At 49.1% G+C, this 141259-nt stretch overlaps 5 protein-coding genes and 1 long non-coding RNA gene across 10 annotated transcripts in view; 2 read left to right on the forward strand and 4 right to left on the reverse strand.

The window, feature by feature from the left end:
* Positions 1-8548: 8548 nt before the first annotated feature.
* Positions 8549-18598, forward strand: LRRC25 (leucine rich repeat containing 25). The gene is made up of 3 exons (XM_083484117.1): positions 8549-8642; positions 10240-11076; positions 17982-18598. Exons 2-3 carry the CDS (start codon positions 10241-10243, stop codon positions 18124-18126), a joined length of 981 nt encoding a protein of 326 aa, XP_083340243.1. The 5' UTR covers positions 8549-8642; position 10240; the 3' UTR covers positions 18127-18598.
* Positions 18599-18706: 108 nt separating this feature from the next.
* On the reverse strand, positions 18707-20800 carry LOC310697617. The gene is made up of 2 exons (XR_014521102.1): positions 19902-20800; positions 18707-19869 (listed from the first exon to the last, which is right to left on the reverse strand). It is a non-coding gene; the product is annotated as an uncharacterized lncRNA (long non-coding RNA).
* Positions 20801-30793: 9993 nt separating this feature from the next.
* Positions 30794-39021, reverse strand: GDF15 (growth differentiation factor 15). Its single transcript, XM_083484072.1, has 3 exons — positions 38990-39021; positions 34095-34511; positions 30794-32809 (listed from the first exon to the last, which is right to left on the reverse strand). The coding sequence occupies exons 2-3, from the start codon at positions 34390-34392 to the stop codon at positions 32031-32033; spliced, it is 1077 nt and encodes a 358-aa protein (XP_083340198.1). The 5' UTR covers positions 34393-34511; positions 38990-39021; the 3' UTR covers positions 30794-32030.
* Positions 38234-60015, forward strand: PCSK4 (proprotein convertase subtilisin/kexin type 4). The gene is made up of 14 exons (XM_083483756.1): positions 38234-38601; positions 40440-40544; positions 41303-41398; positions 42692-42820; positions 45027-45103; positions 46716-46804; positions 47729-47901; positions 49484-49696; positions 51382-51482; positions 52630-52733; positions 53387-53504; positions 54817-55002; positions 57402-57646; positions 59407-60015. Exons 1-14 carry the CDS (start codon positions 38425-38427, stop codon positions 59886-59888), a joined length of 2295 nt encoding a protein of 764 aa, XP_083339882.1. The 5' UTR covers positions 38234-38424; the 3' UTR covers positions 59889-60015.
* Positions 60016-60965: 950 nt separating this feature from the next.
* On the reverse strand, positions 60966-70586 carry LOC310697392 (transmembrane protein 79-like). Of its 2 annotated transcripts, none has more exons than XM_083484004.1 (4): positions 70542-70586; positions 68032-68895; positions 64020-64233; positions 60966-62227 (listed from the first exon to the last, which is right to left on the reverse strand). In XM_083484004.1, the coding sequence occupies exons 2-4, from the start codon at positions 68858-68860 to the stop codon at positions 62026-62028; spliced, it is 1245 nt and encodes a 414-aa protein (XP_083340130.1). In that variant the 5' UTR covers positions 68861-68895; positions 70542-70586; the 3' UTR covers positions 60966-62025. The 2 variants fall into 2 exon arrangements, with proteins under 2 accessions (XP_083340130.1, XP_083340129.1); XM_083484003.1 differs by having other exon boundaries at positions 68032-68982; positions 70542-70556.
* A 5785-nt stretch (positions 70587-76371) lies between these two features.
* Positions 76372-141259, reverse strand: part of CERS4 (ceramide synthase 4) — a 95520-nt gene continuing 30632 nt past the window's right edge. For 3 of the 4 annotated variants that reach the window (XM_083484013.1, XM_083484011.1, XM_083484010.1), the window contains exons 2-11: positions 106476-106649; positions 97395-97512; positions 95649-95767; positions 89779-89836; positions 89066-89116; positions 86850-86942; positions 86388-86516; positions 82773-82879; positions 81061-81217; positions 76372-80107 (exon numbers count right to left, since the gene is read on the reverse strand). In XM_083484013.1, coding sequence (XP_083340139.1) covers positions 79919-80107; positions 81061-81217; positions 82773-82879; positions 86388-86516; positions 86850-86942; positions 89066-89116; positions 89779-89836; positions 95649-95767; positions 97395-97512; positions 106476-106648 — 1194 coding nt within the window. In that variant the 5' untranslated portion in view covers position 106649 and the 3' untranslated portion in view covers positions 76372-79918. Of the gene's footprint in view, positions 80108-81060; positions 81218-82772; positions 82880-86387; positions 86517-86849; positions 86943-89065; positions 89117-89778; positions 89837-95648; positions 95768-97394; positions 97513-106475; positions 106650-123074; positions 123198-141259 lie in introns of those variants that run through there. The other variant, XM_083484012.1, reaches the window with a different exon arrangement.

Consider the following 141259-nt stretch of genomic DNA (forward strand, 5'->3'; position numbering starts at 1 on the left):
AAATTCACTTAATTTGCTCATTTATTCGTCTACATTAAATATACAGTATGCTCTTATGAAACTGCAGGCTGTTACAATAGCCCTGCCAGTGTTCTGATCTGTTTACAGTTTATCTGTAAATATTCAGTAAACAGTTTCCATTCTTTTATAAAATGTTTCGCTATTTCTGCATATTCCATAAGGTTTTTGTATCCATTTTTTCGTTTGCTGGGACTTTTTCTTTCTTCCATTCTGGGGCAAGTAACATTCTTGCTGCTGTAGTAAAGGTAAAGGTAAAGGGACCCCTGACCATTAGGTCCAGTCATGGCCGACTCTGGGGTTGCGGTGTTCATCTCGCTTTATTGGCCGAGGGAGCCGGCGTTCAGCTTCCGGGTCATGTGGCCAGCAGGACTAAGCTGCTTCTGGTGAACCAGAGCAGTGCATGGAAACGCCGTTTACCTTCCCACCAGAGTGGTACCTATTTATCTACTTGCACTTTGAGTGCTTTTGAACTGCTAGGTTGGCAGGAGCAGGGACCGAGCAATGGGAGCTCACCCCGTCGCGGAGATTCGAACCGCCGACCTTCTGATCGGCAAGCCCAAAAGGCTCTGTGGTTTAACCCACAGCACCACCCGCGTTCCATGCCGCTGTAGTAGCCTATATAAATAACATCCCAGAGGGCCAATCTCTGCCACTTTCAAGGCCCGACAGGGTTTCTTCCAAGAGCACAAGGTTGCAAAATGCAGGCCCACAGGAAACTCGCCCAGAAATTTGAACCCTTTCCTTCATGCATTCGATCTAAAAGGTTAAATGCAATCATAAGTGAAACTGAAATGTTATTAAAACAAAAAATAGACACCTTGGGTCTCTAATTTTTATATCAAGGCCAGTATGTTTCCGAGCACAATTTAAAGGTGCTGACCTTGAAAGCCCTAAACGGCCTCGGCCCAGTATCCCTGAAGGAGCGTCTCCACCCCCATCGTTCAGCCCGGACACGGAGGTCCAGCTCCGAGGGCCTTCTGGTGGTTCCCTCCCTGCAAGAAGTGAGGTTACAGGGAACCAGGCAGAGGGCCTTCTCGGTGGTGGCGCCCGCCCTGTGGAACACCCTCCCATCAGGTGTCAAGGAGAGAAAGAACTATCTGACTTTTAGAAGACATCTGGAAGCAGCCCTGTTTAGGGAAGTTTTTAATATTTAATGCTGTATTGTTTTTAACACTCGATTGGGAGCTGCCCAGAGTGGCTGGGGAAACTCAGCCAGATGGGCGGGGTACAAATAAATAATAATAATTGTTGTTGTTGTTGTTGTTGTTGTTGTTAGCAAAGCTAACCCAACATAAAACTCTCCTTTCGCTTAAAAGGTAAAGGGGCCCCTGACCATTAGGTCCAGTTGTGGCCGACTCTGGGGTTGCGGCGCTCATCTCGCTTTACTGGCCAAGGGAGCCGGCATACAGCTTCAAGATCATGTGGCCAGCAGGACTAAGCCGCTTCTGGCGAACCGGAGCAGCGCACGGAAGCGCCGTTTACCTTCCCGCCAGAGCGGTACCTATTTATCTACTTGCACTGGTGTGTTTTTGAACTGCTAGGTGGGTAGGAGCAGGGACCGAGCAACGGGAGCTCACCCTGTCACGGGGATTCGAACCGCCGACCTTCTGATCAGCAAGCCCAAGAGGCTCAGTGGTTTAACCCACAGCGCCACCCGCGTCCCTTGTCTCCTTTCGCTTAACTTCCACCTAAAACTCTGTAAGGAAGAGGGGAAATGAAAAGAAAGAGTAAGACATCTTTGAAGGGTCTGGAAATCAAGCCTGATGAGGAACGGTTGAAGGAGCTGGGCATGTTTAGCCTGGAAAAGAGGAGATATGAGAGCCATCTTTGAATATCTTAAGGGCTGTCACAGGGGAGAGGGAGCAATCTTGTTTTCTCCTGCTCTGGAGGGTAGGACTTGAACCCACGGATTTTTAAGTTTAAGTTTGATCTTTTATTGTGCTTTTAATATCCTGTTGGAAGCCGCCCAGAGTGACTAGGGAGGCCCGGTCAGATGGGTGGGGTATCTTGTTGTTGAGTCGTTTAGTCGTGTCCAACTCTTCGTGACCCCCTGGACCAGAGCACGCCAGGCCCTCCTGTCTTCCACTGCCTCCCGCGGTTTGATCAAACTCATGCTGGTAGCTTTGAGAACACTGTCCCACCATCTCGTCCTCTGTCGTCCCCTTCTCCCTGTGCCCTCCATCTTTCCCAACATCAGGGTCTTTTCCAGGGAGTCTTCTCTTCTCATGACGTGGCCAAAGTCTTGGAGCCTCAGCTTCAGGATCTGTCCTTCCAGTGAGCACTCAGGGCTGATTTCCTTCAGAATGGAGAGGTTTGACCTTCTTGCAGTCCATGGGACTCTCAAGAGTCTCCTCCGGCACCAGAATTCAAAAGCATCCATTCTTCGGCGATCAGCCTTCTTTATGGTGCAGCTCTCACTTCCATACATCACTACTGGGAAAACCATGGCTTTAACTATACGGCCCTTTGTTGGCAAGGTGATGTCTCTGCTTTTTAAGATGCTGTCTAGGTTTGTCATTGCTTTTCTCCCAAGAAGCAGGCGTCTTTTAATTTCGTGGCTGCTGTCACCATCTGCAGTGATCATGGAGCCCAAGAAGTAAAATCTCTCACTGCCTCCATTTCTTCCCCTTCTATTTGATGGGCGGGGTATAAGTAATAACATTATTATTGTTGTTGAATGGTTTCTTTAAATGTAAAGGTTCATCATTGTTCCACTCCATGTGTATGTCTTTAAGGGGCCAGAGCAAGATAACGAGACCCAGCTTTACAGCTGTGAAACATAGCATGTGCTGCTGAGTTGTACTGATTAAACTATGTCAGCAATTGGGTAGAGTATATAAGGAGCAGCACCTAGCTCTCTCATTACCCTGGGGGATGGGTTGGTGGTTGGGTCTGGTTTGGTTTGTTGATGTATTTAGTGTAAATGGAGTTTTTGTTTTTCTTATTAAAACCTTCTTTAAGTTATTTTTGAGTCCCTTTTTAATGCATGGTCTCCCCAGCAAGCTCTCTGCAGCGCTACCATACTGCAAAAAGCCAACAATTATTATTATTATTATTATTAGTCCACCTAACCTCAGGTGTGGCTATACTGAATAGCAGCAGCTGTGGAGGAGTTCAGGCAGCGGCTTTCCCAGCACTACATAGAGATGACAAGGATTTCACCCTTCTGTATGCAAAGCAGGGGTTCTGAGGTGCAGCCCTGCTATATTCATAGACCTCCGAATAAAAGCCACATAGCACTGGGAGGATGGAGACAAACCCAACTGCGGCTGATGTTTTCACTTTTGGCCAAGGCCACTAGGTGGCGTTCCAGGGCTAACGATGGGTGGGGAAAGGTTTTCATCCTAGAACTGTACAATTGCAGAGTTCAAGGGGACCCCAGCGGTCATCCAGCCCAACCCCCTGCCACGCAGGAATCTCAGATTAAAGCATCCATGGCAGATGGCCACCCAACCTCTGCTTAACAACATCCAAGGAAGGAGAGACCACCATTTCCCAAGGGAGACCGTTCCACTGCTGAACAGCTCTTAACATCTGAGAAGTTATTGCTGGTGTTTAGTCTCTTGGAACTTGGAAGCCATGGGTTCGAGTCCTACCCTCCAGAGCAGGAGAAAACAAGCCTGTGCGACAGCCCTTGAGATATCTGAAGATGGCTCTCATATCTCCTCTCAGTCTCTGCTTTTCCAGGCTAGACATACCCAGCTCCTTCAACCACTCTTCATAAGGCTTGGTTTGATCATTTTGGTTGCCTTCCTCTAATTATTATTATTATTATTATTATTTATTTATTTATTTATTTATTTATACCCCGCCCATCTGGCTGGGCTTTCCCAGCCACTCTGGGTAGCTTCCAAAAAAATATTAAAATACTGTAGTACATCAAACATTAAAAGCTTCCCTAAACAGGGCTGCCTTCAGACGTCTTCTAAAAGTCTGGTAGTTGTTGTTCTCTTTGACATCTGGTGGGAGGGCGTTCCACAGGGAGGGCACCACCACCAAGAAGGCCCTTTGCCTGGTCCCCTGTAATCTCACTTCTTGCAGGGAGGGAACCGCCAGAAGGCCCTCGGTGCTGGACCTCAGTGTCCGGGTAGAATGATGGGGATGGAGACGCTCCTTCAGGTATACTGGACCGAGGCTGTTTAGGGCTTTAAAGGTCAGCACCAACACTTTGAATTGTGCTTGGAAACGTACTGGGAGCCAGTGTAGGTCTTTCAAGACTGGTATTATATGGTCTTGGAACACATATGGAACGCATATTGAACGCATGTTCCAGCTTGTCAGCATCCTTCTTAAATTGCGGGGCCCAGAACTGGACACGGAACTCCAGGTTGTGGTCTGACCAAAGCAGAAGACAGCACGACTATGACTTCCCTAGACTTCTGTTGACGCAGCCTAGAATAGCATTAGCCTTTTTTGCTGCTGCATCACGCTGTTGACTCACAGTTGAGCTTCTGGTCTACCAAGACCCCCATGGAGTATGGTTACCAGGTTTTTTTCAATGAATCCGGGGACACTTTATTTTTTTGAAGCTGAGTAGCAACAGGGAGTCAGTAGTGGGGATGGTGAGGCAAAAGACACTGGGCCCAAGCACTCGTGCATATTGTATAAAGGTGCAAAGCCCTCTCTTCGCACCATGTGAAACATACTGTGTTATTTATTTTATAGTACAGTACATTGATTATTAGGGACGCGGGTGGCGCTGTGGGTTAAACCACAGAGCCTAGGACTTGCCGATCAGAAGGTCGGTGGTTCGGATCCCCGCGACATGGTGAGCTCCCGTTGCTCGGTCCCTGCTCCTGCCAACCTAGCAGTTCAAAAGCACACCAGTGCAAGTAGATAAAAAGGTACCGCTTCGGCAGGAAGGTAAATGGCATTTCTGTGCGCTGCTCTGGTTCGCCAGAAGCAGCTTAGTCCTGCTGGACACATGACTCGGAAGTTGTACGCCGGCTCCCTTGGCCAATAAAGCGAGATGAGCGCCGCAACCCCAGAGTCAGTCACGACTGGACCTTTACCTTTTAATTTATGGACCTAATAGGTATCTCAAGCCATTTGCCCATGTTTCCATGCAACCAGTCCATGCAGAATGTAGGCACCCTATATATAGAAAGGAGCAAACCAGTGATGTTTTAGGGAGCAGGCTAGCAGGCGGGGCCCATGACTTACATCATAGAAGCCTACACAACACAAAACACTGTTGCTGTAGGTCGGTTTTATTTTATTTGTTTTTTATCTCATATTTTGAAAATGTACATCCAGTTGTTTTTTCCTTTAATTTTTTTAGGGCTCCCCAAGAGAGTGGGGCCCTAAGTTATAGCTTGTTTAGTTTATACAGTGGTGCCCCGCAAGACGAATGCCTCGCAAGACGGAAAACTCGCTAGACGAAAGAGTTTTCCGTTTTGGAGGTGCTTCGCAAAACGAATTTCCTATGGGCTTGCTTCGCAAGACGACAATGTCTTGCGAGTTCCTGCTGGTTCCCCCCCCCTTTTTCTAAGCCGCTAAGCCGCTTATCAGCTGATCCGATCAGCAGATAAGCCGCTAAAAGCCGCTAATAGCGCTAATCCGCTAATCCGTCAATGGGCTTGCTTCGCAAGATGAAAAAACCTCTAGACGAAAAGAATCCAGCACTGAACACAGCGTAGAAACAGAAGCTTTGTCCAACTCAGCTCTCGAAACCGAAAGCCTAGAGTCTCCTTTCTCCAGCTGCGAATGGCTTTGGCAAGTGGTAAAATGAGGACAGGCTCCTGAGACTGTTTCGGAGGGCTCTGATGTGAGCTTCAGCTGTAGCTGATGATCTGTTTTTTTCGCCAGGGCTTTCCGGGAACCGGGGTGTGTGTGTGTATGTGAGGGGGTGTCCCCATAAAAGGAAGTAAGCTTTCCTGTGTTCTGCCTCGGAAGAATGTGGTCAAACCAAATGCAAAACTCAGGAGGTTTGCAAAAGAGGAACGTAAGTCCAATGGTTAAGTGCTGGAGGACAGGCAGATACGACAAATAAATATAAATAGCTACGGGAGACATCGCGGCCTCAATATCAAGCTTTCCCCTCATTCACTTTCTCACAAACTCTCTCACAGAAGTGTGGAGTTCGAAGGGATCCCAAGAGCCATTTCGTCCTGTCCTTGGCAATGTAGAAAGTGCCCCCGGTTCTTAGGAATTGGAAGAAGAAGTAAAAAAACCCACACAATTTTGAAACCAGCGGTTAAAATCTGTTCCACTTGACCCAGTCTGCCATACTGCTTCCAAATGGCGTCCGCTTTGTGATAGGAATTTTGAGGTCTTAGATATATGGTAATGTTCATAAGTGTACCAACCAAGCACGTACAGTGGTACCTCGGGTTACATACGCTTCAGGTTACAGACTCCGCTAACCCAGAAATAGTGCTTCAGGTTAAGAACTTTGCTTCAGGATGAGAACAGAAATCGTGCTCTGGCGGCGCGGCGGCAGCGGGAGGCCCCATTACCTAAAGTGGTGCTTCAGGTTAAGAACAGTTTCAGGTTAAGAACGGACCTCCGGAACGAATTAAGTACCTAACCCGAGGTACCACTGTACATAGATCAGCACAGGAAGACCGACCTGGAACCATTTTGATTCCCAAACTGAGCAAATGTTTTCTCTGCAAGGTCAAAGTGGGAAACCTCCCCATTGTCTCTTTCCTCACAAATCCTGTCTTAAGGGCACATTTAAGATATGAATAGGGTGTGAGCCTGTGACTTGGCCCAGGAACTAAGTATTTATCATTACAAAAGACTGACCAGGCTCCCCAGGCAATCCAATCAAGTAACCTGCCAGACAGGAGATAAACAACGACAGGAGAAAAACAATGTTCAAATTTCTGTTTAGACCGTCTTTTCTGTGATGTAGGTGTGATGTATCTGAGGGGTGGTCTTAGGTTACACCCCTTCTGTGATGTATGTATGATGCTTCTGGGGGTGGTCTTGATCTACAGGGGGGCAATTTCAAAAGTCTTTATAAGGCCTTGCACACCATTTTTCTGGGTCCTTCCTCTCTCCTGCGGGTGAGGGGAGCACCCTGTTGCAACAGCTTTAATAAAGATCAGACTTAATAGCTGCTTTGCTTCTCAATATTCTCTGGTTGGCCTCTGTTATCTTCTCCTACCAATAGGGAACCTATGTAAGGACTCTATATGGGCTCTTGGATACCCCATAAGGGAAAAGGGCAATTTTTGGTTACAACTGCTTGGATCAAAATGAAGAAAACAGTTCCCTGATCTCGGGAACCGATGTGCAAAACCTCCTTTATGCCATCTCTTTTTTGTATATATATGTTGTTGTTTAGTCGTTTAGTCGTGTCCGCCTCTTTGTGACCCCCTGGACCAGAGCACGCCAGGCACTCCTGTCTTCCACTCCCTCCTGCAGTTTGGTCAAACTCGTGCTTCGAGAACACTGTCCCACCATCTCATCCTCTGTCGTCCCCTTCTCCTTGTGCCCCCCATCTTTCCCAACATCAGGGTCTTTTCCAGGGAGTCTTCTCTTCTCATGAGATGGCCAAAGTCTTGGAGCCTCAGCTTCAGGATCTGTCCTTCCAGTGAGCACTCAGGGCTGATTTCCTTCAGAATGGAGAGGTTTGATCTTCTTGCAGTCCATGGGACTCTCAAGAGTCTCCTCCGGCACCATAATTCAAAAGCATCAATTCATTGGCAATCAGCCTTCTTTATGGTCCAGCTCTCACTTCCATACATCACTACTGGGGAAACCAGAGCTTTTACTATACGGACCTTTGTCGGCAAGGTGATGTCTCTGCTTTTGAAGATGCTGTCCAGGTTTGTCATTGCTTTTCTCCCAAGAAGCAGGCGTCTTTTAATTTCGTGGCTGCTGTCACCATCTGCAGTGATCATGGAGCCCAAGAAAGTAAAATCTCTCACTGCCTCCATTTCTTCCCCTTCTATTTGCCAGGAGGTGATGGGACCAGTGGCCATGATCTTAGCTTTTTTTGATGATGAGCTTCAGACCAGATTTTTTGCTCCATAAGACTCACTTTTTCCCTCCTAAAAAGTAAGGGGAAAGGTGTGTGCGTCTTATGGAGCGAATGCAGGCTGCACAGCTATCCCAGAAGCCAGAATAGCAAGAGGGATTGCTGCTTTCACTGCGCAGTGATCCCTCTTGCTGTTCTGGCTTCTGAGATTCAGATATTTTTCTTCTTGTTTTCCTCCTCCAAAAACTAGGTGCGTCTTGTGGTCTGGTGCGTCTTATAGAGCGAAAAATACGGTATATTTTGTGTGTGTGTGTGTGTGTGTATGTGTGTGTAAATTATATATATATAATTTTCTGTTTTACAATTTAAAATACTCCACCTTAGCTCCTCCCCTCTATTGAACAGACTCCGCCTCTTGGACCACTCGCTCCCATCCTGGCCCCTTGGGCTCAGAACCCCCAAAACCGAAACCCCCAAATTCTTGGAGGGCGTCTGAACGCTGCCTGGCTTGGCGGGTTGAGCAAGGCAAGATTTCCCCAGAACAAACTTTCCTTTCTGTTAGTATTTCCTCTCCTGCCTTGCCCGCCCCCCCACAAAGAGGGAAGTTTAGCTTCTCCTTTTCCCCTCCCCACAAGCGATGTCAAGAGTCCCGAGGCAGAAGGCAGACGTCCGAGATCTCTGCAGGAAGCAGGTAGGGCTGGGCTGTTTTGGGGGTTGGTGGAGGGGGCGCTAAGCACAGAATTGAGGGCCTCTCTGCCCTGGAGGGAGGTGGGGGGGTGGTCAGTGCTGAAACTGTCAACATGTGAGCTGTTGAGTCAGGCCATTTGGGTCAGTGTTGTCGGCACGGACCGGCAACAGCTGTCCCGGGTTTCCCGGCTTGGCGGCGGTGGATGGGCATCGCCAGCCAAGACCTAGAGATGCCAGGATTCGAACCCAGGACCTCCCACGTGCAAAGGGTGAGCTGTGATCCTTCCCGTGAAGGCGTCCCAAGGCCCTAGTCCTCATGAGCCCGAATAACCACAGAATCATAGAATCGTACTCCAGCTTGCTGTAGGGCAGGAAACTCAGCTTAAAGCATCCGTGGCAGACGGCCGTCCGACGTCTGCTTAAAAACCTCCAAGGAAGGAGGGTCCTGGGTTCGAGTCCTGCCCTCCAGAGCAGGAGCAAACAAGCTTGCTCCCTCTTCCGTGTGACAGCCCTTGAGATGTTTGAAAAGGGCTCTCATATCTCCTCTTTGCCGGGAGAAACATACCAAGCTCCTTCAACTGTTCCTCATCAGGCTTGGTTTCCTGACCCTTGGCCGACCTCCTCTGCACGCTTTCCTGCTTGTCCGCACCCTTCTTAAAATGGGGCGCCCAGAACTGGACACAGTATTCCAGGTGTGGTCTGACCAAGGCATTATTATTATTATTATTATTATTATTATTATTATTATTATTATTTTATTTTTATTATTTTATTTATATCCCGCCCTCCCCATCCGAAGCCGGGCTCAGGGTGGCTAACAACAATCAAATAATCCAACATTCTAAAAACATTTCATTATAAAAATTAATTAAAATCAAATTGATGGCAACCATTAAGCAAAAATTCTGTGCAGATTGCCAGAGGAGGGAGTCAGGCTGCGCCCTGACCAGAGGCCTGGTGGAACAGCTCTGTTCTGCAAGCCCCACGGAAAGATGTCAAGTCCCACAGGGCCCTAGTCTCTTGTGGCAGAGCGTTCCACCACATTGGAGCCGCAGCTGAAAAAGCCCTGGCTCTGGTTGAGGCCAGCCTAACCTCTCTGTGTCCTGGGACCTTCAGGATGTTTTTATTTGAAGACCGTAAGTTCCTCTGTGGGACATACCAGGAGAGGTGGTCCCGTAGGTACGAGGGTCCCAGGCCGTATAGGGCTTTAAAGGTTAAAACCAGCACCTTAAACCTGATTCTGTACTCCACCGGGAGCCAGTGCAGCTGGTATAGTACCGGGTGGATGTGATCTCGCAGCGAAGACCCCATAAGGAGTCTCGCCACGGCATTCTGCACCCGCTGGAGTTTCTGGGTCAGTCTCAAGGGCAGCCCCACGTAGAGCGAGTTACAATAATCCAGTCTGGATTCTCTTGTGGTTGCTTCCAGCGCCACAACTCCATGATGCGCAGCTAAGATGTGTGAAGCGGGAACTGACCCAAATTGGCTCCACGCTTGGGCCCGATGGGAAGGGGTCTCCACTGCCAACGGGACCCCCTGCCAACTTTCCTTTCCCACATTCACTGCAGCCCCCTCCCCCTTTCCAAATTGTGTCTCCGCAGGATGTGGAGACTCCTGGCGACCGCCGTCTTCTGCCTCCTCGCCCGGCCCGCGTACCTCAACTGCCCTTTGCCCAACCAAACCCACCCCGCGGAGAATCTGGCCCGCTTCTTCCGGGACTCTGCGGATACGCTGGCACTCCCGGGCTGCGGAATCCCTGAAATCCCTGATGATGCCACTTTGGGGCCCCGGGTGGAAGAGCTAGACTTGTCTGGGAACGACCTCCGAAGCTTGCCGGACGGTTTCCTGAGCCGCGCCGCCAAGGTGAGAAAGCTCCGCCTGTCGGACATCGGCCTGAGGGAGCTGGCTCCCCAGTTCTTCGCCAATGCGTCCAGGCTGCAGGAGCTGTGGCTGGAAAAAAACGACCTCCACTGGGTGCCAACCGAAGCGTTCCCCGGCTGCCTGGAGAAACTCACCGTGGATTGCCAGTGCCCCGTGGCCGAGAGCGTCCTGTCCTATTGCCAAAACTGCTCCGGCGACACCGACTGCCAGTGCTTCACCTCGGAAGGCCAGGCCCGAAACGTGAGCGACTTCCACGCCCAGCAGTGCCAAGGCATGCCCGGTTCGCTCTATGCCGCCATTGTGGTGCCCATCGTAGCTGTGGTCCTCCTCGCCGGCCTCGCTTATTTCCTGATCCGGAGGAAGGGGGCGGCTGCCATCAGCTACAGCAAGAGGGGTTCCTCTGCCTCCGAGGGGGTTCACGGGCAGCCGCGGTACATTAGCCACACCGGTCCGCAGGGCGAAGACGGCCACGGCTGCCACGCCAACTACGAAAACATCGACCATGGGGCCGGAACAATGCAGGGCAAACGGCGGGCCAGCAAGCCGTCGACAAGCAGGTAAGCTTTTTATTTTAAAAATTTGTTTTACTTTTACCTTCTTGGTTCCTGAAAGCTTCAAGGAAGAATGGGGAATTTTTTATATACCGTATTTTTTTGCTCTATAAGACTCACTTTTTCCCTCCTAAAATGTAAGGGGAAACGTGTGTGCGTCTTATGGAGCGAATGCAGGCTGCGCAGCTATCCCAGAAGCCAGAACAGCAAGAGGGATTGCTGCTTTCACTGCGCAGCGATCCCTCTTGCTGTTCTGGCTTCTGAGATTCAGAAATTTTTTTTGCTTGTTTTCCTCCTCCAAAAACTAGGTGCGTCTTGTGGTCTGGTGCGTCTTATAGAGCAAAAAATACAGTATATACTCGCCAGAGTGGTGCATGCTCTAGTTATCTCTCGCTTGGACTACCGCAATGCGCTCTATGTGGGGCTACCTTTGAAGGTGACCCGGAAACTACAACTAATCCAGAATGCGGCAGCTAGACTGGTGACTGGGAGCGGCCACCGAGACCATATAACACTGGTCCTGAAAGATCTGCATTGGCTCCCAGTACGTTTCCGAGCACAATTCAAATTGTTGGTGCTGACCTTGAAAGCCGTAAACGGGCTCAGGCCACCTCCACCTCCATCGTTCTGCCAGGACACTGAGGTCCAGCTCCGAGGGCCTTCTGGCAGTTCCCTCGCTATGAGAAGCCAAGTTACAGGGAACCAGGCAGAGGGCCTTCTTGGTGGTGGCACCCGCCCTGTGGAACTTCCTCCCACCAGATGTCAAAGAGAAAAATAACTACCAAACTTTTAGAAGACAACTGAAGGCAGCCCTGTTTAGGGAAGCTTTTAATGTTTAATAGGTTATTGTATTTTAGTGTTTTGTTGGAAGCTGCCCAGAGTGGCTGGGGAAACCCAGCCAGATGGGCGGGGTATAAATAATATACTGCCTGCAACTGATTGTTTTCTGGAACTCTGCTTATGCTCTGCTAAGGTCTGGCTAAGGTCCTGCAACAGGTCAAAGCTGCAAAACACCAACAAAACATTAGCAGGATTTTAACATTTCTTGTAACGTAACAACCACTTTGGATAATACGGACAGGTACGAAACATAGATTATGAAATAATACGCAGTTGAAAAGACCCGTGGAAGGGTCTCGAGATTCAGACAAATCTCTCTATATGTATGCGCATCTGGTATTGTTATAAATTTTTATTTGAAAAACCAAATGAAAACGATTTCAAAAAATAAGTTAATTTATTGCTGAATGTTTCAATTTTGCAAACGTCACATAAAAACAGAAAACAGATGGCGATGGCGGGCTTAATGGCAAATTCAATATATTTTCAAAACTTTTTTTAAAAAAGCATTTTCGCAGCGTTTTTAATATGGGTCTAGAAGGGGGAGAAATGGAGGCAGTGAGAGATTTTACTTTCTTGGGTTCCATGATCACTGCAGATGGTGACAGCAGCCACAAAATTAAAAGACGCCTGCTTCTTGGGAGAAAAGCAATGACAAACCTAGACAGCACCTTAAAAAGCAGAGACATCACCTTGCCAACAAAGGTCCGTATAGTTCAAGCTATGGTTTTCCCAGTAGTGATGTATGGAAGTGAGAGCTGGACCATCAAGAAGGCTGATCGCTGAAGAATGGATGCTTTTGAATTCTGGTGCTGGAGGAGACTCTTGAGAGTCCCATGGACTGCAAGAAGATCAAAGCTCTCCATTCTGAAGGAAATCAGCCCTGAGTGCTCACTGGAAGGACAGATCCTGAAGCTGAGGCTCCAAGACTTTGGCCACCTCATCAGAAGAGAAGACTCCCTGGAAAAGACCCTGATGTTGGGAAAGATGGAGGGCACAAGGAGAAGGGGACGACAGAGGACGAGATGGTTGGACAGTGTTCTCGAAGCTACCAGCATGAGTCTGACCCAACTGCGGGAGGCAGTGGAAGACAGGAGTGCCTGGCGTGCTCTGGTCCAGGGGGTCACGAAGAGGCGGACACGACTAAACGACTAAACAACAACAAAGCTTCCACCTGGGAGGCCCCCAAGGTCACATCCGGGGGGGTTCGAATCTGGGGGGGGGCAGTGTCCTAGGGAACTGTCTCCCGCAACCTCCCTGGTTTTGTCTTGACTCACCTCCCAGGAACTTCTCCATTCCGGTCTAAAAACACGGCTTGCAAACTCGCCCATAGGTCTGGTTTTCCAAACTTGGGTCTCCAGCTTTTGCTGGAACTACAACTCCCATCATCCCTAGCTAGCAGGACCAGTGGTCAGGGATGATGGGAATTGTAGTCAGAATACTACCGGAGGGCCAAGTTTTGTGAGAACCTGATTTAGAAAGTGGAAGAGTGGTGTCAGCAGACTTTAACTCTGAAGCAGGAAGTCCAGACTTCCTCCAAAACACTTCCCTCCAGCCCAGAGGTCAACCGAAGAGAAAAGCCCAAATGCAAACTCTCCTAAAACGCTGACTCTTCAGCAATTTGGGCTGCGGCGCCTGCGGATGACTGGCTTTGCAGAAGAAGCTGAGGCCGAAACAAGATTTCGCTTGTGGTTTTTAAATGAGCGGCAGGGATCTCGTTCGTGCTCCTCGCCTCTTTGCGGAAAGGCAGAAGGCAGCTGTCTTCCAAAAGCAAGAAGCAAAAAAAAAGCAGCTGTCTTATTTTCACGGTGCGTCGCGGAGAGGCGGAACTCACCGCCACAGGAAACAAGGACGCCCGGCAACTCAGAGAGCTTTTAAAAAGGATCAGACCACATGCACGAAGGATCAAGGCTAAGCACAGTCACTAGCCACAGTTCCTCAGCTGCTGATGGCATGTGGGTCTTTCGAAATTTGGTATTCATTTTATAATGAATACAAAATATTTGTTTTTTCTTTCAAAATTTCGTATTCATTTTATAATGGCGCCTGCCCTGTGGAACGCCCTCCCACCAGATGTCAAAGAGAACAACAACTACCAGACTTTTAGAAGACATCTGAAGGCAGTCCCGTTTAGGGAAGCTTTTAATGTTTAATAGGTTATTGTATTTTCATGTTCTGTTGGAAGCCGCCCAGAGTGGCTGGGGAAACACAGCCAGATGGGCAGGGTATAAATAAAAAAAATTATTATTATTATTATTATTAACACATACAGAAAAACAAACAATACAAACAAATTCTCGTCTTATCCTTATTTTTTCTAAACATTGTTAAGTGAGCTTCCACAAGTCCCCCCTATATGATGTTCATTTTACCTCATCTTGGGCCTAATCCAGCTGCTCTTCTTAGTTTCATTTTGTTGTTATTTTTGTTGTTTAGTCGTGTCCGACTCTTCGTGACCCCCTGGACCAGAACACGCCAGGCCCTCCTGTCTTCCACTGCCACCCGCAGTTTGGTCAAACTCATGCTGGTAGCTTCAAGAACACTGTCCCACCATCTCGTCCTCCGTCGTCCCCTTCTCCTTGTGCCCTCCATCTCTCCCAACATCAGGGTCTTTTCCAGGGAGTCTTCTCTTCTCATGAGGTGGCCAAAGTCTTGGAGCCTCAGCTTCAGGGTCTGTCCTTCCAGTGAGCACTCAGGGCTGATTTCCTTCAGAATGGAGAGGTTTGATCTTCTTGCAGCCCATGGGACTCTTAAGAGTCTCCTCCAGCACCAGAATTCAAAAGCATCCATTCTTCGGCGATCAGCCTTCTTGATGGTCCAGCTCTCACTTCCATACATCACTACTGGGGAAACCATAGCTTGAACTATACGGACCTTTGTCGGCAAGGTGATGTCTCTGCTTTTTAAGATGCTGTCCAGGTTTTGTCATTGCTTTCCTCTCAAGAAGCAGGCGTAATGGAGCCTCTATGGAAGAGGCAGTCTACCTTAGAGTGGCAGAGAACAAGAGTGGGAGAAGTCAGTGGCTCCCACATCCTCGTGGGGCTTCTAGTTTAGGGCATCTGTGAGGACAAGGATGCAGGATCCAGCGGGTCTCTTTTTAGATCCCCCGCTTTCAGAATTTGCACCCGAATTTTGCAATGTGCGCTCCGCAACCCACCAGTGTGCCCCCTAAATAGCATATATTGTGGGGAGAGCAAGCAAAACGCATATATCCCTGAGAATATTACGCAGCCCATTAGAAGAAACTGCGAAAACGTGTACCTGCTAGCAGAACTGTTCGTCTACAGCAAAATGCGGGTGAATTTTCGTGATGATCTTTCGTTTCTTATTTTTTGAAAATTGCAGTAGAAACATCAGCGGATTGGGGAAATGAGAGGAATGAATAGAAAGCGAAACTGCTTGTAGAGGAATGTATTGAGAGGGAAAGCCACAGAGATGTTGAACGGCTGTCCGTTTTGGACGGGGCTAGGAGGTCACCCAAGGCTGTGCGTTGCGTAATCTGGTGGTGTCAGAAGTGGCGTAGGGGAACGAAACTCGGTCCGGAAAAAGCGGTGGTTCCGACCCCTGTCGCTGCCCCCAACAGAGCAAACCGAGGGGCGTCCATTGTGGTGGCAGAGAGTACCGTACTTTTCTCTCTATAAGACGCACCAGACCACAAGAGGCACCTAGTTTTTGGAGGAGGAAAACAAGAAAAAAGATATTCTGAATCTCAGAAGCCAGAACAGCAAGAGGGATCACTGCGCAGTGAAAGCAGCAATCCCTCTTGCTGTTCTGGCTTCTGGGATAGCTGTGTAGCCTGCATTCACTCCATAAGACGCGCACACATTTCCCCTTACTTTTTAGGAGGGAAAAAGTGAGTGTGACAGAGCAAAAAATACGGTAATTTTTCTTTCAAACGGTTAGCAATTCCAATTGTCGCTGAGTCACAGAGACTCTTGGATGTTGAGACAGGATCTTGCGAGCCGGGCGTTTGCGCGCACCCGTTCCAAAGGTGGCGGGAGAGTCACACGCCCATCCCGAGACAGCTCATGCTCTTAGCTAATTTCCGATGGGGCAACTTGCTCTCTCTGAGCTGACAGGAAAAGATGGGGGGGGTTGGGTGTGTGTGCAAATCAGCAGGGTGCAACGCAACCGCTTGTTCCAAGGAACCAGGAGGGGTGCCGCTCAGGGGCGGAGTGCTTACACGGCATGCAGAAGGCACAGGGTTCAAGCAGGTTGCCTCGAATTCCAGCAGCGACACTAAAATCAAGCACATTTCAGTTGCAGCACCTGTCATGTTCCACCTGAGGCTCAGCCTGACCATTGGGAAAAGACTTTCAGGCTGAGACCCTCCCTGCCCGTGGACGGTCTTGCCAGAGTGGTGCATGCTCTAGTTATCTCCCGCTTGGACTACTGCAACGCGCTCTACGTGGGGCTACCTTTGAAGGTGACTCAGAAACTGCAATTAATCCAGAATGCGGCAGCTAGACTGGTGACTGGGAGTGGTCGCCGGGACCATATAACACCGGTTCTGAGAGATCTGCATTGGCTCCCAGTATGTTTCCGAGCACAATTCAAAGTGTTGGTGCTGACCTTTAAAGCCCTAAACAACCTCGGTCCAGTATACCTGAAGGAGCGTCTCCACCCCCATCATTCTGCCCGGACGCTGAGATCCAGTGCTGAGGGCCTTCTGGCGGTTCCCTCGCTGCGAGAAGTGAGGTTACAGGGAACCAGGCAGAGGGCCTTTTCGGTAGTGGCCCCCACCCTGTGGAATGCCCCCCCTTCAGATGTGAAGGAAATAAGTAGCTATCTTATCTTTAAAAGACATCTGAAGGCAGCCCTGTTTAGGGAAGTTTTTAATAAACCACAGAGCCTAGGACTTGCCGATCAGAAGGTCGGCAGTTCGAATCCCCGCGACGGGGTGAGCTCCCATTGCTCAGTCCCTGCTACTGCCAACCTAGCAGTTCGAAAGCACGTCAAAGTGCAAGTAGATAAATAGGTACTGCTCCGGTGGGAAGGTAAACGACGTTTCCGTGCGCTGCTCTGGTTCGCCAGAAGCGGCTTAGTCATGCTGGCCACATGACCCGGAAGCTGTACGCCGGCTCCCTCGGCCAATAAAGCAAGATGAGCGCCGCAACGCCAGAGTCGGTCATGACTGGACCTAATGGTCAGGGGTTCCTTTACCTTTATCTTTAACTTCTTCCCAACAATGTCTGGGAAACTGAACTGGGGAAACTGAATTAGGTACCGGAGCGGTACCTATTTATCCACTTGCACTTTGACGTGCTTTTGAACTGCTAGGTTGGCAGGAGCAGGGACCGAGCAACGGGAGCTCACCCTGTCACTGCGGGGATTCGAACCACCGACCTTCTGATCGGCAAGCCCTAGGCTCTGTGGTTTAACCCACAGCGCCACCCGCGTCCCGCTGGGAAGAGGTTGCCCACAACCCCAAAAAACCTGGAGAGCTGCTGTCAGTCAGTGTGGACAGCTAGATAGGGCAAGGTCTTTCTGTTTGTGGTTGTGTCGAGAAGCGACAGAGCGCACCGCCGGGGCATGAAGTCAAACTGCTGCATTGGCAGGGGCGGTGACTATCTCGGGGTGCAAGCCCTGGCCGTGTGTCTGGAGGTCCTGGGCTTTCCAGAAGACAAAACCTCCCTCTCGGTCTCAAAGATGGGGTCCGAAGGAAAGCAGAGCAAGACGTTTGGCACTCGCTGGGCTGCAGAAGTTGCCGGAAGGAGGCGTACAAGGCGCCATCCAAGCGTCTTAGGGACTCCGCTCCAAATTTGTCTAGGACCACAGATATGGCCCCCCCAAGCACATTTTGGAGAAATGCCGTCCCAGAAATTGCGGCCAACTCCTTTGCAGAATTTCAGTTTCCCATGGACCCCCTTGTCTTTCCTATGGCTCCTTTGCTTGCCTGGGAGCCAAGGGAAGTTTGGGAGCCAAGGGAAGTTGGAACTCGCTCTGCAGCAAAGGACCATGCGATTCATTTAAAAACAAACACTTGAAGTAGAAGAAAGGAAGGCGGTGGCTTAGGGAGGGAGGCACAAAACCAAAACCCCACTCCTTTAATTTCTTCCTTTTGTCCACAGGATGAGCCCCGGCGCCCCCGATCCGGACGTCCCCCACGACGACCAGCCCGTCTATGCCAACACCCAGGATCTGTATTACAACTACACCGGGGGACCCTCCTCGGGAAACGCTGAGGAAGACGTTTATATTGTTCCTGATCAGTGACCCACATAAAACCCCACACCGGCTGGCTCCCCACCCCATTGCATCTGATGGTTTTATGGGAAGTGGTGTATTCAATGCTTCTCTGGTGGAACACGCCCTCCCCTTCAATTCCTTCCTTCCTTCCTTCCTTCCTTCCTTCCTTCCTTCCTTCCTTCTTCCCTCCCTTCCTTCCTTCCTTCCTTCCTTCCTTCCTTCCTTCCTTCTTCCCTTCCTTCCTTCCTTCCTTCCTTCCTTCCTTCCTTCTTCCCTTCCTTCCTCCCTCCCTCCCTTCCTTCCTTCCTTCTTCCCTTCCTTCCTTCCTTCCTTCCTTCCTTCCTTCCTTCCTTCTTCCCTTCCTTCCTTCCTTCCTTCCTTCCTTCCTTCCTTCTTCCCTTCCTTCCTTCCTTCCTTCCCTCCCTCCCTCCCTCCCTCCCTCCCTCCCTCCTTCCTTCCTTCCTTCCTTCCTTCCTTCCTTCCTTCCTTCCTTCCTTCCCTCCCACCTCCCTCCCTCCCCTCCCCCTTCCTTCCTTCCCTCCCCTCCCTTCCTTTTCATCTTACTCTTCCTTCCCTCCCTCCCTACTCCTCCCTCCCTCCCTCCTTGTCTTTCTTTCTTTCTTCCTTCCCACCTTTAAACAGAACCTTGGAATGGCAGCGTTGTAAGGGGACCCCCAGAGTCTTCTAGCCCACCCCCCTGCAATTCAGGTCTCCCTGACAGTTGGCCGTGCAACCTCTTTTTTTGAAAACCTCCAACAAGGAAGGAGCCCACAACCACCAGGAAGCGCTTTCTAACGCTTAAATCGGGATTCCTTCTCGAATCCGTTGCTTTGCATCCTGTGTGCGCAGTTCCCCTCTTTGGCCCACAGGGGGCAGCCTTCCCACGCTATCATGGGAACATCTCCGACATCGGAAGTGTAGGTCTCTGTAAGCGAAAGTGTCACGGAATCCTCGGATCGGGACCCCGAGGGCCATGTAGCGCAACCCTGTGCGGTGCTGCACGAAGCGCAACTCTGCACCTGCGCATTTCATGATGCGTTTGTGCTAGCGCATGGGCATCATTATTGAGGGGAAGTGCGTGGAGCAGGTCTCGGTGTTTCGATTTCTGGGAATGGAGTTGAGAGACGACCTAACCTGGGGAGAAAACAGCAAAGACCTGGTGAAGAGAGCACAGCAGAGGTTATATTTTCCGGAAAAATAATCTCTCAAAGGACCTGTTGATGGCATTTTACCATTGCACTGTGGAGAGTGTATTAACTTATGTTCTGTGTGTGTGGTTTGGGAGCTGCACGGTCAGGGGGAAAACAATGCTGTCCAGGGTTGTAAAGACTGCGGAGAGAATAATTGGGTGCACTCTTCCCACCTTGGATCAAATCTACGCTTCCAGGTGCCATAAGAAAGCTGCAGAGATAGCGCAGGATAGTGCGCACCCCGGAAATGATCTCTTTCAGCTTCTGCCTTCTGGAAGAAGGTACAGGGTTATAAAGGCCAGGACTAGCCGTCTGAGAAACAGTTTCTACGCAAATGCAATTCTGGTTTTAAACGCAGTGTAAGGTAGTCTCTATGGGAGTATATTTAATTATGGGGTATCAGAGTTTTTAGGGGGATAACCAGGCTGGGATAGCTGGGATTAGCAGGCTTGTTGGTTTTTGAATGTCTGATGTAGATTTTTTCAATTCCGTTGTTCTGTATGGGACAATGACAATAAAGATTATCGTGTCATATTGTATCGATGCTCACGAGCTCTGCAAAAGAAGCATACACACATCACTGTTCACACACACACACAAACAAAAAAACACCACTGTTCCCCAATGATGTGTTTTTCTTCTTGTTGTTGTTTAGTCATTTAGTCGTGTCCGACTCCTCCTGACCCCCTGGACCAGAGCACGCCAGGCACTCCTGTCTTCCACTGCCTCCCGCAGTTTGTCAAACTCATGTTCGTAGCTTTGAGAACACTGTCCCACCATCTCGTCCTCTGTCGTCCCCTTCTCCTTGTGCCCTCCATCTTTCCCAACATCAGGGTCTTTTCCAGGGAGTCTTCTCTTCTCATGAGGTGGCCAAAGTCTTGGAGCCTCAGCTTCAGGATCTGTCCTTCCAGTGAGCACTCAGGGCTGATTTCCTTCAGAATGGAGAGGTTGGATCTTCTTGCAGTCCATGGGACTCTCAAGAGTCTCCTCCAGCACCATAATTCAAAAGCATCCATTCTTTGGCGATCAGCCTTCTTTATGGTCCAGTTTTTCTTACTAGGGAACTAAAAGACTTGAGGGACCTGTTTCTCATGCAAAAGGCTGTAAATTTAGGCCAATTTTGGGGGTGGGTTTGACTTCACCCCTGGAGGTATACTCCATTGTCTCTCGAGACAAACGGAGGCCGACCGAAGCAGCTCTGTGTTGCCTGCCCAGCAAAATTCTCCTGCCCCACAACTCTGATGTCCCTGCAAAACTTGGGGAGCTTAAAGCAAAAAAAAAAAAAAAGACAGTATAAACAGTACAACGAGAATGATTGGAAGGCTCGTTTCGTCAGAAGTCTTTTTTATTTAAGTGTTTAATTAAGTATTAATTAGGAAGATTTAGTGTGTTTTTACGTACGTAAATTTGCTTTATTTTCTTTCTTTTTTCTGTATTTTCTTCTTAATCCTTTTTTCTTTAGTTTTCTTTTTGCAGTATGAGATTGTGAATTCTTTGCATAAGTGTGTAATTTAAATGGATAAAGATTATTTTTTAAAAATAAATAAATAAAGCGAAAGATGAGAAATCCCACATTCCTGACAACACTTTGCAAGAGATGAGCTGCTAAGCAGGAAGCCTTTGCAAGAGGTCAGCTGTTCCAGGATCTTTCTTTCTTTCTCACTCTTTTTTAGGGACGAGGGTGGCGCTGTGGGTTAAACCACAGAGCCTAGGACTTGCCGATCAGAAGGTCGGCGGTTCGAATCCCCACAATGACGGGGTGAGCTCCCGTTGCTCGGTCCCTGCTCCTGACAACCTAGCAGTTCAAAGGCACGTCAAAGTGCAAGTAGATAAATAGGTACCACTCCGGCGGGAAGGTAAACGGCATTTCCGTGCGCTGCTCTGGTTTCCCAGAAGCGGCTTAGTCATGCTGGCCACATGACCCGGAAGCTGTACGCCGGCTCCCTTGGCCAATAAAGCGAGATGAGCGCTGCAACCCCAGAGTCGGCCACGACTGGACCTAATGGTCAGGGGTCCCTTTACCTTTACCACTCTCTTTTGCAACACAAGTTATGAGTCAAAGGTACGAAACACCCTCATTCTCTCTCTGCCTCCTTTCGCCACTTGCCATAAAATCGTCCAGATTCCCAGCCAAGCTGGGGGATTCCTGATCGCACGGGAGTATAAACTGAACAAAACCTGGGCAGGAAATGAGGTTCATCAAACCATCGGGAAAGTGAGACATAGCAAATCATACGATGATCACACTTTATTTACTGGGCTATAGGAGTTCAAAGCAGTTCAAAGCTTAAGCAACACCCTGGTTTGGCGGCTGCTCCCCTTTTCTGGCCTTTGACAAGACAGAAGGACTGTTTTTGGGGGCGGGGCGGATGGGTGTGGGGGATTCCCTAGTCCTGAATGGGGTAACTGTGCCCCTGAAGGACCAGGTGCGCAGCCTGGGAGTCATTTTGGACTCACATCTGTCCATGGAGGTGCAGGTCAATTCTGTGTCCAGGGCGGCTGTCTACCAACTCCACCTGGTACGCAGGATGAGACCCTCCCTGCCCACGGACTGTCTCTCCAGAGTGGTGCATGCTCTGGTTATCTCCCGCTTGGACTACTGCAACGCGCTCTACGTGGGGCTACCTTTGAAGGTGACCCGGAAACTGCAACTAATCCAGAATGCAGCAGCTAGACTGGGGACTGGGAGTGGCCGCCGGGACCACATAACACCGGTTCTGAGAGATCTGCATTGGCTCCCAGGATGTTTCCGAGCACAATTCAAAGTGTTGGTGCTGACCTTGAAAGCCCTAAATGGCCCAGTAAACCTGAAGGAGCATCTCCACTCCCATTGGTTTACCCGGACACTGAGGTCCAGCTCCGAGGGCCTTATGGCAGTTCCCTCATTGCGAGAAGTGAGGTTACAGGGAACCAGGCAGAGGGCCTTCTAGGTAGTGGCACCCGCCCTGTGGAACACCCTCCCTTCAGATGTGAAGGAAATAAGCAGCTATCCTATCTTTAAAAGACATCTCTTTTCTCCTACGGATAGAAAACCTACTTAAGGATTCTAGATGGGCCCTTAAAGGTAAAGGGACCCCTGACCATTAGGTCCAGTCGTGACTGACTCTGGGGTTGCAGCGCTCATCTCGCTTTACTGGCCGAGGGAGCCGGCGTACAGCTTCCGGGTCATGTGGCCAGCATGACAGAGCCGCTTCTGGCGAACCAGAGCAGCGCACGGAAACGCCGTTTACCTTCCTGCTGGAGTGGTACCTATTTATCTACTTGCACTTTGACGCGCTTTCGAACTGCTAGGCTGGCAGGAGCAGGGACCGAGCAACGGGAGCTCACCCCGTCATTGCGTGGATTCGAACCACCAACCTTCTAATCGGCAAGCCCTAGGCTCTGTGGTTTAACCCACAGCACCACCCTCGTCCCTTAGACGGGCTCTTAGATACTCCATAAGGGAAAGGGAGCAGTGTTTTTCTCATAATAAATAAAGCAGGAATGCTGTCTCTCACCCTCAAATGCACATGGTCAAAACAAGACTCGGCGGAATGGCACCTGAAGAATAGGGTGTGTACGGCGGGGCTCACACAACAGGTGTCTCTCACCTGGCCTGCCGGAGGCAACATTCCACCCCTTCCCCAAATATGAGAAGCAGTCAGACACGGCCCCTATTTATCTTCCCATCACAGGCTCAGTTCCTAGAAATCCAGGGTGCCTACAGGGTGTTTATTTCTGCAGAAACACCCTCCAGCGATCTCTGCCCTGCTGAACCTTATAATTTCTTGCAGGTGGGGCAGAGGGCATTCTTCCCCGGCCCTTGAGCGGTTTGGAGAAAAACAAACCGGGGCGATGGGTTCGGAGTGTCCGTTTTTCCCCGAGACCCCTTGGAAAGGCAGGGCTGTGTGGCACAGTGGTTAGAGCAACTGCTTTGCAGGCAGGCAGACCACCCCGAGATAGCATCTCTGGGTCAGACCGCTGCTGCCAGTCCATGCTAGGCAATTTAAATTGGATTCATGAGGACTAGAATTCTGATTTATCGTTTGGTAAAGAAGGGACGCGGGTGGCGCTGTGGGTTAAACCACAGAGCTTAGTACTTGCCGATCAGAAGGTTGGCGGTTTGAATCCCCGCGACGACGGGGTGAGCTCCTGCTGTTCGGTCCCTGCTCCTGCCAACCTAGCAGTTCGAAAGCACACCAGTGCAAGACAATAAATAGGTACCGCTCCGGCGGGAAGGTAAACGGCATTTCCGTGCGCTGCTCTAGTTTGCCAGAAGCGGCTTAGTCCTGCTGGCCACATGACCCGGAAGCTGTACGCCGGCTCCCTCGGCCAATAAAGCGAGATGAGCGCTGCAACCCCAGAGTCGGCCACGACTGGACCTAATGGTCAGGGGTCCCTTTACCTTTACCTTATATAATAGAATAATGATACCATTCAAATTGTAGGAAGAAGCCAATCTACCCTGGTTTCCTATCTCCCCCTACTGAAGCCCAATTGCTTGCCTGTTCACACAAAACCATGGTTTGGCTAGCATTTTGTGTGTGCCACGGCTGCGGTTTGCCTATAGCACGCAATGTAATTAAAACTCAACTTCTTTAAAGGAGGGGAGGTGTTTTTTCAGGTAATAAAGGCATCTTTTAACTCAGGCTTCATCAGCCGGTGAAATGGAAATTTCCAGTTGTTTAACCAGTTTTCTGGCTTCCTCAAAGTGCAATTGAGGAGGTTTCTGGTCTTCGAAGAACCTCTCCAAGGTTATCAGTCGCTTGACGTCGAAAGATTCCTCAGGTAAATGTCTCTGCTTTGGCTGTTGAGGTACAAGCTACCACAGTTCCCTAACACAGAGGTTCAAGCCAGGTTCAAAGGCTTTGTGTTTTATGTTGCAAAACTGCACCGTGGTCTTTGGACAAAAAGTGACGTGCCAATTTAATTCGCTCGCAAACAAACGAATTCTGGCTCCGACGAGCAGCTCCTCTAGACCAGCACCTTGTTCTCTCAATAGCCAACCGGGTGCCCCCGAGGGGAAACTGCCTCCATATTGACTAGGAACTTGAGTGCGCCATCCCACTGCCAGTCACCAGGGCTCGGCGTGGGATGATCTCCAGAGATGATCCCTGATCCCTTCCAGCTAAACATCCCAGCTGGCTGTTTCACTGAGTCAGAGACCAAGGAGCGTCTTCACAAATGCCACCTTTGCCCTTCCCCTCCTGAGCCCCACTCAACTTCCGGGCACAATTTTCTCGCCTGCTGAGCTCAAGGGGTCAGAAAACTCGAGGTTAGGAGGAAGGTTCAGGGAAGCAAAGGTGTTTTTGCAAGAGCGAACCTGGGGAGGGGGGATGGAGAGGCGTGGGAACTGTTTATGATAAAGCAAGGGCAGCGGTCAGCAAACTTACTGCGCCTCAGGCCGGTGTCTCCAGCGCCGATCGCACGGTGGGCCGGAGGGTGGGAGAGCGCATGCCAATATGTGTGCACACATGCTATTTCCGGTGCACTTCCGGGTCGGAGGAGCACTGGAAATAGCTTGTGCGCATCTGCACGGGCCTGCTCTGACCCAGATGTGCACCGGAAATAAGCTTTTGTTGTTGTTTAGTCGTGTCCGACTCTTGGTGACCCCCTGGACCAGAGCACGCCAGGCACTCCTGTCTTCCACTGCATCCCACAGTTTGGTCAAACTCATGCTGGTAGCTTCGAGAACATTGTCCCACCATCTCGTCCTCTGTCGTCCCCTTCTCCTTGTGCCCTCCATCTTTCCCAACATCAGGGTCTTTTCCAGGGAGTCTTCTCTTCTCATGAGGTGGCCAAAGTCTTGGAGCCTCAGCTTCAGGATCTGTCCTTCCAGTGAGCACTCAGGGCTGATTTCCTTCAGATTGGATCGGTTTGATCTTCTTGCAGTCCATGGGACTCTCAAGAGTCTCCTCCAGCACCATAATTCAAAAGCATCAATTCTTTGGGCTAAACCACAGAGCCTAGGACTTGCCGATCAGAAGGTCAGCGGTTCGAATCCCCGCAACGGGGTGAGCTCCCGTTGCTCGGTCCCTGCTCCTGCCAACCTAGCAGTTCGAAAGCATGTCAAAGTGCAAGTAGATCAATAGGTACCGCTCCGGCGGGAAGGTAAACGGCGTTTCCGTGCGCTGCTCTGGTTCGCCAGAAGCGGCTTAGTCATGCTGGCCACATGACCCGGAAGCTGTACGCCGGCTCCCTCGGCCAATTAAAGCGAGATGAGCGCCGCAACCCCAGAGCCAGTCACGACTGGACCTAATGGTCAGGTGTCATGGGGAGATAGGAAACCAGGGGAGATTGGCTTATTTCTACAATTTGAATGATATCACTATTCTATTATATATTCTCTACTAACTATTAGCCTACATGTTGTGTTTGTATTGCTGTAAGAGGGGAGATAGGGGATACAGTGGTACCTCGGGTTAAGAACTTAATTTGTTCCGGAGGTCCGTTCTTAACCTGAAACTGTTCTTAACCTGAAGCACCACTTTAGCTAATGGGGCCTCCTGCTGCTGCCGCGCCGCCGAAGCATGATTTCTGTTCTCATCTTGAAGCAAAGTTCTTAACCCGAGGTACTATTTCTGAGTTAGCGGAGTCTGTAACTTGAAGCGTATGTAGCCCGAGGAACCACTGTATTTTGGTCCTTCTCTGGTCATTGTGCTGCTGAACCAAGCCATGGTCTGGTCAAAGGTGTTATCGAAACCAGACATTTTGTCAACTGATTGGCAGTTTTTATTACATCCATGGGTAAAAATGAAAATGAGAGGAGGTCTCACATTGCGAAACTTTCCAGCTCACTGTCTATCGACTTTATACAAATAGGAGTCTGGGATAAGACGTTCTCTTTTTTTTTTGGCAAAGGTGTTTTGTTTTTAAAATTCATTTTGCAGAGAGGAACTGTCAGGGAACTGACATCGGAGGGAGAGGCGAAGGGGAGGCTCCCAGATGATGCTGGCGAAGGACCCAGCAGCAGGGGGAGAAACAGCTCAGTAGAGGGGGAAGCCAATCAGCGCAACACCAGGGATAAAGGGAGGCAGACGGGGGAATTGGAGAGAGGGCTCCAGGACTCTTCACTGGACCTCAGTGAGGAGAGCCCAGGTCCTCCGCTACCCACGCCTTCCCTGCGCAGAAGACTCCCGCGCAGTGAGAGGAGGAGGAGACTGGGTGTCAAACAACTTTTATGCTGGAAGAGGTTCAAGAAACGCCCACTGACGGATTCTGCCAGTGACTGAGGCAGCCACGATGAGAAGGGGCTGTGCAGTCAGAAAGGTTTAACAAGGCAAATTAACCGAGAAAGGCACCAGCTTACTCACGAGTAACTCATATCTATCACAGGAACCGTTGCGACAACAGATGGACATTAGAAGGTGGAAAACAAAACTATAAAACACTGTGGGAGTCCCCATTGCACCGAGGTTAAAATAACAAAGTCCAAGACTATCGGCGTTATCTGATTATCAAGTTCAATGCCAGATTCACCAGGCGTAGGTGGCCTTGAGAATGATGCCTCTGCTGTGGTGTGTACGAAATAAAGCGCGTCTGAAGACTCTAGCCCTCAGCCAAATCTCAAATTATGTGTCATTTTCTTCATATTCCTGATACCAAGCGCCCAGAGTCGGATTCTGGGCTGTTTTCCGCTGAGTGGCAAGTCCTACTTGAGTTGCCAAGGTCATATAGAAGACCAAGTACTTGCGATATTCGGTTACTAATTTGTTTGTATTGCCTAAATACCGGTTCCCTTTTAACTCTTGTGATTCTACTACAGTGGTATACCTCGGGTTACATACGCTTCAGGTTACACATGCTTCAGGTTACAGACTCTGCTAACCCAGAAATAGTGCTTCAGGTTAAGAACTTTGCTTTAGGATGAGAACAGAAATCGTGCTCCGGCGGCGCAGTGGCAGCAGCAGAAGGCCCCATTAGCTAAAGTGGTGCTTCAGGTTAAGAACAGTTTCAGGTTAAGTATGGACCTCCGGAACAAATTGAGTACTTAACGTGAGGTACCACTGTATTCTGTTCTATGATTCCAATAATCCAGATTCGGAGAAAACAACATGGACCATAAATCCCGGGCCAGAGGGCGCCAGTTCTGGTATCTGAGGGGGTCTCAGAGATGAGGGTGGGCAATACAGATGCTGATATTTATTTATTTCGCAAATGTATACACTGCTCGAGTGTGGAAACACACACACACACACACAAAACACCCTGAAAACAGTTAACAAAAAAAGAATATAAAATAAGAGAGAGAGAGAGAGATGAGAAGAAGAACTACGTATGCCATCTCAAGCTCCTTGGGGAATAGATAGCCATGTGCTATAACCACAGACTTAGAACCATATACCGTAATAATAATAATAATAATAATAATAATAATAATAATAATAATAATAATAATAATAATTTATTATTTATACCCCGCCCATCTGGCTGGGTTTCCCCAGCCACTCTGGGCAGCTTCCAACCGAATATTAAAAACAATACAGCGTCAGACATTAAAAACTTCCCTAAACAGGGCCGCCTTCAGTTGTCTTTTAAAAGTAAAATACCATATTTTTCGTTCTATAAGACGCACCAGACCACAAGACACACCTAGTTTTTGGAGGAGGAAAACAAGAAAAAAAATATTCTGAATCTCAGAAGCCAGAACAGCAGGGAAAGCAGCAATCCCTCTTGCTGTTCTGGCTTCTGGGATAGCTGTGCAGCCTGCATTCGCTCCATAAGACGCACACACATTTCCCCTTACTTTTTAGGAGGGGAAAAGTGAGTCTAATAGAGCAAAAAATACGGTAGCTGTTTATTGCCTTGACATCTGCTGGGAGGGCGTTCCACAGGGCGGGTGCCACTACCGAGAAGGCCCTCTGCCTGGTTCCCTGTAACCTCACTTCTCGCAGGGAGGGAACTGCCAGAAGGCCCTCGGCGCTGGACCTCAGTGTCTGGGCGGAACAATGGGGTGGAGACGCTTCTTCAGGTCTACTGGACCGAGGCCATTTAGGGCTTTAAAGGTCAGCACCAACACTTTGAACTGTTCTCGGAAACGCACTGGGAGCCAATGAAGACCTTTCAGGACCGGTGTTCTATAGTCTTGGCGGCCGCTCCCAGTCACCTGTCTAGCTAGAATTGCAGAGTTGGAAGGGACTCCCTGCAAGGCACGGATCTTTCACCCAATGTGGGGTTCGAACCCACAAACCTGAGATTTAAGCTTCGCCCCTTAACTGCTTCAGGAGCAATCAGATGCCATCCCTCCATCTCTGCAACACAGGGCGCTGCTCATTTAATTTCCCTTTTTGTTTCGTCGGTCTACCTTGCAGGGGCGTTGTGCCGGGCGGATTAAATGGGGAAGAACCGTGTACAGCAAATTCAAGCTACTTCGGAGTGTGTGTGGGGGGGGAGTGGGGTGTATAACGCAATAAATAAGAGACAAACTAAAATGAGAAATTTTTGTGTGCAATTGCTAAGTGAGATGGGGAGAACGCGATCCCTGGTTCCTCGTAACAGCCTGGCAACTCAGCTCCAGAAAGGAAATCGGAGGGGGAAAGCTCCCGTTTAAAGGTTCAGGATGAGGCCGTTTGCCTTGCCTTCTGGGCTGGCATTCCGGCAGACTACAGCCTCTTTGCTGGGCTGGCTGTGAGCCCAGAGTTTATGCCCGTCGCTGATAGCCTCAAGGCCAGGGAGAGACACAGAGAGCTTATTCCAAGGCCGCCAACGCGGCAAAGGCTTCAGAGAACCCTTTGCAGAGGATGAGCAAATGAACTTGGAACCGTAGAAAGGGAGAGCTGGAAGGGAACCCAAGGGTCATCCAGACCAACCCCTCCCCGCTGCAACGTTGACGCTGCTATTCCTCCCGGCAGCCACAAAATTAAAAGACGCCTGCTTCTTGGGAGAAAAGCAATGACAAACCTAGACAGCATCTGAAAAAGCAGAGACATCACCTTGCCAACAAAGGTCTGTATGGTTAAAGCTATGGTTTTCCCAGTAGTGATGTATGGAAGTGAGAGCTGGACCATAAAGAAGGCTGATCGCCGAAGAATGGATTCTTTTGAATTCTGGTGCTGGGGGAGACTCTTGAAAGTCCCATGGACTGCAAAAAGATCAAACCTCTCCATTCTGAAGGAAGTCAGCCCTGAGTGCTCACTGGAAGGACAGATCCTGAAGCTGAGGCTCCAAGACTTTGGCCTCCTCATGAGAAGAGAAGACTCCCTGGAAAAGACCCTGATGTTGGGAAAGATGGAGGGCACAAGGAGAAGGGGACGACAGAGGACGAGATGGTGGGACAGTGTTCTCGAAGCGACTAGCATGAGTTTGACCAAACTGCGGGAGGCAGTGGAAGACAGAAGAGTCGGTCACGATTGGACCTAAAGGTCAGGGGTCCCTTTACCTTTACTAAGTGTGATGGACCAATGTGCTAAGTTGGTTTAAGGCGGCTTCCCACGCCCCTCTTCAAACCAGACCTGGTAATTACAATTATAAGGGACCCTTAAGGCAACAGGCCATTGATTGGGGAAAGCTTCGCAGGCAGAATGTCCCAGGATTCGAATTTAGGGCCCCCAAAACGAAAATATGTCTAGGAAAACAGAATCACTGCTATCCAGAGGAGGAAAAACCCTGGCTGGATGGATCAATGGAAAGGACCCCTGGACGGTTAAGTCCGGTCGTGGACGACTCTGGGGTTGCGGCGCTCATCTCGCTTTCAAGCCGAGGGAGCCGGTGTTTGTCCACAGACGGCTTTCCGGTTTGTGTGTACCAATCTGTCAACTCCAGTTTCTCCCTCCCTCCCTTCGTAAGTGTATGCATATATTTATACAGTGGTACCTCGGGTTAAGTACTTAATTCGTTCCGGAGGTCTGTTCTTAACCTGAAACTCTTCTTAACCTGAAGCACCACTTTAGCTAATGGGGCCTCCCGCTGCTGCCGTGCCGCCGGAGCACGATTTCTGTTCTCATCCTGAAGCAAAGTTCTTAACCTAAAGCACTATTTCTTGGTTTGTGGAGTGTGTAACCTGAAGCATATGTAACCCGAGGTACCACTGTATACGGAATAGCTTTTACGTTACCACTAATCGTTTCGAACCGTTTCCTTATTCCGGATGTTTTCACTGCGAAAGTCCTTTGAGATATTCCAGTGGGGAGAGATTCGCAATAAATAAACCTTTCTGGTGTGGGCGGTCATAAGTCCTCCTGACTGAGATAGCTCAGTTGGTACACGGTGAGACTTTTAATCTCACGGTTGCGAGTTCGAGTCCCGCGTTGGGCAAAAGGCTCCTAAATTGCAGGGCGTTGGACCACAATTCTATGATACTTCCAAGATTCCCCAGGATTCTGTAGAAGAAATTCAGAACAGCTGGATGAAACATTAGAAATCTCCAATGGATTTGGGGACAGATTTGGGTTGGGTGTTCTCTGTGTTGGGTACAAGATAGTGGAAAGGCTCTTTGAAGCCCTTAATCTTTACCTTTGGAATGAAGAACATAGACAAGACCTATTTGGAGAATTTTTTATTGCTATTTTCATTACTCCCCACCCGTCTCCAGATAAATCTCATATAAATAATACAAACTAACAGCATGTCCCAAACACTGGCGACACAAACAAGAATAAGTTAACAATAAATAAGAGGACTGGGTTTTAAACACACACACACACACACACACACACACACACATATTTAGAACCACAAAACAGGTTGGGGTTTTTTGACAGGTGTTCAGAGAACAGGGGGACATGATCAAACTCACCTCTCTCTCACACAACCCCACAAGACCCTGCTTTTGACATATACACCCCAAAAGAACTCCATAATTACTAGTTATCCTCTACATTTAATACCACCCCCTTATAAATAAAGTTCTTTGCTTGCTGCATTAAAGTGCTTGTAACCTGTAATGGTGTTTCGCTGACACTGCGATGCCCCATTGGTTGGGTTATTAGGGGACCAACCCTGATTGGTTGGGACGGACTTTTGAGATAAGAGGTCTTTGGTTGGGACAGGGCTTTGTGAAAAGAGACCCCGGTCGGGACGGGGTTTTGATAAAAGTGGTCCGTGGTTGCCTAGGACAGACTTTCGAGAAAAGGTGGCCTAGATAGGTCCTTGATCCCTGATTGGTTGGGAAGGGCTTTCGGGAAAACAGGTCCCTGACTGGTTGCGATGGTCTTTTAGGAAATGAAGTCCCTGATGGGTTAGGACGGGCTTTTGATAAAAGAGGTCCCCGGTTGGTTAGGACAGACCTTCGAGAAAAGATGGCCTAGAGAGGTCCTTGATCCCTGATTGGTTGGGAAGGGCTTTCGGGGGAAACGTCCCTGATTGGTTGGGATGAGCTTTTAGGAAATGAAGTCCCCGATGGGTTGGGATGGGCTTTTGATAAAAGAAGTCCCTGGTGGGTTAAGACAGACTTTTGAGAAAAGATGACCTAGATAAGATAGGTCCTTGATCCCTGATTGGTTGGGAAGGGCTTTCGGGATAATAGGTCCCTGACTGGTTGCGATGGTCTTTTAGGAAATGAGGTCCCTGATGGGTTGGGACGGGCTTTTGATAAGAGAGGTCCCTGGTGGGTTAAGACAGACTTTTGAGGAAAAATGACCTAGTAGTAAAAAGGAGCTGCCAATTGGGCAATGCACTGGCAAGAAGAGGCGATGTTCAGCACGCACACATCCTCCCGAAAAGTGCTGTTTTGCACCAGAGATGGGCTGTTCCGATTGTCCCCTTGCTCCGGACAGACAGGACGCCGCTTCCCGCAGAGCCCCTCGCTCTGCCCTTGCCGGGCTGCTACGCACAATGGCAACGTGTGACGATCATGTCGTCGAAGAGCTGCGTCACCACCTTCCCATCGCTGGCGTAGTGCATGAGGACCATGGGTTCGTAGGCGGCGGGGACGCAACAGGGGGCCGGCGTCTCCCCAGACAGGCTATGGAGCCTGGCCTTGATTTGGGCGTGCATGCTGGCTGGCTTGTAGTTGTGGGGGCACGAGCCCTCACAGAACCTCATGGAGTAGCTGCTGGGCGCCAGCACCCAGTCGGACCACCCGATGTCAGCGAAGGAGACCTTGAGCGAACGGAGGCAACATTTGGTGTCGCCTTTGCCGCACTCCTCATCCAGCTGCCTCCGCTTCCGGACCTGCCTGCGCCCCTGCGTCTCGATGTCCAGTGGGAGCCACTCTCTCCCGTCCAGGACGGAGGAAGCCACATCCGTGGGAAACTCCAGACCCAAATGGAGCCTCGGGTCGGGCCCGGCTAGCCACTGCCCCACGGCGTCTCCGAGGCTGAGGACGGGTGTGGTCCTCGAGACCACCTGGGAGGCCAAGAGCGTGGCGGTTCCTCCATCCCCACCGGTCAGCCTGTAGATGTTGATGCGAGCCAACCTGGTCGAGTTGAGCTGGGAGATGCTGGGGACGTGCGAGAACTTCTTGGACAGAGACAGCTCAGCCCGAAAGACATGGAGGTCCCGGCTGAGCGCTGCTGTCCTGGAGACTTCCAGACCGTATAGGGGCCTGAGTGGGTCGCTGTTGACCCCTGGACCTGCAGCCAACCCATGGCCCAGAAGCTTAACTGTGGAGAGAATGAAGAGAGGAAGACGTTAGGAGGAAGCCAGCAATAAATCACACACAGTAGGCCATGTTAACTCTTTATTAGCAAGAACACAATCTTTTTTTATTATTGATTTCTGATACGCACAATACAATAATACACAAAGATACAAAACACAAAGATGTAAAAGAAACACTCTACAAAAGAAAACCACAAAAAATAATATACCGTATTTTTTGCTCTATAAGACTCACTTTTTCCTTCCTAAAAAGTAAGGGGAAATGTGTGTGCGTCTTATGGGGCGAATGCAGGCTGCGCAGCTATCCCAGAAGCCAGAACAGCAAGAGGGATTGCTGCTTTCACTGCGCAGCGATCCCTCTTGCTGTTCTGGCTTCTGAGATTCAGAATATTTTTTCCTTGTTTTCCTCCTCCAAAAAATAGGTGCGTCTTGTGGTCTGGTGCGTCTTATAGAGCGAAAAGTACGGCAGATGAAATTGCATTCCCACCACCCAACCTTGGCTCCCCTCCACCACACCCCAATTTCTGTTTTCTATTATGTTAAATCATTGCATTGCATTTCTTATCTGATTTTCTTTCATATTCCATTTGCACATCATTCTTCTTATACATTCTATAGTCTTAATCTATACATATCAACATATTATTTTGTGAACAGTGTTTATAGAATCTTCAAAGCATTTCCATTGCAGTCTTAACTTTTGATTTGTCTAGCAAGAACACAGTCTACACAGAAAATCTAACAGAAAATCTAATTTTGTTGAAGAACGGAAGTCCTTTTCAGATTATTTGAAGAAAAATTACATCAGGAAGAATCTGCGACCAGGTTTTGAGCTATGAGCAGCAGAAAGAATGAGAGGCTATTGTGTTACGATTATGATTTTTTAAAAGAGAGTGAAGATGCAGCAAAATTGGAGAGGGATAAGGAAAACGTCTCGGAAGCCGAAAATAGAAAAGAAATCTCTTTTTTAAATGCATTTGGAATTTTCTGTGTAAATTTTTCAAAATTTAATAAAAATATTATTAAAAAGAGAGAGAGAGAAAAAAATGACAGTCAAATAAACCACAATCAGGATTCGAATAGCAGGCAATGGAAGGAGAATAAATAAATTACAGTAATATAAGTCATAATGCAGTATAAAATAAATGGCAGTTACGGCAGCTTGTAAAGTCATACAACAGGAGCATCACAGCTGGGAAATCAAAACGTAAGGAATTAGGAGATTGAAAGTGAACTGAGCGATGTCAAATTTTGTGTAAAAGGCTTTATGGATGCAATGAGGCTTACCTTTCGCCCTCAGGGTATGAACAGTTTTTGCTGCCGGTGGCAAGGTCTGGTTTGCTCTGAGTTGTGCCAGCATCTCCCGGTAGACCAGGTGAGCCTTTTGCAGCTCACCTTGACCCAAAACCCCTCGGACACTGGGAGGTTTCTCCACCCCAAGCCGTTCTAGGATGCTTTGTTTGACAGCCTCCAGTTGCGGGTGGGTGCCTTGGGGGCCGTGGGGTCGCAGGTCAACCACGCCGGACAGGAGAGACTGCAGGAACAGCACCCAGAGGCTGGTGGCAAGGCGAGAGGCTCCGGGCATCGTGGTTGGAAGTCAGAGACTTCGGAGGTGGCAAATTTCTCCAGCGAGCTGTGCTTGGCTAGCCCAGACCTTTGGTTTTATACCCGAGGCGAAGTTAAGTCACCAATGACGTGGAGGTACTGTAAACAGAGAAAAGGAAAAAGAAAAAAAAGATTTTGACAGTTGGCTGTGTGTGTTTTTCTTCCTTGGAGCAGACAGGTTTATAATAACTCGAAGATGCTTGGGGTAGGCGGGGCCAAAGGCCAAGTCTTCTGTCCTCTGCGGCAGTGCCCAACCGGACGGCGATTTTTGGGAAGCCGCAAAGCGGCAACAGAGCGCGGCAGCAGCAACAGTTGCATTTCCCTAGGGAGGTTGTGGACTCTTCTTCCTTGTGGGTTTTTCAGCAGAGGTCGGATGGTTATCTGCCGTGGATGCTTGAGCCGAGATTCTTACATTGCCGGGGTTGGGCTGGATGACCCTTGGGGGTCCCACGCAACTCTACTTCTATGATTTCCATCTGTGGTTTCCAGGTACTGGGTCTCAGAGGCGTACTCTCGGCTCAAGGATCCAGGAGAGATGACCGTCCGACCTCTGCTGGAAAACCTCCAAGGGAGACCATTCCACTGTCGAACAGCTCCTACCACCAGAAAGTTCTTCTTCATATTTAGCTGAAATCTCCTTTCTTGTAACTTGAAGCCAACCATGGGTTCGAATCCTACCCTCCAGAGCTCAGGCTTGCAAAGCGATGGGTCAACAACAACAACAACAACAACAATTTATTTATGTATACCCCGCCCATCTGGATGGGCTTCCCCAGCCACTCTGGGCGACTTCCAACAAAATTTTAAAATACAGCAATGCATCAAACATTAAAAGCTTCCCTAAACAGGGCTGCCTTCAGATGTCTTCCAAAAGTCTGGTAGTTGTTGTTCTCCTTGACATTTGATGGGAGGGCGTTCCACAGGGTGGGTGCCACTACCGAGAAGGCCCTCTGCCTGGTTCCCTGTAACTTGGCTTCTCGCAGCGAGGGAACCGCCAGAAGGCCCTCGGCGCTGGACCTCTAGAGTTCAAATCGGGCTTTCAGCCTGATCCAGGAAGGCTCCCTTTGTGAGTTCACTCCTTTTCCAAATGAGCCTTTGGCTTTTGCCTTCCTGGAAACTGGTCTGAACATAAAACATCAGCCAGAGGCGGGTTCCAATCCGCCTCCAAACATGGCCATTTTGTATGTCCAACTAAGGCAAAAGACCAGGATGGGGGGCGGGGGGTCACCTGTGGCCCCCTCCATATGTGTATGGCCTCAGCTGAATCGGTCCAGAATGGTCAGGAACGATAGGAGAGCCTACCAACATTACACTGCTGGGGTTGGACTAGATGACCGCTGGGTCTCTTCCAACTCTGCAATCACATGATCCTGATGTTCCCTTCCTTTGATGCGAGGCTTCCTTTCAGAACCCCTGGCCCAAACCAGATCACACCCTCTCCAAAGAAGCTGGAACGTCAAGTGTTTTTTGGGGGAATCTGGGCCTCCTTTTCCCATCCAAATATTTTTGCGGTGATTCGGCGCCTTCCATTATTGGGTCAGTCGGTGGTGAACTTTCGTGAAGAGCCTTCATTCCGAAAATGCCGGCCGGGCGATTTACAAGGCAGCGGAAGCCATAAAACAGGCCCGGGTGATCCGTGTGGAATGAACCCGTCCAAACATTGGAGTCGCGAGGGATGTTGATTCACGAGGGCGTCATTGCCGCTGCATCCCATACGCCTCCCCTTCGCCCATCACCAGTGGACCTGAAACCCGAAAACCCTTCCCTGGAGGGAAAAAAGACTCTCACAATCATTTCACAACCTCCCCTCCGGGGCTAGGAACAAATTCCTCACCATATTTGAGAAGCCGCGAGCCAATTCTGTTGGGAAACCTTCGCTGAATGCATGGCTTTGGAGCTGTTTGCGAATGTTTCGCCTCTATGAGACCAGAGGGCTGTTCCTTATAGGTTGGGGATTAGCTTTATGGGGGGCTGGTTTGGGGGGAGCGGGGCCTCGCAGGACGTGGCCCATGTCCCCAAATCATGTTTGTTTGTTTTTTAATGACCTGTGCAGGCAATTGATTTAGAGGGGGGGATCTGAATTGGTTTCTCTCAGCCGTCCCTGGAGAATTGAAGCTTCTGAGACGTTTGTTGTGCAAAGCGGATGCTATTCCCAAAGACTGCAGCCTTCTCACAAAGAAAGCATGTCATTTCAGCAGTTCGAAAGCACGCCCAAGTGCAAGTAGATAAATAGGTACCGCTCCAGTGGGAAGGTAAACGGCGTTTCTGTGCGCTGCTCTGGTTCGCCAGAAGCGGCTTAGTCCTGCTGGCCACATGACCCGGAAGCTGTATGCCGGCTCCCTTGGCCATAAAGCGAGAAGAGCGCCGCAACCTCAGAGTCGGACATGACTGGACCTAATGGCCAGGGGTCCCTTTACCTTTACTAAAAGGGCAGTGAAAACAGCCTGGGAGGTGTCAGCGAGACGCTCAAAAAGCGTTCAGATTCCTCCCTGTGCAACGCCCTCCCACCAGATGTCAAAGAGAACAACAACTACCAGACTTTTAGAAGACATCTGAAGGCAGCCCTGTTTAGGGAAGCTTTTAATGTTTGATGTACCACAGTATTTTAATATTCTTTTGGAAGCCGCCCAGAGTGGCAGGGGAAGCCCAGCCAGATGGGCAGGGTATAAATAATAAATTATTATTATTATTATTATTACAGCAGAAGAATTCATCGAGGTTGCTTCCAAGCAAAAGTCAAACTCCAAGAGAACTTCCATCCTGCTGCTGCAGCTCCATGGAGATTCTTTCCATTCCAGAAATCCATCGTCATCATTGATGGAGGTGAGCAGAGGACCAAAAGGCCAGTTTTGACCTGGATCCCACCCAACCACGGAGGAGTTGATGAACCCACTTCTCTAGGTGGCAAAGCCAAAAACAAAACATTTATATATGGGAGTAGTTACAGGTGGCGCTGTGGGTTAAACCACAGAGCTTAGGACTTGCCGATCAGAAGGGCGGCGGTTCGAATCCCCGCGACGGGGTGAGCTCCCGTTGCTCGGTCCCTTCTCCTGCCAACCTAGCAGTTTGAAAGCACGTCAAGTGCAAGTAGATAAAGAGGTACCACTCCGGCAGGAAGGTAAATGGCGTTTCCATGCGCTGCTCCGGTTCGCCAGAAGCGGCTTAGTCCTGCTGGCCACATGACCTGGAAGCTATACGTCGGCTCCCTTGGCCAGTAAAGCGAGATGAGCGACCCCAGAGTCGACCATGACTGGACCTAATGGTCAGGGGTCCCTTTACCTTTACCAGATGGCCCCCTGTCATGGATGCTTTAGCCAAGATTTCTGCATTGCAGGGGGTTGGACTAGATGACCACTGGCTCCCAACTCTTAAGATTCTATGATTCTATGGTTTCCCCCATTGATGAGTGCCCAGGGACTCTGCAGATGGGCAGAGGCACGCTTTCTCTCTCCTATTTATGACTGTAAACCACTTTTTGCATCCAAAAAAATGGAAGTGGGGTACTTTATAGCATTATTATGAATATTTGGGCTGCATCTGATTCTGGTGCCAGTTAAAGCATCTGTGTATAAAAGCAATAAATACTGCACGTAGATAAAACCAAGTAGATTGTGGGTGTGCTGTTTTAAGCACATCTGCACCGTTTACAAACGCAAACAAGCAACTTATATACAAGAGGGCTCGCCCTTCCTCCGACGAACCTTTTGCTTTAAGAAAATAAAAAACTTCAACTCCCAGCAGAACTTGCGCCCACCCCACCCTTTCCTTTCGCTTTGCAAACGAACGCAAGGCACCACGGGAGTCGTAGTTCCCGCGCCCTCTCGTTCCGGCTTCCCGTCGCCATGGCGACCGCGCGCCTCCGAACACGTGGAGCTTGACGAGCCCGCCCTTGGTCTCCTGGCGGCGGGCGTGGAGTGGAAATCGAGGCCCAGGCTTCGGCGGGGCGTGCTAGGCCGCACCCCGCTATAAAAGCCACCTGGCGGGGGGGCAGGTCTTCCTTTCCCTGGAAGCCATGAAGCGGGTGGTGGCTGCGGGGCTGGTGCTCTGCCTCTTGCTCCTCTGGGGCCGGTTCTCCCGAGGGCGCGCGGGGCCGCGCGTCTACCTGAGCAGCTGGGCGGTGCGCGTCCCCGCGGGGGCCCAGGTGGCGCAGCGCCTGGCGCGCAGGCATGGGATGCTGTACCTGGGACAGGTGAGGGTGGCTTGCATCTACCTGGGCAAGGAGAGCAGCAGCCATCCTTCTCCCCAATGAAATAGGGTGGGGAGAATAATAATAATAATAATAATAATAATAATAATAATAATAATAATACCACACCTTGTCCTCATTATGGTGTCAAGGAGATAAACAGCTATCTGACTTTTAGGAGACATCTTTTTTTAGGAGACTTTTAGGGAAATTTCCCCTCCAACATTTCCCCGATGAAAATAGGGACGTCCTCAGGATCAAATCAGAAACCGTGGCGGCTTCTGTAAATTTGGGACTGTCCCTGCAAAATAGGGACACTAGGAGATAATAATAATAATAATAATAATAATAATAATAATAATAATAATAATAATAATAATGTGTCCCCCACCCATCTGACTGCCCTTCCCCAGGGATGAGAAGGGATAGGAAAGATGGGGCCAATTTCTTTCCCTGGAAGGAGTCGGGTCGAGTGTGGCCTCTGAACACGCGCGGAGTGCATTCTGCACTGGAAGATTTGGTGCCAGCGGCGAGTGACTGCCCGGTTGCCCCAGTATGGAGGTCTGATTGAGCCGGATTGATGGGTTCGGGGCGACCCACTGGCAGTCCCAAGGCTCTGCCCTCTTAGCTCGGGTCGAAGGGACCTCTGAGCACGTGTGGAGTGCGTTTGCACCGAAAGACTTGGTGCACCCGGACCCAACGCCCACGTGGAGCAGCCAGGTTTGCGAGCGGCCCGATAGGCTGCTCTCGGACATTGAGGTTTGATTGAGCCGGGTTGACGTGATCGGGGCAACCCACAAGCTCTGCCATCCTAGTTACAAATAGGTAGCCGTGTTGGTCTGCCATAGTCAAAATAAAAAAAAATCCAGTAGCACCTTAAAGACCAACTAAGTTAGTTCTTGGTATGAGCTTTCGTGTGCATGCAACAGGCTCATCTCAGCTATCTGCCAATCACCCATTCCCACCGCCCTTCTGAGTAATACCCCTCCCCACCTTCTCACTATATAGAAGGATCTGGCAACTTCTGTTTCAGTGTATCTGAAGAAGTGTGCATGCACACGAAAGCTCATACCAAGAACTAACCTAGTTGGTCTTTAAGGTGCTACTGGAAGGATTTTTTTTATTCTGCCATCCTAGGTTGGGTTGAGCGTAGCCTCTGAGCATATGTGGAGTGCCTTCTGCACCGAAAGACTTGGCGCACCCGGACCGAACAGTCTCAAAGCTCTGCACACCTAGGTCAGGTCCTTACAGATAGACTGCTTCTGAGTATGGGGTTTCCACTTAGTCTTGGCGGCTGATAGCGCCCGGGTGCGGCATCTCAATGCATTAGTTCAGGGAAGTTTTTAATGCGTGACATCTTAGTGTATTTTTGCTCTTTGTGCTCATCTCGCTTTACTGGCCGAGGGAGCCGGCGTACAGCTTCCGGGTCATATGGCCAGCAGGACTAAGCCGCTTCTGGCGAACCAGAGCAGCGCACGGAAACGCCATTTACGTTCCCACCGGAGCGGTACCTATTTATCTACTTGCAGGTTGATGTGCTTTCGAACTGCTAGGTTGGCAGGAGCAGGGACTGAGCAACCGGAGCTCACCCCGTCGCGGGGATTCGAACCACCGACCTTCTGATCAGCAAGTCCTAGGCTCTGTGGTTTAACCCACAGCGCCACCTGCGTCCCTATCCCTGGGATAGGTCTTCCTTTTTGCCACTGCCCTCCTTCTGTGTCTTAAAAATGCTCCCTTTCCTCCGAGCTGAAGTTTCCCCCTTGCTTTTTTCAGTCCTGTTGGCCAAGGAGGAGGGGAAAGCTCACCCTAAGACTTCTTGATTCTTCCTTTTCTTCCGGCAGGTGATCGAGGGGGAGCCTTATTACCACCTGAAGCACAGAGGCATCGTACAGAGGTCACTGACTCGACACTGGGGCTGGCACATCCGTCTGAAGAGAGAGCCTATGGTAAGCCGAGCGAATTGTGGAAGGGGGCTGCAGGAAGAGAGAGACTCAGCTCCTTTTACCTTGGTTCTATCCACTTTGTTGTTGTTTAGTCGTTTAGTCGTGTCCGCCTCTTTGTGACCCCCTGGACCAGAGCACGCCAGGCACTCCTGTCTTTCAGTTCCTCCCGCAGTTTGGTCAAACTCATGTTCGTAGCTTCGAGAACACTGTCCCACCATCTCGTCCTCTGTCGTTCCCTTCTTGTGCCCTCCATGTTTCCCAACACCAGGGTCTTTTCCAGGGAGTCTTCTCTTCTCCTGAGGTGGCCAAAGTCTTGGAGCCTCAGCTTCAGGATCTGTCCTTCCAGTGAGCACTCAGGGCTGATTTCCTTCTGAATGGAGAGGTTTGATCTTCTTGCAGTCCATGGGGCTCTCAAGAGTCTCCTCCAGCACCAGAATTCAAAAGCATCCATTCTTCGGCGATCAGCCTTCTTTATGGTCCAGCTCTCACTTCCATACAACACTACTGGGAAAACCATAGCTTTAACTATACGGACCTTTGTTGGCAAGGTGATGTCTCTGCTTTTTAAGATGCTGTCTAGGTTTGTCATTGCTTTTCTCCCAAGAAGCAGGCGTCTTTTAATGCATAGCCAGCAGTAAATTTCATATCAACTCTACACTGCATCCAATCTTGACAGGCAGCCCATAAGATCATACTGGCATCACTGGGGTGGCGAGCGAGGAGGGAAACACTTTTTAAAACGCCCGTCATTTTGCCTGTAGGTCCCTTGGTTTGAACAGCAGACGGTGAAGAGGCGAGCGAAGAGAGCCATCACAGTCGTCCCCACTGATCCGTGGTTTTACAAGCAGTGGTACATAGTGAGTGTCATCAGATACGGTCTGGGGCACTGGCAAAGATTCAAAGGAGGGTACGCCAGGAGCTCAGAGTCGCTCAGGCAGGGGTAGGCAACCTAAGGCCCGTGGGCCGGATCCGGCCCAATCGCCTTCTCAATCTGGCCCGTGGACGGTCCGGGAATCAGCGTGTTTTAACATGAGTAGAACGTGCGCTTTTATTTAAAATGCATCTCTGGGTTATTTGTGGGGCATAGGAATTCGTTCATTCCCACCCCCAAAATATAGTCAGGCCCCCCACATGGTCTGAGGGACAGCGGACCGGCCCACGGCTGAAAAAGTTTGCTGACCCCTGGGCTCAGGGGTTGGCCCGAGAGGTTGCTGGGAGAAATGGGGCAAATGTTTTTATTATTGTTTCGATTTCGATTTCATATATTGTGATCTTTTCTGGGAACCGCCCCAAGACCTCTGGGTATAGGGCAGAATATAAAATCAATAAATAAAAATAAGAAATAAATAAGTAAAGGACTTGATTTAAATCATTTTATTTTTACAGACAGACTCTTTCTTTGCAACCAGATGAAGGTTTCATTTTTGGAATAATAAATTTTCAGAGTGGTTTTTACTGTTATATCAGAAATGACTGATTCGGTTATACTGTTAGAAACACATAGACAGATAATTATGAAATTATTGTGAGGTTTAATAAGTTAACTGTTTGGACAACTTTTCTGCTGTACTTTATTGAAAGGAGAAAAGCAACCATTTCCTTAATAACAATTTGAACAATTTATTTAACGGAAACAATAACGTTATAGCCTATGTATCCATGTTGTTTAACCACATCAGTTAACAAACATGGATACATAGGCTATAACGTTATTGTTTCCGTTAAATAAATTGTTCAAATTGTTATTAAGGAAATTATGTTTTTCAATTGTTTAAATTGAAAAAAGAAACTTAGACTGAGACGGAAAAACTTAAAACAAATCCTTATTTCCTGATGAACTTTGGACTACAATGTAACTTAATGTAATGTAACTTATATAATGTAACTTATAGCCTTTGGACTATAATGTAACTTAAATAGAAAACTATCATTGGAAAGATTCCCCCCCCCCCAAAGCATTTTATTCTAAAGATCTGTTTTAAATTCAAAAAATCTGATTTAAATAAAGAAAATTTGTTTTTTAAAAAAAATCAGATTTTTTTTTTAAATCATTGATTTTTATCCACCTTGCTCCTTTGAAAAGATGGGTTGAGAGAGGAAAACAGAACAGCAAAGCCGACCTCATTTTCCTGCCGTCTTTTCCGTTTCAGAACAGCGATGTGTTTCCGGACCTCAACGTCCTCTCAGCCTGGAGCCAGGGCTATACGGGCTCTGGGGTGGTGGTCAGCATATTGGATGACGGTATTGAGAAGGACCACCCTGACCTTGTAGCAAACTATGTAGGTAGAATCGGGGTCCCTTGTCTAGGGAGGGGGAGAAACACAGTTCAGCTCACAGTGATCCATGCGACGGTCCCCTCCAGGCTTGACTACTGTAATTCGCTCTACGCAGGGCTGCCCTTGAAGCTGTCCCAGAAACTCCAGCAGGTGCAGAATGCTGCAGCGAGGCTCCTCACGGGGTCTCTGCCATGGGAGCATATTCCCCCAGTGCTTTTCCAGCTGCACTGGCTCCCGGTGGAGTACAGGGTCAGATTTAAGGTGCTGGTTTTGACCTTTAAAGCCCTTCATGGCCTAGGACCCTCGTACCTACGGGACCGCCTCTCCTGGTATGCCCCACGGAGGACCTTAAGGTCCATAAATAGCAACACCCTAGTGGTCCCGGGCCCTAAGGAAGTTAGATTAGCTTCAACCAGAGCCAGGGCCTTTTCAACACTGGCCCCGGCCTGGTGGAACGCTCTGTCTCATGAGACCAGGGCCCTGCAGGATCTGATTTCTCTCCGCAGAGCCTGTAAGACAGAGTTGTTCCACCTGGCCTTTGGCTTGGAGCCAATTTGATTCCCTCCCCCTCTTTCTTTTTTCTTTTTCCTTTCTCCTCCTGTGATGAGGCTGCATTTTAATATTTTAATGTTTCAGTATTTTAATTGTTGTATTCATTAAACTTGTTTTTATTATTGCTTGTTAGCTGCCCTGAGCCCGGCCTTGGCTGGGGAGGGCGGGGTATAAATAAAAATTATTATTATTATTTAATTCACGTTTTCTGAAACGATAAACAAACTGAAACAAACAGCCTTTCATCTTCATGTGCCTCCTTCACGAGAGGGTGGCAACACAAGAACAGGGCCTTTTCTGCGGCGGCTCCCCATTTGCCTCCCAGTACACTGTACGTTTCCGAGCACAATTAAAAGTGTTGATGCTGACCTATAAAGCCCTCAACGGCTTCGGCCCAGTAGACCTGAAGGAGCGTCACCACCCCCATCATTCTGCCCGGACACTGAGGTCCAGCTCCGAGGGCCTTCTGGCGGTTCCCTCATTGCGAGAAGCAAAGCTACAGGGAACCAGGCAGAGGGCCTTCTCGGTAGTGGCACCTGCTCTGTGGAACGCCCTCCCATCAGATGTCAAAGTGATAAACAACTACCAGACCTTTAGAAGACATCTGAAGTCAGCCCTGTTTAGGGAAGCTTTTAATGTTTAATAGATTATTGTATTTTAATATTCTGTCGGAAGCCGCCCAGAGTGGCTGGGGAAACCCAGCCAGATGGGTGGGGTATAAATAATAAATTATTATTATTATTATGCTCTCCCCAGGGAGAGTTGCCTGGCGCCTTCATTATACACCTTATACGCCAAGCGAAAACATTGCTTTGCAACCAGGCTTGGGGCTGATTAACACCCTTTAAAATGTGTTTGTGTGTTTGGGTTTCTGGGGTTTTTTGTTCTTGTTTTTACCGTGCACTTTCTGTTTTTATATTGCATTTTTACATTGTGAACCTTCCCGGGAGCTGCGGACGAAGGGTAGGATACGAATTTAACAAAATCCTTTGACATTTACACTTGCTGCTGTAGTAACATTCATAAATACTGTATTCTTTGCTCTATAAGACTGACTCTTTCCCTCCTAAAAAGTAAGGGGAAATTTGTGTGTGTCTTATGGAGCGAATGCAGGCTGCACAGCTATCCCAGAAGCCAGAACAGCAAGAGGGATTGCTGCTTTCTCTGCACAGCGATCCCTCTTGCTGTTCTGGCTTCTGAGATTCAGAATATTCTTTTCCTGTTTTCCTCCTCCAAAAACTAGGTGCGTCTTGTGGTCTGGTGCGTCTTATAGAGCGAAAAATACGGTAAATTTATACCCCTATCTGTCCCTATAATTCCCAAAAGAAAAGCTTCTGACTTTTTTTGAACATCCTTTTCAATTCATTGCATATCATTACCCATTAAGCTTTAACCTTACAACAAGACCACATGTGATAAACAGAACCTTCTTCCTCTTTACGTTTACAACATTTGTTCGATTTAGATTCATACATTTTTGCCAATTTTCTCGGTGTTAGATACCAACGATATATCATTTTCATATAATTTTCTCTTAAACCATAACATGCTGTAAAATTTATATCCAAATTCCACTCTCACCGGACTGCTATTAATTGTTTTTTTTTTCTTGTTTCTTGGGAACTGGAGATTTATTGATCTTGGCTTTTTCTTTTAGGACCCCGAGGCCAGTTACGACTTCAACGACGACGACCCTGACCCGCAGCCGCGATATAATGCTTGGGACGAGAATCGGTGAGTTTATCCTTCTGCCAGAGTCTTGTGGCGTGGAGTCAGATCCATAGCTGTCAACCGTCCCTTATTTGGCGGGAAAGTCCCTTATCCCAGCACCGTGTCCCGCTGCTGTCCCTTATTGATGATGTCCCTTAAATTTCCCGGGTTTCAAAGGAAGCAGCTCCTCTCCCTCCCTCCCTCCCTGCCGGCCAGGGAGGAGGGAGGCTCCAGCTGTGTTGCTTGGCTGTGTTGCTCACCCAATAAGGAGTCTAAGAATGACTGGGGGGTGGAGCTTGCATGCCTTGTGCCAATCAAATCAGCCGCATTGCCTGGGGACTCGCCTTTGCTCAGCGCTTCCCAGCGGAGAGGTGACGGTGGTTTTCCTTGCTGCATCCCCTTTGCCGGGTTGCTGCGCTGTGGGAACCACCGCTTGAGGCTTCGTTTGGCTGCTGGCTGGGCTTTCTGCCTTTGGCTCGGAGGGGCTCAGAAGTTGAAGAGACTTGTGCTGGGAAAATCCCTTATTTTGGCTGCTGATCCCTTATTTTCGAGGCTGCTGGTCCCTTATTTTCAAATCTGTAAGTTGACAGCTATGGTCAGATCTGTTTTGCAAGCGCGATCCATCTTGGACTGGCCGCAGCCGGACTGAGGAACACGGAGGAATTATTTGACAAACATTCTTCCAATCCTAAATTCAGTACAGTGGTACCTCGGTTCTCAAACTTCATCCGTTCCGGAAGTCCGTTCCAAAACCAAAGCGTTCCAAAACCAAGGCGCGCTTTCCCATAGAAAGTAATGCAAAACAGATTAATCTAAATGCACATGTTTACATGCCATTTCGCCTCCTGCCAATGAGTTTTCTGCAGCTATTTCCCATAAAATTATGCACAATATTTTCAGGCACAGCTCCTAATAGGTGTGTATTTCTTTTTTATATATAATAATTCTTATTGATTTTAACATATAAATTATAAAATGTACCACCAAACTTATCACATATACAATCTTTTTAGACTTCCATCAGCACCTCTGATAATACACCGTTTTAACCACTTCTTATGCATTTCTTAACTTTATATTGCCTTTAAGTCTCTTAACAAATTATCCTTTCCTTTATCTATTTTTGCAATACTTCCAATAATACTCCTCACAAAACGTCTTGCAAAGCTACAAACGTCGTCTGTTCTTCACAAATACTTTTCAAATACTCCGTAAATTTACTCCAGTCTTCCGTGAATTTCTGGTCCCGCTGGTTTCAAATCCTTCCTGTTAGTTTATCTAGTTCTGCATAGTCCATTAACTTCATCCTCCATTCTTCAATCGTCGGTAATTCTTCTTGCTTCCATTTTTGGGCCAATAATATTCTTGCTGCTGTTATTGCATATAAAAAGAGCTTACATTCTTTTCTATTTATACCACTCCCAACCATACCCAGTAAAAATGCTTCCGGTGCGTATTTCTGATCCATCCGTTGGCTGGAGAAACTGCAAAACTCAGAGAAGCGCAAATTTCTAAAGGCAGCCGCACGTTTCGGTTCGCAAGTTGCTTTGTTTTTTTAGTAGGTTCGCCTTTAAACGTGGAACAGAACTGGACTGCTCCCTTGTCCTTAACTGCTGTTTGCATCTTTTCATTGCAGGCACGGTACTCGCTGCGCTGGGGAGGTGGCCGCCACTGCTGACAACGACGTTTGCGGAGCCGGCATCGCTTACCGGGCAAAGATCGGGGGCGAGTGAGCCCTTGTTTTGGGGATGATTTGGGGAAAGGGAGGGGGTTTCGGGTGAATTGCAAGAGGATGACTGTGGAGGAACCAGCCAAGGTTCCCTTCCCAGGAGGAAGCTGCAAGAAAGGGGACAAAAGATTCCAGATTATACGACTGGCATTTTTGGCTGCATGTACCCCATACCTTTAAAGTACACCGAAAGCCCACACACCTCCAAGAATCCTCTCTGAGCTACAGTTCCCAGCATTCTTAAACTACAGTTTAGTGGTCACCGGGCCCTAAGGAAGTCAGACTATCCTCCACCAGGGCCAGGGCCTTTTCAGTGATGGCTCCGACCTGGTGGAATGCTCTGTCCCATGAGACCAGGGCCCTGCAGGATTTAACCTCCTTCCGCCAGGCCTGTAAGACAGAGCTATTCCGCCTGGCCTTTAATTTGAAGTCAGCCTGATCTTTTATTTCCCTTCTCTTCCCTTCCCCTCTCCTTTTATGAAGATCACCCGCTCTGAGACCCCACAGCTAATTGTCCCCTGACCTCCTCGCTGGCCCAAGAAGGACCAATTCAGCCCGCTAGCCCTGGGGATTATCTAATTGATTTTTGAATTTTATGGTTATTCGTGTTTTTATACTGTATTTTATGCTGCTTTTATAATTAAGTGTTTTAAATTTGTTGTTCGCTGCCCTGAATTGATAATTGATTTATAGATATCAGCAACTTGGTATTAATGTACCTCCTTGAATACACAGCCGTGATTTTTTGGGGGAAATATTTCTGTTTAATTTGTCTGTTGTGGCTTCAGGTTTAAGATATATTTTGTAAGATTTTAAGCTGTATGGAAAATAACTAAACATATAGGTATAAATAAAATTATGGAGACTGCGGCCTGGGAAAACCGACAGAGCATCTCACCCTTTTTTTTTCTTCCTCTCAGGGGTGAGGATGCTTGATGGCACCGTGACGGATATTGTCGAAGCTCAGTCCTTGAGTTTCCACCCTCAGCACATTGATATCTACAGTGCTAGCTGGGGCCCGGAAGATGATGGGAAAACAGTGGACGGTCCCGGCATTCTGGCCACGGAAGCGTTCCGCAAGGGCATAATTAATGTAAGATTTCGCACCCGCCAAAACGGTCCCTGGCAAATGGTTTCCAGCGTTCGGAATGCTGCAGGCTGCTGGGCTGATGTATAGTTTCTTGGGCTTGCTGATCAGAAGGTCGGCGGTTCGAATCCCCGCCACGGGGTGAGCTCCCATTGCTCGGTCCCAGCTCCTGCCAACGTAGCAATTCAAAAGCACGCCAGCGCAAGTAGATAAATAGGTACCGCTCCGGCAGGAAGGTAAATGGCATTTCCATGCGCTCTGGTTTCAGTCACGGTGTCCTGTTGTGCCAGAAGTGGTTTAGTCTTGCTGGCCACATGACCCAGAAAGCTGTCTGTGGACAAATACCAGCTCCCATGGCCTGAAAGCAAGATGAGCACCACAACCCCATAGTTGCTTTTGACTGGACTTAACCGTCCGGGGTCCTTTATCTTTTAGAGGTAAAGGGACCCCTGACCATTAGGTCCAGTTGTGACCCACTCTGGGGTTGCAGCGCTCATCTCGCTTTACTGGCTGAGGGAGCCGGCGTACAGCTTCCGGGTCATGTGGCCAGCAGGACTAAGCCGCTTCTGGCGAACCAGAGCAGCGCACAGAAACGCCGTTTACCTTCCCGCCGGAGCGGTACCTACTTATCTACTTGCACTTTGACGTGCTTTCGAACTGCTAGGTTGGCAGGAGCAGGGACCGAGCAACGGGAGCTCACTCCGTCACGGGGATTCGAACCGCTGACCTTCTGATCAGCAAGTCCTAGGCTCTGTGGTTTAACCCACCCACAAATGCATCTTTCCTTACCTCCCACCAGTGCTCGATGGAAGGAGGATTCAGCTTGTGCCCCTACCGCCCCCCTAGAATCCTGAAACACCCACTAGTGGGCAACAGGGTCCAGGGTGATAACCCTTGATCTATGCATATCTACCGTATTTTTCGTCCCATAGGACGCTCCGTCCCATAGGACGCACCTAGTTTTTTGGGGGGGAAATAAAGGGAAAAAAAATTCCCTTTATTTCCCCCCCCCCAAAAGCAGGTCGGGGAAACAGAACCAGGTCGAGGAACAGCGGGATGGCGGCGCTGCGCCTCCCTGCTGTCCCCCGAGCTTGTGGGGCTGGCCGATGTCTGCCCCGCGCGAGGGGCGCTCTGCATCAGGGCGCCCCGTCCGCTGGGCGGCAGGCTGCTATCCGCAGCGTGGGGAGCCTTGCGGGGAACTCCTGCAAGGCTCCCCACGCTGCGGATGTCTGCCTGGCGCGGGGGGCGCTCTGCTTCAGGGCACCCCTCGCGCTGGGCAGCAGGCTAGACATCCGCAGCCTAGACATCCCTGCCGGACCTCCCGTAGGGCTGCCTAGGCTGCGGATGTCTTCCTGAAGCCTGGAGAGCGAGAGGGGTCGGTGCGCACCAACCCCTCTCGCTCTCCAAGCTTCAGCAAAAGCCTGCATTCGCCCCATAGGACGCACCCAGATTTCCCCTTCATTTTTGGAGGGGGAAAAGTGCGTCCTATAGGGCGAAAAATACGGTACATACAGGAAATGGAACCATCAGAATGGTACATCTTTATGGAATTATATCCCCCCAACAGATTTCCCCTTTCTGTTTTCAGGGCCGCCAGGGGCTCGGCTCCCTCTTCGTCTGGGCCTCGGGGAACGGCGGCCTCCGCAGCGACAACTGCAACTGCGACGGCTACACCAACAGCATCTACACCTTGTCCGTGGGCAGCACGACGGAGAGGGGCAGGGTGCCCTGGTACAACGAGGCCTGCGCCTCGACCCTCACCACCACTTACAGCAGCGGGGCGAAAGGCGAAAAGCAGATTGTGAGATGCCTTTTTTGCTCGCGGTTCTCTTGACAAAGACAGGGGGCAGTTGGAGGGCAGGCAAGGCATTCAGCCAATCTCACACACGCGCCATTTGGTAAAAAGGCTGTTTTTAGAATACATACATCTTCTTCTTTGTCTTCCATAAACACGGTTTTAACAGTAAGTCCGTAAGCGACTGTGGAGGCCAATTCTGGATCCACACGTCCTTCCGCGGTGGGGACATTGGTTTCCGGGCAGGAGTTGATCCCAGTGAGGGTTTGCCAAGCGTGCCTTCCTCTTAGCGCGTTTCTCCCTTGCGTCCTGAGTTTGGGTGTCTTCGAAGCCCACAACACCTTTGGTAAAGGCTGTTCTCCAATTGGGTGAACTCGTGAGCAGGATGCGAGCTATGAGTAGCAGAGAGAGTTAGAGATTGCTGTATTAGAGTTAGGATAGGTAAGGAGGAAGATAAGGCCTACAGCAAAGAGTGGAAAGGAAAAACATCACAGAAAATGGGGGGAGGGAAGTCAATAATATAAAAGAAAAACTTACGTCTTGGAATTTTATGTGCAATTTGTGGAAATTTAATTTGATATACACATACTCACACACAGTATATTAAACAACAAGAACAACAAAACAACAACAATAAAGACTTGAGAAATGGCCTTTGTTGTTGTTGTCGAGTCGTTTAGTTGTGTCCGCCTCTTCGTGACCCCCTGAACCAGAGCACGCCAGGCCCTCCTGTCTTCCACTGCCTCCCACAGTTTGGTCAAACTCATGCTGGTAGCTTCGAGAACACTGTCCCACCATCTCGTCCTCTGTTGTCCCCTTCTCCTTGCGCCCTCCATCTTCCCCAACATCAGGGTCTTTTCCAGGGAGTCTTCTCTTCTCCTGAGGTGGCCAAAGTCTTGGAGCCTCAGCTTCAGGATCTGTACTTCCAGAGAGCACTCAGGGCTGATTTCCTTCAGAATGGAGAGGTTTGCTCTTCTTGCAGTCCATGGGACTCTCAAGAGTCTCCTCCAGCACCATAATTCAAAAGCATCAATTCTTTGGCGATCAGCCTTCTTTATGGTCCAGCTCTCACTTCCATGCATCACTACTGGGAAAACCATAGCTTTAACTATACGGACCTTTGTAGGCGAGGTGATGTCTCTGCTTTTTAAGATGCTGTCTATGAGACCTTAGAATTCCTATAACACCACCCGAAAGCTTCATGCAAGCGTCACAGAAAAAGGCGTTCTGCAACAGAAATGTGAGAGAGTGTGGCTTTTGTCTCCTGTTTTGTCACGATACCTGATAATGTTTGCCGATTGCCTTAACCTGGCCAGTCTGGGCCGCTATATTGAGGTGGCAAATACCTTAGTTCTCAAACCCAGTTCTCTGGCCTCCCCTATTCACACACAAAACATGCCCTTTTCATTGGATTTGAAGCCTTTGGGAATGAACAGAACGATTGGGAGAGGTTTTCCCCAAGATATTTCATTTTGCAGAGGAAATATGGGGGGGGGGGTCATTAAGAATAATAGAATTGCAGGATAGCTCCCCTGTACTGTTTCGGACGTGTGGTCTATGTACCTTGCCCATGAACATTCGTTTTATTGACGGCACCTGAGAACTCTTATAATAATGGGAGAATACAGGAGGCTGGCTGAGGAATCTGTGCAACCTTATTTTATTTTTGGTGACTCTCTTTCCCCTCGCAGGTGACCACAGACCTGCGCCACACCTGCACCAGCGGCCACACGGGAACGTCTGCTTCCGCCCCTCTTGCGGCCGGCATGATTTCGCTCGCTTTGGAAGCCAAGTAAGAAGGGAGGAGTTTCGGCTAACCTCTTTGGGGTCCAAGGGCCCCACTGCAAGTCTTCCGGAGGGGCTGGGGCACAAATCTGACTTCTCAGCTCGGTTGATTTGATCTCTTTCAAATCGGAACCAGTGAAGGCGGTGAAGGTCCTGTGTGAGTGTCTGGAGACGGTTGGAGGATGGATGGCGGCTAATGGATTGAGGTTGAATCCTGACAAGACAGAAGGACTGTCTTGGGGGGACAGGAGGCGGGCGGGTGTGGAGGACTCCCTGGTCCTGAATGGGGTAACTGTGCCCCTGAAGGACCAGGTGTGCAGCCTGGGAGTCATTTTGGACTCACAGCTGTCCATGGAGGCACAGGTCAGTTCTGTGTCCAGGGCGGCTGTATACCAACACCATCTGGTATGCAGGATGAGACCCTCCCTGCCTGCAGACTGTCTCGCCAGAGTGGTGCATGCTCTGGTTATCTCTCGCTTGGACTACTGCAATGTGCTCTATGTGGGGCTACCTTTGAAGGTGACCCAGAAACTACAACTAATCCAGAATGCAGCAGCTAGACTGGTGACTGGGAGCGGCCGCCAAGACCACATAACACCGGTCTTGAAAGACCTACATTGACTCCCCGTACGTTTCCGAACACAATTCAAAGTGTTGGTGCTGACCTTGAAAGCCGTAAACGGCCTCGATCCAGTATACCTAAAGGAGCGTCTCCACCTCCATCATTCTGCCCGGACACTGAGGTCCAGCGCCAAGGGCCTTCGGGCGGTTCCCTCGCTGCGAGAAGCCAAGTTACAGGGAACCAGGCAGAGGGCCTTCTCGGTGGTGGCGCCCGCCCTGTGGAACGCCCCCCCCACCAGATGTCAAATAGAAAAGTAACTACCAGACTTTTAGAAGACATCTGAAGGCAGCCCTGTTTAGGGAAGCTTTTAATGTTTAATAGGTTATTGTATTTTAGTGTTTTGTTGGAAGCCACCCAGAGTGGCTGGGGAAGCCCAGCCAGATGGGCAGGGTATAAATAAATTATTATTATTATTGATTAGAGCCTGGTGCTGATAACCTGGCAAAGTCAGGGCCTTGATCGCCATACAAGGTACCTGCATATTCCTGCATTGCAACTCTTATGATTCTCACTCCCTTCTCCATCTTTGTAGCCCAGCCCTGACATGGCGTGACATGCAACACATCGTCGTGAGGGCTTCCAGGCCAGCCCACCTCCAGGCAGACGACTGGGCTGTGAATGGCGTAGGGCGCAAAGGTGAGGCTGGGGAGAGCTGGGATCAAGGCAACATCTGGAAGGCTGCCACATCTGGAGTGCTGCAGGTTCCCTCCGTCTTTGTTGTTGTTTAGTCCTTTAGTCGCCTCTTTGTGACCCCCTGGACCAGAGCACGCCAGGCCCTCTTGTCTTCCACTGACTCCCGTTTGTTTGGTCAAACTTATACTGGTAGCTTCGAGAACACTGTCCCACCATCTCGTCCTCTGTCGTCCCCTTCTCCTTGTGCCCTCCATCTTTCCCAGCATCAGGGTCTTTTCCAGGGAGTCTTCTCTTCTCATGAGGTGGCCAAAGTCTTGGAGCCTCAGCTTCAGGATCTGTCCTTCCAGTGAGCACTCAGGGCTGATTTCCTTCAGAATGGAGAGGTTGGATCTTCTTGCAGTCCATGGGACTCTCAAGAGTCTCCTCCAGCACCAGAATTCAAAAGCATCCATTCTCCGGCGATCAGCCTTCTTTATGGTCCAGCAGCATTTCCCAAACTTAGGTCTCCAGCTGTTTGGGGACCACAACTCCCATCCTCCCTAGCTATCAGGACCAGTGGTTATGGACGATGGGATTTGTAGTCCAAGTTTGGGGAAACGCTGCTCTAATTCCTCCGAGGGAGCAGGATCTCACCATTGTTTCTCTCCCCCTTTCAGTGAGTCACTATTACGGATACGGGCTCTTAGACGCCGGACGCCTGGTGGAACTGGCCAAGAGGTGGAATACAACGGGGCCCCAGAGGAAATGCTCCATCACAATCGTCTACAAGCCATTGTAAGGGACAGACTCTCAACAGGCAGAGGGCCTTTTCGGTGGTGGCTCCCGCCCTGTGGAATGCCCTCCCATTAGAGGAAATAAACAGCTATCTGACTTTTAGAAAGCATCTGAAGGCTTAGGGAGGTTTTTAATGTTTGATGTTCTTTTGTGTTTTTAATATTCTGTTGGGAGCCGCCCAGAGTGGCTGGGGAGACCCAGCCAGATGGGCGGGGTATAAATAATATATTATTATTATTATTATTATTATTATTATTATTATTATTACTACTACTACAGTAATACATCGGGTTTCAAACGCTTCAGGTTGTGCGTTTTCGGGTTGCGCACCACGCTGAACCCCGAAGTACTGGAATGGGTTACTTCCGGGTTTCAGTGCTCACACATGCACAGAAGCGCTAAATCGCGCTTTGCGCATGCGTGCCGAACTGTGACCCACGTGTGCGCAGACATGGAGCTGCAGGTTGGAATGCTGCAGGTTGCGAACATGCCTCCTGCACGGATCACGTTTGCAACCTGAGCATCCAATATATTATTATTATTATTATTATTATTATTATTATTATTATTATTATTATATACCCTCCAAGCAGCTTGGCAACTAATGTGCTAGCTAAAAAAGGCACTTTCTGGGTCATGTGGCCAGCAGGACTAAGCCGCTTCTGGCGAACCAGAGCAGCGCATGGAAACGCCGTTCACCTTCCCGCCGGAGTGGTACCTATTTATCTACTTGCCCTGGCATGCTTTCGAACCGCTAGGTTGGCAGGAGCAGGGACCGAGCAACGGGAGCTCACCCCGTCATCACACGGATTTGAACCGCCGACCTTCTGATCGGCAAGCCCTAGGCTCTGTGGTTTAGACCACAGCGCCACCTGCGTCCCTTCGATATCTTTTAGACATTGACAAATTAGGCTGTTTGCTTTGGAAAGGCCGAAATCCAAAGGTAAAAGGTAAAGGGACCCCTGACTGTTAGGTCCAGTCGTGGACGACTCTGGGGTTGCGGCGCTAATCTCACTTTATTGGCCGAGGGAGCCGGCGTACAGCTTCCGGGTCATGTGGCCAGCATGACTAAGCCGCTTCTGGCGAACCAGTGCAGCGCACAGAAACGCCGTTTACCTTCCCGCCGGAGCAGTACCTATTTATCTACTTGCACTTTGACGTGCTTTCGAACTGCTAGGTGGGCAGGAGCAGGTACCAAGCAACGGGAGCTCAACCTGTCGCAGCTCCTCTTGAAAGGGGCTAAGCATGTTCGAACCCTGCTGCAGATAACTCCGCCTCTTCTTCCTCTCCCGCCCCTTTGGCTTTCTTGCAGGCTGATTGGTTCAAGGCTATCCATCGCTAAAAACGTCACCTCCTCCTCCTGCCAGAGGAAGGACCAGAGCATCCGTTCCCTGGAGCACGTCCAGGTCCAGCTCTCCCTCCGCTACAGCCGCCGAGGAGATTTAGCCATCTCTCTGACCAGCCCCATGGGGACCAAATCCACTCTGGTGGCTGTCAGGTAAGGCCGGGCGATATATTGATACATCGTCCCAACCCGAAGTCCATATCGTGATGTCGGCTTCACTGTTTCTGACCGGCCCTAATTTCGCGAATCATGATGGGCTGTACAGTGGTACCTCGGGTTAAGTACTTAATTCGTTCCGGAGGTCCATTCTTAACCTGAAACTGTTCTTAACCTGAAGCACCACTTTAGCTAATGGGGCCTCCTGCTACCGCTGGAGCACGATTTCTGTTCTCAACCTGAAGCAAAGTTCTTAACCTGAAGCACTATTTCTGGGTTAGCGGAGTGTGTAACCTGAAGCGTATGTAACCCGAGGTACCACTGTATTTTGCCCCAAAACCGGTTTCAAGCCTGTGTTATGATATTAATCATTATAAATTTTCCCCAAATAAAAGACAGTTAGTCAGGCATTTCCCAGTACAGTGGTACCTTGGTTTAAGAACAGCTTAGTTTATGAACAACTTGGATTAATAATAATAATAATACCTTTATTGTCATTGTACAACCTGTGTAATGGCGTTTCTGTGCGCTGCTCTGGTTCGCCAGAAGCGGCTTAGTCCTGCTGGCCACATGACCCGGAAGCTGTACGCCGGTTCCTTTGGCCAATAAAGCGAGATGAGCGCCACAACCCCACAGTCAGTCACGACTGGACCTAACGGTCAGGGGTCCCTTTATTTTTAAGCCTGCTAATTCAGCATATTTCAGCTGCCACTCCTCTTTCGTAAGTACTGCATCCTCCCATTTTTTGACCCGGCAATATATTGCAAATCATGACACGTGTGTGTGTGTGCTTTGCAAAAATCACGATGTGAGGGGAAACCATGAAGCCAGCTCATGCCTCTACAATGGCCCCTGTCTTATTTCAGACATCCTGATACAGTGGTGCCTCGCAAGACGAAAAGAATCCGTTCTGTGATTCTCTTCGTCTAGCGGTTTTTTTCGTCTTGCAAAGCAAGCCCATTGAAGGATTAGCGGATTAGCGCTATTAGCGCCTTTTAGCGCCTTTTAGCGGCTTATCTGCTGATCGGATCAGCTGATAAGCGGCTTAGCGCTATTAGCGGCTTTTTGCGGCTTATCTGCTGATCGGATCAGCTGATAAGCGGCTTAGCGGCTTGGGAAAAGGTGGGGAGGGAAAAAACCCAGCAGGAACTCACAAGACATTGTCGTCTTGCGAAGCAAGCCCATAGGAGATTCGTTTTGCGAAGCACCTCCAAAACGGAAAACTCTTTCGTCTAGCGAGTTTTCCGTCTTGCGAGGCACCACTGTATATCAGCAATGTTTAGCTGGTGATAGATCATGATGTTGAAAACCGGATTATCGCCACGTGCTTCTACAGGCTAAACATCCCCAAGTCCTTCAACCATTCCTCATAAGGCTTGGCTTCCAAAGCCTTGATCCTATGGATACAACTTTAATCACGGCTGGAGAGGGGGAGGCGGCCTACAGGAAGGAAGTTGAGTAGTTGGCGGAGTGGTGCAGGAAAAACAACTTACTCCTTAACTTAAAGAAAACAAAAGAGATCATTGTGGACTTTAGGAAATGTAAATTGAATATTCAGCCACTTATTATTGAGGGGAAGTGCGTGGAACAGGTCTCGGTGTTTCGATTTCTGGGAATGGAGTTGAGAGACGACCTAACCTGGGGAGAAAACAGCAAAGACCTGATGAAGAGAGCACAGCAGAGGTTATATTTTTCGGAAAACCAATCTCTCAAAGGACCTGTTGATGGCATTTTACCATTGCACTGTGGAGAGTGTATTAACTTATGGTCTGTGTGTGTGGTTTGGGAGCTGCATGGCCAGGGAAAAAACAATGCTATCCAGGGTTGTAAAGACTGCAGAGAGAATAATTGGGCGCACTCTTCCCACCTTGGATCAAATCTACGCTTCCAGGTGCCATAAGAAAGCTGCAGAGATAGCGCAGGATAGTACGCACCCCGGAAATGATCTCTTTCAGCTTCTGCCTTCTGGAAGAAGGTGCAGGGTTATAAAGGCCAGGACTAGCCATCTGAGAAACAGTTTCTACGCAAATGCAATTCTGGTTCTAAATGCAGCATAAGGGGTCTCTATAGTATAGTATATTTTAAAATGGGGTTTCAGAGTTTTTAGGGGTTTTTTGAATGTTTTATGTAGTTTTTCAATGTCATTGCTCTGCATGGGACAATGACAATAAAGATATCGCATATGGGTCACTTTCCAGCTTGTCGACATCCATCTTAAACTGGGGTGCCCAGAACCACACACAGGACTGCAGGCGGGGCAGAATATTATCACCCTTGTTTTGGATACTATGTAATTCTATGGATGCAGCCCAGAAGAGCATTAGATATTTTTGCTGCAGCATCACACCGTCGGCTCATGTTAAGCTCGTGCACGATTTCTCTCTCTTGCCCGCCAGGCCCCACGACACCAGCCGCGAGGGGTACAGGGACTGGTCTTTCATGTCCACGCACTATTGGGACGAAAATCCGCGGGGCGTCTGGTCCCTTCTGCTGGAGAACAAAGGCGACGCGTACAACACGGGGTCCCTCGACAGCTTTGTGTTAAAACTGTACGGCACAGAGGAAGATATGAGGGCGAGACCGGCCGCAGCCTCGATGGTGGGCAGCTGTGCTATGCGAAGCGCTGATGGAGAATGCCTGGGTAAGTTGCGTCCATCCCACCTTACTCCGGCTGGCGGGCCGCGGAGCCTGCGGAACTCCTTGCCACTGGATCCCAGTAACAAAAGAAATGGACTGTTGGAAAATGGGGGGTGGGGCTCTTTTGGTTTGGCGGGAGGGACCATTAAACTCCCCCACCCCAGGCCGACTTTGGTAGGTGATTGACAGGTGGAGGAGTCCGAACCGTCTGGTCACGGTGGACCCGTGCGCATTGATGTCTTTCCCGCTGGGAAATGCAGTGCCCATCAGGTGCAGGTGGCGATTAGATTTTGGAAAGCTGGCGCCGCCGGATCAAGTACCGTATTTTTCGCTCTACAAGATGCACCAGACCATAAGACGCACCTAGTTTTTGGAGGAGGAAAACAAGAAATATTCTGAATCCCAGAAGCCAGAACAGCAAGAGGGATCTGGCTTCTGGGATAGCCGTACGAAGCCTCTTCCAGGCAGCGGGACGAAGGCTCCCCCAAGAACCGCACTCCCTTTAAAGAGCACGCGGAGCGTGTGTGCGGCTCTTGGGGGCTTTTACCCCGAGGAGGGAGAAGGGCAGCTCTTTAAAGGGAGCGCTGAGCAGAGCCTCCCGCCTGTATTCGCTCCATAAGACACACACACACATTTCCCCTTCCTTTTTAGGAGGGGAAAAGTGTGTCTTATAGAGCGAAAAATACGGTACATCAAATTTGCCGCGAGAATTCTGGGTTTGGAACAAATGTGCGATGAATAATACAGTAAAATCCAAGCCACGAAACCCCCGCTGCTTTTCACGCCGTTCTCTCTCGAGACAGGCGGATGCCAGCAGTTCTGAATATGGCCGTGCCTCGGAATAATAATAATAATAAATAATAATAATAATAATAATAATAATAATAATAATAATAATAATAATAATTTATTCTTTATACCCTGCCCATCTGGCTGGGTCTCCCCAGCCACTCCGGGCAGCTTCCAACAAACCACTAAAATACAATAACCTATTAAACATTAAGAGCTTTCCTAAACAGGGCTGCCTTCAGATGTCTTCTGAAAGTTTGGTAGTTACTTTTCTCTTTGACATCTGGTGGGAGGGTGTTCCACAGGGTGGGCGCCACTGCCGAGAAGGCCCTCTGCCGGGTTCCCTGTAACCTCACTTCTTGCAGGGAGGGAACCGCCAGAAGGCCCTTGGAGCTGGACCTCAGTGTCCAGGCTGGATGATGGGGGTGGAGACGTTCCTTCAGGTATACTGGGCTGTTTAGGGCTTTCAAGGTCAGCGCCAACACTTTGAATTGTGCTCAGAACCGTACTGGGAGCCAGTGTAGGTCTTTCAAGACCGATGTTATGTGGTCTCGGCGGCTGCTCCCAATCCCCAGTCTAGCTGCCGCATTCTGGATTAGTTGTAGTTTCAGGGTCACCTTCAAAGGTAGCCCCACATAGAGCGTATTGCAGTAGTCCAACTTCCAAAACATTCGGAAACCAAGGCACGGCTTCCGATTGGCTGCAGGAAGCTCCTGCAGCCAATCGGAAGTCGCGTCGGAATATTCGGGTTCCAAAGAACGTTCGCAAACCGGAACACTCGCTTCCGGGTTTGCGGCGTTCAGGAACCAAGACGTTCGACTCACAAGGCGTCTGGCATCTGACTGCAATGCTGTTTTTACAGGGTAATAGCTTCATGGAACCTTGCGGCCGTTCCAACAAAATTTGGGAACTGTTGTTCTCCGCCTCCCCTCCGGCATCTCTCCTGCGTCGCTCACCCTCTCTTTCTCTTCTCAGAATGCCACGGCCCCTTCTACGTCCTCCAGCGCCGATGCGTCTCCTACTGCCCCCCCAGATATTACGCCCTCTCCCGGCCCTCGCTGGCTCCCGACAGGACGCCCCGCAACGCCCGGTCCTGCGCCGCTTGCCACCCGTCCTGCTACACCTGTCTCGGAGGCACGGAAAACAACTGCACTGCTTGCCCGCCTTTCAGTAGCTTCCAAGAAGCCGACCACCGCTGTCTCCAGCACCCGTACTACACGTCCCGGGGAGGGGAGGTCGCCCGGGGGCACGGACACCTTCCGCTCCTCCTTGCGGTGGCCCTGATGTTTGTGGGGCCCGTCGTCTTCTCCCTCCTCTATGGGGCTTACCGCCTGGCCTCCCGCAGGGGCCAGGGGCGGAAGGGGGCAGGGGCCCGGGCTGAATCCGGATCGGAACCACTGTGCCTGAACCAGACGGAGGAATGTTTAAAGGAGCCGCTGCGGAAGACTTTCCCGTGAAAACAAAAGCTTGAGGATTCGAACCCGGCTCTGCATTGATGCCTTGTTTTGTTTTTTTACTCTCCCTCTCACCCCAAAAGACACCAAACCCTGTTTTTTCTTGAATGCAATACAATCTCAGCCTGTGTATTGTGTGTTTGTGATTGAGGGGTGCGGTTTGCGTCTTTAAATGGGACATGGGTGGCGCTGTGGGTTAAACCACAGAGCCTAGGACTTGCCGATCAGAAGGTCGGCGGTTCGAATCCCCACAACGGGGTGAGCTCCCGTTGCTTGGTCCCTGCTCCTGCCAACCTAGCAGTTCGAAAGCACGTCAAAGTGCAAGTAGATAAATAGGTACCACTCTGGCGGGAAGGTAAACGGCGTTTCCGTGCGCTGCTCTGGTTCGCCAGAAGCGGCTTAGTCATACTGGCCACATGACCCGGAAGCTGTACGCCAGCTCCCTCGGCCAGTAAAGCGAGATGAGCGCCGCAACCCCAGAGTCGGCCACGACTGGACCTAATGGTCAGGGGTCCCTTTACCTTTACCTTGTGTCTTTAAGTTTCGTGGGTTGTTCATTATTGCTTTTATCTCGGGCGTTCGTGCCGGAGCACACCTGGTATAGCTTACCGAAGGGAACTGCGCTCTGCACATGCTCGGTGACATTTCTTTTACTGCTATCCCTGCTCGCTGCAGGCCAAGGCTTCTGGTATTCGAGTCCTTGCTTTGATGGTCCATTTCTGAAAATGGAAAAAGCCTCTGGGTTCACCCTTGACTTGGGGCTTCCCTTGGACTTCCAGTTTTTGATATGGGGGGGGAGGGAACAGCAACACTTTGCATATGCTCAAAAGCACTATGAACAATCACATCGCTGGAAGGGGACTTCGTACGCCATCGATTTCCAACCCGTTACCAATATAGGACATTTGAGTGCGGAAAATTAAATACCGTATTTTTCGCTCTATAAGATTCACCAGACCACAAGGCGCACCTAGTTTTTGGAGGAGGAAAACAAGGAAAAATATATTCTGACTCTCAGAAGCCAGAACAGCAAGAGGGTATCGCTGCGCAGTGAAATCAGCAATCCCTCTTGCTGTTCTGGCTTCTGGGATAGCTGCGCAGCCTGCATTCGCTCCATAAGACGCACACACATTTCCCCTTACTTTTTAGGAGGGAAAAAGTGAGTCTTATCGAAGAAAAAATACGGTACTTCTCTCTGCACATTCCCCAGAGGCTTGATTTAAATCCATTCTTATTTATGGAAGACATTTTCCCCTTATGACACCAGATGTTTCATAGGCTCACAGAAGTATAGAGTAGGAACTGCCCCCTGAAGTTCATCTGATCCAACCGCTTGGCAACGCAGGGACCTTTTTGCAAAGAGAAATTTCACAGAATAGTAGAGTTGGAAGGGACCCTGAAGAAAATCTAGTCCAATCCCTTTGCAATGCATGAATACGCAGCTGCCCCACCCGGGAATCGAACCTGCGACCTTGGCGTTATCACCACCACGCTCTCACCAACTGAGCTTTCCACGCTCAGTTGGCAGACACCCCTGTGCCTTGTATATACAGTGGTACCTCTGGTTGCGAACGGGATCCGTTCCGGAGGCCCGTTCGCAAGATGAAAAGAGCGCAACCTACAGCGGCACATCTGCGCACGCACGGGGTGCGATTCGCCGCTTCTGCACATGCGCATGATGTCATTTTGCGCTTCTGTGCATGGGCAAGCGGCGAAACCCGGAAGTAACCTTTTCTGGTACTTCCTGGTCGCCGCAGAACGTAACCTGAAAGAACGTAACCTGAAGCGGATTTAACATGAGGTATGACTGTAGCAGGAAGCATTGAAAAATCCCCTGCATGTGGAAATTCAGTATTTCAGGGGGGGAAAGCTCCAGCCTAGCTTCCTTCTGAAACGCTAACATTTGCCTTTTTAAGGGAGGAGCATTTGACCCTGCCTGCAAATTTAGTCCTTTCTTGCAAAGCCACAGGGATTTTGCAAACAAACCCCGTGTTTCGAAGCAGATGGCTGGTCTCTTTTAAGTCCTCCTGGAGTTGACCCAGAAATTTAGAGGGGTGTTGCAGAGTTGCTGGTTTATGCGGGAATGGGGAGCTTGAGAAGGGGGTGGGGGGCGGAGACCGTTTTGTAGGAACCTCGTCCCTCATCTCTTGGGCATAGTCAGTTCGAGCGTCGGAGCGGATGTGTTGCGGACGTCGGGCAAGGCGGCGAACAGGAACCCCAAGCCCAGGTGGTAGAGGCAGAAGAGGTTGTAGATACTCATGGCGACTGTCGGGAAGAAGGCGAGGCCGAACCCGAACCCACAGTACGTGCTGCTGAGGTGTAGGCATGCCCAGTAGCAGCACCTGTGAAGCGAAGCACAGCAAAGAAGAACTTCTCGATCAGCGTTTCCCAAATTTGGTTCTCCAGTTGTTTGGGGACTACAATTCCCATCATCCACGGCCGCCGGTCCTGCTAGCTAGGGATGGTGGGTGTTGTAGTCCCCAAACAGCTGGAGACCAGAGTTTGGAAAACCGTGCTCCAAAGGGTCAAAAAGAGAAACGAACTTGAAGGTAACTAGAAGTCATTCAGGTTGCGACCCTCCCAAACAAACTTTGCTCACGTTCAATTCACCCAGCACCGTTCAGGAGAAGTTCGGAGATTTCTGAACCGGATCGGCGAACTTTGATAAACTGAACCGGTTTGTTCCTATTCAGGGCTCCCCCCCCCCCCAGCTAGAACAACAGAGGCGTTCATGGTGTGTTGCAGCACCTCTTTTTCTAGAAAAATAGCACTGAATTAGTGGCATTCGGTAGGGACGCAGGTGGCGCTGTGGGTTAGGGGTAAAGGGACCCCTAATGGTCAGGGGTCCCTTTACCTTTAGTGGCATTCGTTAAATGCAGCACGTCGCCATTAGCGAAATCAGACAAGGCTGCTTACGGTGGAACCTCAGAAGCCGAACGCCTTTGAACTAGAACATTTCGACTCCGGAACGATCGAAAACCGGAAGTGATTGTTCTGGTTTTCAAATGATTTTCGGAAGCCGAACGTCCGGCGCAGCCTCCAATTAATAATAATAATAACAATAATAATAATACAGTGGTGCCTCGCAAGACGAAATTAATTCGTTCCGCAAGTTTTTTCTTCTTGCGAGTTTTTCGTCTTGCGAAGCACGGTTTCCCATAGGAATGCATTGAAAATCAATCAATGCGTTCCTATGGAGACCGTCCGGGGACAGAGGGGAAGCGCCGCACACCTTCCCCTCTGTCCCCGGACCTGTTTAAAGCAAGGGGCGGAGGGGAGAAGATTGCTTCTCCCCGTTGCCTGCCCCGCAATCTCCGGGGACAGAGGGGAAGGCGCGCGGCTTCCCCTCTGTCCCCGGAGATTGCGGGGCTGGCAACGGGGAGAAGCGATCTTCTCCCCGCCGCCCCTTGATTCAAAAGAGGTCCGGGGACAGCGGGGAAGACGCGCTGCGCTTCCCCGCTATCCCCGGAGCTTGTGGGGCAAGCTTCGTTTTGCGAAGCAAGTCCATAGGGAAATGCGTCTTGCGAAGCGGCTAAGAAAACGAAAAACTCCTTTGTCTAGCGAGTTTTTCATCTTCCAAGGCGTTCGTCTTGCGGGGCACCACTGTAATAATTTATTTATACCCTGCCCATCTGGCTGGGTTTCCCCAGCAACTCTGGGCGGCTTCCAACAAAACACTAAAATACAATAACCTATTAAACGTTAAAAGCTTCTCTAAACAGGGCTGCCTTCAGATGTCTTCTAAAAGTTTGGTAGGTATTTTTCTCTTTAACATCTAATGGGAGGGTGTTCCGCCCAGAGTTCCGCCCAGAGTGGCTGGGGAAACCCAGCCAGATGGGCAGGATATAAATAACAAATTACTATCATTATCATTATTATTATTTCTGTGTTGCTCTTAAAGGCAGGACAGCTTCCAGAATGATGAGGTCTGGGAACTTGGGTATAGTTTTTAGAGGGCAGGCTGCAATCTCTTTGAGAGGTACGTTACTGTCGGGCAAAACCCCTCGACGAAAAGTGTGGAGCAGGATTTTCGGAGGTTGCCTAGCCTGGAGATGTGAGGGTTTGGCCCGAGAAAGGTCCCCAGGGCCAGGCAGAGATGGCTTGGGGGCCGCAGTCCCCGACCGTGCACCTCACCTTCCAAAAGCAAAGAGCCCCATGAGGATCGGGATGAGACCCATGTGCTCCTGGGGGAGGAAAGTCGCCGTCACCACCACGTTGAGGGCAAAGACGGAGAGCTGCTCCACGGAGCCCACGACAAAAAGCTGGTGGAGGAGGACGGGTCGAGAGCGGGTGCCCAGGGGGCCGACGTTGTCCAGGCACAAGGCAGAAAAAGACCTCAGAACAATGCCTGCAGCCAGGAGAGAAAGGAGGGCAGTTTTTTTCGGAGACCGTTTCCAATTCAGCAGCATCGGAGTGAAATGGGAATACAGTGGTACCTCGGGTTAAGTACTTAATTCGTTCCGGAGGTCCGTTCTTAACCTAAAACTGTTCTTAACCTGAAGCACCGCTTTAGCTAATGGGGCCTCCTGCTGCTGCTGCGCCACCAGAGCACGATTTCTGTTCTCATCCTGAAGCAAAGTTCTTAACCCGAGGTACTATTTCTGGGTTAGTGGAGTCTGCAACCTGAAGCGTATGTAACCCGAGGTACCACTGTAATTTATTATTTATACCCCACCCATCTGGCTGGGTCTCCCCAGCCACTCTGGGCGGCTCCTAACAGAATTATTAAAAACACGATAAAACGTCAAACATTAAAAGCTTCTCTAAACAGGGCTGCCTTCAGATGTCTTCTAAAAGTCAGAGAGCTGTTTATTTCCTTGACATCTGACCACTGTATGTCGGACTATAATGATACACTGGGTACAATATACAACTTGCAGCTTGGGAGAAGTTATGAAAACGGGATTTAAAGTTTGCGGCATGTTATACAGTGGTACCTCGGGTTACATACACTTCAGGTTACGTATGCCTCAGGTTACAGACTCTGCGAACCCAGAAATAGTGCTTCGGGTTAAGAACTTTGCTTCAGGATGAGAACAGAAATTGTGCCCCGGCGGCACAGTGGCAGCAGCGGGAGGCCCCATGAGCTAAAGTGGTGCTTCAGGTTAAGAACAGTTTCAGGTTAAGAACGGACCTCCGGAACGAATTAAGTACTTAACCCGAGGTACCACTGTACTACTACTACTAGTAATTTAATAGAAGATTTGGTGACAGTGCTGAGAGTTTCCAGGACACCTCTATTCCCCCTACAGCGCTACAATGCCCAGATTTGCCTGGGGAAAGAGACGGTTCGATTGTTAAACCACTCAGAGAATTACAGCGCCATAGCAGAGGGGACAGCTCCCAGCAGCCTTGACGAACTACAGTTTCCAAGATTACCGTATTTTTCGCTCTATAAGACGCACCAGACCACAAGACGCACCTAGTTTTTGGAGGAGGAAAACAAGAAAAAAAATATTCTGAATCTCAGAAGCCAGAACAGCAAGAGGGATCGCTGCGCAGTGAAAGCAGCAATCCCTCTTGCTGTTCTGGCTTCTGGGATAGCTGCGCAGCCTGCATTTGCTCCATAAGACGCACGCACATTTCCCCTTTTCAGGAGGGAAAAAGTGAGTCTTATAGAGCAAAAAATACGGTATATGCAGGAAGAAGCAGCTGTTTAAAAAAAAAATTAAAATTGTGACGGCTTATAGCTTTTAGCAATAAAAATTCATTCATTCATTCATTCATTCATCTGTTTAACCCCAGACTCGCCCATTCATTTCAGTGGGTCTACTCTGAGTAGGGCCAGCGCTGCCTGCAACCTGGCACTTTCAGCCTCCAAGATAAATAACCCACGTTGCTTTTTGCAACGTTCGGAGGAATCGCGGCTTGAATGCTGCCCACTTTGCAAATTTTTCTGTCCGCTCCTCTAACTTCCCATTAAGGAAGGAATGTTCGGCTTGGGGGAAAAAATCTCTGAGCTTGGACCCCCGCAAAATCACACGTCGTCCTCTGTTTGTAGAAATAACAGCAGGTGGCTGGAACTGGTTTTTCTCTTTCTGTCTTAATGGAAACAGAGATGGGAAAGGTGATGGGGCGGACAAGAATCTCAGCCGCCCCAAATGCATTGAAGAAGAGTTTGGATTTGATATCCCGCTTTATCACTACCCTAAGGAGTCTCAAAGCGGCTAACATTCTCCTTTCCCTTCCTCCCCCACAACAAACACTCTGTGAGGTGAGTGGGGCTGAGAGACTTGAGAGAAGTGTGACTGGCCCAAGGTCACCCAGCAGCTGCATGTGGAGGAGCGGGGAAGCGAACCCGGTCCCCCAGATTACGAGTCTACCACTCCTAACCACTACACCACACTGGCTCCACACTGGGACCCATTGGGTTAGAGAATTACTGGTGTACATTTCTGGGCACAATTCAAAGTGTTGGTGCTGACCTTGAAAGCCCTAAATGGCCCTGTATCCCTGAAGGAGCGTCTCCACTCCCAACGTCCAGCCCGGACACTGAGGTCCAGCTCTGAGGGCCTTCTGGCGGTTCCCTCCCTGCGAGAAGCGAGGTTACAGGGAACCAGGCAGAGTGCCTTCTCGGTGGTGGCGCCCGCCCTGTGGAACGCCCTACCATCAGATGGCAAGGAAATAAACAGCTCTCTGACTTTTAGAAGATATCTGTAGGCAGCCCTGTTTAGGGAAGCTTTTAATGTTTGACGTTTTATCGTGTTTTTAATATTCTGTTGGGAGCCGCCCAGAGTGGCTGGGGAGACCCAGCCAGATGGGTGCGGTATAAATAATAAATTACAGTGGTACCTCGGGTTACATACGCTTCAGGTTACAGACTCCGCTAACCCAGAAATATTACCTCGGATTAAGAACTTTGCTTCAGGATGAGAACAGAAACCGTGTGGTGGCAGTGGGAGGCTCCAGTAGCTAAAGTGGTGCTTCATGTTAAGAACAGTTTCAGGTTAAGAACGGACCTCCGGAACGAATTAAGTACTTAACCCGAGGTACCACTGTATTATTGTTATCAAAAGGCAAGTGAGAACAGGGGTGGGGGGTGACGGAAGGAGAGAGAAATGGGGGTGATCAAAAGCAGGGGGTCCGAAAAAGGGAGCTAAAGCTGGCGCAGCAATAAAACCACCCGCATACCTGCAAAGCTAAGCAGGGTCAAATTCGATGTAGGGTGTGTGTGTGTGTGTGTGTGTGACGTGTGTTGAGATTCTTGCATTGCAGGGGTTGGACTAGATGACCCCTGGAGGTCCCTTCCAACTCTGCCGTGCTGTGATCCTGCAAAAAGAGAAGGGAGGGGAATGTAACGCGAGAGAAAGGGTGGCAAAAGGAGAGGAGGAGATGAAAGGAAGAGGCGGGAAGAAAGGTTGCGCCACCCAGCTCTGGCAAATGAACACAGAGGGAATTTGGCCCTTGAAAGCGAATGTGTTGCGGAGTCTGAGATGGGAGCTTACGTCCCTAGGGCACACCTGTGGACTTGGAACAGGTCTCCGCAAAAAGTACCACCTTGTCCTCATTATGGTGTCAAGGAGATAAACAACTATCTGACTTTTAGGAGACATCTGAAGGCAGCCCTGTTTAGGGAAATTTCCCCTCCAACGTTTCCCCAATGAAAATAGGGACGTCCTCAGGATCAAATCAGAAACCGTGGCGGCTTCTGTAAATTTGGGACTGTCCCTGCAAAATAGGGACACTAGGAGATAATAATAATAATAATAATAATAATAATAATAATAATAATAATAATAATAATTTATTATTTATACCCCGCCCATCTGGCTGGGCTTCTCCAGCCACTCTGGGCGGCTTCCCAAAAAATATTAAAATACTGTAATACATCAAACATTAAAAGCTTCCCTAAACAGGGCTGCCTTCAGATGTCTTCTAAAAGTCTGGTAGTTGTCGTTCTCTTTGACATCTGGTGGGAGGGCGTTCCACAGGGCGGGTGCCACCACCAAGAAGGCCCTCTGCCTGGTTCCCTGTAACTTGGCTTCTCGCAGGGAGGGAACCGCCAGAAGGCCCTCGGCGCTGGACCTCAGTGTCTGGACAGAACGATGGGGGTGGAGACGCTCCTTCAGGTCTACTGGACCGAGGCCGGAGAATCTGCACCTTCTGTTTGCTGCTCCCCCAACCCCCCAAAACACACATCTTTTACCCAGGAGGATAGGCAGCCCAGCGACCGGCAGGCAACGCAGAGCCAAGGCGACCCGGCTGGCAAGATCCGGGCAGGCAGGGGCCGTCAGTGGAAGGAAGTGGTAGCTTCCATAGAGGAACCACGGAGCCAGGAGGAGGGCGACGAAGGCCGAGGCCACGGCTTTCATGCGCTCGCTGGAGCAGGCCTGGCGACCCCCGCTGCCCCCCGAGCGGGCGGTCAGCTCCCCCGAGGAGCCGTGGTGCAAAACCGGGCAGGCGCCGTCTCCCGTGTCCAGCCAGGGCTGGTGTTCGCAGGGAGGCAGACCGGTCGGCGTGAGGGTCCCGGTTTGGCCGCCTTCTGACCTTCGCTCGGGATCAGGGAGAGGGCAGCGTGGCACGACGTGGACGGAGTCCAAAAAGGACGTCTCTTTGGGCAAGCGGGGGGCCGCAGTGTCGGCCACAGGCATGGGGGGCTGTCCCATGTCGTTTCCTTCTGGGGGCTGTGGAGGAAGGAGCCTGGGTTGACCCAGAGGGTCTGGGAAGGCGTGGCCAGGGAGAGGTCTGGGAGAGGTCATCCCTTCTTCCTCTTCCTCCTCCTCCTCCTCTTCTTTTTTTTCTTCCTCTTCTCCTTCCTCCTCTGTTTCAGTAGAATGCAGCTCCTCAAGAGACGATTCAGGGCTGTCGGAGATGGGGGCCATTGAAATCTGGGTGTCGAGGTCCAGGAACGGCGAGAAGGAAAGGTGGGTTGGGTCAATGTCTCGGAGCTGGCCGATGATGTTGGCGAGGGAATCTCGGACGCTGTCAAACTCCTTCAGCTGACAGGGGCTGGCAGGGCTCCTTGTGGTCGCCATAGTAGGGAGAGCGGGCGAGCAACAGGCGAGGGTGTCTGGAAAGAAGATGGCAGAGGCATGACCTGGCGCCCTTGGGCACCGTATTTTTCGCTCTATAAAACGCACCAGACCACAAGACGCACCTAGTTTTTGGAGGAGGAAAACAAGAAAGAAAATATTCTGAATCTCAGAAGCCAGAACAGCAAGAGGGATCGCTGCGCAGTGAAAGCAGCAATCCCTCTTGCTGTTCTGGCTTCTGGGATAGCTGCGCAGCCTGCATTCGCTCCATAAGGCGCACACACATTTCCCCTTACTTTTTAGGAGGGAAAAAGTGAGTCTTATACAGCAAAAAATACGGTAATTGCATGGCCCCTTCCCCAATGCTACTGCTTCCTGACATTTCAACCCCCCCCCGCCCCCAGAATCTATTTATTTATTTTTACTTATTGAATTCATATGAGGGATGCGGGCGGCGCTGTGGGTTAAACCACAGAGCCTAGGACTTGTTGATCAGAAGGTTGGTGGTTTGAATCCCCTTGACGGGGTGAGCTCCCGTTGCTCAGTCCCTGCTCCTGCCAACCTAGCAGTTCGAAAGCACCTCAAAGTGCAAGTAGATAAATAGGTACCACTCTGGCAGAAAGGTAAACGGCATTTCCGTGCGCTGCTCTGGTTCGCCAGAAGCGGCTTAGTCCTGCTGGCCACATTACCTGGAAGCTGTACGCCGGCTCCTTCGGCTAATAAAGCGAGATGAGCGCCGCAACCCCAGAGTCGGCCACGACTAGACCTAACGCTCAGGGGTCCCTTTACCTTTGCCTATTGAATTCATACACAGTCATACCTCATGTTACATCCGCTTCATGTTACGTTCTTTCAGGTTACGTTTCGAGGCAACCCGGAAGTACTGGAAAGGGTTACTTCCGGGTTTCGGCGCTCGCACATGCGCAGAAGCACAAAATGACGTCACGCGCATGCGCGGAAGCGGCGAATCACAACCCGTGCATGCGCTGAGGGTTGCGCTCTTTTCATGTTGCGAACGGGCCTCTGGAACGGATCCTGTTTGCAACCAGAGGTACCACTGTACCGCCCTATATATACCCAGAGGCCTCAGGGCGGTTCGCGGAAAAGATCACAATATATAAAATCAAAATAAGAACAATAACCCAATAACACCCCCCCCCAAAAAAGTGAGCCACATTTTAAAAGGGTATAGGATGTCAACCAAAGGCCTGGTGAAAAAGGAATGTGTGCTCCCCCCCCAAAAAAAAAAATTCTCCACCCCCCCCCCATCATCCTATCTCCATCATACTGTCCCCTCAAATCTCGGTCTCTTAGCTCCTAAGAAAACAAATTTAATTCCTTCTCCAACTTTCGCCCCCCCCCACTCCAGAACAATGTTACCCCCACCCCGGTTTTTACTTCCACAAACAGCCCTCCCCAAATTCGCCCTCCAAACACCACCCTCTTTATTGAGCTTCACCTCCCCCCGTGCAACCCCCCCACCCCCCCAAAAAATCCTTCCCCGCAGCTCCCTCCGTCTCCATCCTGAATTCCTTTCCAGCACCGCTTCTCCTCGCACCCCAGATCTCTCCCCCCCCCCCAGATTACCCCCTATTATTTGAGATCTCTTCCCTCACCATGCTCCCCCCCCCAAATAAATCGCTACCTCCTATTTTACGGGCGCCCCCACCCCAATTTTCTTTACCCGTCTGCGCGCGCTTCTCCGGGTTCCGCTGGAAAAAATTGTATTAAAAAAAACCTGCTACAAACTTTCACTGATTCGTACTCTGTCCCGCCTCCCCCCCCGCACATCTGTTCCTAGAAGCTCCGCCCCCCTCCCACCAGCCAATCGCTGCTCTCAAACGCCAAGCGGCAGCGGGGGCCCCCCCTTTATCAACGCATTCCAAAGCCCCTTCCCCCTCTGGCTCGGAGCCCGGAGGGGGCTGGGGCCGGAGGGGGGGCTAACTTCATTCATGGGGTGTTAACACAAAGAGAGGGTCCTGGGGGCGGGGATGGGGTCTGAGCGCAAGAGCCTGGGAGGCTTGCAAGGGTTAAATTGCAATTTTGGGGGGATTCCTTCCCTTTCTGCGAATCTAGAAGTGTCCTTTAAGGATGTCTCTGCTGCGCGGAGGGGGCTGTAATTATAGGAGCCAACTCCTAGGGCAAGCATCCCTTCAGCCCCCCCAATAAAATAATTGAGAGGGGGGCAAAGGCGATGGCCTGTTGTCTGTGTCCATGGAGTTTTCTTGGCAGGGATACTGGAGTGGCTTGCCGGTTCCTCCTCCAGGTGGATCACGTTTGGGCAAAACTCTCCCCTATGACCTGTCCCTCTATGGCGCATGGCTCATAGCTTCCCTGAGTTATTCAAGCCCCTTCGCCACAAAGGATAATTTGGTCAGAAGCGCAACATCAAAAAAAGCTAAGATCATGGCCACTGGTCCCATCACCTCCTGGCAAATAGAAGGGGAAGAAATGGAGGCAGTGAGAGGTTTGACTTTCTTGGGCTCCATGATCACTGCAGGTGGTGACAGCAGTCATGAAATTAAAAGACGCCTGCTTCTTGGGAGAAAAGCAATGACAAACCTAGACAGCATCTTAAAAAGCAGAGACATCACCTTGCCCACAAAGGTCCGTATAGTTAAAGCCATGGTTTTCCCAGTAGTATGGAAGTGATGTATGGAAGTGAGAGCTGGACCAGAAAGAAGGCTGGTCACCGAAGAATGGATGCTTTTGAATTCTGGCACTGGAGGAGACTCTGGAGAGTCCCATCGACTGCAAGAAGATCAAACCGATCCATTCTGAAGGAAATCAGCCCTGAGTGCTCACTGGAAGGACAGATCCTGAAGCTGAGGCTCCAGTCCTTTGGCCACCTCAGGAGAAGAGAAGACTCCCTGGAAAAGACCCTGATGTTGGGAAAGATGGAGGGCGCAAGGAGAAGGGGACGACTGTTATGTAGTGTAGTTTCACCCTGGGCCAACAGGGGGATACTGTATATAGTTTTCACTCAGGTCTGTAGATAGTTTTCACTCAGGTCCGCGGCAGTTATTTTAGGCGGGAACTCTGGGCTGTGGTGGTTACAATGTTGACAGCCGGCTGCCTATAAATACAGGCCGGCTGAGCTGTTCTCAGTCAGTTTTATTCCAGCTTACCACAATAAAGAGCTACTTGAAGAAATCGCTGTGCCGGCTGCTATGTCAACCCACGACTTAACAACGACGGAGGACGAGATGGTGGGACAGTGTTCTCGAAGCTACCAGCATGAGTCTGACCAAACTGCGGGAGGCAGTGGAAGACAGGAGTGCCTGGTGTGCTCTGGTCCAGGGGGTCACGAAGAGGAGGACACGACTAAATGACTCAACAACAACAAAGTTGATACGAACTGCCATTCAAATGCTCTGCGTGCACTGCATCGTGTGATCCAATTATGTGGGGCGAGGCTTACCTGCTCTCCCCCCCCCCAAATTTATTCAAGTTGGCTCACTTGGCTCTAATTATTCTTAATGGGACTTAAATTTGGCTGCGGGGTAGCGGGGGGGGGGGGGGGAGAGAGAGACGATGCGTCTTCGTTTCAGTGGCTCCCAGCATCCTCCTTGGCTCGGGAGGAAGGGGCTCCTTTCGGAAGGAGTGGGGAGCTCCTGTCAATTTACTGGGGGCTGCAGCACTAGGATGCATTGGTTGGCTGGGGGCAGGGCGGTGTAGTGGTTAGAGCAGGGCCGGCTGAAGTTGATTTGGCATCGTTTTGGCCACAAAACGACACCTCTGCACCCACCGCCAAGGAAGAAGGGGTGAGTGATTTGGAACAAGGTGGGGAAATCAAATTAAACAATCTTACCTTTGTGGGGAACGTGGAGAAAAGGGGGGACAGAGAAAAAGTGGAACTGCTCAACAGCTACTTTGCCTTGGGCTTCACCCAAAAGGTGAAAGCAATGCCCAACCTGGTGCCAGGGAGGAGGGAGGCTCCAACTGGGTTGCTTGGCTGCGTTGCTCACCCAATAAGGAGTCTAAGAACGACGGGGGGTGGAGCTTGCATGCCTTGTGCCGATCAAATCGGCCGCCTTGCCTGGGGACTCGCCTTTGCTCAGCGCTTCCCAGCAGAGAGGTGATGGTGGTTTCCCTTGCTGCATCCCCTTTGCCGGGTTGCTGTGCTGTGGGAACCACCGCTTGAGGCTTCGTTTGGCTGCTGGCTGGGCTTTCTGCCTTTGGCTCGGAGGGGCTCAGAAGTTGAACATACCTGTGCCCTGAAAATCCCTTATTTTGGCTGCTTATCCCTTATTTTTGAGGGTGCTGGTCCCTTATTTTCAAATCTGTAAGTTGACAGCTATGGTTGGGCATCCGCCATAGGGCCATCACGACTTGCAAGTCTGCTTAACATCTATATGAAGCCACTGCAAGGCGTTCTGGAGCGCAATGCCATTTGTATTGCTGATTGCACACGTCCATTCCACCATATGATTTGAATAACAGGACACGGGCATCTGTATCCCATAATGGGACACGGCTGGCACTGCAGTCTAAACCCCTGAGCCTCTTGGGCTTGCCGATTGGAAGGTCGGAGGTTCGAATCCCCTTGACGGGATGAGCTCCCATTGCTCTGTCCCAGCTCCTGCCAACCTAGCAGTTTGAAAGCACACCAGCGCAAGTAGATAAATAGGTACCACTGCGGCAGGAAGGTAAACGGCGTTTCCATGCGCTCTGGTTTCCATCATGGTGTCCTGTTGCACCAGAAGCGGTTTAGTCCTGCTGGCCACATGACCCGGAAAGCTGTCTGCGGACAAACACCGGCTCCCTCGGCCTGTAAGTGAGATGAGCGCCGCAACCCCATAGTCGCCTTTGACTGGACTTAACCGTCCCGGGGATCCTTTACCTTTTAACCTTTTATGATTTGAAGAAGCAGAGTTGGTGCAAATTCTGGACCAGTTGCGAGCTGAATAAAGGCCAATGAAGGGAGAGGCTCTGGTTCACAGGATGGAAGAAAGTTTCTAGCTTTAATCATCTACATGCGCTCTAACTGGGGCTACCTTTGAAGGTGACCCGGAAACTGCAACTAATCCAGAATGCGGCAGCTAGACTGGGGACAGGGAATGGCTGCTGAGACCATATAACACAGGTCCCAAAAGGCTCTTCACTGGCTCCCAGTATGGTATGCAGGCTGAGACCCTCCCTGCCCACAGACTGTCTTGCCAGAGTGGTGCATGCTCTGGTTATCTCCCGCTTGGACTACTGCCACGCGCTCTATGTGGGGCTACCTTTGAAGGTGACGCAGAAACTGCAATTAATCCAGAACGCGGCAGCTAGACTGGTGACTGGGAGCGGCTGCTGAGACCACATAACACCGGTCCTGAGAGATCTGCATTGGCTCCCAGTACGTTTCTGAGCATAATTCAAAGTGTTGGTGCTGACCTTTAAAGCCCTAAACAGCCACGGTCCTGTATACCTGAAGGAGCGTCTCCACCCCCATCATCCAGCCCGGACACTGAGATCCAGCGCCGAGGGCCTTCTGGTGGTTCCCTCATTGCGAGAAGTGAGGTTACAGGGAACCAGACAGAGGGCCTTCTCGGTGGTGGCGCCTGCCCTGCGGAACACCCTCCCTTCAGATGTGAAGGAAATAAGCAGCTATCTTCTCTTTAAGAGACATCTGAAGGCAGTTTTTAATATTTAATGCTGTGTTGTTTTTAACACTTGATTGGAAGCCGCCCAGAGTGGCTGGGGAAACTCAGCCAGATGGGCGGGGTATAAATAATAAATTATTATTATTATTAATCATGCCTAGAATGTTTTTTTAATATATATGCGAATAGTGCTTAGAGGTTAAATAACAGGTTTTTTTTTTTTAATGAATGACCAGCTGGAATGAAAACTGCTCATAGGAAGGCACATTTTGAACTGTACCTGTTGCGTCCCAACAGCAAATTATCATTCTGTGTCTGGGGCTGGGGCTTCTCTCCTGATCTATAAAAGCAGAATAGGAGAACATAGAAAAAACTCTACCCATCTTGTCCAGAATCCTGTTCTCACAGCAGCCGACCACATGCCACAACGGGAACTCCAAAAACATTGCTGTCTGGAGCAAATCATTAAGCAAACAGTCTGTGAGCACCTAGAAAGGAATGCTGTGATCACCAATAGTCAGCATGGGTTTCTGAAAAATAAGTCATGTCAGACTAACCTGATCTCGTTTTTTGACAGGATTACAAGCCTGGTAGATGAAGGGAACGCAGTGGATGTAGCCTACCTTGATTTCAGCAAGGCATTTGACAAGGTGCCCCATGATATTCTTGTAAAGAAGCTGGTAAAATGCGGTCTTGACTCTGCTACCACTCAGTGGATTTGTAACTGGCTGACTGACCGAACCCAAAGGGTGCTCATCAATGGTTCCTCTTCATCCTGGAGAAGAGTGACTAGTGGGGTGCCACAGGGTTCTGTCTTGGGCCCGGTCTTATTCAACATCTTTATCAACGACTTGGATGATGGACTCATGGGCATCCTGATCAAATTTGCAGATGACACCAAACTACAAGAAAGAAGATTCCACCTAAACATTAGGAAGAACTTCCTGACAGTAAGAGCTGTTTGACAGTGGAATTTGCTGCCAAGGAGTGTGGTGGAGTCTCCTTCTTTGGAGGTCTTTAAGCAGAGGCTTGACAACCATATGTCAGGAGTGCTCTGATGGTGTTTCCTGCTTGGCAGGGGGTTGGACTCGATGGCCCTTGTGGCCTCTTCCAACTCTAGGATTCTATGATTCTGTATTAGGAATTCTAGATAAAGATATCCCAAAAGATAAAAGTAACTTATTTCTATACGCGACAACAGCAGCAAGGATTTTGATTGCTAGCTATTGGAAAGAAGACAGCAACCCAACAAAACGAGAACGGTTGGGGAAACTTTGTGAGTACCTGGAATTAGCAAAACTGACGGATATAATAAGGAGAAAATCCAAAACTATGGTTATGAAGCAATGGGAGTTCTTAAATGATTACTTACAAAACCAGGGCTCAACTACAAAAATCTGGTTGTGTTTAGAATAATTAGAATACTATAAAAAATACAAAGTGAGACATTAAGGAAATCCGAAGGGAAAATATGAAGAACAGAGGTTCTGATGAACGGATTATTAAAAACGCGTGAGGTAAACTGTGGAAGTTTTTTTTTAAAAAACAACAACAACAAAACCCCCCCCAATTTATTTAAGGTAGATAAGGACAAGATGAAATTATACAATTGAATATAAATATAGATTGGAAATGGCTATGTATTGTGAGTACTTATCTACTTTAAAAAATTTTCACTTATGATATTTTTCTCTTACTTCTTTATTCTTTTTTTCTTTTTTCTGATATCTTATCTTTCATTTTACTGCTTTATTGTGAATAGCATTTTATAGAGGTATAAATAACTGCAAATATGAAAAGAGACAAAATATTCTCTATTCCCCCCCCCCCTTGGTTAGATGTATTTTCTTTTTCTTTTGTAGTGAATATGTATGCTTTCTAATTTGTACTTAAAAAAACAAAACAAAACATTGCTGCCTCTGACTCTTAAATCAATGCACTTTTAATAAGATCGACATCCGAGTCCTGTTGGTGGAAGGGGGGAAAAGTCCTTTAATCTTGCCTTGATGGAAAACCGACGGCTCCCCCCAGTGGTAATTTTGAGGAAAGACACATATTAGTCTGTTCAGAAGCGGCTAGACAGGTCATGATGGCATCTGTATCCCATTCTAGAACCAACCTCCCAGACCAGGCCCCCGGTTACAGTAACTTTTGCATTGTTTGGTTACACGTGCATTCGCCAAGAGTTAACAGGTAGCTCCTCCCTGACATGCAGCGGTGTCCGGCAGCCAACATGCAGCAGTAGTTAGTAACTTAACAGCATATTGGATTGCTGCCATGCAGGAGCGGGTGGAATTTGACAGCTCGCAATGAGATGCTTGCACCTTTTTTTTTGCGTGAATGTCCCTAGATTCGTTACTGGAAGCTGTCCTGGTTTTTCCCCAACCCCCACCAATATATGTTGGTCCCGGAAGTGGAATAGGATCCCAATAGCAGCTCTCCTTCGGGGCCCAATCCACCACGGCATTCTCCTATAAAAGGCCCACTGAAATGAACGGAAGGGGTTGATCCTGGCCTAACACTCCGATTCCAGCAGAGCTTTGCTTATGGAAATGTCAATTATTGACCAAAGGTAAAGAGAACCTCGGTGCTGTTTTATTTTAAGAGATCTATGAAGCGGGGAGGACAGCTGAAAAGAATGCCAATGTATTTAACATCTGGCAAACCCTGGGTTTCAGATAGTACATAGGTAGACGAGTCTCAGAAACCTGGGGCTCCATTTTCCCAGTGCTTTTGTGGCTATGGTGGCACGTTGACCAGAAGTCATGTATTTAGCGTTAACTCTGGAAGTGACTACAGCGGTACCTTGGTTCTCAAACGCCTTGGTACTCAAACAACTTGGAACCCAAACACTGCAAACCCGGAAGGAAGTGTTCCAGTTTGCGGACTTTTTTCAGAAGCCGAACGTGCTCTGTTTTGAGTGTTACGCTTTTGTTTTGAATGTTACACTCCCAATTTGATTTGCATGCTTCCGTTTTAAGTGTTACACTGAGGTCTGTCTGTTTTTGCTATGTATTTTACGGCTCTTTTTGTATTTGTGACTGTGTGGAACCCAGTTCAGCTACTGACTGATTGTGTGACTGTAGTACATTGTTTATTGCTTTCATTTTATGGATCAATGGTCTCGTTACATAGTAAAATTCATGTTCAATTGCTGTTTCAGGGGTTGTTTTTAAAAGTCTGGAACGGATTAATCTGTTTTGCATTACTTTCTATGGGAAAGCGCGCCTTGGTTTTGGAACGCTTTGGTTTTGGAACGGACTTCTGGAAAGGATTAAGTTTGAGAACCGAGGTACCACTGTACTTAATTCTGACCACATTAAGCCTCCTGACGTATATTTTGCTTTAGGAGGCTTACAGTTTGGTCAACATCGAGCATATATTTCCAGAGTTGACGCTAAATACATTACTTCTGGTCAATGAAACATCATAGCCATGAAAATTTGTGTCTCAGGCTTTTTTAGACTCACTAACCCATGTGCTATCCAAAACCAAAGGGATGAATTGGTTGCCAAAATTAAATATTTCAGTTCTCCCACCCCATGAATGAATATGTTGGGGACAGACAAGGGCTGTTTGTTTTCATCTCAGTCTATCTGTAGCGCTTCCTATTTTGGCTGTCCTCTTTTGGAAACTGTACGCTGGGGAACCCAGTGCTTTTCAGAAAAGGTTGTGACCTCCAACATCAGCCAGCACTGGTCAGAGACGATGGGGCCGAATAGGATCTCAACAGCATCTCAACCTTCCTCATCCCTAAACTCAGATGGACCTCTTCTCTTGGCCAAATTTAGCCACACCTTTTCTCACGATCTTACCTTCCGTGGAAATTGTGCAGCAAAGACCCCCAACCCCTTGCGGTGGGCTGTGTCGTCAGGCCAGACTCACACGCCTCATCCACCGGCGGCTCTCCAAACCAGCTTTTTAAAGATCCCATTGGGATTCAATCCGGATATATTGAACGCACACAGGGTGCGTTTCTCATAGGGCACAAGCCAAAACTGCGGTGGTGATGGTGGAAGGAGGGGGCGAGGGGAAGAAGTTTCTTCTCCTGGTATGTCCCACGGAGGACCTTATGGTCTTCAAACAAAAACATCCTGAAGGTCCCAGGCCACAGAGAGGTTAGGATGGCCTCAACCAGAGCCAGGGCCTTTTCGGCTGTGGCTCCAATATGGTGGAACGCTCTGTCACAAGAGACTAGGGCCCTGCGGGACTTGACATCTTTCCGCAGGGCCTGCAAGACAGAGCTGTTCCACCCAGCCTGACTCCCTCCTTTGGCAATCTTCACAGAACTCTAGCCCAATGGTTGCCATCAATTTGATTTGGAGTAATTTTTTAATGAAATGATTTTAGAATGTTGCATTATTTTACTGTTGTTAGCCGCCCTGAGCCCGGCTTCGGCTGGGGAGGGCGGGATATAAATAAAAAATTATTATTATTATTATTATTCGTGTTTCCGACGGGGATGCGCTAAGAGCGAGCAGATTAAAACGGAGAGAGGCAAATAGTTTTTTTTGCTTTTTGTTTTGCTTTTCTTATCTGCAATGACTTTATTGGTTCCAGCAATTTAGTGCACCCTCTCCCTGTCTAGGTCACTGGAATGGGGACCCCACCTCTCCCCTGTGCTCCCCCCCCCCGCAACCCGTCCTCAGGAAGAGGTCAAGTCCTCTTTTTCCTCGGGATTAGCCAGTGGTCCACTCAACACAGGCGTAAGACGCTCACACAAAAAGCAGCAGCGGCAGCGGTAGCAGCAGCAGCAACAACACCATCCCCTCATCGTCTCGTTTCTTCTCCCCATAGAGACAGCAGTGTCCTTCTCGCTCCCTTCTCCTGGAGCGCAGCTTCAAAACACAGACCTTCGACAGCATCCTCTGTCCAACGGCAGCGACGACCAGCCTATTCCTTCTTGGCTAACCCCACAACCCACCGCAAAAAAAACCCCCCAGGCAGACCGAGGACTCGGTACTTGCGTCGCCTTAGGACGCATCGCCGCGTCCCCTCCGGACGGAGGCTCGGCCCGGCTTCTGCGAAGACGTCATTGCCTCTCCATCCCACCCCTTCTGATTCAGGAGTTGGGGTCCCTTGTTTTTTAACCCGCCCGCTTTTCCAGCTGGCTGGCGGAAGCGAAAACAACCGATTGGGTGGGATTCGAACGGGTCGCTCGCCCACCCAGCAGCCTTGCCGAGCTGTACTCAGGACCGGCTGAATAGAACGGGGGAAGGCTGCCTTTACATTCCACCCAACGCCACCCCTCCCCGCCAGACCTCGCGGCGACCGACGCCGCCCACAGGATAATATTGCGAAAAGAAGCACAGTCCATTGGTGGTTTGGTTTTCTTGTTCCTGCAGGGAGGAGAGATTCAGCTAGGAGGCTATGTTCGCGCCCTCGCGGGCCTACAAGAAGGAAAGACAAGCTGGTATGGACACAGGGGCAGGGTTGGTTAAGGGGGTGGGCAGTCGATGGCGCCAGGCTTGAGTTATCTGGTTTTGGCGTCTCCGTTGGCGGCGGGGCTCCTGCCATTCAGTTGCAGTGGGGGCTGCTTGCTGATGCAGCTGCCACTGGGCTCTGAGTGGATGGTGCCATTCATCTTGGCTTCCTTCACTTGCCTTGCCTCGTCGTCGCCCTTCTCGCTTTCGTCCGAGTCGCTCCGGAGATCCTTCTCCATCTGCCGGAAGAGAAATAGCTTTGGTCAATGGCGGCGGCTGCCCCTTTCCCTCTTCTCTGCTTCTGCGGTTCGATTTGGAGCGCTGGCAAGGAGTATTCCTTGACCAGGGCTGGATGAACCATTGCGCAAAATCAGCCCGTGCTTTAGGCAGCAAGGGCACCACAGAAATCTCCCATTGTCAGGATCGTCTCCACCCCCATCGTCCAGCCCGGACGCTGAGGTCCAGGGCCGAGGGCCTTCTGGTGGTTCCCTCGCTGCGAGAAGCCAAGTTACAGGGAACCAGGCAGAGGGCCTTCTCGGTGGGGGCACCTGCCCTGTGGAACGCCCTCCCACCAGATGTCAAAGAGATAGGTTCTGGTTATCTCCCGCTTGGACTACTGCCATGCGCTCTACGTGGGGCTACCTTTGAAGGTGACCCGGAAACTACAACTAATCCAGAATGCGGCAGCTAGACTGGGGACTGGGAGCGGCCGCCGAGACCACATAACACTGGTCCTGAGAGATCTGCATTAGCTCCCAGTACGTTTCTGAGCACAATTCAAAGTGTTGGTGCTGACCTTTAAAGTCCTAAACGGCCTCGGTCCAGTATACCTGAAGGAGCGTCTCCATCCCCATCGTCCAGCCCGGACACTGAGGTCCAGCGCCGAGGGCCTTCTGGCGGTTCCCTTGCTGCAAGAAGCCAAGTTACAGGGAACCAGGCAGAGGGCCTTCTCGGTGGTGGCACCTGCCCCGTGGAATGCCCTCCCACCAGATGTCAAAGAGAAAAACAACTACCAGACTTTTAGAAGACATCTAAAAGTCTTCTGGGCAGCTTCCAACAGAATATTAAAATACAATAACCTATTAAACATTAAAAGTGTCCCTAAACAGGGCTGCCTTCAGATGTCTTCTAAAAGTCCATTAAAACTTTAACTTAACCCGCCCACTGACCATTGCCCAATTTCGGTCCCTACCGTGCCACTTTTGACAAACTTGTAGACCATGTGGATGATTAAGAAAGACCAGAAGATGTGGAGAAGTTGGAGAATCATCAGAAGGGCATTCATGAAGTAATAGCCGAAGAAAGGCTTGTAGAGTTCCATTGAGTAGTAATACGTGTTGTAGATGACCCTGCGAGGAAGTGGAAGGGATTAATAACAACAACAACAACAACAACAACAACAACAACAACAACAACAATTTATTATTTATACCCCGCCCATCTGGCTGGGCCTCCCCACCCACTCTGGGCGGCTTCCATGGAAACCAAAAATACAGTAAAATATCACACGTTAAAAACTTCCCTTTAGCATTGAGCAGCCCTTCCTTTATTTAAAGAACAACAATACAGTTTAAAAGAAATTTCCACCACAAGCGAGTCGTAAAAATGTGCATATCGATTGTCTAAGTCAGGGGTCAGCAAACTTTTTCAGCAGGGGGCCAGTCCACTGTCCCTCAGACCTTGGGAGGGGCGGACTATATTTTGAAGAAAAAATAATGAACGAATTCCTGTGCCCCACAAATAATCCAGAGATGCATTTTAAATAAAAGGACACATTCTACTCATGTAAAAACACGCTGATTCCTGGACCGTCCGCAGGCCGGGTTTAGAAGGCGATTGGGCCGAATCCGGCCCCCGACCCTTAGTTTGCCTACCCACGGTCTAAGTCCAAGGCATGCCTTCCAAAAGTCCCTATTTTCCAGGGACATTTCCTGGATTCGCATTTTACATTGATAATTTTATGGATCAATGGTCTCGTCCGATCGGAAAATTCATGTTCAATTGCTGTTTTAGGGATAGTCTGGAACGGATTAATCCGTTTTGCATTACTTTCTATGGGAAAGCGTGCCTTGGTTTTGGAACGCTTTGGTTTTGGAACAGACTTCCGGAACGGATTAAGTTTGAGAACCAAGGTACCACTGTATAACATAAATAGATTGGTTCAGGTCCTACCCTTAGGAGAAAACGAAATTGCTCCATCTCTCATAGAACAGCCCTTCAGACCCCTATCACATATAATATCTCAGTCTCCTCTTTGAGCTAAACGTAGGCAACTTCCTCAACCATTCCTCATAAAGCTTAGTTTCTAGAGGCCTGGTTGCGCTCTGCACACGTTCCAGCTTGTCAATGCGAATTATTCGACTGATTCGTTGATTTCTATACTGCTTAAAGGTAAAGGTAAAGGGACCCCTGACCATTAGGTCCAGTCGTGGCCGACTCTGGGGTTGCGGCGCTCATCTCGCTTTACTGGCCGAGGAATCTGGCATACAGCTTCTGGGTCATGTGGCCAGCAGGACTAAGCCGCTTCTGGCGAACCAGAGCAGCGCATGGATACACCGTTTACCTTCCCGCCGGAGTGGTACCTATTTATCTACTTGCACTTTGACGTGCTTTCGAACTGCTAGGTTGCCAGGAGCAGGGACCGAGCAACGGGAGCTCACCCCGTCATTGCGGGGATTCGAACCGCTGACCTTCTGATCGGCAAGTCCTAGGCTCTGTGGTTTAACCCACAACGCCACCTGCGTCCCTTTCTATACTGCTTAATATATATCAAAAATCTCTCTAAGCGGCATGCAAAAAACAACAACAAAGCAACAGCAGACAGGTCCCACCCACCGGAGCAGGGGGGAAACCAAGATTTCTTCGTTTTCCATCCCTTGAGATATTTGAAGGTGTCTTACTTACTTGTAGGGGAAAATAACCAGGCGGGTGAAAAGGAAAACAGCAGAGAAAGTGAGGAAAAGGATGTCACATACACGACGCCATTTCAGATAGTTGAATATCTTCGTGGGCTGGAGAAGGGGGGTGGGGGGAGACGGGGGGAGGAAAACGACAGAGGGACACAAATGAGGTTTCCTTTGCAACTACTATTCAGTTTGTGACCGGACTGCAAAGTTTCTCTGAGTTTTCAGTGCAAACTCCAAATATCACAGTGAACTGCCGTGGTGGCTTGTGTCCTTTGGGGTGGGTGGAAACCAGGGAGCCCCACAGGTAAAGGTAAAAAAAGGTAAAGGACCCCTGGACGTTTAAGTCCAGTCAAAGGTAACTATGGGGTTGCGGCGCTCATCTCGCTTTCAGTTCGAGAGAGCCGGCGTTTGTCCGCAGACAGCTTTCTGGGTCATTTGGCCGGCAGGACTAAACCGCTTCTGGTACAATGGGACACCGTGATGGAAACCAGAGCGCACGGAAATGCTGTTTACCTTCCCGCCAGAGTGGTACCTATTTATCTACTTGCGCTGGTGTGCTTTCGGACTGCTAGGTTGGCAGGAGCTGGGACAGAGCAACGGGAGCTCGCTCCATCAAGGGGATTCGAACCACCGACCTTCCGATCGGCAAGCCCAAGAGGCTCCGTGGTTTAGACCACAGCGCCACCTGCGTCCCAACAGTAGGCGACACCAGAGCCACTGATTCTCATATTGCGCCCTCCTGCTCTTCCCTGCTGAGTTCTGCAAAGGGCAACTGTGAGTCTATGGAAGAGGAAGAATCTGCCCCCTCAAGTTGGCATAGCCAGACAGGGTGCTTGGACTGGCTGTGATTGATGGGGCAGTTTGCCACTCACCTTGTTATAAAATTTCAGGGTGCCCTCACATACCCATCACACACTCCCCAGAAAGCCAGATTGTTTCAAGGTATGGCAAAAAAATAAATATATTTCTAACTATATCTGGCAAGGGGGAAAACCCGAGAATAAAATATTGATAGATGCAAAAGAAAGAGGTTTTTCCCCCTTGCCAGATATGAGATTATATTATGAGGCATCCCGTCTTTGTTGGTTGAAGGAATGGATGACATTAGAGAATTCACATATATTAGACCTAGAAGGTCATGATAATATTTTTGGCTGGCACGCTCATCTATGGTGTGAAAGGGTGGAAGTCCATAGGGATTGAAATCAATTTCCATCAGGAGTGGGGCCGATACAAGAAACTGGAGTTCAGCATCCACATCTAGGTATTGGGCAAATTCACATGAGAGGATGCATCCAGGGCAGTGTTTCCCAACCACTGTTCCGCGGCACACTAGTGTGCCGCGAGATGTTGCCTGGTGTGCCACGGGAAAAATTAAAAAATTCAAAAGATTTTTTTTTTAAGTCAAATTTTCGATTGGGGCGCCGTCACTAGATGACCCCTGGGGTTCCCTCCCTCCCTCCCGCTCTGCGCCTCCCTCCTCCTCCTCCTCCTCCGGGGAGGCCCTTCCTGGCTCTCGGCCAAGGCTTGGCGGCTGCCACTCACTCACTCGCTCGCCCACCCGTCCCTCCATCCCTGCACCCGGCCTCTCCCCCTCCGTCCCCGGCGCGGGGGCTGCCGGGATCCGTAGTCCCCTTGACCTTGGGCTCCGCGCCCGCGCGGGGTGCACGAACTACGTTTCCCAGCGTGGCCTGGCGGGCCGGGCGTTTTGTTTGAAGCGCTCTTCTCCCGGCCATGGAATGAGCGCAGCGACGGCGGCTGGGCAGGCAGGAGCTCTTCCACGCAGACCCCGCGCAGCCTGCCTGCGCCCCCGCGGAGATCGGGCAGCAGGATGGAGCCCGGGGATCCCCGTGGAGGCGGAGCGGCGGAGGCTGCCCCCCAGGTAGGGCTGCGTCGGGGTTTTTTTATTTTTGCAATGCTGCATCCGCGCCGGAGGGGACGCATCGGACCGCAGGGAGACTCCTTGGCGGGCGTGCAATGCAATGCATGCGTGCAGGCGTTGCATGGAGTGCAGTGCAATGCAATGGCAACGCGGCGCCCTGCATGCATGCATGCAACTTCCACTGGTGCTCCGGACTTGGCAGGTGAGGGGGGTCCCCAGTGGGCGGCAGAGAGAGGCCGGGAGGGCGAAGGGGAGCCGGGGGGGAGCAGCGCTGCTCCCCGAGCCGAGCCCGGGGGGAAACTTCGGCGTCATTGCGCCGGGTGTTGGAAGCGGAGGCTGGCGGGGGCCCCTCACCTGCAAAACCTGGTCGCCTCTCATATATTTCATGCATTGCATTCATCGCCCGCTTTCTCCTCCAAGGAGCTCCCGGGGCGCGCGTGGTTCTCCCCGTGTTATCCTCGCAACAACAGCCCTGCGAGGTGGGTCAGGCGAGTGGCCCAAGGGAGCACCCAGGGATTGTCCTGGCCAGGTGGGGTGATTTGAACCCTGCTCTCTGCCCGGTCTTCGTCCTCATTTAGCCCCCACATGTGCATGACTGTGCATGACTGAGGTTTTCCCCCCTCGTCTTGGCTATGGTGTGAGTCTGTGCTGTTAATTAATGGGGTTCTGCCTTCGGAGAAGATGAGCCAGCCCTCAAGGAGGTGATTATGTAATTTGCTAGCAATTCATGTCCCTCCCGGCGTGACACTGCGCGCTGACGTCACGGGGCTGTAATGGTGGTGTGCCTCGAGATTTTTTTCATGAAACAAGTGTGCCTTTGCCCAAAAAAGGTTGGGAAACACTGATCCAGGGCCGGCTTACCCATAGGTGCTAGGGGTGCGGGGCACCCGGGCGCTGGGCTCTTAGGGGCGCCAGGCCGAGAGTCCAGAGCTGAGATTTGGAGTCAGGGGATTGAAGAGCCAGGCCAGCCGACAGCCGAGTGAAGCAGAGCTCGTCGAAGCGCCACAGGCTTTTATGCTGTGGGCACTGAGGCAGCCAGCCGACTCTGCCCTTCTGGGATTGGCAGAGTCGAGGCCTGCCCAGCGCATGCAGGCTGCTCACATGAGGCGCATAACTTCCCTGCCAAGCCTCTGCAGGGATTACTCTCTTCCCACAGTGGCATAGTTGTCAACCGTCCCTTATTTGGCGGGAAAGTCCCTTATCCCAGCGCCGTGTCCCGCTGCTGTCCCTTATTGATGATGTCCCTTAAATTTCCCGGGTTTCACAGGAAGCAGCTCCTCTCCCTCCCTGCCGGCCAGGGAGGAGGGAGGCTCCAACTGTGTTGCTTGGCTGCGTTGCTCACCCAATAAGGAGTCTAAGAACGACTGGGGGGTGGAGCTTGCATGCCTTGTGCCCATCAAATCAGCTGCCTTGCCTGGGGACCCGCCTTTGCTCAGCGCTTCCCAGCGGAGAGGTGACGGTGGTTTCCCTTGCTGCATCCCCTTTGCCGGGTTGCTGCGTTGTGGGAACCACCGCTTGAGGCTTCGTTTGGCTGCTGGCTGGGCTTTCTGCCTTTGGCTCGGAGGGGCTCAGAAGTTGAACATACCTGTGCCCGGAAAATCCCTTATTTTGGCTGCTGATCCCTTATTTTTGAGGCTGCTGGTCCCTTATTTTCAAATCTGTAAGTTGACAGCTATGGGCTAGGCCAGCCCCTCTGGGTTTTCCCCCTTCTGGGGCAGGGGTGTCGCTTACCTCCAGGAAGCAATCGGACGCATCGTGGATGACCATGACGAGGGTACCAATACGGATGTAGTTGGCACAGTAGGAGAAGCTGATGAGGAAAATCGTGGCTGCATGGTGGACAATTTGTTCGCTGAAGTCCTATAGTGGCGGGGGAAGAGGAAACAGCAATGGACCGTGTTAATTCTTCAAACAGCTCTTGTTTATTCAGAGGCCAGGACAGAACTGAACTGAAGGGTTCAGTCAGCCTGCTTATATAGAGCTCCAGTACAACGTAACTGTAACAATTTTCTAAAACTATCCAATCACTGAACGTCACTTTCGATCCCTTATTTGCATAACTATCTACAGTATCCCCCTGCTGGCCCAGGGTGAGAACTTCAGTACATAACAGAACGGCTGAGGTACCACTGTACTTAATTCGTTGTTGTTTGAGTCTCGACTGACTGCCTCCCGTCCAATGCTTCTACTTACCTTTCGCTTGATGTCGAAAGGCAGTGTGAAAACCAGCGAGCAATAGAACGAGAGTTCCAACATGTAGTAGCTGAAGATGGAGGGGAGAAGTGGCTGCAGGGCCAGAAACGAGAGGCGTAGGAAGGAGAGAGAGAAGGAACGTTATTCTGATAAATCTGAAAACACATCTCAAGGCTAGATTACCGCCGTGGGCTTTGCGTGGGGCTGCCCTCGGGCCTGGTCCGGAATCTCAGTCCGTTAGCATTTAATAATAATAATAATAATAATAATAATAATAATAATTTTTATTTATACCCCCCTCTCCCCAGCCAAGCCCGGGCTCAGGGCGGCTCACAAGCAATAATAAAAACAAGTTGAATGAATACAACTTAAAAACAAGATTAAATTACAAGATTAAAATAGTAGCGCGGAAATGAATGAAACAAGACGCTGTATTGTTTTTAATATTCGTTTGGAAGCTGCCCAGTGTGGCTGGGGAAACCCAGCCAGATGGGCGGGGTATAAATTTATTTTTATTTTTATTTTTATTATTACCTGTGTCAGCCATAGCAATAAAGCAGGCATGTCCAAAGACTGTTTTGGGGGCCTAATTCGGCCTTCAACCCTAAAAAAAACTCAACAACTTCAATCCTGAAATAAAAAAATTCCTTCCAGTAGCACCTTAAAGACCAACTAAGTTAGTTCTTGGTATGAGCTTTCGTGTGCATGCACACTTCTTCAGATACACTGAAACAGAAGTTGCCAGATCCTTCTATATAGTGAGTTGCAACTCATTACCAAACTTAAAACCATGGAGAGACCTGGTCTGAACAAAGACATTGGATTCTTATCTCATTATACATGACTAAGCCATTTCTCACCTTCTCACCCCTTGCCTTTTCCTGGAAGACCTATTGCAGTCGTTAAGAGTCGTCAACAGGCTCATCTCAGCTATCTGCCAATCTCCCATTCCCACCACCCTTCTGAGTAATACCCCTCCCCACCTTCTCACTATATAGAAGGATCTGGCAACTTCTGTTTCAGTGTATCTGAAGAAGTGTGCATGCACACGAAAGCTCATACCAAGAACTAACTTCGTTGGTCTTTAAGGTGCTACTGGAAGGAATTTTTTTATTCTGACTATGGCAGACCAACACGGCTACCTATCTGTAATTCAATCCTGAAACTTCAACAACTTTGGTTGACCCTCATGCATGTTTACGTCATCAAATCTGCCCCTCTTTGAAAAAAGTTTGGGCACCCCTGCAAAGCAACACGACGATAAACAAAGAATAGAAATAAAAAGTCAATTATATAAAACGCATTTTAGGGTTTTGAATCAATAGTCAAATAGCGGATCGTACTCTGATTGCCCCAGCTAGAAACCTTGCCACCTTTGCTGTCGCCTTCTCATCTTGATCTGCCAAGAGAAAGGACACTGGGGCAGTGGCTGGGCGACCCGGAATGGACAATAAAAGAAGGGTGATAATCTCATCCCTCAAGTCTTTATGAAGAATGCAAGCCAGAAGGCATGCGCCACCGATCTGGTACTGCCATCACCACAGGGACATAAACGTTTTCCGTTTGGAATCTGTTGGAATCGTCCCTCAAAGTCCAGCCGAGGGCAAGACATTCAATCTTGTGAGAGTAAAATCCCGTCTATGTTTTAGAATTGCTAGGTTATGCAGAGAGGGTGCCGCAGAGTCGAAATGGGAGGGTGGAAAATAGTCGTACCACGGGCAAAATTTCCTTATTGTGGCCCAGTTGTTCTGACGCTCGATTATCATTTAGGCGCTGACAAATTGGACCGTTTACCAAAGCGAGTACCGTATTTTTCGCTCTATAAGACCACAAGCCACACTTAGTTTTTGGAGGAGGAAAACAAGAGGAAAAAAATTCTGAATCTCAGAAGCCAGAACAGCAAGAGGGATCTCTGCGCAGTGAAAGCAGCAATCCCTCTTGCTGTTCTGGCTTCTGGGATAGCTGCGCAGCCTGCATTCGCTCCATAAGACGTGCAAACATTTCCCCTTTTAGGAGGGAAAAAGTGAGTCTTATAGAGCGAAAAATACGGTACCTGTTGTGGGGATAAACCACAAGAGTGAAGTGTCTGATAGACAATTTTAGCCCAGGCGCTCGTGCGACAATCCTGCAGCAGATTCTTAGTGCAGAAAGTATTGATCTGATGTGTAGAGATCTTTCCTATTCTGATTAATTCAAGAAGCTTCTCGGCTGCTTACCTGTTGCGGATACCTGACCCAACACTCGCGGTGGTCCCAGAACCAGGGTTTCTGCAAGGAGACAAAAATCTGTAAGAATAATTGCACATATCTCTATTGTCCCATATGCCCCATAGGAAAAGGGGTGGCAGCCTGCCTTTTGGAAAAGGAGCTACAAAACTGAAAAGTTTCCCTTCAGATGTGAAGGAAATAAGTAGCTATCTTATCTTTAAAAGACATCTGAAGGCAGCCCTGTTTAGAGAAGTTTTTAATACAGTGGTGCCTCGCAAGACGAAAAGAATCCGTTCTGTGATTCTCTTCGTCTAGCGGTTTTTTCGTCTTGCGAAGCAAGCCCATTGACGGATTAGCGGATTAGCGCTATTAGCGGCTTTTAGCGGCTTATCTGCTGATCGGATCAGCTGATAAGCGGCTTAGCGGCTTAGAAAAAGGGGGGGAAGGGAAAAAAACCAGCAAGAACTCGCAAGACATTGTCGTCTTGCGAAGCAAGCCCATAGGAAATTCGTCTTGCGAAGCACCTCCGAAACGGAAAACTCTTTCGTCTAGCGAGTTTTCCGTCTTGCGAGGCATTCGTCTTGCGGGGCACCACTGTATTTAATGCTGTATTGTTTTAAACACTCAATTGGGAGCCGCCCAGAGTGGCTGGGGAAACTCAGCCAGGTGGGCGGGGTATAAATAATAAATTATTATTATAAAGTGCTGTTGTTGCAACTCACGTCGTGAAGGACTGCCAAACCGGTGCAAAAGGACGTGTAGTAAAACGTGCACCTCCAGCTGGAAGAGAATAAGAAAAATCAGGGCAGATCTGTGAATTCATGACTCGGGAGAAGGACTAAGTCAGACGAACAGCAAACAAGAGTCCAATGGATACAACTTGTTTGTTTGTTTTAAGAAATAATAAATTTTATTAGTATTTTCCACACACGAAAAAGATCAAAAAATAACAATACACAAAACACAAAAACCACCATACCAAAAAACCAAACAAATCCATATCTTACAAGTTAATAATATAAACACTAAAAAGAAAAACAAACATTGACTTCCACCATTCCAACAGCACCTCCTTTATCTCTCATTGTGTCTTCCTGTTTTCCTGTTTTCCTGATCATCTCTATCCTAGCATCTAGGTATAAATCCCTCTTTCTTATCCTTTCACTTCACAAGGTTATTCCAGACTCGGCCAGATTTCTGTCCACGAACCTTGGCTTTTAAGGTATTCATTTAGGCACTCCCATTCCTTTTTCACTTCACTTTTTGGTTTTCGTCTTCTTATATCTGTCAATTTGGCTAATTCTAAATATTCTGAAAGCAGCTCTGTTTAGGGAAGCTTTTAATGTTTAATAGGTTACTGCATTTTAGTGTTTTGTTGGAAGCCGCCCAGAGTGGCTGGGGAAACCCAGCCAGATGGGCAGGGTATAAATAATAATAATAATAATAATAATAATAATAATAATAATAATAATAATAATAATAATAATAATGGCAGTCCAACTTTTTATACTAAGTGGGTTGCAAGAAGTGCTTTGACATAGAACCCAGAGACCGTACGCTGAATTAAATGTCCATATCTCACATTAAAGGGTTTGCAGTATATTTATTATTATTTAATAGGCACGATTAATATATTTAAATGTAATCAAATAGGTACAATTAAACACACAATTAATAGATTTAATGAATTTAATTATTAAACAAATTTTATACGCCATCAGATGCATGCAATTTCATCAACAGCACATGACACCAGAAGATGTTTAAGGCTTTAGGATGTTGCTAGATAATGCAGCCGCGTCTGCATTTTGGTGCTCTGTTCAGATGTGGAAATATGGAGGATAATAAAGTTTTGCTTTTGTGTACTATGCTCGAACCTCTATTGGCATACGGACGAGATTGCAGCAGAGCTGAATGCAATAAAACCGCTCAGCAAAATTTGCATCTTAATACTTTTGTTAATGTTGCGTAATGTTCACAAACCCTCGTGTTGCAAAAACCTGGCTGCTGTCTCCATCTAATCTCCATCCTGAGTAAACAACAGGAAGGATAAATTTTATCCGAGCGCCGTTCCCTGTAACAACCAACCAATTAGAGAATTTAGATCGAACGGTCTGATACCAGGGGCTGAACAAAACCACACACAGGGCTGAGTCTAGATTATATGATAAAGGTAAAGGTAAAGGTCCCTTTGACAGTTAAGTCCAGTCGTGTATGACTCTGGGGTTGCTGCGCTCATCTCACTTTACTGGCCGAGGGAGCCGGTGTACAGCTTCCGGGTCATGTGGCCAGCAGGACTAAGCCGCTTCTGGCAAACCAGAGCAGCGCACGGAAACACCGTTTACCTTCCCGCCAGAGTGGTACCTATTTATCTACTTGCACTTTGACATGCTTTCGAACTGCTAGGTTGGCAGGAGCTGGGACCGAGCAACGGGAGCTCACCCCGTCGCGGGGATTTGAACCGCCGACCTTCTGATCGGCAAGTCCTAGGCTCTGTGGTTTAACCCACAGCGCCACCCGCGTCCCTTGCCTTCAGTGACTTAGGGCGTTTGTCCGCAGACAGTTTTTCCAGGTCATGTGGCCAGCATGACTAAGCCGCTTCTGGCGAAACAAGAGCAGAGCACGGAAACACTGTTTACCGTACTTTTCGCTCTATAACACGCACCAGACCATAACACGCACGTAGTTTTTAGAGGAGGAAAACAAGAAAAAAAAATTCTAAACGAAATAGTGGATATATGATTTTCGTGGTTCATGCTGTGGCCACAGACATGTGATCTGACAGTGAGTTTGGAGTAGCCCAATGCAAAAATCCTGAGGATCCATGTGGATCCATGCTTTGTAACCACGGAGGAGGGAAGGAAGGGGAACCATGGATCCTCTGCTCACGACTGCAGCAGATCCCCCCTGCCACCCGCAGGCATTCGCTCCATAACACGCACAGACATTTCCCCTTACTTTCTAGGAGGAAAAAAGTGAGTGTTATGGTGCAAAAAATACGGTACCTTCCGATTGGCAAGCCCTAGGCTCTGTGGTTTAACCCACAGCGCCACCCGCGTCCCACATAGCCATCTTCAAACGATCTCAAGAGCAGTCAAGTGGAGCAATTTGTTTTCTCCTGCTCCGGAGGGCAGGACTCGAACCCATGGCTTCCAGTTGCAAGAGAGGAGATTTCGACTCAACAACAGGAAGAGCTTTCTGGCAGCAAGAGCAGTTTAACAGCGGGAACGGTCTCGCTCGGAAGGTGGTGCACTCTCCTTCCTCAGAGGTTTTTAAGCAGAGGTTGGATGTCCATCTGTCATGGACTCTTGAAATGTGATCCGTGCATTGCAGGGGGTTGGACTAGATGGCCCTTGGTGTCCATTCCGCTCTATAGCTGTATGATTCGAAAATGGTCAACCAAAATGGTCAAAGGCCTCGAAACGATGCCTTATGAGGAACGGCTAAGGGAGCTGGGCATGTTTAGCCTGGAGAAGAGGAGGTTAAGGGGTGATATGATAGCCATGTTCAAATATATAAAAGGATGTCACACAGAGGAGGGAGAAAGGTTGTTTTCTGCTGCTCAAGAGAAGCGGACACGGAGCAATGGATCCAAACTACAAGAAAGAAGATTCCACCAAAACATTAGGAAGAACTTCCTGACAGTAAGAGCTGTTTGACAGTGGAATTTGCTGCCCAGGAGTGTGGTGGAGTCTCCTACTTTGGAGGTCTTTAAGCAGAGGCTTGACAACCATATGTCAGGAGTGCTCTGATGGTGTTTCCTGCTTGGCAGGGGGTTGGGCTCAATGGCCCTTGTCGTCTCTTCCAACTCTATGATTCTATGAAAAGCGAATACTGATCATATTCACCGGACTGATATCTGTCCTACACCTGAGATGAGTAAGGGAACATTTTTGTGCTTATGCTCTTGCTTCCATTTCTGTTTAAGTCCTCTGGCACTCCTGAAGGCACTAACATCCTGATCAGCTCTAAAAATGTTTTTAAAGGTAAAGGGACCCCTGACCATTAGGTCCAGTTGTGACTGACTCTGGGGTTGAGGCTCATCTCACTTTATTGGCCGAGGGAGCCGGCGTCCAACTTACAGGTCATGTGGCCAGCAGGACTAAGCTGCTTCTGGCGAACCAGAGCAGCACACGGAAACGCTGCTTACCTTCCCACCGGAGTGGTACCTATTTATCTGCTTGCACTTTGGCGTGCTTTCAAACTGCTAGTTTGGCAGGAGCAGGGACTGAGCAACTGGAGCTCACCCCGTCGTGGGGATTCGAACCGCTGACCTTCCGATCGGCAAGCCCTAGGCTCTGACCATTTTAATATTTTGTTGGAAGCCACCCAGAGTGGCTGGGGAAACCAGCCAGATGAGCGGGGTATAAATAATAAATTATTATAATATTATTATTCTTAACCCCATCGCGGGGATTCGAACTGCCGACCTTCTGACCAGCAAGCCGAAGAGGCTCAGTGGTTTAGATCACAGCACCACCCACATCCCTATTATCATGTCTATGGGAAATCAAAACTCCAAGGGTAAAATTATCCGCTTTAGAAGTAAACCCACGTTAAAGGGAGGGGAGTGGAATTTTTCCTAATCTTGCATTCTATCATTTGGCAGTCCACTTGAAAGCGATTGCTTAGGCGACAAATGATCATGTCCCTTAAGGAAAGGTTATTGGTAATAGATTGTTCTAGGACAGCGTTAGCAATTTTACTTTGGGTAAGGATGAGATAAACCATAATTAAAATGTTCCGGCATCTTGGGTCACACGAAGGCGGCAGCAGCACAAACTGTTCAGGAGAACATTTAGTCAAAATATGTATCTGAAGAAGTGTGCATGCACACAAAAGCTTATACCAAGAACAAACTTAAGGGTACAGGTAAAGGGACCCCTGACCATGAGGTCCAGTCGTGGCCGACTCTGGGGTTGTGGCGCTCATCTCGCTTTACTGGCCGAGGGAGACGGCGTACAGCTTCCGGGTCATGTGGCCAGCATGACTAAGCCGCTTCTGGTAAACCAGAGCAGCGCGTGGAAATGCCGTTTACCTTCCCGCTGGAATGGTACCTATTTATCTACTTGCACTTTGACGTGCTTTCGAACTGCTAGGTTGGCAGGAGCAGGGACCGAGCAATGGGAGCTCATCCCATTGCGGGGATTCAAACCGCCGACCTGCTAGGGTCTGTGGTTTAACCCACAGCGCCACCCGCCTCCCTTAAGAATAAACTTTGTTGGTCTCTAAGGTGCTACTGGACAATTTTAAATATATTTTGACTGCGTCAGACCGACACAGCTACCTACCAGTGTCAAAATATGTAGCTCTACTTGATTTTGCTAATGGCAACAACACTTTATTTATTATGTGCTGCTAATAGGATTCTATTCTTCTATAGGATTGTTGTTGTTGTTTAGTCGTTTAGTCGTGTCCGACTCTTTGTGACCCCCTGGACCAGAGCACGCCAGGCACTCCTGTCTTCCACTGCCTCCTGCACTTTGGTCAAACTCATGCTGGTAGCTTCAAGAACACCATCCAACCATCTCATCCTCTGCCGTCCCCTTCTCCTTGCGCCCTCCATCTTTCCTAGCATCAGGGTCTTTTCCAGGGAGTCTTCTCTTCTCATGAGGTGGCCAAAGTCTTGGAGCCTCAGCTTCAGGATCTGTCCTTCCAGTGAGCACTCAGGGCTGATTTCCTTCCGAATGGAGAGGTTGGATCTTCTTGCAGTCCATGGGACTCTCAAGAGTCTCCTCCAGCACCAGAATTCAAAAGCATCCATTCTTCGGCGATCAGCCTTCTTTATGGTCCAGCTTTCTCTATAGGATTAGAAGACATCTAAAGGCAGCCCTGTTTAGGGAAGCTTTTAATGTTTAATAAGGTAAAGGCACCCCTGCCCGTACGGGCCAGTCGTGTCCGACTCTGGGGTTGTGCGCCCATCTCACTTAAGAGGCTGGGGGCCAGCGCTGTCCGGAGACGCTTCCGGGTCACGTGGCCAGCGTGACGAAGCTGCTCTGGCAAGCCTGCACCAGCGCAGCACATGGAAACGCTGTTTACCTTCCCGCTATAAAGCGCTACCTATTTATCTACTTGCACTTAAGAGTGCTTTCGAACTGCTAGGTGGGCAGGAGCTGGGACCGAAGGACGGGAGCTCACCCCGCCGCGGGGATTTGAACCACCGCCCACGCGATCGGCAAGTCCTAGGTTATGTTTAAAAGGTTATTGTATTTTAGTGTTTTGTTGGAAGCTCATGGGGCCTGCTGCTGCCGTGCCGCCGGAGCACGATTTCTGTTCTCATCCTGAAGCAAAGTTCTTAACTTGAAGCACTATTTCAGGGTTAGCGGAGTCTGTAACCTGAAGCGCATGTAACCTGAAGCATATGTAACCTGAGGTACCACTGTAATAGGGGAAGTATGTATATTAAGAAATGTATATTAAGAGATTAGATTGGAAAATTTTCAGACAGGATTGATGGAAGTCAAAAAATTGTATAAGGTGCAGAAGTATGTTTAATTAATGTTGAAAATGATATGTTAAAAAACTAATAAAATTATATATATATATATAAAAGAAATATCTTAAACTGCGTGAGTGTTTTGATATTTTTTACCTGGCTTCGCAGAACTTCTTGGTCAAGCTGGGCCGGTCCTGGTTACGGCGATATCGGAACCATCGCTCCACCTGCCTGGGCTGTAAGTCGCACTGTTTGGCCAGACCGACGAGTTCGCCCTGAAAGAGAGGCCAGGGAACAGGTAGATTGCAGTAGATCACAGAACCCCCCCCCCAGTCTAAAAAACTAACTAACTCAACAACTTTTGCTTGCTAAAAAAAGCTCAACAGCTCTGGCAGATCACCGCCTGTTTTGTTATACAGTGGTGCCCCGCAAGACGAATGCCCCGCAAGACGGAAAACTCGCTAGACGAAAGAGTTTTCCGTTTTGGAGGTGCTTCGCAAAATTACAGATGGTTCATTACAGATGGCTAACATGGCTAATATAGAGGGATGCAGGTGGCGCTGTGGGTTAAACCACAGAGCTTAGGACTTGCTAATCAGAAGGTCGGCGGTTTGAATCCCTGCGACGGGGTGAGCTCCCGTTGCTCGGTCCCTGCTCCTGCCAACCTAGCAGTTCGAAAGCACGTCAAAGTGCAAGTAGATAAATAGGTACCGCTCCAGCGGGAAGGTAAATGGCGTTTCCGTGCGCTGCTCTGGTTCGCCAGAAGCGGCTTAGTCATGCTGGCCACATGACCTGGAAGCTGTACGCCGGCTCCCTTGGCTAATAAAGCGAGATGAGCGCCGCAATTCCAGAGTCGGTCACGACTGGACCTAATGGTCAGGGGTCCCTTTACCTTTTTAACATGGCTAATTGCAAACCAGGCAAGCTGTAGAAGAAGTGATCTGGATACAATTGCATGCATTTATGTTTTTGGGGGACAAGGGGCAGGTGTGGGGGCTCCCTGGTCCTGAATGGGGTCACTGTGCCCCTGAAGGACCAGATGTGCAGCCTGGGAGTCATTTTGGACTCAGAGCTGCCCAGGGAGGCACAGGTCAGTTCTGCGTCCAGGGCAGCTCCATCTGGTACGCAGGATGAGACCCTCCCTGCCCACAGATTGTCTGGCCAGAATGGTGCATGCTCTGGTTATCTCCCGCTTGGACTACTGCAATGCGCTCTCCGTGGGGCTGCCTTGGAAGGTGACCCAGAAGCTACAACTAATCCAGAATGCGGCAGCTAGACTGGTGACCGGGAGCGGACGCCGAGACCATATAACACTGGTCCTGAAAGACCTCCATTGGCTCCCAGTATGTTTCGGAGCACAATTCAAAGTGTCAGTGCTGACCTTGAAAGCCCTAAACAGCCCAGTATACCTGAAGGAGCATCTCCACCCCTATCGTTCCACGCAGACACTGAGGTCCAACTCTGAGGGCCTTCTGCCGGTTCCCTCCCTGTGAGAAGTGAGGTTACAGGGAACCCGGCAGAGGGCCTTCTCGGTAGTGGTGCCCGCCCTGTGGAACGCCCTCCCATCAGATTTCAAGGAAATAAACAGCTACCTGACTTTTAGAAGACATCTGAAGGCAGCCCTGTTTAGGGAAGTTTTTTAATGTTTTATTGTGTTTTCAATATTCTGTTGGGAGCTGCCCAGAGTGGCTGGGGAAACCCAGCCAGATGGGCGGGGTATAAATAATAAAATATTATTATTATTATTATTATTATCGTTGCTGTTTCTCTTTTTCGGAGGGGAGGTGCTGGTGTTGTACATTCACATTCCACTTTGTTTAGTGGCTGAAGAATAGCAAATCTGGCAGCCCTACTTCTAGGAACCAGTAGAACCTGGTTCCAAAGACTTCTGCAGCCACTTACCTCTTTGGGGCTTTTCCCTTGCGTGGCGTAAAAAGCTTCCAGGACGGGGTTCGGAGGAGCTTTCCTTCGCACTTTCTCCCTCAATCCCATTTTTCTGCTCAGCGGCACAGCGACGATCCTACAGAGGAGAATAAGTCAGGTTAGCAGGCGTTCTTCTCTGCCTGGGTTTGGTCACAAGATGCCAGGAAAAGGAACCGAAGGCAACTTGGGGTCAAACACTGCTTGTTAGCCACTTGGGACGCGGGTGGCGCTGTGGGTTAAACCACAGAGCCTAGGATTTGCCGATCAGAAGGTTGGCGGTTCGAATCCACGCAATGACGAGGTGAGCTCCTGTTGCTCGGTCCCTGCTCCTGCCAGCCTAGCAGTTCGAAAGCACGTCAAAGTGCAAGTAGACAAATAGGTACCGCTCCAGCGGGAAGGTAAACGGCGTTTCCATGTGCTGCTCTGGTTCACCAGAAGCGGCTTAGTCCTGCTGGCCACATGACCCGGAAGCTGTACACCGGCTCCCTCGGCCAATAAAGCGAGATGAGCGTCGCAACCCCAGAGTCGGCCACAACTGGACCTAATGGTCAGGGGTCCCTTTACTTTACTGGAGTCACTACAGGTAGAACGAGGCTTCCTCGCTGTCGTCACAAGTAAAGGTAAAGGACCCCTGGACGGTTAAGTCCAGTCAAAGGCGACTAGGGGGTTGTGGCGCTCATCTCGTTTACTGGCCGAGGGAGCCGGCATTTGTCCGCAGATAGTTTTCCCGGTCGTGTGGCCAGCAGGACTAAACCGCTTCTGGTGCAACGGGACACGGTGATGGAAACCAGAGCGCACGGAAACGCCGTTTACCTTCCCGCCAGAGTGGTTTTATCTACTTGTGCTGGCATGCTTTCGAACTGCTAGGTTGGCAGGACCTGGGACAGAACAATGGGAGATTTGAACCGCTGACCTTCGGATCCCTGCTCCTGTCAACCTCACAGTTCGAAAGCACGTCAAAGTGCAAGTAGATAAATAGGTACTGCTCCGGCGGGAAGGTAAACGGCGTTTCCGTGCGCTGCTCTGGTTTGCCAGAAGCGGCTTAGTCCTGCTGGCCACATGACCCAGAAGCTGTACTCCGGCTCCCTCGGCCAATAAAGCGAGATGAGCGCCGCAACCCCAGAGTCGGTCACGACTGGACCTAATGGCCAGGGGTCCCTTTACCTTTTACCAGCTCTGTGATTCTGTCCCCTTTCACACGCCCAAAGCAGTTTCCAGAAATTCTCTATATCCCTCTCTCCCGAAACCCTTTTTGCCTATAAAGCAGCCGCTTTGTAATGGAGCAATTATCTCTCAGAGCGATGCTCTCCGGCCTTTTTAGAGACAGCTCATCAATAAATACTCATCTGGCTCTTACTTTAAACCCCGTCGCCCCAGGGACTGGCTGTGCTTGCAGAGAAGCAATTTAGCAATGCCTAAAGGCAGGCTGTTGCAGCTTGGAAGATGAGGACGTGAGGTGGAGGCTGGATCCAGTCCAGCCCCCGCAAGTTGCAAAAGAGAAAAGGCACTCTGCAGATTCTCAGAGGCAATTTAGAGTGAAAGATGTGGGTTGCAGAGAACTGGGTTCCAATCCCCAACCACCTATAGGAACCTAAGTCCAGCGTCCTATTCTTGTGACCACCTTGTGTCCCAAATGCAGCAATACGACTCTAGGCAAGTCTTCCCTTTGTAGAAGCTCAGTCCTGGCAAAGAACTCTCAATTATTGGCTCCATCTAAATCTAAATCCACCCGGTCTACTGCCCTTAGTGCCACAAGACCCCCATAAAAGTGCGTGGTCTAAAATTGTGCACCAAAAATTCCTCTCCTTTTTTTTTTTAAAAAAATATTTTTTATTAAGTTTCTTACAGATATAACACATATCACAACAAAAGAAAAACAGAGGGGAAACAAAAGAAAAAAGACAAATCACAAATATAAACCAAAAAGAAAATAAAAACAAGGTACCTAAACACATAAACAACACAAACTAATTAATTATTTAGACTTCTAACCTCATAAACATATTTTGGGCTTCCACTGAGCCCTCCCATCTGAATTTCCTTGTAATTAAAATGTAGCAGTTTTCTGGTATCATTTTTTTTAAAACACAGTATTCCAATTAAAATAAAATTTCTTAGCTTTCCTTTAGGTTCTAAATCTTATTTATTTAATTAACTCTTAATTTAATCCTAGGCCTAATCTGGTACTTTCAAGTAATTTCTAATTTTTGATATCACAGTATTTATTCAAATAGTCCTTAAATTTCTTCCACTCTTCTTGGTATTCCTCTTGTTTTTGGTCGTGGATTCTTCCAGTAAGGTCAGCGATATATTCCATCGTTTTCATCTGCCATTCTTCCACAGTTGGTAATGCTTGTGTTTTCCATTTCTTGGCTATAAGAATTCGAGCAGCCAAAAATTCCCCTTCTGCGGACTCCACCTACATCAGCTTCTCACTATGGGGTTTATTAAAGCAGAAAAGCTAATTGGACAGCGTCTGAAGGACTTAGAGCAAAAGAACAATTTGGCCATTATAAAGAAACTCTTTCCTTGGTATGCCTCCCCACCCCCCTTCTCAGTTTGATTCCCTGGCACCATATTTGTATAAATTATTGTTGTTGTTTAGTCGTTTAGTCGTGTCCACCTCTTCGTGACCCCCTGGACCAGAGCACGCCAGGCCCTCCTGTCTTCCACTGCCTCCCACAGTCTGGTCAAACTCATGCTGGTAGCTTCGAGAACACTGTCCCACCATCTCGTCCTCCGTCCTCCCCTTCTCCTTGTGCCCTCCATCTTTCCCAACATCAGGGTCTTTTCCAGGGAGTCTTCTCTTCTCATGAGGTGGCCAAAGTCTTGGAGCCTCAGCTTCAGGATCTGTCCTTCCAGTGAGCACTCAGGGCTGATTTCCTTCAGAATAGAGAGGTTTGATCTTCTTGCAGTCCATGGGACTCTCAAGAGTCTCCTCCAGCACCAGAATTCAAAAGCATCAATTCCTCACGAAGAGTCGGACACGACTAAACAACTAAACAACAGCAACAGTACCACTTCCCAGAAAGCCTTTACCTCTTTACAAGTCCACCACATGTGGTAGAAAATACCTTCCCTTTCTTTACATTTCCGACGATTCCATGATTCTAGGCTACAGGGAAAGGGTGATTTACTGAGAAATCAGAACTGCTGTGGCACAAATAGGACCTTTTCAGAAGCTGCCATTCTGTTGCAAGTTGCATTTTGGTTTCCAGGCGGAGCTACCTAAACGCTGGGAATCATTTTATGGGCTTTCGCTGGAGGCAGTTTTCATAGGGCTTTGGGCTGATCTTTTTATTGCCTGTCGGGTTTTACGGAAAGAACGCGACGCACCGAGGACTCGAAAAGGGTGTTCTGGGGGCGGATTTGCTCCGGGGAAGAAAGCTGCCAGGAGTTCATGCGCCGAGAAATGCAATTCTTCAAAGATGGACACCCGAGACAAAAATCCTCTTGCCCCGTCTGTGATGTCCTTTTCTGATCTTCCCTGTTTAAAAAGACGGTGTAATACAGTGGTACCTTGGGTTAAGAACTTAATTCGTTCTGGAGGTCCGTTCTTAACCTGAAACTGTTCTTAACCTGAAGCACCACTTTAGCTAATGGGGCCTCCTGCTGCCGCCGCGCAATTTGTGTTCTCATCCTGAAGCAAAGTTCTTAACCCGAGGTAATATTTCTGGGTTAGCGGAGTCTGTAACCTGAAGTGTCTGTAACCCGAGGTACTACTGTACATGGCTAGGCAAACTAAGGCCCAGGGGCTGGATCCGGCCCAATCGCCTTCTAAATCCAGCCTGCGGATGGTCCGGGAATCAGCGTGTTTATACATGAGTAGAATGTGTGCTTTTCTTTAAAATGCATCTCTGGGTTATTTGTGGGGCATAGGAATTCGTTCATCCCCCCCCCAAAGTATAGTCCGCCCCCACAAGGTCTGAGGGACAGCGGACCGCCCCCCTGCTGAAAAAGTTTGCTGACCCCTGGTGTAATAGATCTCTGGCAGTCACGTCCAGGCGGTCGACCGCGATCAACAGCCAGATCCCGGGGTGATTGCTGTCGACCGTGCGACCTATATTTGTGTGCGTGGCATGTTGTCAATCTTTTCTTCCCTGGCAGCCGGCGGCAGACATGCGTGCGATTGACAGCGCTGGAGTTTAGGGTGAGTGGAGTTTTGTAACCCCCCAATAAAAAGATCAGCAACTCTTTCCACCCACCGACCGCACACACGCTCCTTCTCTGTCCAATGACAATGGATTGATCACTGCCTTTTTTATATACGGGGAGTAGATTGCAGTATCCGGAGAACTGGACGTGCCTCCATCTATGGTATTAAATGTTTAGTAATATTAGGATTTAATTAGGACTCGTATGTTCTAACTGGGAGAGAAGACTGCCTTGATGTGACCTCGATAGGGATTTGTGGTGTTTAATTAGTATCTATGCGTAAGGACTGTGGGGATTTGGGCTGGGTGTTCATCAGTATGCGGATGATACCCAGCTCTACCTCTCTTTCAAATCAGAAGCAGTGATGATGGTGACAGTCCTGTGTGAGTGTCTGGAGGCGGTTGGAGGATGGATGGCAGCTAACAGATTGAGGTTGAATCCTGACAAGACAAAAGTGCTGTTTCTGGGGGACAGGAGGCGGGCAGGTGTGGGGGACTCCCTGGTCCTGAATGGGGTGACTGTGCCCCTGAAGGACCAGGTGCGCAGCCTGGGGGTCATTTTGGACTCACAGGTGTCCATGGAGGCGCAGGTCAGTTCTGTGTCCAGGGCAGCTCCATCTGGTACGCAGGATGAGACCCTCCCTGCCCACAGACTGTCTCGCCAGAGTGGCGCATGCTCTAGTTATCTCCCGCTTGGACTACTGCCATGCGCTCTACGTGGGGCTACCTTTGAAGATGACTTGGAAATGACAACTAATCCAGAATATTTGGGTAGGAGAGCCAACATAATGCCAACATATTTCACATCCGGCAACCTATGTGCTCCTTTGTTTCAGATAATACATAGGTTGTTGTTGTTTAGCTGTTCAGTCGTGTCCGACTCTTCATGACCCCATGAACCAGAGCACGACAGGCACTCCTGTCTTCCACTGCCTCCCGCAGCTTGGTCAAACTCATTATTTTGACCAATACATAGGTAAACGAGTCTAAAAGCCCGGGACACTAATTTTCACGGCCCTCTAGCGGCTACGGTGGCTCGTTTACCAGAAGTCATGTGCAGTCATACCTTGGAAGCTGAACGGAATCTGTTCCGGGAGTCCATTCAACTTCCAAAACGTTCAAAAACCAAACTGCAGTTTCCTGCAGCCAATCGGAAGCCACGGAAGCCCCGCCAGACGTTCGGCTTCCGAAAGAACGTTCACAAACACTCACTTCCGGGTTTGGGAACCAAAACGTTCAACTGTTAAGGAGTTCATCAACCAAGGTATACCTGATTCTGACCGAACTAAACCTTCTAGTATGGGTTTTTAGCGTTTGATGATTTATTTTGTTTTTATATGTGTTGGAAGCCGCTGAGAGTGGCTGGGGCACCCCAGACAGATAATAATAATAATAATAATAATACTACTACTACTACTACTACTAATAATAATAATAATAATAATAATTTATTATTTATACCCCGCCCATCTGGCTGGGCCTCCCCAGCCACTCTGGGCGGCTTCCATAGAAACCAAAAATAATAAATAATAAATAATAAATAATAAAATTATTACTATTATTATTATTAGTAGTAGTAGTAGCAGCAGCATACAGTTGTACCTTGGGTTAAGAACTTAATTCGTTCTGGAGGTCCGTTCTTAACCTGAAACTGTTCTTAACCTGAAGCACCACTTTAGCTAATGGGGCCTCCCACTGCCTCTGCGCGATTTCTGTTCTCATCCTGAAGCAAAGTTCTTAACCCGAGGTAATATTTCTGGGTTAGTGGAGTCTGTAACCCGAAGCATCTGTAACCCGAGGTACCACTGTATATTTTGCTTTAAGAGGCTTAGTTTGGGTGAGACAGCTCTGCAACTGAGGCTTAAACATGCCACGGAAAGTAATCACCTTGGCTGCGAAGTGTGGGTGACTAAGCTTCACTGGGGTGCAGAACAAAGCGTACCCCAATCCTCCAGGCTTCCAGGAGATCGCTTGGAGATAAATAGTTTGGGAACGCTTGGCTATCCATGCCTTGCGGAAGTCACGGACAGCAAGTTGTGGCACGACTCCTCATAGACCAGGAATGTTTAGGAATGCTGGCGGTTAACCAAACGTCAGCTTCAAAGGTTCTTCAGTCCCGGGAAACATCACTTTTGAATCCGGGTACCCACAAAAGCCAGAATTTCACCATTTGCAAACTTCGTGAGATAAAACCTGGTCGGGCTTGTCACGGGGACTCCTGAAGGGGTGTTTGGGGGCTCTGTCAGAGGCCTTGATGGTCAGACTATCCTCCACCAGGGCCAGGGCCTTCTCAGTGGTGGCTCCGACCTGGTGGAATGCTCTGTCCCAGGAGACCAGGGCCCTGCAGGATTTAACCTCCTTCCGCAGGGCCTGTAAGCCAGAGCTATTCTGCCTGGCGTTTAATCTGAATCCAGTCTGATCCTTTATTTCCCTTCTCTTCCCTCCCCTTTTATGAAGATCACTTGCTCTGAGACCCCACAGCTAATTCTACCCTGGCTGAAGTAGGACCAATTCAGCCAGCTAGCCCTGGGGATTATCTAATTGATTTTTAATTTTTGAATTTTATGGTTCTTCATGTTTTTATACTGTATTTTATGCTGCTTTTATATTTAAGTGTTTTAAAGTGTTTTAAATTTGTTGTTAGCAGTCCTTAGCCTGGTTTTTGAACCGGGAAGGGCAGGGCATAAATAAAAAAATTATTATTATTATTATTATTATTATTATTATTATTATTATTATTATTACAGTTCCCACTTTTTTGTGGGGTGGTGAAACGATATGCTTATTCCCCCTAAACTGATTTTTGATTTTTGAATTTTATTGTTTTTTTATACTGTATTTTATGCTGCTTTTATAATTAAGTGTTTTAAATTTGTTGTTAGCCGCCCTGAGCCCGGTTTTTGAACTGGGAAGGGAGAGGTATAAGTAAAATTTATTTTTATTTTTATTTATTATTATTATTATTATTATTATTATTATTATTATTATTATTATTATTATTGATGCTGTCCATCAGAAGCAAAACGACAAATGTTCTGAAAGAGTTGCTGCCAGTCCGTGTAGACCAGGCCTGTCCTAAAGGTTGATCGCGGGGGTGTCTGTATCGCAAGTCGATCCCCCAAAAGCTAAACAACTTAGGTCTCTCCCTCCAAAAAAAGCTCGGCAACTCTTGGCAACAACAATGGGTAGATAACTGTCAGTATTTTTTAATACTGGGAGTAGATCGCGGTCGCTCGGGAGTTGGACCTGCCTGGTGTAGACGATACGGTGAAACCACAGGGGGCAAGACTAGCTGCCCACTCTCCACCTTAGAGCACATTTATGCCACAAGGTGCCACAGGAAGGCACTGGACATAGTAAAAGATCCATCACATCCTGGTCACTGTCTCTTCGAGCTCTTGCCGTCGGGACGGAGATACAGGACGATGAAGACAAGAACGAGCCGCCTTAAGAACAGCTTCTTCTCCAGAGCGATCTCGGCCCTGAATGGGAAGCCCGGACTTTGAAAGTCATCGAATCTCCCTTGCTGTATTATATTGTATTGTTTAATTAATGTTTTTATGGAGCAGTCAAGTAATTTCGTTGTCCCCGAAGGGGGCAATGACAATAAAGATATTCTTATTCTTATTCTAGAAGGCGTTTTCGGGAGTGGCACCCACCCTGAAGATGTCAAAGAGTTCCACAACTATATAATTTTCCATAGACATATGAAGGCAGCCGTGTTCCGGGAAACTTATAATGTTTGATTTGGAAGAAGCAAAGATGGCCCATGTTGAAGGATTCTTCAACGTCAACTTCGTTGGACTGGTCACGTTGTGCGGATGCCTGGTTATCGTCTTCCAAAGCAACTACAGTGGTACCTCGGGCTAAGTACTTACTTCAGAAGGTCCGTTCTTAACCTGAAACTGTTCTTACCCTGAAGCACCACTTTAGCTAATGGGGCCTCCTGCTGCTGCCGTGCTGCCGGAGCACGATTTCTGTTCTCATTCTGAAGCAAAGTTCTTAACCCAAGGCACTATTTCTGGGTTAGCGGAGTCTGTAACCTGAAGTGTATGTAACCTGAAGTGTATGTAACCCTCCAGTTGGAGAACAGTCCCAGCTCCTGCAAACCTAGCAGTTCGAAAGCACATAAAAGTGCAAGTAGATAAATAGGTACCACTCCAGCGGGAAGGTAAATGGCATTTCCATGCGCTGCTCTGGTTCGCCAGAAGCAGCTTAGTCATGCTGGCCACATGACCCGGAAAAACTGTCTGCGGACAAACGCCGGCTCCCTCGGCCAGTAAAGCGAGATGAGCGCCACAACCCCAGAGTCGTTTGTAACTGGACTTAACTGTCAGGGGTCCTTTACCTTTACCTTTTTTATCCTAATAAAATGATTCAGGGACCTTTCCCCCCAGTGACCTTCAGCAAGATGCCACAAACAAGCTGCAAAGGCATCAATTTTCTGCCACCAGATTCCCCCCCTACCCCCAGAAACTAGTTTTTAGAGGTAGGCTATCCCTGAACATAAGGAACGCAGGTGGCGCTGTGGGTTAAACCACAGAGCCTAGAACTTGCCGATCGGAAGGTCGGCGGTTCGAATCCCCGCGACAGGGTGAGCTCCCGTTGCTCGGTCCCTGCTCCTGCCAACCTAGCAGTTCGAAAGCACACCAGTGCAAGTAGATAAATAGGTACCGCTCCGGCGGGTAGGTAAACGGCGTTTCCGTGCGCTGCTCTGGTTCGCCAGAAGTGGCTTAGTCATGCTGGCCACATGACCCGGAAGCTGTACGCCGGCTCCCTCGGCCAATAAAGCGAGATGAGCGCCGCAACCCCAGAGTCGTCCACGACTGGACCCAATGGTCAGGGGTCCCTTTACCTTTACCCCTGAACATGGAGGCTCGTCAGAGCTTGCATCGATTTAACGTACCTTTCGAAGAAGAAGCGGATCACCACAAGCAAGAGGGCTAAGGGGAGGCTCAGCAAGAGGTGGCGGGGCTGAGGGTAGCTGATCTCTTCTGTCTCCTTCATGTCCTCCCAGGTGATCCCTGGTGGGAGCCAGTATTCGTGGCGCCAAATCCACTCGGTCACTGGTAGCACCATCCTGCCCACAGGAGAAGAAAGAGAGAACGAGGTGAGAGGGAGACAACGGGGGAAAATATGTGGCGAGGCAGCGTGGTGTAGTGGTTAGAGTGTCAGATCTGGGAGAGCAGGGTTCAACTCCCCGTTTGGACACGGAGTCCACTCCTTAACTTTACAGAGGGAGGAGGAGCTTGATATAATAATTGTTGTGTATTGAGTCAAAGGATTTTACATCTGTATTATTATTGTCTGTATTTGCATTAGGGTAAAGTAACTGCCTTTTGGTTTCAGAGGGTACAGCTACTATTGGTTCATTTAAGCTGCTGTATTTGGATCCTCTGTCTTATTGGTTCCCTCCAAAAGGCAGGACTGTGATTGCCTGATATTGTTCCCTCCAAAATGTATCCTTCCTAATTAGTCCCCTGTCCCTATAAATGTAGCTTTCCCCTCCTCAGGCTTCAGTCTTGTTTGCCTTAATAAAGAAGTCCTTCCAGTAGCACCTTAAAGACCAACTAAGTTAGTTCTTGGTATGAGCTTTCGTGTGCATGCACACTTCTTCAGATACGCAATAAAGAAGTGTTACTAGAGAACTGTCTCCAGCATATTATGTCAAGAGAGCTGAAATCACAAACCCCACGTCACAACAATAATAATTTATAATAATAATTTGTTATTTATACCCCGCAAATCTGGCTGAGTTTCCCCAGCCACTCTGGGCGGCTTCCAATCGAGCGTTAAAAACAATACAGCTATATCTCCACCCCTTTGGGAAACTTGAAAGTCAATACTTTCACATACAGTCGTACCTTGGTTCTCAAACTTAATCTGTTCCGGAGGTCCGTTCCAAAACCAAAAGCGTTCCAAAACCAAGGCGTGCTTTCCCACAGAAAGTAATGCAAAACGGATTAATCCGTTCCAGACTTTTAAAAACAAGCCCTGAGACAGCAACTGAACATGAATTTTACTATCTTGATCCATAAAATGAAAGCAGTAATCAATGTACTGTACTATAAAATAAATATCACAGTATTGTAGATGATGAAAATTAAAGGTATTATTTTTTCTTATCTGCACTGATGATACTCATTGTTTGGATGGGGGGGGGGCTTTTATCCATTTCCACACTCACTCACTCACTCACTTAGTAGCTGAACTGGGTTCCACACAGCCACAAAAACAAATGAACCGGAAAAGCCTCAAAAACAAAAGCGCCCAACTTAATCCGTTCCAGAAGTCCGTTTGACTTCCGAAATGTTCGGAAACCAAGGCGCGGCTTCTGATTGGTGCAGGTGCCCTGGAAACAATAGCTGACAGCTGCATTGGGCGTTCGGTTTCCGAAAAACGTTCGAAAACCGGAACACTTACTTCCAGGAACCAAAATAAAAAAATTCCTTCCAGTAGCACCTTAAAGACCAACTAAGTTAGTTCTTGGTATGAGCTTTCGTGTGCATGCACACTTCTTCAGATACACTGAAACAGAAGTTGCCAGATCCTTCTATATAGTGAGAAGGTGGGGAGGGGTGTTACTCAGAAGGGTGGTGGGAATGGGAGATTGGCAGATAGCTGAGATGAGCCTGTTGACGACTCTTAACGACTGTAATAGGTCTTACAGGAAAAGGCAAGGGGTGAGAAGGTGAGAAATGGCTTAGTCATGTATAATGAGATAAGAATCCAATGTCTCCAGGAACCAAGGCGTTTGAGAACCAAGGTGCCACTGTATATCTGGTTTTGGGCTGCAAAACTGTTGCCACACCCTGTTTTGGAGCGAATCGGTTGGGGTTTGGGGTGATAGCTATGAGGCTTGAGTTCCAATCGCTAACTTGGTCGGGTACTGCAAAACAACCGCAACGGTTTGGCAGATGTTAGGAGAGGGTTCCAAATTTTTGGAAGACGGAGCAAGCTGGTTTCCTCCTGTTCCTAGAAGGTAGGACTCAAATCAAGGGCTTTGAGTTACGAGAAAGGAGAAGCCGACTAAACATCTGGGGAAAACTTTCTGGTGATTTAAGGATGGCGGTAAGAACCATTCATTAGTGGAACGGTCTACCTCGGGAGAAGGTGAGGAACGATGGAGGTTTTTAACAGCATCGGAACAAGATCAGGAAATCCAGAACGGCAAAATTCAGGTTTGGTGTTCAGAGAAATATCCCTCAGTCCAGCTTCAATGGATGATAAACTGGTTGTGTCTAAACGTGTACAGTGGTGCCTCACAAGACGAAAAGAATCCGTTCTGTGATTCTCTTCGTCTAGCGGTTTTTTCGTCTTGTGAAGCAAGCCCATTGACGGATTAGTGGATTAGCGCTATTAGCGGCTTTTAGCAGCTTATCTGCTGATCGGATCAGCTGATAAGTGGCTTAGCGGCTTAGAAAAAGGGGGGGAAAGGGGAAAAAACCAGCAGGAACTCGCAAGACATTGTCGTCTTGCGAAGCAAGCCCATAGGAGATTCGTTTTGCGAAGCACCTCCAAAACGGAAAACTCTTTCGTCTAGCGAGTTTTCCGTCTTGCGAGGCATTCGTCTTGCGGGGCACCACTGTATCTTTCTCTCTCTTTCCAACATCTTGCGGAAAGGTACTGTATTCCTTATCTTCACCCCCCCACACACACACACACCAAACCACACTTGATAATTTGAAATAGCAAAAACAGCGTTGTTCGTTAATTAACCGCAGGCTGTTTGTATACAAGCCCAGCTCCTGTAACAGGACATTTGAAAATTTGAATGCTGTTCCTTTGGAAACAAAACTAAGGAAGAGACCTTTTCTGTAGGCCCCACCTGTTGGTATTAAATGCAATTACAATTGCAAGCCGGCTTCCAGACAACGGAGGACGTGTTTGCAATGCACGTCGCAATGAATGCAAAGGAACAAACAACATTTCATACGGAGACTGCAACAGAGAATCGGGAGCGCTTGGCTCTGCAGCAACTCGCGAGGAACTCGGGAGAATGGTTGCTATTAAGGCTTGGGGAAAGAATCACGGAATCACAGAATTATAGAATTGAAGGGGACCCTGACGATCATTTGGTCCAATCCCCTGCAATGCCGCAATATGCAGCTGTCCCACACAGAAATCGTGCTGTTTCAGGTTATCATCCTCAAGGTGGTAAAAGTTTCTGTTTATCATCAGTGGGGTGGTAAAAAGGATGATTGGCAGCTGCATTCACTTCCACTCCCGGAAGACTCCTGAATATCTCTTCACTCCCCACACCAAAAATAAAAAATTCAGCACATACAGTCGTACCTTGTTAGTACAGTTAACTGTACTTAACCTGAAACTGTTCTTAACCTGAAGCACAACTTTAGCTAATGGGGCCTCCCGCTGCTGCCGCACCACCAGAGCACAATTTCTGTTCTCATCCTGAAGCAAAGTTCTTAACCCGAGGTAATATTTCTGAGTTAGCGGAGTCTGTAACCTGAAGCGTATGTAACCCGAGGTACCACTGTAAAGGTAAAGGGACCCCTGACCCTTAAGTCCAGTTGCGGACGACTCTGGGGTGGCGACACTCATCTTGCTTTACTGGCTGAGGGAGCCGGCGTTTGTCTGCAGACAGTTTTTCCGGGTCATGTGGCCAGCATGACTAAGCTGCTTCTGGCGAACCAGAGCAGCGCACAGAAATGCTGTTTACCTTCCTGCCGGAGTGGTACCTATTTATCTCCTTGCACTTTGACGTGCTTTCGAACTGCTAGGTTGGCAGGAGCAGGGACCGAGCAACGGGAGCTCACCCCGTCGCGGGGATTCGAACCGCCGACCTTTTGATTGGCAAGCCCTAGGCCACAGCGCCACCCGTGTCCCTGAATGCCTTGTTACCCGTACGTTTTGGCTCCCGAATGCTGAAAGTGTTCCAGTTTCTGAACATTGCTGGGAGGCAGAACTTCCTGCAGCCCATCGGAAGCCGAACTTTGATTTCGAACATTTTCAGAAGTCGAACGGACTTCTGGGAACGGATTACGTTCGCGAACCAAGCTACGGCTGCAGTTTGCTTTCCTGAGCTGCAAACGGATGACAATTTGAAGAGATGGATCCGATATCATGATACAGACTTCAAACCAGTTTTGGACGATATCTTTTTCTGGGAAAGGAGGTACCAGAACTCACCATGATCGCTTCCCTTTGAGAATGGCAACAGTGCCCACCTGAGAGGCGCCGGAACTGAGTTCCGGTGAGGTTTGGCTGAAAAAAAGTGCTGGATATATCAATATCCAGTCCTAATGGGTGGAGTGGATAATTCTGCTTTGTTTCATCAACAGTTACATTTGGATCCATCCCTCTCAGCACAGCAATATGGAGACAGCCATACAAAGGCGGTTGGCCGTACATTCACACCAAACTTACTGCATGCTTGTGAAACATGGACCAGTTATAAACGCCACCTCCAACTCCTCAAAAGATTCCATCAACGGTGTCTCCGAAAAATGTTACACATCACTTGGGAAGACAGGCGAACTAATGCCAGTGTACTGGAAGAAGCAAAGATCACCAGTGTTGAAGCAATGATTCTTCAACATCAACTTTGTTGGACTGGTCATGTTGTGCGGATGCCTGATAATCGTCTTCCAAAGCAACTACTCTATTCTGAACTTATAAATGGAAAGCATAGAATCATAGAATCATAGAATCATAGAGTTGGAAGAGACCACAAGGGCCATCGAGTCCAACCCCCTGCCAAGCAGGAAACACCATCAGAGCACTTCTGACATATGGTTGTCAAGCCTCTGCTTAAAGACCTCCAAAGTAGGAGACTCCACCACACTCCTTGGCAGCAAATTCCACTGTCAAACAGCTCTTACTGTCAGGAAGTTCTTCCTAATGTTTAGGTGGTATCTTCTTTCTTGTAGTTTGGATCCATTGCTCTGTGTCCGCTTCTCTGGAGCAGCAGAAAACAACCTTTCTCCCTCCTCTATATGACATCCTTTTATATATTTGAACATGGCTATCATATCACCCCTTAACCTCCTCTTCTCCAGGCTAAACATGCCCAGCTCCCTTAGCCGTTCCTCATAAGGCATCGTTTCCAGGCCTTTGACCATTTTGGTTGCCCAATGGTGGCGGTCAACAAAAGAGGCTTAAAGACTCTCTCAAGGCAAAACTTTAAAAAATGTAGCACAGTGGTACCTCTGGTTGCGAACGGGATCCGTTCCGGAGGCCCGTTCGCAACATGAACAGAACGCAACCCGCATCTGCGCGTGTGTGGGTCACGATTCGCCGCTTCTGTGCATGCGCGTGACGTCATTTTGAGCGTCGGCGAAACCCGGAAGTAACCCATTTTGGTACTTCCGGGTTGTCGTGGGACGCAACCTGAAAACGCTCAACCTGAAGCAAATGTAACATGAGGTATGACTGTATAAACACTGACAACTGGGGAACACTGGCCTGCGAGCGCTCCAGTTGGAGAGCAGCCTTTAGCAAAGGTGTCGTGGGCTTTGAAGACACTCGAACTCAGGACGAAAGGGAGAAAGGCGCAAAGAGGAAGGCATGCTTGGCAAACCCTCACCGGGATCCTGGAAACCTATGTCCCCACCGTGGAAGGACGTGTGGATCCAGAATTGGCCTCCACAGTCACTTACGGACTCATTGCTAAAAACGTGTTTATGGAAGACAATCTTACTTGGCTACAAGGGATCGCTGAAGAAGATGAAAGGAGAAGCATGTAAGGCGACGGTAACCTGACTGGCTTTCATTCAGAGGGAACACCCAGCCCAGCGACAAAATGCAAAAATGCAGAACAGTCTACGAGGCTCCTCTTAAGAAGCGCCGTTCTTTGGGAATCACACCCACGGGAAAGCAAAGCTTTTCTCGTCACAACCTCCTGACATTTTCCCTGCGGTTGTGATTCAGCCAGCAAGGGTGAGTGGGTGGGTGGCAGGGCCACGAAAGCTCAGCGAAGGTTGATCTCCATGAATGGGGGAGGGATCAAGTTTCCAGCATGTCTCCCTTTGAGTTGGATTTCCGAGCCTTGAGTCATCGCATCTGGCCTCGCTCCAAATTTCCAGCGTTATTTTGGAACACGACAGAGAGCATCGCTTGACGCAAGGCCATGGGCGTACACGACTTGCTTCCCTTTCTCCCCGCTTGCCATCAAGACACCCTCCGACATTTCTCTGATGGAAATAAGGACATCCTATTCCATCCCCTCCAACAGTTCTCCGATAAAAGCAGAGACATTCGTGCCAACACTTCTCCGATGAAAATAGGGACATCCTATTCCACACGCTAGGGACGTGGGTGGCGCTGTGGTCTAAACCACAGAGCCTAGGACTTGCCGATCGGAAGGTCGGCGGTTCGAATCCCCGCAACGACGGGGTGAGCTCCCGTTGCTCGGTCCCTGCTCCTGCCAACCTAGCAGTTCGAAAGCACGTCAAAGCGCAAGTAGATAATTAGGTACCGCTCTGGCGGGAAGGTAAACGGCGTTTCCGTGCGCTGCTCTGGTTCGCCAGAAGCGGCTTAGTCCTGCTGGCCATGTGACCCGGAAGCTGTACGCCGGCTCCCTCGGCCAATAAAGCGAGATGAGCGCCGCAACCCCAGAGTCGGTCACGACTGGACCTAATGGTCAGGGGTCCCTTTACCTTTATTCTACATGCTCCCAACAATTCTCTGATGCAAATAAGGACGTCCTAAGGAAAAGTGGGACATTCTGAGATAAAATCAGAAACCGGGGTAGCAGCTAGACTGGGGACTGGGAGTGACCGCAGAGACCATATAACACTGGTCCTGAAAGACCTACATGGGCTCCCAGTACATTTCCAAGCACAATTCAAAGTGTTGGTGCTGACCTTGAAAGCCCTAAACTGTCCAGTATACCTGAAGGAGCGTCTCCACCCCCATTGTCCAGCCCAGACACTGAGGTCCAGCTCCGAAGGCCTTCTGGCGATTCCTCCCTGTGAGAAGTGAGGTTACAGGAAACCAGGCAGAGGGTCTTCTCGGTGGTGGCTCCCTCCCTGTGGAACGCCCTCCCATTCGATGTCTAGGAAATACAGGACTAATTGACTTTTAGAAGACATCTGAAGGCAGTCCTGTTTAGGGAAGTTTTTAATGTTTGACGTTTTATCGTGTTTTTAATATTCTGTTGGGAGCCGCCCACAGTGGCTGGGGAAACGCAGCCAGATGAGCAGGGTAAATAAATACTGTTATTATCTGTAAATCCGGGACTGTCCCTGGAAACTAAGGACACTTGGAAGGTCTGAAATCTTTGGCACTTTGCAGCACTTTGAGAGCCCATCTCTCACTTTGGGGCTGTCCACGTTCCCGATTTTTCTGGCTCCAATATCATAGAACTGTAGAGTTGGAAGAGACCCCAAGAGTCATCTAGTCTAACCCGCTTGTATGCAGGAATCTCTTGTCTAGAGTGCGACTCAAACTCAAGACCCTGATATAAATGTTTGTGCGTTTGTGCTTGTGTACCCCTTGCCAATGGGACGCGGGTGGCGCTGTGGGTTAAACCACAGAGCCTAGGACTTGCCGATCAGAAGGTCGGCGGTTCGAATCCCCGCGACGAAGTGAGCTCCCGTTGCTCAGTCCCTGTTCCTGCCAACCTAGCAGTTTGAAAGCACGTAAAAATGCAAGTAGATAAATAGGTACTGCTCCAGCGGGAAGGTAAACGGCGTTTCCGTGTGCTGTTCTGGTTCGCTAGAAGCGGCTTAGTCCTGCTGGCTACATGACCTGGAAGTTCCCTTGGCCAGTAAAGCGAGATGAGCGCCACAACCCCAGAGTCGGTCACGACTGGACCTAATGGTCAGGGGTCCCTTTACTTTTACCTTACCCCTTGCCAAGGCTCCATTCTGATGAGCCTTCCTTGTCCCCATCCTTGAGGACGATTTTGGGTCACACCAGGACGTGCTGACTCAGAGAAGGCAAGGCAACCTGGCTGGGGTTCGGCTACCCTGATCAGCCTATGAGATACAAATGTGTGATGCACCATGAGTTAGGCAACAGCCCATTCAATTGCCAAAGATATGTGCCTATTTGGCATACATTTAACTCCATTAATCGCAGACAATAATCTTTGCTTTTCACGAGCACCCCGTAATTTCATTTCTCAACCACCTGCTTGCTAAAGTTGCATTGCACACATCTAATGAATCAGGCAGTAGGAGAGAAATTGGATGCTGTTCAGCTGATCTCACTGGGAGAATCCACAACCAGAAAGAAGAGGAACACCAAGAAGACCGGAAGAAATTCAAAGACTATTTGAATAAATATTGTAATATTTAAGATATGTAATCACTTGAAAAGATCATAGAATCATAGAATCATAGAGTTGGAAGAGACCACAAGGGCCATCGAGTCCAACCCCCTGCCAAGCAGGAAACACCATCAGAGCACTCCTGACATATGGTTGTCAAGCCTCTGCTTAAAGACCTCCAAAGTAGGAGACTCCACCACACTCCTTGGCAGCAAATTCCACTGTCGAACAGCTCTTACTGTCAGGAAGTTCTTCCTAATGTTTAGGTGGAATCTTCTTTCTTGTAGTTTGGATCCATTGCTCCGTGTCCGCTTCTCTGGAAGTTATTATCTGCTGGTTCAGTTTTATTGTTTACTATCACATTCTAACGGATTATTGCATATTTCTTTCGTTGATCTAGGTTCTTCATTTTAAAGTTATGTTTCGAGCGTGATTTTTCTCGTATTGCACCAAGTGCAGGTTGTGATCTTTGGTGTTCCTTTCAGTTTGCCAAGTGCCTTGTATATCGTAACCTAGAAAGGCGGTACTCAGATTTAAAGTGAGATGAAATTGGTGCGCCTCACAGACAGGGCTCATCTTGTACCACAAGCGAGGTCAATCTTTCTTTTGCAAACATAAAAAAACCTGAAGCATTTCTGCTAGGGATTGTAGGAAAAGACCTGCCAAGGAACTTGAAAAACATTTTCATGTATGCGACAACGGCGGCAAGGGATGGAAGAATGAAGAACTCCTGACCAAAGAACTGTGGCAAGAGAAACATGGACTATGCGGAATTGGCGAAACTGACATATAAGCTACGTGGTAAGGACAAGAAACTGTGATTTTAAGGACGAATGGGAACCCTTTACAAAGTACCTAAAGAAACAAGGGGGAGGAATTAAGAAGGATACGTTTTTTGATAAAATGTTTTGTTGAAATTCCACACACACACACACACACACACACATATATAATATACAGTGGTACCTCAGGTTAAGTACTTAATTCCTTCCGGAGGTCCGTACTTAACCTGAAACTGTTCTTAACCTGAAGCACCACTTTAGCTAATGGGGCCTCCTGCTGCCGCTGCGCCGCAGGAGCACGATTTCTGTTCTCAACCTGAAGCAAAGTTCTTAACCTGAAGCACTATTTCTGGCTTAGTGGAGTATGTAACCTGAAGCGCATGTAACCTGAAGCGTATGTAACCTGAGGTACCACTGTAATAGGGAAAGTATGTATATTAAGAAATGTATATTAAGAGATTAGATTGGAAAATTTTCAGACAGGATTGATGGAAGTCAAAAAATTGTATAAGGTGCAGTTAAGTTCTTAACCTGAAGCACTATTTCTGGCTTAGTGGAGTATGTAACCTGAAGCGTATGTAACCTGAGGTACCACTGTGTGTGTGTGTGTGTGTGTGTGTGTGTGTGTGTGTATATATATATATATATATATATATATATATAATACCTCAACAGTATTTATAGGAACTCAAACACTGAGATCCTGCTCTGTTCCAGTAACAAGAAGCCGAAAGCACCAGCCTGAAGATGACGAGTGAGACCTCGTCGAAACGTCGCCTAGACACCCCAACTCTTACACGGGAAGACACCCGAAGACACCAAAACCTGCATTCCTGTACCCGTGAAAATCTACGAAAGCATATATATATATATATATATATATATATATATATATATATATATATGCAGGTTTTGGTGTCCTCGGGTGTCTTCCCGTGTAAAAGTTGGGGTGTCTAGGCGACGTTTCGACGAGGTCTCACTCGTCATCTTCAGGCTGGTGCTTTCGGCTTCTTGTTACTGGAACAGAGCGGGATCTCAGTGTTTGAGTTCCTATAAATACTGTAGAGGGGTGTGGTGTATTGCCTCTACAGTATACACCCCTCTACAGTATTTATAGGAACTCAAACACTGAGATCCCGCTCTGTTCCAGTAACAAGAAGCCGAAAGCACCAGCCTGAAGATGACGAGTGAGACCTCGTCGAAACGTCGCCTAGACACCCCAACTTTTACACGGGAAGACACCCGAGGACACCAAAACCTGCATTCCTGTACCCGTGAAAATCTACGAAAACAAATATATATATATATATATATATATATAGAGCAAACATTTTCGGCTGGGAAACCTGCCCCGAACCTTTGCCGTTTGCATGGAAACAGATCTGTGTGCTAGAAACTGTTTGCAGCGAAGATGCAGGCCTGGCCCCCCCTTCCCTTCAGCTTTCCTTTGTCACCGAGAAAAGGAGAGCGAGTCGTGGGGCAGCCAGCCAGCTTCCCTCTTTGCTCCCTCGCCACTATAAATTCTAGCCTCGTCCGCAGGGCCTGCGAATGGCAAAGGCTGCCCGCACTCGCTGTCTGGGAAGGAGGGGAGGTTTGCAAAGGAGAGAACCAAAAGGACAGAGAGTCAGGAGAGAAATTCAGCCCCCAAATCCATCTCCTTCTTCCCAGCTGCGGTCATTTAGATCGGAGACCTCTCCCATGCCCAGGGTGGGGCCAGGAGCAAAAAGTGCTTCTGTAGAAGGTTGCCTTAGAATTATTGGTGGGCAAAAGATTTTGGATACACAGTGGTGCCTCGCAAGACGAAAATAATCCTTTCTGTGATTCTCTTCGTCTAGCGGTTTTTTCGTCTTGCGAAGCAAGCCCATTGAAGGATTAGCGCTATTAGCGGCTTTTAGTGGCTTATCTGCTGATCGGATCAGCTGATAAGCGGCTTAGCGGCTTAGAAAAAGGGGGGGAAGGGGAAAAAACCAGCAGGAACTCGCAAGACATTGTCGTCTTGCGAAGCAAGCCCATAGGAAATTCGTTTTGCGAAGCACCTCCAAAACGGAAAACTCTTTTGTCTAGCGAGTTTTCCGTCTTGCGAGGCATTCGTCTTGCGGGGCACCACTGTAATATTCAGTTAGAATCCTGGGAAAGGTTAGGTAAAGGGACCCTGACCATTAGGTCCAGTCGTGGCTGACTCTGGAGTTGCGGCGCTCATCTCGCTTTATTGGCCGAGGGAGCCGGCGTACAGCTTCCGGGTCATGTGGCCAGCATGACTAAGCCGCTTCTGGCGAACCAGAGCAGCGCATGGAAACGCCGTTTACCTTCCCGCCGGAGCGGTGCCTATTTATCTACTTGCACTTTGAGGTGCTTTCGAACTGCTAGGTGGGCAGGAGCAGGGACCGAGCAACGGGAGCTCACCCCGTCGTTGCGGGGATTCGAACCGCCAACCTTCTGATCGCCAAGTCCTAGGCTCTGTGGTTTAACCCACAGCGCCACCCGCATCCCTTGGGAAAGGTTAGAATCCTATCCATTTTGAAAGGAAATCAGCCCTGAGGGCTCACTGGAAGGACAGATCCTGAAGCTGAGACTCCAAGACTTTGGCCACCTCATAAGAAGAGAAGACTCCCTGGAAAAGACCCTGATGTTGGGAAGGATGGAGGGCGCAAAGAGAAGGGGACGACAGAGGACGAGATGGTGGGACAGTGTTCTCGAAGCTACCAGCATGAGTTTGACCAAACTGCGGGAGGCAGTGGAAGACAGGAGGGCCTGGCGTGCTCTGGTCCAGGGGGTCACGAAGAGGCGGACACGACTAAACGACTCAACAACAATAGGTATCTAAAGCTATTGGCTCATGTTGCCATGCAACCAGTCCATGCAGAATGTAGGCACCCTATATATAGAAAGGAGCAAACCAGTGATATTTTAGGGAGCAGGCTAGCAGGCGGGGCCCATGACTTACATCATAGGAGCCTACACAAGACCAAACACTGTTGCTGCATGTAGGTTTTGTTTTATTTGTTTTTAAAATAATAATAATAATAATAATAATAATAATAATAATAATAATAATAATTTATACCCCGCCCATCTGGCAGGGCTTCCCCAGCCACTCTGGGCGGCTTCCAGAAAAATATTAAAATACTGTAATACATCAAACATTAAAAGCTTCCCTAAACAGGGCTGCCTTCAGATGTCTTCTAAAAGTCTGGTAGTAGTTGTTCTCTTTGACATCTGATGGGAGGGCGTTCCACAGGGCGGGCGCCACCACCGAGAAGGCCCTCTGCCTGGTTCCCTGTAACTTGGCTTCTCGCAGTTAGGGAATCACCAGAAGGCCTTCGGCGCTGGACCTCAGTGTCCGGGCAGAACGATGGGGGTGGAGACGCTCCTTCAGATATACTGGACCGAGGCCGTTTAGGGCTTTCAAGGTCAGCACCAGCACTTTGAATTGTGCTCGGAAACGTACTTTTATCTTATATTTTGGAAATGTACATCCAGTGGATTTTTTTCCTTTAAATTTTGGGGGCCCCAAGAGAGTGGGGCCCTAAGCTATAGCTTGTTTAGCTTACATGTAAATACGGCACTGGGCACAGAGCACAGTTGTCAGGATTAGTCCCTTCTCAAATATCTCTGATTCACCAGCAAGGCCCTGAGGCCCTGATCTCTTCCCACTGCTTCACACCCCCAAGAAACCAACATATATGCAACCAGGTCCGAGATAATCTCTCCAGAACTGGCGGATCCACTTACTCATTGCAGGAAACAGCTAATCCTGCACTTTCCTCCCTAGCTAATTGCTTGAGCTTTTGCGAAAGCGTGGAATATGCAGAAACATTCTAACTACTCAGTGGGGAGTGCTGTTGATAGAGAATTGTTGTTGTTGATTTATCTGTTATGAAATTTAGGTGCTTCCCTTTGGCACCGTAAACAATATAGTGTGTGTGTGTTTGTGTGTGTGTGTGTGTGTGTGTGTGTGGTTTCAACAACACACACACACACACACACACACACACACACTACAGTGGTGCCCCGCAAGACGAATGCCTCGCAAGACGAAAAACTCGCTAGACGAAAGGGTTTTGCGGTTTTTGAGCTACTTCGCAAGACGAATTTCCCTATGGGCTTGCTTCGCAAGACGAAAACGTCTTGCGTTTTTTGCAAGTTTGTTTCCTTTTTCTTAACACCGTTAATACAGTTGCGACTTGACTTCCAGGAGCAACTCACAGAACGCGGTGTGGTAGCCTTTTTTGAGGTTTTTGGTGATTTTTGAAGCTTTTCCAAAACTTTTCCGACAGCGTGCTTCGCAAGACGAAAAATTCGCTAGATGAAAAAACTCGCGGAACGAATTAATTTCGTCTTGTGAGGCACCACTGTATATGATTTCAACAATACAAACACACACACTATATGGTTTCAACAATACACACACACACACACACACACACACACACTATATGGTTTCAACAATACACACACACACACACTATATGGTTTCAACAATACACACACACACACACACACACACACACTATATGGTTTCAACAATACACACACACACACTATATGGTTTCAACAATACACACACACACACTATATGGTTTCAACAATACACACACACACACTATATGGTTTCAACAATACACACACACACACACACACACACACACACACACTATATGGTTTCAACAACACACACACACACACACACACACACACACTATATGGTTTCAACAAAACACACACACACACTATATTGTTTACGGTGCCAAAGGGAAGCACCCAAATTTGTTAATCGATAAGTCAACAACAACAATTCTCTATCAGGAGCACTCCCCACTGAGTAGTTAGAATGTTTCTGCACATTCCACGCTTTCGCAAAAGCTTAAGCGATTAGCTAGGGAAAGGGTGCAACTTGCAGCTAACTACATGTAGACTCCAGCCAGCTTTAGGCTTGTTTTTATTCCGGCATGTGTCAAATATTTCCTATAATCTGCTTCCACTTCTCGGCAAAGGCTACTCACGTGAGCAAGACTGAGCTATGAATCACGGAAGTTCCTGGTGTGCATCTTCGCTTAAAGCAAGCCAAATTTTTTCCTCACCTTTAGTGAAAACCTGGACAAAGTTGCTGTCATGTTTTTGTTGTTGTCAAAGTTGTTGAGGGTTGTTTTTTGTTTTTTTTTTTTGAGGAACATCTCTTTCCCCCGCCCCCCAAAATGTTTTTGGGCTTTTCTATGATTTTAAGGTCCGTATAGTAAAAGCTATGATTTTCCCAGTAGTGATGTATGGAAGTGAGAGCTGGACCATAAAGAAGGCTGATCGCCGAAGAATGGATGCTTCTGAATTCTGGTGCTGGAGGAGACTCTTGAGAGTCCCATGGACTGCAAGAAGATCAAACCTATCCATTCTGAAGGAAATCAGCCCCGAGTGCTCACTGGAAGGACAGATCCTGAAGCTGAGGCTCCAATACCTTGGCCACCTCATGAGAAGAGAAGACTCCCTGGAAAAGACCCTGGTGCTGGGAAAGATGGAGGGCACAAGGAGAAGGGGACGACAGAGGACGAGATGGTGGGACAGTGTTCTTGAAGCTACCAGCATGAGTTTGACCAAACTGCGGGAGCCAGTGGAAGACAGAAGTGCCTGGCGTGCTCTGGTCCATGGGGTCACGAAGAGGCGGACACGACTAAACAACAACAACAACCCGTTGCCAAGGCTCCATTCTGATGAGACTTCATTGTCCCCATCCTTGAGGACGATATTGGGTCACACCAGGAGGTGCTGACTCAGAGAAGGCAAGATGGAGGACACAAGGAGAAGGGGAGGACAGAGGACGAGATGGTGGGACAGTGTTCTCGAAGCTACCAGCATGAGTTTGACCAAACTGCGGGAGGCAGTGGAAGACAGGAGGGCCTGGCGTGCTCTGGTCCAGGGGGTCACGAAGAGGCGGACACGACTAAACGACAACAAAAAAAGCAAGTAAACACCGGTAATTAAAAACAAAAGAGCGAAACCTACATGTGTACCTAACTCTATATTTTAGAAAGTTATTTGCTCGCGGTGCATTTTGGGTAATGATATCAAGATTTGCACAACGGCACCCGAGGGCGAGCAGCCAACTCTCGGGTGCCATTTTGAATCAAGATGGCGGGCAGGACCTTTCAAAGCCTGCTTATTCTAACCACTGAACAACGCTGCCTATGAGACTGCTGGGACCACGTGCGCAGAGAGAGCTACATTTTACCCGCAACTAAACGGTTCAAAACTGAGACTCCCTGCAAGGTAATAATAATAATAATAATAATAATAATAATAATAATAATAATAATAATATTCTAGATAACGATGTACCAAAAGAGTTGGTTCACACACAATATGCCCAAATATGGAAAAAGGGAGAGGTTTAAAACAAAAGAAAAATGGCTTTTGAGAACAATGGAGTAAACGGAACTGGCAAGATTAACAGCAAACATTAGAGACCAAAATGCCCCCCAAAATAATAATTGAGGACTGGAGACCTGTCACTGAGTATTTAAAGAACTACTATAGGGATGCGAAAATATGAACAGGACTTGAAATATGAGCAACAGAGTTAGTTGTTAAGATAAATAGCTTAAAATATACATGAGAAGTGTAAGTATGGAAAGGAGGAGAGGTTGGGAAACCAATGGATAAAGTAATTTATTTATGTTAACATTTATGAGGTTTTCCTCTCTTTTTTGTGAAAACACCAATAAATAAGATTTGAAATAGTAGCAGTAAAGGTAAAGGGACCCCTGACCATTAGGTCCAGTTGTGGCTGACTCTGGGGTTGCAGCGCTCATCTTGCTTTACTGGCTGAGGGAGCTGGCGTACAGTTTCCAGGTCATGTGGCCAGCACGACTAAGCCGCTTCTGGCAAACCAGAGCAGCGCACGGAAATGCCGTTTACCTTCCCGCCAGAGCGGTACCTATTTATCTACTTGCACTGGTGTGCTTTCGAACTGCTAGGTTGGCAGGAGCAGGTACCGAGCAACGGGAGCTCACCCCGTCATTGCGGGGATTCGAACCACCAACCTTCTGATCGGCAAGTCCTAGGCTCTGTGTGGTTTAACCCACAACGCCACCCGCGTCCCATATAGCAGTAGCAGTAATAATAATAATAATAATAATAATAATAATAATAATAATAATAATATAAAATCAGGAATGGGATGTCAAGGGCCGCATTCTGTTTTGGGCAACTTTCTGGGGGCCACACCAACTCAGCTGGCGTATACATTCTCCTTCTCTCTCTCTCTCGCTTTCTCTCTCTCTCACACACACACACACACACAAACGCACACACCTGCTGCTCAAATTTCTCCATCTTTCACCCAGGTAAGCCAAGACCGCCATTGCAATCAAAGGACACCCTCCACACAGGTGAAGCACTCGATGAGCTACCTTCGCAAGGCCCTCAGGCAGGGCGGTCCTGCTCCGAAACGAAGCAAGCCGAGCCCCCACCCCCGCAGAAACCACCCCCAAGCTCTGACCTTTCACAAAAGCCGCTTTTTGAGGTCCAAAGCGGCTCCCTCTGACGCCGCCGTTGCAGCTTCCAGCCTCTGCTCAGGGCAGGAAAAGCAACAAATGAGATTAAGCTGATGTTTCCCTTTAAGGATCCCTTTATATCAGATTAACTCGGCTGCCTCCACCCACGGTTTACATTCTCTCTCTTTTTAATTTGGTGCAAGGCCACAGAGCTTTGCAGCTGCCAGGCCCTCACCTCCAAGGTTGCTCGAGGAGGGGAGAGCGTGGTGTTCCGAAACTCGCACTCGCACCCTGCAGATGTTTCCTCCCCGGCAGCCCACGTGCAAACCGGGGCTGCTTTTGCAGGAAGGAAGCTCAAATCAACCCCTAGCTTTTGCCCATGTGGCCTAGTGAGCGCAGCACTGGCTAGCAGCAGCTGTTTCGGGGGCACAGAAGAGTTATTCCCGAAATCTGCCGACTTATTCGGCACCCCTCTTGCATTTCTCTGGGGTCCTATTCCAGGCTTCCTCAACCTCAGCCCTCCAGGTGTTTTTGGCCTACAACTCCCACGATCCCTAGCTAGCAGGACCAGTGGTCAGGGATGGTGGGAATTGTAGTCTCAAAACATCTGGAGGGCCGAGGTTGAGGAAGGCTGTCCTATTTCATCATCATCATCATCATTGTTTTTAATACAGTGGTACCTCGGGTTAAGTACTTAATTCATTCCGGAGGTCCGTACTTAACCTGAAACTGTTCTTAACCTGAAGCACCACTTTAATGAATGGGGCCTCCTGCTGCCGCTGCGCGATTTCTGTTCTCATCCTGAAGCAAAGTTCTTAACCTGAAGCACTATTTCTGAGTTAGCGGAGTCTGTAACCTGAAGCGTATGTAACCTGAAGCATATGTAACCCGAGGTACCATTGTATTCTGTTGATAGCTACCCAGAGTGACTGGGGAAACCCACCCAGATAGGTGGGGTATAAATAAACTATTATTATTATTATTATTAGGGACGTGGGTGGCGCTGTGGGTTAAACCACAGAGCCTAGGACTTGCTGATCAGAAGGTCGGCGGTTTGAATCCCCGCAATGACCAGAGTCCTTTGCACCCTTGGCAAAGAATAATAATAATAGTAAAGGTAAACGTAAAGGGACCCCCTGACCATTAGGTCCAGTCATGAACAACTCTGGGGTTGCGGTGCTCATCTCGCTTTATTGACCACAGGAGCCGGCGTACAGCTTCCGGGTCATGTGGCCAGCAGGACTAAGCCACTTCTGGCGAACCAGAGCAGCGCATGGAAACGCCGTTTACCTTCCCGCCAGAGCGGTATCTATTTATCTATTTGCACTTTGACGTGCTTTCGAACTGCTAGGTGGGCCGGAGCAGGGACCGAGCAACGGGAGCTCACCCCATCGCGGGGATTCGAACCGCCGACATTCTGATCGGCAAGCCCTAGGCTCTGCGGTTTAACCCACAGCGCCACCCAATAGTCAGGGGTACCTTTACCTTTTACTGTAAGAGGCAGGGAGAGACGATTTTACTTCTCAGGCAGGGGCTGTTTGCCCCTCTGACATCCCTTCCTCCTGTGGCACCATCCCCTGCCTGCAAGAACGTTAGCGCATTCCTCCCGGGACTCCGAAACATGGCTTGGATTGTCCAGAAAGATTTGCATCTTCCTCTGCTTCTTCCAGGAGGCAGGGATACGGATCGTGATGCTCCTCTGATAACCTGCCAGCTTTCTGCAGAGGTCGCCTGGCATGCTGGGTGGAACGAGAAGAAGCGTTTCATCCGAGTCCTCTTGGCAGGATGGTGGGAACTTCAGGAGATTCCTGCGGCTCTGTCTCCTGCATCAAACGTCCTGGATCCTGTTTTTTTCTGGTCCCTCCAGGAAAGAAACCCCATAGGCAGGAGGGCAAGAGCTCCTCTCCCACTGTGACTCGCAAGAACTTCAGAAGTGTCTTGGAGACGGCCAGTGGTCCCATTTTGCCCAGCATCCGGTTTCCACAATGGCACAGCCATTGGTCTCAGATGCCCGCAGACAAGACCTCCTGTTATGCTATCATTCATTAGACAGTAAGACAATAGCTGTGCTAGATCAGGCGCAAGGAAGGTCTCAGTTGAGCTTCCTGTCCCATACACTGTCCAAAAATCTGCAGGTGATGTTTTTTCTTGAGATGAGCATCAACCACCAATAACCCGCAGATCTCAAGCTCTCAAATTCTCAAGACTCTTTTGGCAACATAGGCGGGGTCTGATGCCCTAAAACCGCTTTGCAAAATCTGCACACTTAATGTCAATTGAACAATAGCAAATCCTCGTTGCATGGTTCAGACACCGGGCTGCTATCTCCATCGTGCGTGACCACAACAAAGGATGACCTATGTCCATTTGATCGCCACTCCCTGCTAACAACCAACAGATTAATGAATTTAGACGAAATCAAATTTAGATGGACTCTCCATCCTGCATAACCATAACGGAGGATAACCTACCGTATTTTTTGCTCTATAAGACTCACTTTTTCCCTCCTAAAAAGTAAGGGGAAATGTGTGCGCGTCTTATGGAGTGAATGCAGGCTGCGCAGCTATCCCAGAAGCCGGAAAAGCAAGAGGGGTTGCTGCTTTCACTGCGCAGCGATCCCTCTTGCTGTTCTGGCTTCTGAGATTCATAATATTTTTTTTTCTTGTTTTCCTCCTCCAAAAGGTCTTGTGGTCTGGTGCGTCTTACAGAGTGAAAAATACCGTATTTATTAGCAAGCGAATCAGGAGAATTCTGAAGAGAGCAATTTTACCACTGATGGGCTTGTCCATAAGGTGATATTAAAGGTAAAGGGACCCCTAACCATTAGGTCCAGTCGTGGCCGACTCTGGGGTTGCGGCGCTCATCTCGCTTTACTGGCCAAGGGAGCCAGCACACAGCTTCCGGGTCATGTGGCCAGCAGGACTAAGCCGCTTCTGGCGAACCAGAGCAGCGCATGGAAATGCCGTTTACCTTCCCACCAGAGTGGTACCTATTTATCTACTTGCACTTTGATGTGCTTTTGAACTGCTAGGTTGGCAGGAGCAGGGACCGAGCAACAGGAGCTCACCCGTCATTGCGGGGATTCAAACCGCCGACCTTCTGATTGGCAAGTCCTAGGCTCTGTGGTTTAACCCACAGCACCACCCGCGTCCCAACAAGGTGACATTGAGCCATCCTTATTCTTTTCCTTACCACTGTTTTATTAAAAGAATTTCAGTTCTAGAAAACAAAGTGATGAAAGGGGGAAAAGATGGAGAGGAAACTTGCAAAAAATACAACGAGAAAGAAAGATCTTGTAGGATACAGAAGCTATAACCAGTTGCATTTCCATACATTATTATCTAGATGTATGAGTCATATTATTGTCCTAATGTTGTTTAGTTGTTTTTTATAGAAGGTGATCCCTGGCTTTATTCCCTTCCTTTTCTTTTTCCTCTTCCTTTCAGAAGATTTGTCCACCCGCATCCCTTGGGAAAGGTTAGAATCCTATCCATTCTGAAGGAAATCAGCCCTGAGTGCTCACTGGAAGGACAGATCCTGAAGCTGAGGCTCCAAGACTTTGGCCTCCTCATGAGAAGAGAAGACTCCCTGGAAAAGACCCTGATGTTGGGGAAGATGGAGGGCATAAGGAGAAGGAGACGACAGAGGACGAGATGGTGGGACAGTGTTCTCGAAGAGACCAGCATGAGTTTGACCAAACTGCGGGAGGCAGTGGAAGACAGGAGGGCCTGGCGTGCTCTGGTCCAGGGGGTCACGAAGAGGCGGACACGACTAAATGACTAAACAGCAACAACTGTCTGCATAACACTGCCACGGTAGAGCATCCTTGCAGCTTGATCACCTCCGAACGAATGCTGCGGTCGGGAAAATAAATCCCCTCGTTCTGCTCTGCTGCAAACAGGGCCGCCAGCCAAACATGCATGTTCATGTGTTTTCTTCTAATAAGCCGTTTGTCAGAATCAGTGTACTCTGGGAGCATCTTAAGTGTGCTGCTGCGCACCTGAAGCCTGCAGGCGAGAGATTCCATAATGAGGACAAGGTGGTACCCAAAGGAGCATTTTTGCGGAGACCTGTTCCAAGTCCACAGGTGTGCCCTAGGGACATATGCTCCCGTCTCAGGCTCCACAAAAACGTTCTCTTTCAAGGGCCAAATTCCCTCTGTGTTCATATGCCAGAGTTGGGTGGCGCAAATTACTATCCACCTCTCCCACATTATTATTTTCCCAATTCATCAGGATCAGTCTTTTTGCCTTAGAATAGAATCATAGAATCCTAGAGTTGGAAGAGACCACAAGGGCCATCGAGTCCAACCCCCTGCCAAGCAGGAAACACCATCAGAGCACTCCTGACATATGGTTGTCAAGCCTCTGCTTAAAGACCTCCAAAGTAGGAGACTCCACCACACTCCTTGGCAGCAAATTCCACTGTCGAACAGCTCTTACTGTCAGGAAGTTCTTCCTAATGTTTAGGTGGAATCTTCTTTCTTGTAGTTTCATTTCCTCCTCTCCTTTTGCCGCCCTTTCTCTCGCGTTACATCCCTCCCTCTCTCTTTTTGCAGGATCACAGCACGGCAGAGTTGGAAGGGACCTCCAGGGGTCATCTAGTCCAACCCCCTGCAATGCAAGAATCTCAACACACAGCTCCCCGCCCCCATCCTATCTGAAACCGTATCGGACCCTGCTTAGCTTTGCAGATGTGTGGGCGGTTTTATCGCTGCGCCAGCTTTAGCTCCCCCTTTCGGACACCCTGCTTTTGATCACCCCCAGGGACACGAGTGGCGCTGTGGGTTAAACCACAGAGCCTAGGACTTGCCAAAGAGAAGGTTGGCGGTTCGAATCCCCGCGACGGGGTGAGTTCCCGTTGCTCGGTCCCTTCTCCTGCCAACCTAGCAGTTCAAAAGCACCTCAAAGTGTAAGTAGATAAATAGGTACCACTCTGATGGGAAGGTAAACAGCGTATCCGCGTGCTGCTCTGGTTCGCCAGAAGCGGCTTAGTCCTGCTGGCAACATGACCCGGAAGCTGTACGCCGGCTCCCTTGGCCAATAAAGCGAGATGAGCGCCGCAACCCCAGAGTCAGCCATGACTGGACCTAATGATCAGGGGTCCCTTTACCTTTACCTATTTCTTTCTCCTTCCGTCCCCACCCCATCCCCATTCTCACTAGCCTTTTGATAATAATAATAATTTATTATTTATACCCCGCCCATCTGGCTGGGTCTCCCCAGCCACTCTGGGTGGCTCCCAACAGAATATCAAAAGCACGACAGAACATCAAACATTAAAAAATTCCCTAAACAGAGCTGTCTTCTAAAAGTCAGACAGTGGTTTGTTTCCTTGACATCTGATGGGAGAGTGTTCAACAGGGAGGGAGCCACCACCGAGAAGGCCCTCTGCCTGGTTCCCTGTCACCTCGCCTCTCGCAGCGAGGGAACTGCCAGAAGGCCCTCAGAGCTGGACCTCAGTGGGGGTGGAGACGCTCCTTCTGTGAGAGAACACAAGATGTTTGCATATCTCTGGAGTGCCAAAAACAGCAAGCTGGTCGGACAAAAGGACCCTTGCACACTTGGCAAAGAACTTTATTGCCCAATTGTACCCAAACTCTAGTAACCTCGAGGTTAGATTAGTTCAAACCGTTACATAGGGCTGCCTCTGAAGTCGGTTCAGAAACTTCAGAATTCGGCAGGCAAGTTGCTCACTGTGACAAGACAGTTTGAGCATATTGCAAGGATCCTGACCCTACTGTACTGGCTGCCAGTGACAGACCTTCCAAGTGTCCCTATCTTCCAGAGACAGTCCCGGATTTACAGAAGACGTCTGGTTTCTGATTTGATCCCGGAATCTCCAGCTTTTCCTTAGGACGTCCCTATTTCCATCAGGGAAATGTTGGAATATACAGTGGCAGCTGTTTATCAGCTTCATCTGGTATGCAGGCTGAGACCCTCCCTGCCCACAGACTGTCTTGCCAGAGTGGTGCATGCTCTGGTTATCTCCCGCTTGGACTACTGCAATGCGCTCTACGCGGGGCTACCTTTGAAGGTGACCCAGAAACTACAACTAATCCAGAATGCGGCAGCTAGGCTGGTGACTGGGAGCGGCTGCCGAGACCATATAACACCGGTCTTGAAAGACCTACACTGACTCCCAGTACGTTTCCGAGCACAATTCAAAGTGTTGGTGTTGACCTTTAAATACCTAAACGGCCTCGGTCCAGTATACTTGAAGGAGTGTCTCCACCTCCATCGTTCTGCCCGGACATTGAGGTCCAGCTCTGAGGGCCTTCTGGCGGTTCCCTCGCTGCGAGAAGCCAAGTTACAGGGAACCAGGCAGATGGCCTTCTCAGTAGTGGCACCCGCCCTGTGGAACACCCTCCCACAAGATGTCAAAGAGAAAAATAACTACCAAAGTTTTAGAAGACATCTGTAGGCAGCCCTGTTTAGGCAAATTTTAATCTTTAATAGGTTATTGTATTTTAGTGTTCTGTTGGAAGCCGCCCAGAGTGGCTGGGGGGACCCAGCCAGATGGGCAGGGTATAAATAAATTATTATTATTATTATTATTATTATTATTGTTGTTGTTGTTTAAGAACAGCTTAGTTTATGAAAAACTTAAGATTAAGAATGCTGCAAACGTTTTGGTTTGTGAGCTTTGCCTTGGAATAAGAACATGTTTCGCTCCCTGTTGAGTGTTTTCCATTTGTAAACTGAGTCCCCCGCTGCTATGGGAAAGCACGCCTTGGTTTAAGAAAGCTTTGGTTTAAGAACAGATTTCTGGAACGGATTAAGTTCGTAAACCAAGGTACCGCTGTACCTGAAGGAGCGTCTCCACCCCCATCGTCCAGCCCGGACACTGAGGTCCAGCTCCGAGGGCCTTCTGGCGGTTCCCTCCCTGTGAGAAGTGTGGTTACCGGGAACCAGGCAGAGAGCACTCCACTGACTAGCGATTAGCTTCCAGGCCCAATTCAAAGTACAGTGGTACCTTAGGTTACATACGCTTCAGGTTACATACGCTTCAGGTTACAGACTCCGCTAACCCAGAAATAGTGCTTCAGGTTAAGAACTTTGCTTCAGGATGAGAACAGAAATCGGGCTCCAGAGGCACGGCGGCAGCGGGAGGCCCCATTAGCTAAAGTGGTACTTCAGGTTAAGAACGGACCTCCGGAACGAATTAAGTACTTAACCAGAAATACCGCTGTACTGCTTTTGACCTATAAAAGAAGGACATTCAGACCCTCCAAAAGTCTCTATTTTCCAGGGACAGTCCCGGACTTAAAGAAGCAGCCCCGGTTTCTGGCTTGATCCCAGAATGCCCCTCTTTCCATCTGAGAAACGCTGGAGGGTATGGAATAGGACATCTCCGTTTTTCATCAGAGAAATGTTGGAGGGGACGGAAATGCAAACCACATTTGCACATCGAAAGAGGAACCAAAAGCATTCAAAGCGGATTTCTCTTTAAAAGAGGGGGGGGGGGAGATGGGGATTTGTTTTCTAACCCTGCTGCCCAAGCAGCAAAGCAGAAACACAGCCGCTGCTCTTTTGACTTTCCCGTTTTAAAAATAAACGTCTCGTGAACAAGGCCGTGCGTCGCCTGTGCAATGCTGTCGCACGCCAGAGCCAGAGGTGTCCTCGGAAGTGCATGACAAGGCTTTTCCTCCGCCCCCCCCCAAATCTATTTTTGCCACACAATCCGCTTTGCACTTTAAGTCCCCGAGGCTCTCTCTCTCTCTCTCTCTCTTTGCGAACGGGGATAAAGAGCTCCGAGGGATTTCAGATGCTGTGTAAGAATAGCCACAGCTTAATCCTACCCGGGGCAGACGGACAACGTTTCCAAGGAGAAGGAAACTTCGCTGGCGACAAAAGGGTGGAATAGGAAGCCGTCGGAACCGCTACCTATGGAAGACAGCGGTGGTTGCCTCCAACTAAATCCTACTCAGAGTAAATCCATTGGAAATAATGGCCGTGGCGGCCAATTTCAGCCCCTCTATCTCATGGGTGGGATGCGGGTGGTGCTGTGGGTTAAACCACAGAGCCTAGGACTTGCCGATCAGAAGGTCAGCGGTTCGAATCCCCGCGATGGGGTGAGCAGGAAGGTAAACGGCGTATCCGTGTGCTGCTCTGGTTCGCCAGAAGCGGCTTAGTCCTGCTGGCCACATGACCCGGAAGCTGTACGCCGGCTCCCTCAGCCAGTAAAGCAAGATGAGCGCCACAACCCCAGAGTCGGGCACAAACGGACCTAATGGTCAGGGGTCCCTTTACCTTTACCTTATCTCATGGGTAGGTAAACTAAGGTCTGGAGGCCGGATCTGGCCCAATCAGCTTCTAAATCCAACCCACGGATGGTCTGGGAATCAGCGTGTTTTTACATGAGTAGAAAGTGTGCTTTTATTTAAAATGCATCTCTGGGTAATTTGGGGGCATAGGAATTCGTTCATTTCCCCCCCAAAAAAGATAGTGTGGCCCCCATAAGTTCTGAGGGACAGTGGACTGGCCCCCTTCTGAAAACGTTTGCTCTATCTCATAGCTATGCTTCACGATAAGATCAAGGAGCGAGTTACAGCGACGCAAAAAACGAGACCTGCTTTTATAGAATCCTAGAATCGCCATCCCTTTGAAAAACAAAACGAAGGCAGAGACTTTTTTTCTCTCTCTCAGCCCCTCCTGTCGTATATTAAACGCAATGATAATTGCAAGCTGGCTTTTGGACGCCGGCAAACGTTTCCGCAATGCAATAAAAGGAAGAAATAACAAACAACATTTCGGACGCAGATCGCAAACAGAGAATCGGGAGCGCTTGGCTCTGCGGCGACCCGCGAGAATCTCGGGAGAATTGTTGCAATTAAGGCTTGGAAGGAGAATCGTAGAATCACAGAACTGTAGAGTTGGAAGGGACCCTAGACACCATCTAGTCCAACCCCCCTGGAAGGCAGGAATGTGCAGCAATGCCCCAGACGGGGATCAAACCTGCAACCTTGGCATCATCAGCACCACGCTCTAACCAAAGCGGTCCAGATGTCCCTTGTGGTCCCTTCCAACTCTACAATTGGATCATCTATGAAATCTTAGCATTGAGGGTTCAAGTTCCACACTGGGCAAAAGAAGATTCCTACATTGGGGGGTTTGGACTAGATGACCTGGGGAGGATCGCTCTTTCAATTCAGCCATTCTAGGGTCCTACGAAGGGATGCAGGTGGCGCTGTGGGTTAAACCACAGAGCCTAGGACTTGTCGATCAGAAGGTCGGCAGTTCGAATCCCCGGGACTGGGTGAGCGCCCGTTGCTCGGTCCCTGCTCCTGCCAACCTAGCAGTTCGAAAGCATGCCAGTGCAAGTAGATAAATAGGTACCACTCCGGCGGGAAGGTAAACGGCGTTTCCATGCGCTGCTCTGGTTCGCCAGAAGCGGCTTAGTCCTGCTGGCCACATGATCTGGAAGCTGTACGCCGGTCCCTCAGCCAGTAAAGCGAGATGAGCGCCGCAACCCCAGAGTTGGCCATGACTGGACCTAATGGTCAGGGGTCCCTTTACCTTTACCTTAGGGTCTTACGAATGGGGCAGTTTAAAACCCATTAACCAGGCATTGCCAACGTCGTCCTCCTCCTTCTCCCTCTGCTTGGCTTAGTTGGGGAGTTTCTCACCGAGAAAATCTCGTTCATATCGCACAGAGAGGCGGCCCCAGTCCGAGGCCTAGTCCTGTTCCCTTAGACCACTGGTTGTCTGTCCCCTGATACTCTGCCAACCCTCCATTCCACTTCATTTTCTCCAGCTCCTCTGGAAGTTACGTAACTTTGCATTCTTGGCACAGATGTTTTTGCAGAACGAGATCTGTCTGCTCAAAAGCGAAGCTCGGAAGCGGGTCTCCTCCGTTAAGTGTGAAAGGGGATTTCCTGTCCCTGAACCTGCGCAGAAAGTTTCGCCGCCGAGCGGTTAGGAAGAATAATAATAATTCACTAGACTGTACGGAATCATCTGAATTTTGCAGAGGAAAACAATCCTTTTGAATTCTACGGGCCCAAGACATGGAATCTAACAAAGGGACAATATCAATGGATTCTCTGAGCCATTACTTTGGCAAAAAGTTGCAGTATGAACAGAAATAATAATAATAATAATAATAATAATAATAATAATAATAATAATAATAATAATAATTCACTAGACTGTACGGAATAATCTGAAATTTGCAGGGGGAAATAATCCTTTTGAATTCTACGTGCCCAAGACATGGAATCTAACAAAGGGACGATATCAATGGATTCTCTGAGACCTTACTACAGCAAAAAGATGTAGTATGAACAAGAAAATAATAATAATAATATGTGGCTTTCTTTAACGACTGAAGATACGTTCAAACTCGCTAATGGACAAGTTGCGTGCAAACACAGACTTGCCATGCACAAAGTCAACGGTATTTGGAATTCCTTTTTATAAATACCCTATTAGGTTAAGGTTTGTTGAACTGCAATAATATTATTTTTGGTAATGCATACAGCTTTTCTGTTGTTCTGTTTTGTTTTCTTACACTGTCCTATTTCTCCCCCCCCCTCTTTTTTGTGCCTTATCTTACACCGTGCACTTGTGTTTATGTGGTTTTTAGAAAAATAATAATTCAATAGGGAATATAAAACGATATATATGTACCTCTCTCTCTCTCTCTCTCTCTCTCTCTCTCTCAACAGATGTGAAACCTGGGGATAAAGTTATCCTTGCCATCCATTATAGGCTGTGTCCAAAGATTTAGCCTTATCATAACCCTCAAAGAACAAATTGTATAGTCTGAGGATCAAAGTAATGAGAACATTTATTTTTTAAAAAAAGGTTGCAAGCGAAATCTGGGCAAGAACATTTTGAGCCAGGAGTTTAGAATTTAACTTTGCGGGGGCCTCAAACACTCATTGTCCTGATCTGCTAATGGGGAACGAGAGACAGAGAAACCAGCATTTTAAAGATCACCATTTAATGCTTAATATTTAATTTTGCTGCCCAACCAGGCTGGACGGAATTTTAAAAGCACGCTCCCAGCACCTTAGGGAACCAAGGGAAAAAATATAAACTAGTCATCCTAAAGGTCTGGGCACTGTGTTTATGTGTGATCAAAGGGATCTCCATAAACAGAATTGATGTGTGTGCGCAAGCTCTAATTTGCAGGTGGATCCTATTCTTTTGCTCGGGGGGAAGATCCCGACGCCATGCGCGGAAGCTGTGAAAAAGGGAAATTCCATGTTAGAGAGCATCGTTTGATTTCATTCACACAGGTTCTTTTATTTATCCCAGAGCTGGAAGCGCCAAGCCCAAACCCTTGAAATGCAGGAATCTTTTGCCCAACGTGGGGTCCGAACCCGCGAGCCTGAGATTGAGTCTTGAGTTCTACCGGCTGAGCTAAGGGGGCCGGTTTGCAAGATTAAAAACAGACATCACCTTGCCAACAAAGGTCCATCTAGTTCAAGCTATGGTTTTCCCAGTAGTGATGTATGGAAGTGAGAGCTGGACCATAAAGAAGGCTGATGGCTGAAGAATGGGTGCTTTTGAATTCTGGTGCTGGAGGAGACTCTTGAGAGTCCCATGGACTGCAAGAAGATCAAACCTCTCCATTCTGAAGGAAATCAGCCCTGAGTGCTCACTGGAAGGACAGATCCTGAAGCTGAGGCTCCAATACTTTGGCCACCTCATGAGAAGAGAAGACTCCCTGGAAAAGACCCTGATGTTGGGAAAGATGGAGGGCACAAGGAGAAGGGGACGGCAGAGGACGAGATGGTGGGACAGTGTTCTCGAAGCTACCAGCATGAGTTTGACCAAACTGCGGGAGGCAGTGGAAGACAGGAGGGACTGGCGTGATCTGGTCCAGGGGGTCACCAAGAGTCGGACACGACTAACGACTAAACAACAACATGTGCCAGCTGTTGCACATAGAGGGTTGTAGTTGAAGAACTCATGGTCGGAGCAGACCAATTAGTCCAGGCTTCCTCAGCCTCGGCCCTTCAGATGTTTTGAGACTACAGTTCCCAGCATCCCTGACCACTGGTCCTGTTAGCTAGGGATCATGGGAATTGTAGGCCAAAAACATCTGGAGAGCCGAGGTTGAGGAAGCCTGAATTAGACATTATTAACAGGGTGTGTGTGGAGTGTTAGGGGAGGGCAGAACCTCTGTTGGGGGGCACATCATGCTCCTTGTGGGGTAGTTTGCGCACCTTTGGCCCCCATCCTGCACTCAGCTCTCACCTGTGGCTCCTACAAGCTGTCAGCATGTGACAGCAGCCATCCCAGGAACAGCTTTGACTGGCTGGCTAAACCACGCAAGGCGAGCCTCAAACCCATATTACACCAGTCCTGAAAGACCTACTTTGGCTCCCAGGACATTTCCGAGCACAATTCAAAGTCTTGGTGCTGACCTTGAAAGCCCTAAACGGCCCAGTATCCCTGAAGGAGCGTCTCCACCTCCATCGTCCAGCCTGGACACTGAGGTCCAGATCCGAGGACCTTCTGGCAGTTCCCTCCCTGCAAGAAGCGAGGTTGCAGGGGACCATTCAGAGGGCCTTCTCGGTGGTGGCACCCACCCTGTGGAACACCCTCCCACCAGATGTCAAGGAGATAAAGAACTATCTGACTTTTAGAAGACCTCTGTTTAGGGAAGCTTTTAATGTTTGATGCCTTACTGTATTTTAATATTTTGTTTAATATTTTGGGGAAGCCCAGCCAGATGGGTGGGGTATAAATAATAAATTATTATTATATTATTATTATTATATTCCAAGCTCTGAATCCTGATTTGAGGTCTGGCATTACTTGGCTGCTTCTGGGCTGCTCTTTGTATCAACAACTCCTGGCTCCCTGAACTTGACCATCTTTGTATCTCCGCATTGTGGTTTCTGCTTAATGTACTGTTCTGAGTAGAGACTTGATCCCCTCAAACGCAGTGTAGACCAGAGTTAATGTGTTATCCTTCCACTTGCCAGGAGAGTCTCCGCGATCGAAACAAACGTGAGTTGCTTCCAAGCAATGCAACCACATTCCTTCCGGGCTGAATCCTACTTAGAGAAGACCTGCTGAAAACAATGCCCCTAGACAATATCTTAAAAAGCAGACATCACCTTGTCAACAAAGGTCCGTATAGTAAAAGCTATGGTTTCCCCAGTAGTGATGTATGGAAGTGAGAGCTGGACCATCAAGAAGGCTGATCGCCGAAGAATGGATGCTTTTGAATTCTGGTGCTGGAGGAGACTCTTGAGAGTCCCATGGACTGCAAGAAGATCAAACCTCTCCATTCTGAAGGAAATCAGCCCTGAGTGCTCACTGGAAGGACAGATCCTGAAGCTGAGGCTCCAAGACTTTGGCCACCTCAGGAGAAGAGAAGACTCCCTGGAAAAGACCCTGGTGTTGGGAAAGATGGAGGGCACAAGGAGAAGGGGACGGCAGAGGACGAGATGGTGGGACAGTGTTCTCGAAGCTACCAGCATGAGTTTGCCCAAACTGCAGGAGGCAGTGGAAGACAGGAGTGCCTGGCGTGCTCTGGTCCAGGGGGTCACGAAGAGTCGGACACGACTAAACGACTCAACAACAACAACAAGTTGCTGTTGGCATCCTCCTGCTGCCGAGGGCAAAGTCGAACTGCTGTGTTAGCAGCACCAGAGTTGACCTCCCGCCAGGGCAGAATTTTTTGTTGTTGTTGCAATCCATATGTAAAACTGTCTTACCCATAGAGGCTAGTGGCGCAGGGCGCCAGGGCCCCAAATTCTGGAGGGCACCAGGCGAGAGTCCGGGGAAACCAGACGAGTGCGCTGAGTGAGCGAGGGTGTGTGCGCCGTTCCCTCTGAGTGTCGGCTCAGTTTTTTCCCTTTTAGTCTGCAGACACCAGAAGGCTAAAAGGGGAAAAACCGAGCCGATGCTCGGTGGGAGCAGCGCACGTGCTCTCGCTCGCTCGGCGTGCTGCCTACCATGGCCACCGCAGCACGGAGAGGCCAGCTGAGCCAGGAAGCACCGCATCCAGCCTCCGCCTCCTCCCCGCCGGAGGAGCCGCCCTCCAGCTGCTGTCCACCTCCTCTAGCCCTAAAAAAAAAGGTTGACAACTCTGGGAAAGTGTTGCCAGAAGGATCTTTGCACCACGGCGCAGGATATGCTTAAGACGGCCCTGTCATAGCTGTCAACTTACAGATTTGAAAATAAGGGACCAGCAGCCTCGAAAATAAGGGATCAGCAGCCCTTTTCCCAGCACAGGTATGTTCAACTTCTGAGCCCCTCCGAGCCAAAGGCAGAAAGCCCAGCCAGCAGCCAAACGAAGCCTCAAGCGGTGGTTCCCACAGCGCAGCAACCCGGCAAAGGGGATGCAGCAAGGAAAACCACCGTCACCTCTCCGCTGGGAAGTGCTGAGCAAAGGCGAGTCCCCAGGCAACGCGGCCGATTTGATTGGCCCAAGGCATGCAAGCTCCACCCCCCAGTCGTTCTTAGACTCCTTATTGGGTGAGCAATGCAGCCAAGCAACACATTGGAGCCTCCCTCCTCCCTGGCCGGCAGGGAGGGAGGGAGAGGAGCTGCTTCTTTTGAAACCCGGGAAATTTAAGGGACATCATCAATAAGGGACAGCAGTGAGACACAGCGCTGGGATAAGGGACTTTCCCACCAAATAAGGGACGGTTGACAGCTATGGGCCCTGTCCATCTGTCTCGAGAGATGGTGGAATGTGCCTTGTCTCCAGGGTGCAAGCCTGGGAAGTGTGTCTGGAGGTCCTGGGCTGCTCAGATCACAAGACCCACCCCCTCTCGGCCTATCCTATCCTCGCATCCTTGTGGGAGGAGGAAGAGAAGGGATGGAGCTGGAGAAAGAGAGAGAGAGAGATGATTGGCGTTCTTTTCCTGGTTTCCCTTCCTCGACAGGAAAGGACAGCACATACCCGGGCATGCACACATCCTGCCGAGCCGAACTCTGGAATGGAAATGGAGACGGGTGCATGAATGCTGATGCAGGGCTTGAGCTGGGCGGTCGAAAGCGATGGGAAAGACAACCCTTTGCCAAAGACAACACTGGAACTAAATCCCTTTGCTGGGCAACGCGCGCGAGAGAAGGGTTACTAGTGTGAAAGACGTCATTCGTCGTTGGGCCATGGAAAGCCAGGAAGCGACATTATGGACAACCAATCTCAGCTGAGACCCTCCCTGCCTGCAGACTGTCTGGCCAGAGTGGTCCATGCCCTGGTTATCTCCCGCTTGGACTACTGCCATGCGCTCTACGTGGGGCTACCTTTGAAGGTGACGCAGAAACTGCAACTAATCCAGAATGCGACAGCTAGACTGGTAACTGGGAGTGGCCGCCGAGACCATATAACACCGGTCTTGAAAGACCTACACTAGCTCCCAGTACGTTTCCGAGCACAATTCAAAGTGTTGGTGTTGACCTTTAAATACCTAAACGGCCTCGGTCCAGTATACTTGAAGGAGTGTCTCCACCTCCATCGTTCTGCCCGGACACTGAGGTTTTCTGTAATAAAGGCGTCACCCAAATAATAATTAAACACCTTTGCAGGAAAAAACAACAACAACATGGAAATCTCCTTTGCTTTCCCCAGGAGCCATCCCTGACTTAAGGCTTAAGAACACAATCCTACAAGACTCCAGGAGGCTGTCTCCAATAGTGTATGCACCTTGGGAACTACCTGCCACTGCAAATCAGGCAGGCGCTATCCGTATTTTCTTTTCGGCATCCTCTGTCCTCGTGGAGGCGCAGGTCAATTCTGTGTCCAGGGCAGGTGTTTACCAGCTCCATCTGGTACGCAGGATGAGACCCTCCCTGCCCGCAGACGGTCTCTCCAGAGTGGTCCATGCCCTGGTTGTCTCCCGCTTGAACTACTGCCATGCGCTCTACACGTGGGGCTACCTTGGAAGGTGACCTGGAAACGACAGCTAATCCAGAATGCGGCTGCTGGACTGGTGACCGGGAGCGGCCGCTGGGACCATATAACACCGGTCCTGAAAGACCTACATTGGCTCCCAGTATGTTTCTGAGCACAATTCAAAGTGTTGGTGCTGACCTTGAAAGCCCTAAACAGCCTTGGCCCAGGATACCTGAAGGAGCATCTCCACTCTCAAACCCTCCAAATGAGCTTATTTTCCTGGGACAGTCCAGGATTTATAGAAGCCGTCCCGGTTTCTGATCTGATCCTGGAATGTCCTGCTTTTCCTTAGGACGTCTCTATTTTCATCGGAGGAATGCTGAAGAGGATGGAGTTATGCGAGCCCTGAGCCAAGGAGATAAGGAAATCCACGACCTTTAGAAGACATCTGAAGGCCTCCCTGCACAGGGAAGCTTTTAAAGGTTTATTATGTTTTAATTTATGCTGGAAGCTTCCCAGAGTGGCTGGGGCAACCCACTCAGATAGGTATTATGTATTACTGTAATTAGGTATTACAGTAAAAGGTAAAGGGACCCCTGACCATTAGATCCAGTCGTGGCCGACTCTGGGGTTGCGGCGCTCATCTCGCTTTATTGGCCGAGGGAGCCGGCGTACAGCTTCTGGGTCATGTGGCCAGCAGGACTAAGCCGCTTCTGGCGAACCAGAGCAACAATAGGAAACGCCGTTTACCTTCCCGCCGGAGTGGTACCTATTTATCTACTTGCACTTTGACGTGCTTTCGAACTGCTAGGTGGGCAGGAGCAGGGACCGAGCAACGGGAGCTCACCCCGTCATTGCGGGGATTCGAACCGCCGACCTTCTGATCGGCAAGTCCTAGGCTCTGTGGTTTAACCCACAGCGCCACCCGCATCCCGATTATTAAATAGGATGTCCCTATTTTCCACGGAGAAATGATGGAGGTTTATGTTTCTCGAGGTTTATGTTTATCTTTCCCCCTTTCCTTCTCCCCTTGCCCCTCCTAAGTCTTCGGAATCCAAAGTGCTTCCTTATCAGCAAGTGGAAACGAGAACCGGCCTCTCATCTTGCCCAGTGGGAAATAATACTGAAATAAACAACAAAATCTTCTCCTTTCCTGGTGGTGGCTCTGTACGCAACCCCCCTGGCTCAATTGCGGCCGGCTCACAGTGCCGGGAATCTTGTGTACATTTTCGCCGCTGTCTAAATATTAGATCAGCGGCTGTTCCTTTGTCTGATATTCTGGCCATGCTGTTCCTTTGTTTTTAAGGAATAATAGGAGTTGCAGCAGGGCTTCAAGGCTCAAGTGGCCTCTGTGTGTGGCTTTAGGAGTCCTTACTTCCATCTACGGCCCTAATAATAATAATAATAATAATAATAATAATAATAATAATAATAATGTTATTACTTATACTCCGCCCATCTGGCTGGGTCTCCCCAGCCACTCTGGGTGGCTTCCAACAGGATATTAAACCACAACAAAACATTAAATATTAAAAACTTCTCTAAACAGGGCTGCCCTCAGATGTCTTCTAAAAGTCAGGTAGTTGTTTATTTCCTTGACACAGGGTGGGCACCACCACCGAGAAGGCCCTCTGCCTGGTTCCCTGTAACCTCACTTCTCTCAGGGAGGGAACCGCCAGAAGGCCCTCTGAGCTGGACCTCAGTGTCCAGGCTGGACAATGGGGATGGAGACGCTCCTTCAGAGATACTTTGCAGAGACCGTTTTGGGCTTTCAAGGTCAGCACCGAGACTTTGAATTGTGCTCGGAAACGTCCTGGGAGCCAATGAAGGTCTTTCAGGACCAGTGTTATATGGCCTTGGTGGCCACTCCTAGTCACCAGTCTAGGTTGTTGTAGTTGTAGTTTCCGGGTCACCTTCAAAGGTAGCCCCACGTAGAGCACATTGCAGTAGTCCAAGTGGGAGATAACCAGAACATGCACCACTCTGGCGAGACAGTCCGCAGGCAGATAGGGTCTCATCCTGCGTACCAGATGGACCTGGTAGACAGCTGCCCTGGACACAGAATTGAGCTGCTTCTCCATGGACAGCTGTGAGTCCAAAATGACTCCCAGGCTGCGCACCTGGTCCTTCAGGGGCACAGTGACCCCATTCAGGACCAGGGAGTCCTCCACACCTGCCCGCCCCCTGTCCGCCCTGAACAGAGCTTCTGTCTTGTCAGGATTCAACCTCAATCTGTTAGCCGCCATCCATCCTCCAACCGCCTCCAGACACTTTAGGACTCATTCTCAGGCAGCTTCCAGACTGTGCTACTGCAATGAAATTTACGTGGGGCTGCCCTTGAAGGCGAGGTGGGTATTTGATTCCATTTGGTCTCATTTTA

The sequence above is a fragment of the Podarcis liolepis genome (genome assembly GCF_965112155.1).
Source record: "Podarcis liolepis genome assembly, chromosome: 18".
NCBI classification, from domain to species: domain Eukaryota; kingdom Metazoa; phylum Chordata; class Lepidosauria; order Squamata; family Lacertidae; genus Podarcis; species Podarcis liolepis.

Bases quoted from the DNA above. Each gene is read 5' to 3' on its own strand.
- PCSK4 (XM_083483756.1), top strand. From the start codon at position 38,425: ATGAAGCGGGTGGTGGCTGCGGGGCTGGTGCTCTGCCTCTTGCTCCTC. The intron at 41,399-42,691 runs GTGAGTGTCATC...TTTCCGTTTCAG, and splicing joins TTTACAAGCAGTGGTACATA to AACAGCGATGTGTTTCCGGA. The intron at 42,821-45,026 runs GTAGGTAGAATC...TTTTTCTTTTAG, and splicing joins CTGACCTTGTAGCAAACTAT to GACCCCGAGGCCAGTTACGA.
- LRRC25 (XM_083484117.1), top strand. From the start codon at position 10,241: ATGTGGAGACTCCTGGCGACCGCCGTCTTCTGCCTCCTCGCCCGGCCC. The intron at 11,077-17,981 runs GTAAGCTTTTTA...TTTTGTCCACAG, and splicing joins AGCAAGCCGTCGACAAGCAG to GATGAGCCCCGGCGCCCCCG.
- LOC310697392 (XM_083484004.1), bottom strand. From the start codon at position 68,860: ATGGCGACCACAAGGAGCCCTGCCAGCCCCTGTCAGCTGAAGGAGTTT. The intron at 64,234-68,031 runs GTAAAAGATGTG...TCCTGGCTGCAG, and splicing joins TGGGCTGCCTATCCTCCTGG to GCATTGTTCTGAGGTCTTTT. The intron at 62,228-64,019 runs GTGAGGTGCACG...TTCGCTTCACAG, and splicing joins GGGCTCTTTGCTTTTGGAAG to GTGCTGCTACTGGGCATGCC.
- GDF15 (XM_083484072.1), bottom strand. From the start codon at position 34,392: ATGCCCGGAGCCTCTCGCCTTGCCACCAGCCTCTGGGTGCTGTTCCTG. The intron at 32,810-34,094 runs GTAAGCCTCATT...TTCTCTCCACAG, and splicing joins TCATACCCTGAGGGCGAAAG to TTAAGCTTCTGGGCCATGGG.